This window comes from Oncorhynchus nerka, linkage group LG25, assembly GCF_034236695.1.
Source record: "Oncorhynchus nerka isolate Pitt River linkage group LG25, Oner_Uvic_2.0, whole genome shotgun sequence".
Taxonomy (NCBI): domain Eukaryota; kingdom Metazoa; phylum Chordata; class Actinopteri; order Salmoniformes; family Salmonidae; genus Oncorhynchus; species Oncorhynchus nerka.
The window spans coordinates 16397425-16533702 of record NC_088420.1 but is presented as its reverse complement, the minus strand read 5'-3'; the positions used below and the strand labels follow the sequence as shown (position 1 = coordinate 16533702).

The window sequence follows — 136278 nt, the reverse complement described above, 5'->3', positions numbered from 1 at the left end:
CATGTTATCGTGTGTAGGAGTGTGTCTATGTTTGTGTTGCTTCACAGTCCCTGCTGTTCCATAAGGCATATTTTTATCTTTTAAATTATTTTTTTAAATGTAATTTTACTGCATCAGTTACTTGATGTGGAATATAGTTCCATGTAGTCACAAAAATGATATATTTAATGCATTTTGAATTCAGGCTGTAACAACAAAATGTGGAGTAAGTCAAGGAGTGTGAATACTTTCTGAAAGTACTGTATAGTCTAGGTTCTTTTTAATCAACCTGTGAACATTCAGATCGAGAAGCCGAGGATAAAGCAGATATTAAATTGTTTCTTAACCAGCAAGATATGGCCCTCCCTTCTTGGAGGTAGACTTGCATTGAAGTTAACACTTAAGAACGGACTAAATTGGTGTCAGCTCACCATCTCAGGCCAGGGACCTAAAATCTCTGCGACAAGTACTAGTCCACAGAGGTTTAAGCCACTGCTATTCAGTACTATAACTTCTGCTTTCCGTTGCTAATTCTAGTTTCTGTGCTGCCCGCCCCCCTTTGAGCTGCAATGAGGCATTACCCTGAAGGCAGCATACGTTCTCCCTGCTATGGCCTTCTAAATGTCCAGGCCTCCTCCAATGCTGCTCGTGCAGGGCTCATTAAGGAACCATTTTATAGGCTAATTGGCAGAGTTCAGTGCACAGGGACCAGTGAGGATCCAAGGACACAACACAGGCGCATCCGGACCCCTGGCTCGCCATGTCACCTGGATCCAAAATGAAGGACGGAGGTCTTGTCGTGTCACTGGCAGCACCTCAATAGAAAACAGCGTCCTGTGTCCTCTGACATTGATCGTTTTGACAGGGGGGGGGGGACATTTTTAGATACAACTGTACACAGGGGTGAGTGGGTGGTGTTTCCTGATGAGGCAGAGTAGTTTAGTCATAGGGAAACAAGTCGTCAACTCAGATCACTCATGGCCTGATGCAGACAATTTATTTTATTTATTGTTTTTCCATCATCATGTCCCAGGATTATTCGTCCTCTCTCCGAGTATACCTCAACACGCTGTAGGCCTGATGTAATGTCTTATTTGAAGTGACGTGCTGCAGAAAAAGCAGAGAGCATGAATAAAAAGAGAGGAGCGAATGAGTAAAAGGATGAATCAGTGGATTGGTGGTTGGGGTGGGAGGGTTAGGTTCCGTCACATGTGATGGATGCACAGGGAGGTGATAGGTGGGCGCAGCAGAGCGAGGGGTGCGGGGCGATGGAGGATGACAGGCTGCTTTCTCCTCTCTTTTCTTAGATGCTGACCACCTCTTCACACTCTGACCTGGGGTCACTATTCATTTGGCACAAACAGATGAACAAGTTTTGAAATGGTAAACAAAAAAGGCCGATCTTTTGCGACAGGTTTGGGTAGTGCTGTCCACAGTACTTCCTCCGTTTCAAAAGCTTTTCTGTCATTTGTGTGGCACTTGACCCCGACGTGTGGGCGTATCTGATGGGACGATATTAAGCATTTACATTATCATTCTTACCTTTATTTGACATTCTTGTTCTACTTTGGACATTGTCACTGTACCCTTCCTACTCTGTGTGAACATGAAATCAAATTCAACATCTCCACGGGTTTACAAGTTTTCAATTTGGTTTATTTTCAAAAAAATAAAATTACATTATTTCTTTCTGTTTCGAAACAGTGTCATTTGAAAAGTCCCCTGTCCTCTAAGGAAACGAACCTGCTGAGCAGTTAAACAGGCAACAGGTAGAACAGGAGGAAACTAACCTGGTCATTACAATATGAAACACATAAAACGTATCAAAGCGTACTTAAAGGCAGAAAATAAAACTTAACCGGTAAAAACACAACTCAAAGTTCTACAAAACAAGCTTTCCGATTATTTTCTATTTCGAAGAAGGAGCGATCAACTCTGCACACATTCCTTGTAGTGTTAGAGAAAACATGGGAGAAGTCTATGACACGACATCAATATCAAACCAAAAAAAGAGGACTGGCTGTAGGTAGCTAACAGGTAAGGATTGTGTCTGACTGTAGGTAGCTAACATTCCAACAGGTAAGGATCGTGTCTGACTGTAGGTAGCTAACAGGTAAGGATCATGTCTGACTGTAGGTAGCTAACATTCTAACAGGTAAGGATCATGTCTGACTGTAGGTAGCTAACAGGTAAGGATCATGTCTGACTGTAGGTAGCTAACATTCTAACAGGTAAGGATCATGTCTGACTGTAGGTAGCTAACATTCTAACAGGTAAGGATCATGTCTGCACATAGCAGGATGATGCTGGTTTGACCAGCTGTGCATTGAGGAAGTGTGTGTGTGTTCAGGCCATTTTGTGAGGGTACCAGTTGAGGAGGTGGAAACCAGTTCCGGTAGCCAGACGGGCGGCCGGGCCCAGGGCAAAGGGCGAGGTGACACGCAGCGTGTCCCCCGTCCCAAACAGAGGGAACATGGACATACCTAGACAACACAGGAAACACCTTATGATGTAGACATCTTCCATGGCAGCAGAGTCAGAATCCTAACTTAAGATAAAAACAGCATCTTTGCATTAGTCGCCAACAGACATCAATGCACAATTTTCGTTTGCATGACTTTTCCGGTACCCCCTGTATATAGCCTCCACATTGACTCTGTACCGGTACCCCCTGTATATAGCCTCCACATTGTACCGGTACCCCCTGTATATAGCCTCCACATTGTACCGGTACCCCCTGTATACAGCCTCCACATTGCCTCTGTACCGGTAACCCCTGTATATAGCCTCCACATTGCCTCTGTACCGGTAACCCCTGTATATAGCCTCCACATTGCCTCTGTACCGGTACCCCCTGTATATAGCCTCCACATTGCCTCTGTACCGGTACCCCCTGTATATAGCCTCCACATTGCCTCTGTACCGGTACCCCCTGTGTATACCCTCCACATTGCATCTGTACGGGTACCCCCTGTATATAGCCTCCACATTGCCTCTGTACGGGTACCCCCTGTGTATAGCCTCCACATTGACTCTGTACTGGTACCCCCTGTATATAGCCTCCACATTGACTCTGTACTGGTACCCCCTGTATATAGCCTCCACATTGACTCTGTACTGGTACCCCCTGTATATAGCCTCCACATTGCCTCTGTACTGGTACCCCCTGTATATAGCCTCCACATTGACTCTGTACTGGTACCCCCTGTATATAGCCTCCACATTGACTCTGTACTGGTAACCCCCTGTATATAGCCTCCACATTGACTCTGTACTGGTACCCCCCTGTATATAGCCTCCACATTGACTCTGTACTGGTACCCCCTGTATATAGCCTCCACATTGACTCTGTACTGGTACCCCCTGTATATAGCCTCCACATTGACTCTGTACTGGCCTCCACATTGACCTGTACCCCCCTGTATATAGCCTCCACATTGACTCTGTACCTGTACCCCTGTATATAGCCTCCACATTGACTCTGTACTGGTACCCCCTGTATATAGCCTCCACATTGACTCTGTACTGGTACCCCCTGTATATAGCCTCCACATTGACTCTGTACTGGTACCCCCTGTATATAGCCTCCACATTGACTCTGTACTGGTACCCCCTGTATATAGCCTCCACATTGACTCTGTACTGGTACCCCCTCTGTATATAGCCTCCACATTGACTCTGTACTGGTACCCCCTGTATATAGCCTCCACATTGACTCTGTACTGGTACCCCCTGTATATAGCCTCCACATTGACTCTGTACTGGTACCCCCTGTATATAGCCTCCACATTGACTCTGTACTGGTACCCCCTGTATATAGCCTCCACATTGACTCTGTACTGGTACCCCCTGTATATAGCCTCCACATTGACTCTGTACTGGTACCCCCTGTATATAGCCTCCACATTGACTCTGTACTGGTACCCCCTGTATATAGCCTCCACATTGACTCTGTACTGGTACCCCCTGTATATAGCCTCCACATTGACTCTGTACTGGTACCCCCTGTATATAGCCTCCACATTGACTCTGTACTGGTACCCCCTGTATATAGCCTCCACATTGACTCTGTACTGGTACCCCTGTATATAGCCTCCACATTGACTCTGTACTGGTACCCCCTGTATATAGCCTCCACATTGACTCTGTACTGGTACCCCCTGTATATAGCCTCCACATTGACTCTGTACTGGTACCCCCTGTATATAGCCTCCACATTGACTCTGTACCTGTACCCCCTGTATATAGCCTCCACATTGACTCTGTACTGGTACCCCCTGTATATAGCCTCCACATTGACTCTGTACTGGTACCCCCTGTATATAGCCTCCACATTGACTCTGTACTGGTACCCCCTGTATATAGCCTCCACATTGACTCTGTACTGGTACCCCCTGTATATAGCCTCCACATTGACTCTGTACTGGTACCCCCTGTATATAGCCTCCACATTGACTCTGTACTGGTACCCCTGTATATAGCCTCCACATTGACTCTGTACTGGTACCCCCTGTATATAGCCTCCACATTGACTCTGTACTGGTACCCCTGTATATAGCCTCCACATTGACTCTGTACTGGTACCCCCTGTATATAGCCTCCACATTGACTCTGTACTGGTACCCCCTGTATATAGCCTCCACATTGACTCTGTACTGGTACCCCCTGTATATAGCCTCCACATTGACTCTGTACTGGTACCCCCTGTATACAGCCTCCACATTGACTCTGTACTGGTACCCCCTGTATATAGCCTCCACACTGACTCTGTACTGGTACCCCCTGTATATAGCCTCCACATTGACTCTGTACTGGTACCCCCTGTATATAGCCTCCACATTGACTCTGTACTGGTACCCCCTGTATATAGCCTCCACATTGACTCTGTACTGGTACCCCCTGTATACAGCCTCCACATTGACTCTGTACTGGTACCCCTGTATATAGTCTCCACATTGACTCTGTACCGGTACCCCCTGTATATAGCCTCCACATTGACTCTGTACCGGTACCCCTGTATATAGCCTCCACATTGACTCTGTACCGGTACCCCTGTATACAGCCTCCACATTGACTCTGTACTGGTACCCCCTGTATATAGCCTCCACACTGACTCTGTACTGGTACCCCTGTATATAGCCTCCACATTGACTCTGTACTGGTACCCCCTGTATATAGCCTCCACATTGACTCTGTACCGGTACCCCCTGTATATAGCCTCCACATTGACTCTGTACTGGTACCCCCTGTATATAGCCTCCACACTGACTCTGTACTGGTACCCCCTGTATATAGCCTCCACATTGACTCTGTACTGGTACCCCCTGTATATAGCCTCCACATTGACTCTGTACTGGTACCCCCTGTATATAGCCTCCACATTGACTCTGTACTGGTACCCCTGTATATAGCCTCCACATTGACTCTGTACTGGTACCCCCTGTATATAGCCTCCACATTGACTCTGTACTGGTACCCCCTGTACCTCCACATTGACTCTGTACTGGTACCCTGTATTGACTCTGTACTGGTATAGCCTCCACATTGACTCTGTACTGGTACCCCCTGTATATAGCCTCCACATTGACTCTGTACTGGTACCCCCTGTATATAGCCTCCACATTGACTCTGTACTGGTACCCCCTGTATATAGCCTCCACATTGACTCTGTACTGGTACCCCCCCTGTATATAGCCTCCACATTGACTCTGTACTGGTACCCCCTGTATATAGCCTCCACATTGACTCTGTACTGGTACCCCCTGTATATAGCCTCCACATTGACTCTGTACCGGTACCCCCTGTATATAGCCTCCACATTGACTCTGTACTGGTACCCCCTGTATATAGCCTCCACATTGACTCTGTACTGGTACCCCCTGTATATAGCCTCCACATTGACTCTGTACTGGTACCCCTGTATATAGCCTCCACATTGACTCTGTACTGGTACCCCCTGTATATAGCCTCCACATTGACTCTGTACTGGTACCCCCTGTATATAGCCTCCACATTGACTCTGTACTGGTACCCCCTGTATATAGCCTCCACATTGACTCTGTACTGGTACCCCCTGTATATAGCCTCCACATTGACTCTGTACTGGTACCCCCTGTATATAGCCTCCACATTGACTCTGTACTGGTACCCCCTGTATATAGCCTCCACATTGACTCTGTACTGGTACCCCCTGTATATAGCCTCCACATTGACTCTGTACTGGTACCCCTGTATATAGCCTCCACATTGACTCTGTACTGGTACCCCCTGTATATAGCCTCCACATTGACTCTGTACTGGTACCCCCTGTATATAGCCTCCACATTGACTCTGTACTGGTACCCCCTGTATATAGCCTCCACATTGACTCTGTACCTGTACCCCCTGTATATAGCCTCCACATTGACTCTGTACTGGTACCCCCTGTATATAGCCTCCACATTGACTCTGTACTGGTACCCCCTGTATATAGCCTCCACATTGACTCTGTACTGGTACCCCCTGTATATAGCCTCCACATTGACTCTGTACTGGTACCCCCTGTATATAGCCTCCACATTGACTCTGTACTGGTCCACCCCTGTATACAGCCTCCACATTGACTCTGTACTGGTACCCCCTGTATATAGCCTCCACATTGACTCTGTACTGGTACCCCCTGTATATAGCCTCCACATTGACTCTGTACTGGTACCCCCTGTATATAGCCTCCACATTGACTCTGTACTGGTACCCCCTGTATATAGCCTCCACACTGACTCTGTACTGGTACATTACATTTACATTACATTTAAGTCATTTAGCAGACACATTGACTCTGTACTGGTACCAGAGCGACTTACAAATTGACTCTGTTCACCCCTGACATATAGCCTCCACATTGACTCTGTACTGGTACCCCCTGTATATAGCCTCCACATTGACTCTGTACTGGTACCCCCTGTATATAGCCTCCACATTGACTCTGTACTGGTACCCCCTGTATACAGCCTCCACATTGACTCTGTACTGGTACCCCCTGTATATAGCCTCCACACTGACTCTGTACTGGTACCCCCTGTATATAGCCTCCACATTGACTCTGTACCGGTACCCCCTGTATATAGCCTCCACATTGACTCTGTACCGGTACCCCCTGTATATAGCCTCCACATTGACTCTGTACCGGTACCCCCTGTATATAGCCTCCACACTGACTCTGTACTGGTACCCCCTGTATATAGCCTCCACATTGACTCTGTACTGGTACCCCCTGTATATAGCCTCCACACTGACTCTGTACCGGTACCCCCTGTATATAGCCTCCACATTGACTCTGTACCGGTACCCCCTGTATACAGCCTCCACATTGACTCTGTACTGGTACCCCCTGTATACAGCCTCCACATTGACTCTGTACTGGTACCCCCTGTATATAGCCTCCACATTGACTCTGTACCGGTACCCCATCTATATAGCCTCCACATTGACTCTGTACTGGTACCCCCTGTATATAGCCTCCACATTGACTCTGTACTGGTACCCCCTGTATACAGCCTCCACATTGACTCTGTACTGGTACCCCCTGTATACAGCCTCCACATTGACTCTGTACTGGTACCCCCTGTATATAGCCCCGCTATTGTTATTTTACTGCTGCTCTTTAATTACTTGTTACTCTTATCTTTTTTTTGTTGTTGGTATTTTTATTAAAACTGTATTGTTGGTTAAGGGCTTGTTAGTAAGCATTTCACTGTAAGGTTGCTGTTGTATATAGCTGCAACACTGCTGCTGAACAACATTAGATGATGTGTAAAGCTCAGTCTGCTTGTTTTATTTCCATGGCCTATTCAGGTCTTTTGTTCACAGCTTAACCAAAACCATTGCACTGTAACAGTGCATCAATATCAAGGCTTATGCAATTAGGTAACACCATTTGGTCAAATAGCTATGGTAACATATAGGATCCATGTCAGTTTCTCTGTGCAGGGCCATTCACTAGTGGGGAATTTCATTGTGTTTCTCTAGCATCATTAGTGCTCAGGCTAACCCCTGTGTGTGTGTATGTAAAATGTTTTCTGCATCGTGTATGTGTGTGTAATGGTTTGTTTACGTGGTGTGTGTGTGTGTAATGGTTTGTTTACGTGGTGTGTGTGTGTGTGTAATGGTTTGTTTACGTGGTGTGTGTGTGTGTGTAATGGTTTGTTTACGTGGTGTGTGTGTGTGTGTAATGGTTTGTTTACGTGGTGTGTGTGTGTGTGTAATGGTTTGTTTACGTGGGTGTGTGTGTGTGTGTGTAATGGTTTGTTTACGTGGTGTGTGTGTGTAATGGTTTGTTTACGTGGTGTGTGTGTGTAATGGTTTGTTTACGTGGTGTGTGTGTGTGTGTGTGTAATGGTTTGTTTACGTGGTGTGTGTGTGTGTAATGGTTTGTTTACGTGGTGTGTTTACGTGGTGTGTGTGTGTGTGTGTGTGTGTGTGTAATGGTTTGTTTACGTGGTGTGTGTGTGTGTAATGGTTTGTTTACGTGGTGTGTGTGTGTGTAATGGTTTGTTTACGTGGTGTGTGTGTGTGTAATGGTTTGTTTACGTGGTGTGTGTGTGTGTAATGGTTTGTTTACGTGGTGTGTGTGTGTAATGGTTTGTTTACGTGGTGTGTGTGTGTGTAATGGTTTGTTTACCGTGTGTGTATTTGTTAACCGTACTGTATGGGGCACTCTGGGTCTGCGTCAATCCGGGGGTACGGAGGCTCAGGGTTTTCAGAGTGGAGGGCTGGGGGGGCACCGCAGGTATGAGGGACACCGCCCCTCCATTTACAGAGCATGGCTGCTTCAGCTCACTGGCACTAGGTGAAGGGGGGCTGAAACACATGGGGGGCAGAAAGGGTAGTAAGGAGGATCATGCATTGATTGACTGGGACTTCGGAAAGCACCAAATCATAAACACACAACCGGCTAAAACAAAATGCATATTTACATTCACACAGCATTCAGCATTAATAACACGTCATTTAGAAGAATGTGAAAACAAAACCCATCTCAAAGTAGAGCTGGGGGGGGAAATACAGGCAGGACCTGGGGGAAATACAGGCAGGACCTGGGGGAAATACAGGCAGGACCTGGGGGAAATACAGGGCAGGACCTGGGGGAAATACAGGCAGGACCTGGGGGAAATACAGGCAGGACCTGGGGGAAATACAGGCAGGACCTGGGGGAAATACAGGCAGGACCTGGGGGAAATACAGGCAGGACCTGGGGGGAAATACAGGCAGGAACCTGGGGGAAATACAGGCAGGAACCTGGGGGAAATACAGGCAGGACCTGGGGGAAATACAGGCAGGACCTGGGGGAAATACAGGCAGGAACCTGGGGGAAATACAGGCAGGAACCTGGGGGAAATACAGGCAGGACCTGGGGGGAAATACAGGCAGGACCTGGGGGAAATACAGGCAGGACCTGGGGGGAAATACAGGCAGGACCTGGGGGAAATACAGGCAGGACCTGGGGGGAAATACAGGCAGGACCTGGGGGAAATACAGGCAGGAGCTGGGGGGGAAATACAGGCAGGAGCTGGGGGGAAATACAGGCAGGAGCTGGGGGAAATACAGGCAGGAGCTGGGGGAAATACAGGCAGGAGCTGGGGGAAATACAGGCAGGAGCTGGGGGAAATACAGGCAGGAGCTGGGGGAAATACAGGCAGGAGCTGGGGGAATACAGGCAGGAGCTGGGGGATACAGGCAGGAGCTGGGGGGATACAGGCAGGAGCTGGGGGATACAGGCAGGAGCTGGGGGATACAGGCAGGAGCTGGGGGAATACAGGCAGGAGCTGGGGGATACAGGCAGGAGCTGGGGGAATACAGGCAGGAGCTGGGGGAATACAGGCAGGAGCTGGGGGAATACAGGCAGGAGCTGGGGGAATACAGGCAGGAGCTGGGGGAATACAGGCAGGAGCTGGGGGAATACAGGCAGGAGTTGGGGGAATACAGGCAGGAGCTGGGGGAATACAGGCAGGAGCTGGGGGAATACAGGCAGGAGCTGGGGGGAATACAGGCAGGAGCTGGGGGGAATACAGGCAGGAGCTGGGGGGAATACAGGCAGGAGCTGGGGGGAATACAGGCAGGAGCTGGGGGGAAAACAGGGAGGAGCTGGGGAATACAGGCTAATAGTAATATCACTTTTCTTTAGAGGTTTGGATGATATATCTCTCCATTTCCTGTTTTTCTCTAAACAATTTTTTAAAAGGCCAAGACATAATTCTCAAGGCCTATTTGTGCAAAATAAACGAACACCACAAATAAACACACCCACACGTCTATTCTATTGTTTAGGAATGTTTGACCACTAGCTATTTCAATATGTAATTTATATAATCATTTTGATTGAAAATGTATCAATTTAGTTCATTTGTTGATATAATTAAAACAGCCTGTGTTTATTTGCTATTGGATTGGCAGAATGACACAGCTACTAACACGTTAGCCTACAGCTGGCCTGAACATCACTGTTATTATTGGATTGGCAGAATGACACAACTACTAACACGTTAGCCTACAGCTGGCCTGAACATCACTGTTTGTTATTGGATTGGCAGAATGACACAGCTACTAACACGTTAGCCTACAGCTGGCCTGAACATCACTGTTTGTTATTGGATTGGCAGAATGACACAACTACTAACACGTTAGCCTACAGCTGGCCTGAACATCACTGTTATTATTGGATTGGCAGAATGACACAACTACTAACACGTTAGCCTACAGCTGGCCTGAACATCACTGTTATTGGATTGGCAGAATGACACAACTACTAACACGTTAGCCTACAGCTGGCCTGAACATCACTGTTTGTTATTGGATTGGCACAATGACACAACTACTAACACGTTAGCCTACAGCTGGCCTGAACATCACTGTTTTGAATGCACTTTAATTATCCAACATCACACTTACCGATGGCGAGGTGAAGCCTGTGCCCAAAGCACTGCAGGCGGGTCTATATGTTGAAGTGCAATGCTTTTATCATGTTGCCTCCGATGTCAGTTGTCATGTACACCTGTCGGTCTTCAGTCATCTTCCACGATGCCAGAGAGTCTGAGACCCTGGGCTATTACTTCACCCGTATGATCATCAGGGAAGTAAGTCGTCTGGAGGCAGACATTTTGCAATATCCAGGGTTGATTTATGTAGTGGACTGTCAAACTTAGGTATGGCTCTAACATTCTGCTCGACCATAGATCAAACTTCCACCTCAAACTTCTCTTGTCATAAGGGATTACGTTTGAAAAAGTTGCGGGTATGGTAGTTTGTCTTTTAGCAGACGTTTTGGGAATTGGGCGACTGGAATCCGCATTGCGTAGTCTCACGCTTTCCTCCCATTCCACCTTGTGATTCAGTTGCAGGTGATGGAAGAGGTTGGTTGTACTGCTGCTTTTCGTAGCAATTGTCTGTCGACACATTTTGCACAGGACATTCGTTTGCTGAACATCAGACCTCTTAACCCCGAACCACTTCCATATTACTGAAAAAACATGGGATGATTTCATCCTCACGAGAGGCTTCCTCACTTTCCATGTTGGTGGAACTCTTACCACCACTACACCTCTCCGGCGTGGTTACAACTTGTGAAAGGTTGTGATTGGTGGATAACCTCTGTGCACGTGTTGGGCTGACAGAAGAGACAGTGAGATGCTGCATTTGTAAAAAGTTACATTATAACAGAACCTCCATTCCTGCGATACAGGCATTTTCCACATCGCGCTAAAACACTCGATATCGCCCGGCCCTCTCTCAAAGTTCTTAATTTGTGTTTTATTTTGTTCCTCATGCAGGAATTTGGCACAAACAGGGCTTTTTATGAGAACATTGGGGAGAGGAATTGTTCTCATTTTCTTCCAATTAAGAAACAATGAAATCTGCATTGCGGCAGTGTGTCCAGGGAGGATGTGCAGGGGCAGAGGTCTAATGCCTAACAAACACCACAACAGGAGGTCAGACTGCAATTGCTTTCCAATGAAATGAGTTCTTACCAGCTGCTTAGTGGTGTTAGGCAGGTTGCCAGATAACGACGCAAACAACTGGACCTCAGGTAGAATATAATACAGTCTAGTTGGGACTGTTCTTTTCAGTCTGACAACCTAAAACAAAGTATGCAGTATTTTCTGAGGCCAAAAGTCTGATCTCTGTCCTTACCATAGCTGTGTCTCCATGGTTACCCAGGTTTGCCTTGGGCTGTACCACCTCTGGGGCAGGGGCATTGGGTGTCCAGCCCTGGTCCCAGTCACTACAGCACAGCAGCAACGGGTCCTTACTCTGCAGAGCTGCAAACGGGTTGGCATTCAGGCCCCCCTGGAGAAACAAACACACAACCTTAGATCATTCCTTTTGTAATCCCAGTTCCATTCTACATTAGCCTCGTTCCAGGTCTGTTAGAGCAGTCTCATCACGATTGACCATAGGAGTTGGAGAGACAGCACACATATATAGGACCACTCTAATTACACACATTATAACAAGGTCTTATAACGTCACTATGTTCTAGAACCAAAGATAGTTCACTCAGGCCATTTACATGGATAAAAAAATGGTCAGTTCCGGTCTAGTTAACTGGTTGAGTCTCCAATAGTGATCAATGAGATAGCAGCTGGGTCTGGTCTTCTTAGTTCATTGAACCAGGAAAAAAAAGAGCGAGTGGGGTGTCTCGCTTCCTCTTTCAGCTATGCTAGAATTATGTTCTGATAATTGTGGGGTCAAAGGTCATACCTGAGCTGTAGAGTTGACCTCAATGAACTCCAGTGCTGGGAGGTCAGGAAGAACTTCCTCTTCCTTGGTTTTGTTCCCACCCACGAGGTTAGGGGTCTAAAACACACATCCAATTAAAGATATATATATATTTTTTTACACCTTTATTTAACTCAGCAAGTCCGTTAAGAACAAATTCTTATTTTCAATGATGGCCTAGTGGGTTAACTGCCTGTTCAGGGGCAGAACAACAGATTCATAACCTTGTCAGCTCTGGGATTAGAACTTGCAACCTTTCGGTTACTAGTCCAACGCTCTAACCACTAGGCTACCTTGCCACCACATTACTTAACAATGCATCCTTCTTCCCTCCCATCCTTGAAGAAGTCACTAATACAACACGATGAGATATATACACACAGTACATCACAGAAGTGAGTACACCCCTCACATTTTTGTAAATATTTGAGTATATCTTTTCATGTGACAACACTGAAGAAATGACACTTTGCTGCAATGTAAAGTAGTGAGTGTACAGCTTGTATGACAATGTAAATTTGCTGTCCCCTCAAAATAACTCAACACAGCCATTAATGTCTAAACCGCTGGCAACAAAAGTGAATACACCCCTAAGTGAAAATTTCCAAATTGGGCCCAAAGTGTCAATATTTTGTGTGGCCACCATAATTTTCCAGCACTGCCTTAACCTTCTTGGGCATGGAGTTCACCAGAGCTTCACATGAAACACACCTGATCCCCATTCACACCTGAGACCTTGTAAACACTAACGAGTCACATGACACCAGGGAGGGAAAATGGCTAATTGGGCCCAATTTGGACATTTTCACTTAGGGGTGTACTCACTTTTGTTGCCAGCGGTTTAGACATTAATGGCTGTGTGTTGAGTTATTTTGAGGGGACAACAAATTTACACTGTTATACAAGCTGTACACTCACTACTTTACATTGTAGAAAGTGTCATTTCTTCAGTGTTGTCACATGAAAAGATATACTCAAATATTTACAAAAGTGTGAGGGGTGTACTCACTTTTGTGATATATATATATATATGACCGATTATGATTTTTCAACACCGATACCGATTATTGGAGGATCAAAAAAAGCCACTGCCAATTTTTTTATTTATTTGTAATAATGACAATTAGAACAATACTGAATGAACACTTATTTTAACTTAATATAATACATCAATAAAAATCCATTTAGCTTCAAATAAATAATGAGTTACTTGCTCAGAACATATGAAAGTTGGTGGTTCCTTTTAACATGAGACTTCAATATTCCAAGGTAAGAGGTTTTAGGTTGTAGTTAATATCGTATTTATAGGACTATTTCTCTCTATACCATTTGTATTTCATAAACCTTTGGTTATTGGATGTTCTTATTGGCACTATAGTATTGCCAGTGTAACAGTATAGCTTCCGTCCCCCTCCTCGCCCCTACCTGGGCTCGAACCAGGAACACATCGACAACAGCCACACTTGAAGCAGCGTTACCCATCGATCCACAAAATCAGGCGGCCCTTGCAGAGCAAGGGGAATAACTACTCTAGGTCTCAGAGCGAGTGACGTTTGAAACGCTATTAGCGCGCACCCCGCTAACTAGCTAGCCATTTCACATCGGTTACAACAGCCATTAGGCTGATAGGCTTGTCATAAACAGCGCTGTGCTTGCGAAGAGCTGCTGGCAAAACGCATGAAAGTGCTGTTTGAATGAATGCTTACGAGCCTGCTGCTGCCTACCATCACTCAGTCAGACTGCTCTATCAAATCATAGACTTAATTATAACATAACACACAGAAATACGAGCCTTGGGTCATTAATATGGTCGAATCCGAAAACTATCATTTCGAAAGCGTTTATTATTTCAGTGAAATACGGAACCGCTCGGTATTTTATCTAACGGGTGGCATCCCTAAGTCTAAATATTCCTGTTACATTGCACAACCTTCAATGTTATGTCATAATTACGTAAAATTCTGGCAAATTAGTTCGCAATGAGCCAGGCTGCCCAAACTGTTGCATATACCCTGACATTGATTGTGTATGTGTGCCATAAAGCTGGTGAATGTGCAAGACAAAATATTTAAGTGCCTTTGAACGGGATATGGTAGTAGGTGCCAGGCGCACCGGTTTGTGTCAAGAACTGCAACGCTACTGGGTTTTTCACACTCTACAGTTTCCTGTGTGCATCAAGAATGGTCCATCACCCAAAGGACATCCAGCCAACTTGACACAACTGTGGGAAGCATTGTAGTCCACAAGGAACAGCATCCTTGTGGAACGCTTTTGACACCTTGTAGAGTCCATGCCCTGATGAATTGAGGCTGTTCTGAGTGCAAAAAGGAAGGGGGCGGGGGGTGTAACTCAATATTAGGAAGGTATTCCTAATGTTTGTAATACTCAGTATAAACAAGGATTCTATTTAAAGGCTTTTGCTGAACCCTGTTGTGTCAGATCAGTGATCTGTTCAAGGCTGTTAAGAAGCCCCCAGCCAGGCCTCCCTCCACACAGGACAAGGCTGTTAAGAAGCCCCCAGCCAGGCCTCCACACAGGACAAGGCTGTTAAGAAGCCCCCAGCCAGGCCTCAGACCTCCACACAGGACAAGGCTGTTAAGAAGCCCCCAGCCAGGCCTCAGACCTCCACACAGGACAAGGCTGTTAAGAAGCCCCCAGCCAGGCCTCAGACCTCCACACAGGACAAGGCTGTTAAGAAGCCCCCAGCCAGGCCTCAGACCTCCACACAGGACAAGGCTGTTAAGAAGCCCCCAGCCAGGCCTCAGACCTCCACACAGGACAAGGCTGTTAAGAAGCCTCCAGCCAGGCCTCAGACCTCCACACAGGAAAAGGCTGTTAAGAAGCCCCCAGCCAGGCCTCAGACCTCCACACAGGACAAGGCTGTTAAGAAGCCCCCAGCCAGGCCTCAGGCCTCCACACAGGACAAGGCTGTTAAGAAGCCCCCAGCCAGGCCTCCACACAGGACAAGGCTGTTAAGAAGCCCCCAGCCAGGCCTCAGACTTCCACACAGGACAAGGCTGTTAAGAAGCCCCCAGCCAGGCCTCAGACCTCCACACAGGACAAGGCTGTTAAGAAGCCCCCAGCCAGGCCTCAGACCTCCACACAGGACAAGGCTGTTAAGAAGCCTCCAGCCAGGCCTCAGACCTCCACACAGGACAAGGCTGTTAAGAAGCCCCCAGCCAGGCCTCAGACCTCCACAGTAGTTTCCATAATGGGTGGATTATGCTCTCGCTCCTTCTTGCATCCCCACAGAACACAGTCCTGATGGAACACTGCAATTCATCCCTTTCCTGTTTCAGCAGAACGACTGTAACTGTCTCTCCCCTACCCTCTCCCTCTCCCCCATCCTCTCTCTCACCCTGCCCCCCCTCCCTCTCTCTCTCTCTTTCTCTGCTTCCCCCTCAATTCAATTCAAGGGGCTTTATTGGCATGGGAAACATATGTTAACATTGCCAAAGCAAGTGAAGTAGATAAACAAAAGTGAAATAAACAAAAATAAACATTACACTCACAGAAGTTCCAAAAGACATTTGAAATGTCATATGTATATATACAGTGTTGTAACGATGTGCAAATGGTTAAAGTACTAACAGGAAAACAAATATGGGTTGTATTTACAATGGTGTTTGTTCTTCACTGGTTGACCTTTTCTTGTGGCAACAGGTCACAAATCTTGCTGCTGTGATTGCACAGTGGAATTTCACCCAATAGATAAAGGAGTTTATCAAAATTGGATTTGTTTTCTAATGCTGTGTGGGTCTGTGTCACGACTTCCGCCGAAGTCGGACCCTCTCCTTGTTCGGGCGGCGTTCGGCGGTCAACATTACCGGCCTTTTAGCCATCGCCGATCCATTTTTCATTTGTTTTGTCTTTGTCTTACACACCTGGTTTCAATCCTCCAATTACTTGTTAATTATTTAACCCTCTGTTCCCCCATGTTTGTTTGTGAGTAATTGTTTATTGTATTGCGGTCCGTATTTGTGGCCTTGTATTTATATGACGTGTATTGTGATATATTTGAGTAAAATTGCTTTCATTACTCATATCTGCGGTACTGCGCCTGACTCATCTCACCAGCTACACACAGACGCATTACAGAATTACTCACCACCGAATGGAGTCAGCAGGACCAGACGACCTCCCTGTGGCGGTAGAGGAGCGCGTCCAGCAGCACGCGACCATATTGCAATGTCTGGGCAACGCCATGGATCGGGTGCTGCAGACGATGGATCGTTGCGAGAGAGGAGGAGGTCGTCCATCGCCTCCACCAGCCCCACTACAGCAGGCCACACTGTCCACCCCTCCTTCACCCGGTCCCAGTGGGATTTGGCTCGCTCTCCCGAGGGAGTATGATGGGACGGCTGCCGGATGCCAGGGGTTCCTACTCCAGCTGGAGCGCTACCTGGCGACCATCCACCCGGCTCCTTGGGGACGTAAGAGCGTGTCCGCCCTCGTCGCCTGCCTCTCAGGCAAAGCCCTGGAGTGGGCCAACACCGTATGGAGTGAAGGAGAAACGGCGTTGGACCATTACGCAGAGTTCACCCGCTGCTTCGGGCAGTGTTCGACCACCCGCCTGAGGGTCGAGCGGCGGGTGAACCTCTGTTCCACCTGAAGCAGGGGACGAGGAGCGCACAGGATTTCACTTGGGACTTCCGGACCCTGGCCACCAGCGCGGGATGGAACGACAGGGCCCTGATCAATCACTACCGGTGCAGTCTGCGCGAGGACGTTCGTCGGCTGTTGGCCAGCCGAGACACCACCCTCATGTTGGACCAGCTGGTGGATCTGTCCATCCGGCTGGACAACCTGCTGGCTGCCCGCGGACGTCCGGATCGGGGCCTGTCAGTTCCATCCCCCAGCACCTCCGCTCCGACGCCCATGAAGCTGGGAGGTGCTGCGCTTAGGGCGACCGGAGGAGGGGCCATTCCCTGCACCATCTGTGGCCGCAGAGGGCACACTGCTGGTCGGTGCTGGGGAGGTTCCTCAGGGAGTCGAGGCAGCAGGCAGGGCACTATCGTATCACCCCAGGTGAGTCGGCACCAGGCTCACCCAGAGCCCCCTGTTGCTCACATGTATGCGTTTATTAAATTTCCTGAGTTTTCCCCGCATTCCCAGCATAAGGCGCTCGTAGATTCTGGCGCAGATGGGAATTTTATTGACCGTTCATTTGCTCATAGTTTAGGGATCCCCCTTGTTCCTGTGGATATACCCTTCCCTGTGCATGCCCTAGATAGTCGACCATTAGGGTCAGGGCTGATTAGGGAGGCGACCGCTCCACTAAGCATGGTTACGCAGGAGGGTCACAAGGAGAGAATCAGTCTCTTCCTTATTGATTCTTCTGCGTTTCCCATGGTGCTGGGCCTACCCTGGTTGGCCTGTCATGACCCCACTATTTCGTGAAAACATAGGGCTCTCAAGGGGTGGTCAAGAGAGTGGTCAGGGAGGTGTATAGGAGTTTCCGTCGGTGCAACTACGGTGGAAAGTCCAGACCAGGTCTCCACCGTGCGCTTCCCCTCAGAATATGCCGATTTGGCTCTCGCCTTCTGTAAGAAGGCGGCGACTCAATTACCACCCCATCGCCGATGGGATTGTGCGATAAATCTCCTGGTAGACGCAGCACTTCCCAGGAGTCATGTGTATCCTCTGTCACAGGAGGAGATGGCGGCTATGGAAACATATGTCTCCGAATCCCTGGGGCAGGGATACAGTTGGCCCTCCACTTCACCTGCCTCCTCGAGTTTCTTTTTTTGTGAAGAAGGATGGAGGTCTGCGCCCGTGTATTAACTATCGAGGTCTCAATCAGATCACAGTGAGCTACAGCTACCCGCTGCCTCTCATCGCCAGTGCGATCAAGTCAATGCACGGGGTGAGCTTCTTCCCAAAATTGGATCTCAGGAGCGCATACAACCTGGTGCGTATCCGGGAGGGGGACGAGTGGAAGACGGCATTTAGTACCACCTCAGGGCACTATGAGTACCTCGTCATGCCGTACGGGTTGATGAATGCTCCATCAGTCTTCCATTCCTTTGTTGAAGAGACTTTCTGGGAACTGCACAGGAACCTGCAGGGTGTAGTGGTGTATGTCGACAACATTCTGATATACTCCGCTACACGCGCCGAGCATGTGTCCATGCTGCGCAGGGTGCTTGGTCGACTGTTGGAGCATGACCTGTTCGTCAAGGTTGAGAAATGTTTGTTCTTCCAACAGTCCATCTCCTTCCTAGGGTACCGCATTTCCACTTCAGGGGTGGAGATGGAGTGTGACTGCATTTCAGCCGTGCGTAATTGGTAGAGTCCCACCACGGTAAAGGAAGTGCAGCGGTTTCTAGGGTTTGCCAACTACTACCGGAGGTTTATCCAGGGCTTTGGTCAGGTAGCGGCTCCCATTACCTCAGTGCTGAAGGGGGGACCGGTGCGACTGCAGTGGTCAGCTGAGGCGGACAGGGCTTTTGGTCACCTGAAGGCTCTGTTAACCTTGGCTCCCGTGCTGGCTCATCCGGATCCCTCTTTGGCGTGTATAGTGGAGGTGGACGCGTCCGAGGCTGGGATGGGAGCCATGCTCTCTCAGCTCTCGGGCACGCCACCAAAGCGAAACTATGATGTGGGGGACCGAGAGCGGTTGGCGGTTGTCAAGGCTCTGAAGGCGTGGAGACATAGGCTTGAGGGGGCTAAACACCCTTATCTCATCTGAAATGACCAATCTGGAGTACATCCGAGCGGCGAGGAGACTGAACCCTCGCCAGGCAAGGTGGGGCATGTTCTTTATACGTTTTGTTTTCACTCTGTCCTACAGATCAGGTTACCAGAACGCTAAGGCAGACGCACTTTCCCGGATGTATGACACAAATGAGCGGTCCTTGGATCACACTCCCATACCCCCGGCCTCTTGCCTGGTGGCACCGGTGGTGTGGAGCTGGACGCGGACATTGAGCAGACGTTACGCACAGAGCACACTCTTCCCCCCCCCCCCAGTGTCCAGCTGGGCGCCTGTACGTTCCGTCTGCTGTCCACGACCGTTTGATCTATTGGGCCCACACGTCACCCTCCTCTGGTCATCCTGGCATCGGTCGGATGGTGCGTTGCCTTAATGGGAAGTACTGGTAGTCCACCTTGGCCAAGGACGTGAGGGTTTATGTTTCCTCCTGCTCGGTGTGCGCCCAGTGCAAGGCTCCCAGGCACCTGCCCAGAGGGAAGTTACAAACCCTACCCGTTCCACAACGGCCGTGGTCGCACCTGTCGGTGGACTTCTTGACGGATCTTCCTCCCTCACAGGGCAACAACACGATCCTGGTCGTTGTGGATCGGCTTTCTAAGTCCTGCCGTCTCCCTACGGCCCTACAGACTGCGGAGGCCCTGTTCACTCATGTCTTCCGGCACTACGGGGTGCCTGAGGACAGAGTCTGTGATCAGGGTCCCCAGTTCACGTCCAGGGTCTGGAGAGCGTTCATGGAACGTCTGGGGCTCTCGGGCAGCCTCACCTCAGGTTTTCACCCAGAGAGTAATGGGGGTGTTCTCCTTGTTCGGGCGGCGTTCGGCGGTCAACATTACCGGCCTTTCAGCCATCGCTGATCCATGTTTCATTTTCCATTTGTTTCGCCTTTGTCTTACACACCTGGTTTCAATCCCGGAATTACTTGATCATTATTTCACCCTCTGTTCCCCCATGTTTGTTTGTGAGTAATTGTTTATTGTATTGTGGTCCGTATTTGTGGGCTTGTGGCCTTTGTGGCAATACACAACATGTATTGTGATATACACTGCTCAAAAAAATAAAGGGAACACTAAAATAACACATCCTAGATCTGAATGAATGAAATATTATTATTAAATACATTTTTCTTTACATAGTTGCATGTGCTGACAACAAAATCACAAAAATTATCAATGGAAATCAAATTTATCAACCCATGGAGGTCTGGATTTGGAGTCAAAATTAAAGTGGAAAACCACACTACAGGCTGATTCAACTTTAATGTAAATTCCATAAAACAAGTCAAAATAAGGCTCAGTAGTGTGTGTGGCCTCCACGTGCCTGTATAACCTCCCTACAACGCCTGGGCATGCTCCTGATGAGGTGGCGGTTGGTCTCCTGAGGGATCTCCTCCCAGACCTGGACTAAAGCATCCGACAACTCCTGGACAGTCTGTGGTGCAACGTGGCATTGGTGGATGGAGCGAGACATGATGTCCCAGATGTGCTCAATTGGATTCAGGTCTGGGGAATGGGCGGGACAGTCCATAGCATCAATGCCTTCCTCTTGGAGGAACTGCTAACACACTCCAGCCACATGAGGTCTAGCATTGTCTTGCATTAGGAGGAACCCAGGGCCAACCGCACCAGCATATGGTCTCACAAGGGGTCTGAGGATCTCATCTCGGTACCTAATGGCAGTCAGGCTACCTCTGGCGAGCACATGGAGGGCTGTGCGGCCCCCCCCAAAGAAATGCCACCCCACACCATGACTGACCCACCGCCAAACAGGTCATTCTGGAGGATGTTGCAGGCAGCAGAACGTTCTCCACGGCATCTCCAGACTGTCACATGTGCTCAGTGTGAACCTGCTTTCATCTGTGAAGAGCACAGGACGCCAGTGGCGAATTTGCCAATCTTGGTGTTCTCTGGCAAATGAAAAACGTCCTGCACGGTGTTGGGCTGTAAGCACAACCCCCACCTGTGGACATCGGGCCCTCATATCACCCTCATGGAGTCTGTTTCTGACCGTTTGAGCAGACACATGCACATTTGTGGCCTGCTGGAGGTCATTTTGCAGGGCTCTGGCAGTGCTCCTCCTGCTTCTCCTTGCACAAAGGCGGAGGTAGCGGTCCTGCTGCTGGGTTGTTGCCCTCCTACGGCCTCCTCCACGTCTCCTGATGTACTGGCCTGTCTCCTGGTAGCGCCTCCATGCTCTGGACACTACGCTGACAGACACAGCAAACCTTCTTGCCACAGCTCGCATTGATGTGCCATCCTGGATGAGCTGCACTACCTGAGCCACTTGTGTGGGTTGTAGACTCCGTCTCATGCTACCACTAGAGTGAAAGCACCGCAAGCATTCAAAAGTGACCAAAACATCAGCCAGGAAGCATAGCAACTGAGAAGTGGTCTGTGGTCCCCACCTGCAGAACCACTCCTTTATTGGGGGTGTCTTGCTAATTGCCTATAATTTCCACCTGTTGTCTATTCCATTTGCACAACAGCATGTGAAATTTATTGTCAATCAGTGTTGCTTCCTAAGTGGACAGTTTGATGTCACAGAAGTGTGATTGACTTGGAGTTACATTGGGTTGTTTAAGTGTTCCCTTTATTTTTTTTGAGCAGTGTATTTGAGTAAAATTGCTTTCATTACTCATATCTGCCTGACTCATCTCACCAGCTACACACAGACGCATTACAGTCTGTGTAATCTGAGGGAAATGTGTGTCTCCAATATGGTCATTATTTTGGCAGGAGGTTAGGAAGTGCAGCTCAGTTTCCACCTCATTTTGTGGGCAGTGTGCACACAGCCTCTTTTTTCTTCAGAGGGTCTGCCTACGGCAGCCTTTCTCAATAGCAAAGCTATGCTCACTGGGTCTGTACATAGTAAAAGCTTTCTTTAAGTTTGGGTCAGTCACAGTGGTCAGGTATTCTGTTTAGGGCCAAATAGCATTCTAGTTTGCTCTGTTTTTTTGCTAATTACTTGACACATTGGAAATAATTATCTTTTTGTTTTCTCATGATTGGTTGGGTCTAATTGTGTTGCTGTCCTGGGGCTCTGTGTGGTGTGTTTGTTAAAAGAGCCCCAGGACCAGCTTGCTTAGGGGACTCTTCTCCAGGGTAATTTCTCTTTAGGTGATGGCTTTGTTGTGGAAGGTTTGGGAATCGCTTCCTTTTAGGTGGTTGTAGAATTGAACTGCTCTTTTCTGGATTTCGATAATTAGCGGGTATCGGCCTAATTCTGCTCTGCATTCATTATTTGGTGTTTTACGTTATACACAGAGGATATTTCTGCATAATCTCAATTTGGTGTCTGTCCCATTTTGTGTATTCTTGGTTGGTGACAACCATAAAAGGCAATGGGTTCTATAACTGATTCAAGGGCCTCCTTGGTTCTCTCTAACGCTGGGGCCGCCGCTACTGACTACTAACGCTGGGGCCGCCGCTACTGACTACTAAAGCTGGGGCCGCCGCTACTGACTACTAACGCTGGGGCCGCCGCTACTGACTACTAACGCTGGGGCCGCCGCTACTGACTACTAACGCTGGGGCCGCCGCTACTGACTACTAACGCTGGGGCCGCTAGTACTAACTACTAACGCTGGGGCCGCTAGTACTAACTACTAACGCTGGGGCCGCTAGTACTAACTACTAACGCTGGGGCCGCTAGTACTAACTACTAACGCTGGGGCCGCTAGTACTAACTTCTAACGCTGGGGCTGCTTCTACAACTAACGCTGGGGTTGCTGCTACTACTAACGCTGGGGCTGCTGCTACTGCTGGGGCTACTACTACTACTAATACTGGGGCTGCTACTACTACGACTGCTGCTATTAACGCTGGGCCTGCTACTACTACGACTGCTGCTACTAATGCTGGGGCTGATACTACTACTGCTGCTACTAACGCTGGGGCTGATACTACTACTGCTGCTACTAACTCTGGGGCTGATACTACTACTAATAACTACTAACGCTGGGGCTGCTACTACTACTGCTGCTATTAAAGCTGGGGCTGCTACTACTACTGCTGCTATTAAAGCTGGGGCTGCTACTACTACTGCTGCTATTAAAGCTGGGGCTGCTACTACTACTGCTGCTATTAAAGCTGGGGCTGCTACTACTGCTGCTGCTACTAACGCTGGGGCTGCTACTACTACTGCTGCTACTAACGCTGGGGCTGCTACTACTACTGCTGCTGCGACTAACGCTGGGGCTGCTACTACTACTGCTGCTGCGACTAACGCTGGGGCTGCAACTACTACTGCTGCTACTAACGCTGGGGCTGCTACTACTACTGCTGCTACTAACGCTGGGGCTGCTACTACTACTGCTGCTGCGACTAACGCTGGGGCTGCAACTACTACTGCTGCTACTAACGCTGGGGCTGCTACTACTACTGCTGCTACTAACGCTGGGGCTGCTACTACTACTGCTGCTACTAACGCTGGGGCTGCAACTACTACTGCTGCGACTAACGCTGGGGCTGCTACTACTACTGCTGCTATTAAAGCTGGGGCTGCTACTACTACTGCTGCTATTAAAGCTGGGGCTGCTACTACTACTGCTGCTATTAAAGCTGGGGCTGCTACTACTACTGCTATTAAAGTTGGGGCTGCTACTACTACTGCTGCTATTAAAGCTGGGGCTGCTACTACTACTACTGCTATTAAAGCTGGGGCTGCTACTACTACTGCTGCTATTAAAGCTGGGGCTGCTACTACTACTGCTGCGACTAACGCTGGGGCTGCAACTACTACTGCTGCGACTAACGCTGGGGCTGCTACTACTACTGCTGCGACTAACGCTGGGGCTGCTACTACTACGACTAACGCTGGGGCTGCTACTACTACTGCTGCTATTAAAGCTGGGGCTGCTACAACTACTGCTGCTATTAAAGCTGGGGCTGCAACTACTACTACTGCTGCTATTAAAGCTGGGGCTGCTACTACTACTGCTGCTGCGACTAACGCTGGAGCTGCTACTACTACTGCTGCTATTAAAGCTGGGGCTGCTACTACTACTGCTGCTGCGACTAACGCTGGGGCTGCTACTACTACTGCTGCTGCTACTAACACTGGGGCTGCTACTACTACTGCTGCTATTAAAGCTGGGGCTGCTACTACTACTACTGCTGCTACTAAAACTGGGGCTGCTACTACTACTGCTGCTATTAAAGCTGGGACTGCTACTACTACTGCTGCTATTAAAGCTGGGGCTGCTACTACTACTACTGCTGCTATTAAAGCTGGGACTGCTACTACTACTGCTGCTATTAAAGCTGGGACTGCTACTACTACTGCTGCTATTAAAGCTGGGGCTGCTACTACTACTGCTGCTATTAAAGCTGGGGCTGCTACTACTACTGCTGCTATTAAAGCTGGGGCTGCTACTACTACTGCTGCTATTAAAGCTGGGACTGCTACTACTACTGCTGCTATTAAAGCTGGGGCTGCTACTACTACTGCTGCGACTAACGCTGGGGCTGCTACTACTACTACTGCTATTAAAGCTGGGGCTGCTACTACTACTGCTGCTATTAAAGCTGGGGCTGCTACTACTACTGCTGCTATTAAAGCTGGGGCTGCTACTACTACTGCTGCTATTAAAGCTGGGGCTGCTACTACTACTGCTGCTATTAAAGCTGGGGCTGCTATTACTACTGCTGCTGCTACTAACGCTGGGGCTGCTACTACTACTGCTGCTATTAAAGCTGGGGCTGCTACTACTACTGCTGCGACTAACGCTGGGGCTGCAACTACTACTGCTGCTACTAACGCTGGGGCTGCAACTACTACTGCTGCTATTAAAGCTGGGGCTGCTACTACTACTGCTGCTGCGACTAACGCTGGGGCTGCAACTACTACTGCTGCGACTAACGCTGGGGCTGCTACTACTACTGCTGCGACTAACGCTGGGGCTGCTACTACTACTGCTGCTATTAAAGCTGGGGCTGCTACTACTACTACTGCTGCGACTAACGCTGGGGCTGCTACTACTACTGCTGCTACTAACGCTGGGGCTGCTACTACTACTGCTGCTACTAACACTGGGGCTGCTACTACTACTGCTGCTGCTACTAACGCTGGGGCTGCTACTACTACTGCTGCTATTAAAGCTGGGGCTGCTACTACTACTACTGCTGCTACTAACGCTGGGGCTGCTACTACTACTGCTGCTATTAAAGCTGGGGCTGCTACTACTACTGCTGCTATTAAAGCTGGGGCTGCTACTACTACTGCTATTAAAGCTGGGGCTGCTACTACTACTGCTGCTATTAAAGCTGGGGCTGCTACTACTACTGCTGCTATTAAAGCTGGGGCTGCTACTACTACTGCTGCTGCTACTAACGCTGGAGCTGCTACTACTACTACTGCTGCGACTAACGCTGGGGCTGCAACTACTACTGCTGCTATTAAAGCTGGGACTGCTACTACTACTGCTGCTATTAAAGCTGGGGCTGCTACTAACGCTGGGGCTGCTACTACTACTGCTGCTGCGACTAACGCTGGGGCTGCAACTACTACTGCTGCTATTAAAGCTGGGACTGCTACTACTACTGCTGCTATTAAAGCTGGGGCTGCTACTACTACTACTGCTGCTATTAAAGCTGGGGCTGCTACTACTACTACTGCTGCTATTAAAGCTGGGACTGCTACTACTACTGCTGCTATTAAAGCTGGGGCTGCTACTACTACTACTGCTGCTATTAAAGCTGGGGCTGCTACTACTACTGCTGCTATTAAAGCTGGGGCTGCTACTACTACTGCTGCTGCTACTAACGCTGGGGCTGCAACTACTACTGCTGCTACTAACACTGGGGCTGCTACTACTACTGCTACTAACGCTGGGGCTGCTACTACTACTGCTGCTATTAAAGCTGGGGCTGCTACTACTACTGCTGCTACTAACGCTGGGGCTGCTACTACTACTGCTGCTACTAACACTGGGGCTGCTACTACTACTGCTGCTGCTACTACTAACGCTGGGGCTGCTACTACTACTGCTGCGACTAACGCTGGGGCTGCTACTACTGCTGCTGCGACTAACGCTGGGGCTGCTACTACTACTGCTGCTATTAAAGCTGGGGCTGCTACTACTACTGCTGCTATTAAAGCTGGGGCTGCTACTACTACTGCTGCTATTAAAGCTGGGGCTGCTACTACTACTGCTGCTATTAAAGCTGGGGCTGCTACTACTACTGCTGCTATTAAAGCTGGGGCTGCTACTACTACTGCTGCTATTAAAGCTGGGACTGCTACTACTACTGCTGCTGCTACTAACGCTGGAGCTGCTACTACTACTGCTGCTATTAAAGCTGGGGCTGCTACTACTACTGCTGCGACTAACGCTGGGGCTGCAACTACTACTGCTGCTATTAAAGCTGGGGCTGCAACTACTACTGCTGCTACTAACGCTGGGGCTGCAACTACTACTGCTGCTATTAAAGCTGGGGCTGCTACTACTACTGCTGCTGCGACTAACGCTGGGGCTGCAACTACTACTGCTGCGACTAACGCTGGGGCTGCTACTACTACTGCTGCTATTAAAGCTGGGGCTGCTACTACTACTGCGACTAACGCTGGGGCTGCTACTACTACTGCTGCTATTAAAGCTGGGGCTGCTACTACTACTACTGCTGCGACTAACGCTGGGGCTGCTACTACTACTGCTGCTACTAACGCTGGGGCTGCTACTACTACTGCTGCTACTAACACTGGGGCTGCTACTACTACTGCTGCTGCTACTAACGCTGGGGCTGCAACTACTACTGCTGCGACTAACGCTGGGGCTGCTACTACTACTGCTGCGACTAACGCTGGGGCTGCTACTACTGCTGCTGCTACTAACGCTGGGGCTGCTACTACTACTGCTGCTGCTACTAACACTGGGGCTGCTACTACTACTGCTGCTATTAAAGCTGGGACTGCTACTACTACTGCTGCTATTAAAGCTGGGGCTGCTACTACTACTGCTGCTATTAAAGCTGGGGCTGCTACTACTACTGCTGCTATTAAAGCTGGGGCTGCTACTACTACTGCTGCGACTAACGCTGGGGCTGCTACTACTACTGCTGCTATTAAAGCTGGGGCTGCTACTACTACTGCTGCTATTAAAGCTGGGGCTGCTACTACTACTGCTGCTATTAAAGCTGGGACTGCTACTACTACTGCTGCTATTAAAGCTGGGGCTGCTACTACTACTGCTGCTGCGACTAACGCTGGGGCTGCTACTACTACTGCTGCTATTAAATCTGGGGCTGCTACTACTACTGCTGCGACTAACGCTGGGGCTGCAACTACTACTGCTGCTATTAAAGCTGGGGCTGCAACTACTACTGCTGCTACTAACGCTGGGGCTGCAACTACTACTGCTGCTATTAAAGCTGGGGCTGCAACTACTACTGCTGCTATTAAAGCTGCTGCTGCGACTAACGCTGGGGCTGCAACTACTACTGCTGCGACTAACGCTGGGGCTGCTACTACTACTGCTGCGACTAACGCTGGGGCTGCTACTACTACTGCTGCTACTAACGCTGGGGCTGCTACTACTACTGCTGCTATTAAAGCTGGGGCTGCTACTACTACTGCTGCTATTAAAGCTGGGGCTGCTACTACTACTGCTATTAAAGCTGGGGCTGCTACTACTACTGCTGCTATTAAAGCTGGGGCTGCTACTACTACTGCTGCTATTAAAGCTGGGGCTGCTACTACTACTACTGCTATTAAAGCTGGGACTGCTACTACTACTGCTGCTATTAAAGCTGGGGCTGCTACTACTACTGCTGCTGCGACTAACGCTGGGGCTGCTACTACTACTGCTGCGACTAACGCTGGGGCTGCTACTACTACTGCTGCTACTAACGCTGGGGCTGCTACTACTACTGCTGCTATTAAAGCTGGGGCTGCTACTACTACTGCTGCTATTAAAGCTGGGGCTGCTACTACTACTGCTATTAAAGCTGGGGCTGCTACTACTACTACTGCTATTAAAGCTGGGACTGCTACTACTACTGCTGCTATTAAAGCTGGGGCTGCTACTACTACTGCTGCGACTAACGCTGGGGCTGCAACTACTACTGCTGCGACTAACGCTGGGGCTGCTACTACTACTGCTGCTATTAAAGCTGGGGCTGCTACTACTACTGCTGCTGCGACTAACGCTGGGGCTGCTACTACTACTGCTGCTATTAAAGCTGGGGCTGCTACTACTACTACTGCTGCGACTAACGCTGGGGCTGCTACTACTACTGCTGCTACTAACGCTGGGGCTGCTACTACTGCTGCTGCGACTAACGCTGGGGCTGCTACTACTACTGCTGCTGCTACTAACACTGGGGCTGCTACTACTACTGCTGCTATTAAAGCTGGGACTGCTACTACTACTGCTGCTTTTAAAGCTGGGGCTGCTACTACTACTGCTGCGACTAACGCTGGGGCTGCTACTACTACTACTGCTGCTATTAAAGCTGGGACTGCTACTACTACTGCTGCTATTAAAGCTGGGGCTGCTACTACTACTGCTGCGACTAACGCTGGGGCTGCTACTACTACTACTGTTGCTATTAAAGCTGGGGCTGCTACTACTACTACTGCTGCTATTAAAGCTGGGACTGCTACTACTACTGCTGCTATTAAAGCTGGGGCTGCTACTACTACTGCTGCGACTAACGCTGGGGCTGCTACTACTACTGCTGCTATTAAAGCTGGGGCTGCTACTACTACTGCTGCTATTAAAGCTGGGGCTGCTACTACTACTGCTGCTATTAAAGCTGGGGCTGCTACTACTACTGCTGCTATTAAATCTGGGGCTGCTACTACTACTGCTGCGACTAACGCTGGGGCTGCAACTACTACTGCTGCTATTAAAGCTGGGGCTGCAACTACTACTGCTGCTACTAACGCTGGGGCTGCAACTACTACTGCTGCTATTAAAGCTGGGGCTGCTACTACTACTGCTGCTGCGACTAACGCTGGGGCTGCAACTACTACTGCTGCGACTAACGCTGGGGCTGCTACTACTACTGCTGCGACTAACGCTGGGGCTGCTACTACTACTGCTGCTGCTACTAACGCTGGGGCTGCTACTACTACTGCTGCTATTAAAGCTGGGGCTGCTACTACTACTGCTGCTATTAAAGCTGGGGCTGCTACTACTACTGCTATTAAAGCTGGGGCTGCTACTACTACTGCTGCTATTAAAGCTGGGGCTGCTACTACTACTGCTGCTATTAAAGCTGGGGCTGCTACTACTACTACTGCTATTAAAGCTGGGACTGCTACTACTACTGCTGCTATTAAAGCTGGGGCTGCTACTACTACTGCTGCTGCGACTAACGCTGGGGCTGCTACTACTACTGCTGCGACTAACGCTGGGGCTGCTACTACTACTGCTGCTATTAAAGCTGGGGCTGCTACTACTACTGCTGCTATTAAAGCTGGGGCTGCTACTACTACTGCTGCTATTAAAGCTGGGGCTGCTACTACTACTGCTGCTATTAAAGCTGGGGCTGCTACTACTACTGCTGCTGCTACTAACGCTGGGGCTGCTACTACTACTGCTGCTATTAAAGCTGGGGCTGCTACTACTACTGCTGCTGCGACTAACGCTGGGGCTGCAACTACTACTGCTGCTATTAAAGCTGGGGCTGCTACTACTACTGCTGCTATTAAAGCTGGGGCTGCTACTACTACTGCTCCTATTAAAGCTGGGACTGCTACTACTACTGCTGCTATTAAAGCTGGGACTGCTACTACTACTGCTGCGACTAACGCTGGGGCTGCAACTACTACTGCTGCTACTAACGCTGGGGCTGCAACTACTACTGCTGCTACTAACGCTGGGGCTGCTACTACTACTGCTGCTATTAAAGCTGGGGCTGCTACTACTACTGCTGCTACTAACGCTGGGGCTGCTACTACTACTGCTGCTATTAAAGCTGGGGCTGCTACTACTACTACTGCTGCTATTAAAGCTGGGGCTGCTACTACTACTGCTGCTATTAAAGCTGGGGCTGCTACTACTACTGCTGCTATTAAAGCTGGGGCTGCTACTACTACTGCTGCTATTAAAGCTGGGGCTGCTACTACTACTGCTGCTATTAAAGCTGGGGCTGCTACTACTACTGCTGCTGCTACTAACGCTGGGGCTGCTACTACTACTGCTGCTATTAAAGCTGGGGCTGCTACTACTACTGCTGCTATTAACGCTGGGGCTGCTACTACTACTGCTGCTGCTACTAACGCTGGGGCTGCTACTACTACTACTGCTGCTACTAACGCTGGGGCTGCTACTACTACTACTGCTACTAACGCTGGGGCTGCTACTACTACTACTGCTACTAACGCTGGGGCTGCTACTACTACTACTGCTGCTACTAACGCTGGGGCTGCTACTACTACTACTGCTGCTACTAACGCTGGGGCTGCTACTACTACTGCTGCTACTAACGCTGGGGCTGCTACTACTACTGCTGCTGCTACTAACGCTGGGGCTGCAACTACTACTGCTGCTATTAAAGCTGGGGCTGCTACTACTACTACTGCTGCTACTAACGCTGGGGCTGCTACTACTACTGCTGCTATTAAAGCTGGGGCTGCTACTACTACTGCTGCTATTAAAGCTGGGGCTGCTACTACTACTACTGCTATTAAAGCTGGGACTGCTACTACTACTGCTGCTATTAAAGCTGGGGCTGCTACTACTACTGCTGCTATTAAAGCTGGGACTGCTACTACTACTGCTGCTGCTATTAAAGCTGGGGCTGCTACTACTACTACTGCTGCTATTAAAGCTGGGACTGCTACTACTACTACTGCTGCTATTAAAGCTGGGGCTGCTACTACTACTGCTATTAAAGCTGGGGCTGCTACTACTACTGCTGCTACTAACGCTGGGGCTGCTACTACTACTGCTGCTATTAAAGCTGGGGCTGCTACTACTACTGCTGCTATTAAAGCTGGGGCTGCTACTACTACTGCTATTAAAGCTGGGGCTGCTACTACTACTGCTGCTATTAAAGCTGGGGCTGCTACTACTACTGCTGCTATTAAAGCTGGGGCTGCTACTACTACTACTGCTATTAAAGCTGGGACTGCTACTACTACTGCTGCTATTAAAGCTGGGGCTGCTACTACTACTGCTGCTATTAAAGCTGGGGCTGCTACTACTACTACTGCTATTAAAGCTGGGACTGCTACTACTACTGCTGCTATTAAAGCTGGGGCTGCTACTACTGCTGCTGCGACTAACGCTGGGGCTGCTACTACTACTGCTGCGACTAACGCTGGGGCTGCTACTACTACTGCTGCTATTAAAGCTGGGGCTGCTACTACTACTGCTGCTATTAAAGCTGGGGCTGCTACTACTACTGCTGCTATTAAAGCTGGGGCTGCTACTACTACTGCTGCTATTAAAGCTGGGGCTGCTACTACTACTGCTGCTATTAAAGCTGGGACTGCTACTACTACTGCTGCGACTAACGCTGGGGCTGCAACTACTACTGCTGCTACTAACGCTGGGGCTGCTACTACTACTGCTGCTACTAACGCTGGGGCTGCTACTACTACTGCTGCTACTAACGCTGGGGCTGCAACTACTACTGCTGCTACTAACGCTGGGGCTGCTACTACTACTGCTGCTATTAAAGCTGGGGCTGCTACTACTACTGCTGCTACTAACGCTGGGGCTGCTACTACTACTGCTGCTATTAAAGCTGGGGCTGCTACTACTACTACTGCTATTAAAGCTGGGGCTGCTACTGCTGCTATTAAAGCTGGGGCTGCTACTACTACTGCTGCTATTAAAGCTGGGGCTGCTACTACTACTGCTGCTATTAAAGCTGGGGCTGCTACTACTACTGCTGCTGCTACTAACGCTGGGGCTGCTACTACTACTACTGCTGCTACTAACGCTGGGGCTGCTACTACTACTACTGCTGCTACTAACGCTGGGGCTGCTACAACTACTGCTGCTGCTACTAACGCTGGGGCTGCTACTACTACTACTGCTGCTACTAACGCTGGGGCTGCTACTACTACTACTGCTGCTACTAACGCTGGGGCTGCTACTACTACTACTGCTGCTACTGCTACTACTACTGCTGCTATTAAAGCTGGGGCTGCTACTACTACTGCTGCTATTAAAGCTGGGGCTGCTACTACTACTGCTGCTATTAAAGCTGGGGCTGCTACTACTACTGCTGCGACTAACGCTGGGGCTGCTACTACTACTGCTGCTATTAAAGCTGGGACTGCTACTACTACTGCTGCTGCTACTGCTACTACTACTGCTGCTATTAAAGCTGGGGCTGCTACTACTACTGCTGCTATTAAAGCTGGGACTGCTACTACTACTACTGCTGCTACTGCTACTACTACTGCTGCTATTAAAGCTGGGGCTGCTACTACTACTGCTGCTATTAAAGCTGGGACTGCTACTACTACTGCTGCTATTAAAGCTGGGGCTGCTACTACTGCTGCTATTAAAGCTGGGGCTGCTACTACTACTGCTGCTATTAAAGCTGGGGCTGCTACTACTACTGCTGCTATTAAAGCTGGGGCTGCTACTACTACTGCTGCTATTAAAGCTGGGGCTGCTACTACTACTGCTGCTATTAAAGATGGGACTGCTACTACTACTGCTGCTATTAAAGCTGGGGCTGCTACTACTACTGCTGCTATTAAAGCTGGGACTGCTACTACTGCGGCTGCTACTACTACTGCTGCTATTAAAGCTGGGGCTGCTACTACTACTGCTGCTATTAAAGCTGGGGCTGCTACTACTACTACTGCTGCTATTAAAGCTGGGGCTGCTACTACTACTGCTGCTGCTACTAACGCTGGGGCTGCTACTACTACTGCTGCTGCGACTAACGCTGGGGCTGCAACTACTACTGCTGCTATTAAAGCTGGGGCTGCTACTACTACTGCTGCTATTAAAGCTGGGGCTGCAACTACTACTGCTGCTATTAAAGCTGGGGCTGCTACTACTACTGCTGCTATTAAAGCTGGGGCTGCTACTACTACTGCTCCTATTAAAGCTGGGACTGCTACTACTACTGCTGCTATTAAAGCTGGGACTGCTACTACTACTGCTGCGACTAACGCTGGGGCTGCAACTACTACTGCTGCTACTAACGCTGGGGCTGCAACTACTACTGCTGCTACTAACGCTGGGGCTGCTACTACTACTGCTGCTATTAAAGCTGGGGCTGCTACTACTACTGCTGCTACTAACGCTGGGGCTGCTACTACTACTGCTGCTATTAAAGCTGGGGCTGCTACTACTACTACTGCTGCTATTAAAGCTGGGGCTGCTACTACTACTGCTGCTATTAAAGCTGGGGCTGCTACTACTACTGCTGCTATTAAAGCTGGGGCTGCTACTACTACTGCTGCTATTAAAGCTGGGGCTGCTACTACTACTGCTGCTATTAAAGCTGGGGCTGCTACTACTACTACTGCTGCTACTAACGCTGGGGCTGCTACAACTACTGCTGCTACTAACGCTGGGGCTGCTACAACTACTGCTGCTGCTACTAACGCTGGGGCTGCTACTACTACTACTAACGCTGGGGCTGCTACTACTACTACTGCTGCTACTAACGCTGGGGCTGCTACTACTACTACTGCTGCTACTAACGCTGGGGCTGCTACTACTACTACTGCTGCTACTAACGCTGGGGCTGCTACTACTACTACTGCTGCTACTAACGCTGGGGCTGCTACTACTACTGCTGCTGCTACTAACGCTGGGGCTGCAACTACTACTGCTGCTACTAACGCTGGGGCTGCTACTACTACTGCTGCTATTAAAGCTGGGGCTGCTACTACTACTGCTGCTATTAAAGCTGGGGCTGCTACTACTACTACTGCTATTAAAGCTGGGACTGCTACTACTACTGCTGCTATTAAAGCTGGGGCTGCTACTACTACTGCTGCTATTAAAGCTGGGACTGCTACTACTACTGCTGCTGCTATTAAAGCTGGGGCTGCTACTACTACTACTGCTGCTATTAAAGCTGGGACTGCTACTACTACTACTGCTGCTATTAAAGCTGGGGCTGCTACTACTACTGCTATTAAAGCTGGGGCTGCTACTACTACTGCTGCTACTAACGCTGGGGCTGCTACTACTACTGCTGCTATTAAAGCTGGGGCTGCTACTACTACTGCTGCTATTAAAGCTGGGGCTGCTACTAAAGCTGGGGCTACTGCTATTAAAGCTGGGGCTGCTACTACTACTGCTGCTATTAAAGCTGGGGCTGCTACTACTACTGCTGCTATTAAAGCTGGGGCTGCTACTACTACTACTGCTATTAAAGCTGGGGCTGCTACTACTACTGCTGCTATTAAAGCTGGGGCTGCTACTACTACTGCTGCTATTAAAGCTGGGGCTGCTACTACTACTGCTGCTATTAAAGCTGGGGCTGCTACTACTACTACTGCTGCGCTGGGGCTGCTACTAACGCTGGGGCTGCTACTACTACTGCTGCGACTAACGCTGGGGCTGCTACTACTACTGCTGCTATTAAAGCTGGGGCTGCTACTACTACTGCTGCTATTAAAGCTGGGGCTGCTACTACTACTGCTGCTATTAAAGCTGGGGCTGCTACTACTACTGCTGCTATTAAAGCTGGGGCTGCTACTACTACTGCTGCTATTAAAGCTGGGGCTGCTACTACTACTGCTGCTATTAAAGCTGGGGCTGCTACTACTACTGCTGCTATTAAAGCTGGGGCTGCTACTACTGCTGCTGCGACTAACGCTGGGGCTGCTACTACTACTGCTGCGACTAACGCTGGGGCTGCTACTACTACTGCTGCTATTAAAGCTGGGGCTGCTACTACTACTGCTGCTATTAAAGCTGGGGCTGCTACTACTACTGCTGCTGCGACTAACGCTGGGGCTGCAACTACTACTGCTGCTACTAACGCTGGGGCTGCTACTACTACTACTAACGCTGGGGCTGCTACTACTACTGCTGCTATTAAAGCTGGGACTGCTACTACTACTGCTGCTATTAAAGCTGGGACTGCTACTACTACTGCTGCTATTAAAGCTGGGACTGCTACTACTACTGCTGCTATTAAAGCTGGGACTGCTACTACTACTGCTGCTATTAAAGCTGGGACTGCTACTACTACTGCTGCTATTAAAGCTGGGGCTGCTACTACTACTACTGCTGCTATTAAAGCTGGGACTGCTACTACTACTGCTGCTATTAAAGCTGGGGCTGCTACTACTACTGCTGCTATTAAAGCTGGGACTGCTACTACTACTGCTGCTATTAAAGCTGGGGCTGCTACTACTACTGCTGCTATTAAAGCTGGGACTGCTACTACTACTGCTGCTATTAAAGCTGGGACTGCTACTACTACTGCTGCTGCTATTAAAGCTGGGGCTGCTACTACTACTGCTGCTATTAAAGCTGGGACTGCTACTACTACTGCTGCTATTAAAGCTGGGACTGCTACTACTACTGCTGCTGCTATTAAAGCTGGGACTGCTACTACTACTGCTGCTGCTATTAAAGCTGGGGCTGCTACTACTACTGCTGCTATTAAAGCTGGGACTGCTACTACTACTGCTGCTGCGACTAACGCTGGGGCTGCAACTACTACTGCTGCTACTAACGCTGGGGCTGCTACTACTACTACTAACGCTGGGGCTGCTACTACTACTGCTGCTACTAACGCTGGGGCTGCAACTACTACTGCTGCTACTAACGCTGGGGCTGCTACTACTACTGCTGCTATTAAAGCTGGGGCTGCTACTACTACTGCTGCTACTAACGCTGGGGCTGCTACTACTACTGCTGCTATTAAAGCTGGGGCTGCTACTACTACTACTGCTATTAAAGCTGGGGCTGCTACTGCTGCTATTAAAGCTGGGGCTGCTACTACTACTGCTGCTATTAAAGCTGGGGCTGCTACTACTACTACTGCTGCTACTAACGCTGGGGCTGCTACAACTACTGCTGCTGCTACTAACGCTGGGGCTGCTACTACTACTACTGCTGCTACTAACGCTGGGGCTGCTACTACTACTACTGCTGCTACTAACGCTGGGGCTGCTACTACTACTACTGCTGCTACTGCTACTACTACTGCTGCTATTAAAGCTGGGGCTGCTACTACTACTGCTGCTATTAAAGCTGGGGCTGCTACTACTACTGCTGCTATTAAAGCTGGGACTGCTACTACTACTGCTGCTATTAAAGCTGGGGCTGCTACTACTGCTGCTGCGACTAACGCTGGGGCTGCTACTACTACTGCTGCGACTAACGCTGGGGCTGCTACTACTACTGCTGCTATTAAAGCTGGGGCTGCTACTACTACTGCTGCTATTAAAGCTGGGGCTGCTACTACTACTGCTGCTATTAAAGCTGGGGCTGCTACTACTACTGCTGCTATTAAAGCTGGGGCTGCTACTACTACTGCTGCTATTAAAGCTGGGGCTGCTACTACTACTGCTGCTATTAAAGCTGGGGCTGCTACTACTACTGCTGCTGCGACTAACGCTGGGGCTGCAACTACTGCTGCTGCTACTAATGCTGGGGCTGCTACTACTTATTTCACCTTTAAGTAACCAGATAAGCTAGTCGAGAACAAGTTCTCATTTGCAACTGCGACCTGGTCAAGATAAAGCATAGCAGTTCGACACATACAACACAGAGTTACACATGGAACAAATAAAAACATACAGTCAATAATACAGTAGAAAAAAAGAAAACATAGTCTATATACAGTGAGTGCAAATTAGGTCAAATAAGGGAGTTAAGGCAATAAATAGGCCATGGTGGCGAAGTAATTACAATATGGCAATTAAACACTGGAATGGTAGATGTGCAAAATATGGATGTGCAAGTAGAGATACTGTGGTGCAAAAGGAGCAAAATAAATAAATACAGTATGGGGATGAGGTAGATAGATGGGCTGTATACAGATGGGCTATGAACAGGTGCAGTGATCTGTGAGCTGCTCTGACAGTTGGTTCTTAAATCTAGTGAGGGAGATGGGAATCTCCAGCTTCAGTGATTTTTGCAGTTCGTTCCAGTCAGTGGCATCAGAGAACTGGAAGGAAAGGCAACCAAAGGAGGAATTGGCTTTGGGGGTGACCAGTGAGATATACCTGCTGGAGCGCGTGCTACGAGTGGGTGCTGCTATGGTGACCAGCGAGCTGAGATAAGGGGGGACTTTACCTAGCAGAGACTTGTAGATAACCTGTAGCCAGTGGGTTTGACGACGAGTATGAAGCGAGGGCCAGCCAACGAGAGCGTATAGGTCGCAGTGGTGAGTAGTGTATGGGGCTTTGGTGGAAAAACAGATGGCACTGTGATAGCAAACTGGATGTAGTCTGAGTAGTGTTGGAGGCTATTTTATAGATTGCCGAAGTCAAGGATCGGTAGGATGGTCAGTTTTACGAGGGTATGTTTGGCAGCATGAGTGAAGGAAGCTTTGTTGCCAAATAGGAAGCCGATTCTAGATTACATTTTTGATTGGAGATGCTTAATGTGAGTCTGGAAGGAGAGTTTACAGTCTATCCAGACACCTAGGTATTTGTAGTTGTCCACGTATTCTAAGTCAGAGCCGTCCAGAGTAGTGATGCTGGATGGGCGGGCAGGTGCGGGCAATGATCGGTTGAATAGCATGCATTTAGTTTTATTTGCGTTTAAGAGCAGTTGAAGGCCACGGAAGGAGAATTGTATGGCATTGAATCTCGTCTGGAGGTTAGTTAACACAGTGTCCAAAGAAGGGCCAGAAGTATACAGAATGGTGTCGTTTGCGTAGAGGTGGATCAGAGAATCACCAGCAGTAAGAGCGACATCATTGATGTATACAGAGAAGAGAGTCGGCTACTACTACTACTGCTGCTACTAACACGGGGGCTGCTGCTACTACTACTGCTGTTACTAACGCTGGAGCTGCTACTACTGCTGCTACTAACGCTGGAGCTGCTACTACTACTGCTGCTACTAACACTGGAGCTGCTACTACTGCTGGGGCTGCTGCTACTACTACTAACGCTGGGGCTGCTGCTACTAACGCTGGGGCTGCTGCTACTAACGCTGGGGCTGCTGCTACTAACGCTGGGGCTGCTGCTACTAACGCTGGGGCTGCTGCTACTAACGCTGCTACTAACACTGGAGCTGCTACTACTACTGCTGCTACTAACACTGGAGCTGCTACTACTACTACTACTAACGCTGGGGCTGCTGCTACTACTACTAACGCTGGGGCTGCTGCTTCTACTACTAACACTGGAGCTGCTACTACTACTGCTGCTACTAACGCTGGAGCTGCTACTACTGCTGCTACTAACGCTGGAGCTGCTACTACTGCTGGGGCTGCTGCTACTACTACTAACGCTGGGGCTGCTGCTACTACTACTAACGCTGGGGCTGCTGCTACTAACGCTGGGGCTGCTGCTACTAACGCTGGGGCTGCTGCTACTAACGCTGGGGCTGCTACTACTACTGCTGCTACTAACGCTGGAGCTGCTACTACTACTGCTGCTACTAACACTGGAGCTGCTACTACTACTGCTGCTACTAACACTGGAGCTGCTACTACTGCTGGGGCTGCTGCTACTACTACTAACGCTGGGGCTGCTGCTACTAACGCTGGGGCTGCTGCTACTAACACTGGGGCTGCTGCTACTAACGCTGGGGCTGCTGCTACTAACGCTGGGGCTGCTACTACTACTGCTGCTACTAACACTGGAGCTGCTACTACTACTGCTGCTACTAACACTGGAGCTGCTACTACTGCTGGGGCTGCTGCTACTACTACTAACGCTGGGGCTGCTGCTACTAACGCTGGGGCTGCTGCTACTAACGCTGGGGCTGCTGCTACTAACGCTGGGGCTGCTGCTACTAACGCTGGGGCTGCTACTACTACTGCTGCTACTAACGCTGGAGCTGCTACTACTACTGCTGCTACTAACACTGGAGCTGCTACTAACGCTGGGGCTGCTGCTACTAACACTGGAGCTGCTACTAACGCTGGGGCTGCTGCTACTACTACTAACGCTGGGGCTGCTGCTACTACTACTAACGCTGGGGCTGCTGCTACTACTACTAACGCTGGGGCTGCTGCTACTACTACTAACGCTGGGGCTGCTGCTACTACTACTAACGCTGGGGCTGCTGCTACTACTACTAACACGGGGGCTGCTGCTACTACTACTAACGCTGCTGCTACTACTACTAACGCTGGGGCTGCTGCTACTACTACTAACGCTGGAGCTGCTGCTACTACTACTAACGCTGGGGCTGCTGCTACTACTACTAACGCTGGGGCTGCTGCTTACTACTACTAACGCTAACGCTGCTGCTACTACTACTAACACGGGGGCTGCTGCTACTACTACTAACGCTGCTGCTACTACTACTAACGCTGGGGCTGCTGCTACTACTACTAACGCTGGGGCTGCTGCTACTACTACTAACGCTGGGGCTGCTGCTACTACTACTAACGCTGGGGCTGCTGCTACTACTACTAACGCTGGGGCTGCTGCTACTACTACTAACGCTGGGGCTGCTACTACTACTAACGCGGGGGCTGCTGCTACTACTACTAACGCGGGGGCTGCTGCTACTACTACTAACACGGGGGCTGCTGCTACTACTACTAACACGGGGGCTGCTGCTACTACTGCTGCTACTAACACAGGGGCTGCTACTACTACTACTGCTACTACTAACACGGGGGCTGCTACTACTACTACTGCTGCTACTAACACTGGAGCTGCTACTACTGCTGGGGCTGCTGCTACTACTACTACTACTACTACTACTAACGCTGGGGCTGCTGCTACTACTACTAACGCTGGGGCTGCTGCTACTACTACTACTAACGCTGGGGCTGCTGCTACTACTAACACGGGGGCTGCTGCTACTACTGCTGCTACTAACGCTGGGACTACTACTACTAACTACTACTACTAATGCTGGGACTGCTCTGCCAGGCCTTCTGTAGTCTGATAAGGTCTGTTATGTGGACAGTGTTAGGGAGGAGAGAATGGTATAGTGAGAGAGAGACAGGGTGTCGTCTCTGTGTGTGAATATGCGTGCATGTGAGAGGGTATTCTGTACCGTGTGAGTGGGGCAAGGGGAGCTCTTGGACAGGGGTTGGGTGGTGTTGTGCTGGAAAGTGATGGTGGTGGCTTCGTGGCAAGGCTCCAGGGTGGGGTCCTCGTCCTCTATTTCCATTCCCTCGCCGAACACGCCTTCGCCCAGATAGAGGCTCACTGGGTTGAACTGGTTACACAACTGAGAGGACAGATGGGATGAAGAGAAGGTTATGGGAGATTGCATTGGATCATTGAATAACTAAATGGGAAATGCCTTGACATTTGATAGGTTTGTATGTTCAGCACGTGACTGACCGCTGCGCTGACGGTGGGTGCGCAGCAGAGCCCATGGCCCTGGGCCTGCAGGGCGCTGTGGATGTACACGTCCTCCTCGGTGTGTGTGTCGCACAGAAAGAGCTGCAGGAAGTCGGCGTGGTAGCCATGCAGGGCTGCCACCAGGGTACGGTCACAACATAGCTTCTGGAAGGAGGTCTTGGCGTTGGCACTCCAGCTGCCCTGGGAGGAGAAACACACGGTGGGTTTCAGTTCTTCTCAGACCAGAGACTATATGTATTAAGAGGGCAGGTTTCAGTTCTTCTCAGACCAGAGACTGTATGTATTAAGAGGGTGGGTTTCAGTACTTCTCAGACCAGAGACTGTATGTATTAAGAGGGCGGGTTTCAGTTCTTCTCAGACCAGAGACTGTATGTATTAAGAGGGCGGGTTTCAGTTCTTCTCAGACCAGAGACTGTATGTATTAAGAGGGCGGGTTTCAGTTCTTCTCAGACCAGAGACTGTATGTATTAAGAGGGCGGGTTTCAGTACTTCTCAGACCAGAGACTGTATGTATTAAGAGGGCGGGTTTCAGTTCTTCTCAGACCAGAGACTGTATGTATTAAGAGGGCGGGTTTCAGTTCTTCTCAGACCAGAGACTGTATGTATTAAGAGGGCGGGTTTCAGTACTTCTCAGACCAGAGACTGTATGTATTAAGAGGGCGGGTTTCAGTTCTTCTCAGACCAGAGACTGTATGTATTAAGAGGGCGGGTTTCAGTTCTTCTCAGACCAGAGACTGTATGTATTAAGAGGGCGGGTTTCAATACTGATGTATGATTTGTTTGATATTATATGGACAGCGGGGTGGGGGGATCTGATCCTAAATCAGTAATCATACTCGAGACACTTAATTCATAAATCTGGGTCCACGGAAGGTAGATTGTGTAAACAGTAGCGTAGAAGGTCTTACACCGAAAGGCTTGATTCCAGCCAGCGATGACGGGACTGCTTGTGCTGGGAGCTCTGAGTAACAAGACCTGAGGGGGATAGACAAAACTCTCTCTGTTACCACCTTGCACAGAGTAACGCATTGATCAACACATGGTGACATCAGATACTAGGGATACAAACAGTCACTTCCAATACCTTTCCTTCTCAGTTCTACAGCTGATGATTAGTGGGCAAAAGAAAGGAAAACATTGTCTTCACCCCAAATTGCACCCTATTCCCTTTTCAGTGCAAATGTCCAAATCAACTGGAAGAATCTACAAAACTAGTTTGGAAGCCACATAATCCAAAAGAAAGGCTAGATATATTTTTTTCTAAAATTACTGTTTGCGATTCACATGATTCGATTCACCGCAATTGACCCGAATCCCAATTAATAAGGCGTGAATTGTTTGTTTCGTCAAAAAGGTTAACTTGCTATGTCCTTGTTCGCAATTGTCGGTGGAAAGTTTTTTTGGAACATGACGAAAAAAATGAATACACGCTAATAATAGGTTAACAGTTACCGAGCGGGTACAAGATATGTTTTGAATTGGCTACCAAGTTATTAGTCTGTTCTCCATCATATTCTAAAGGCCTACCTGCTGCTGCAATGTCCGACTGTCCCTCTAACATAGACACACTAAAGATCCTGGCTGATATGATAATGTGCCTAAATAAATTACATTAACAGACATTTTGAAATTAATTACCATTACTTTTCCAAAACGTTTCAGATTTGATCAATTCCCAAAACTTTTCCGGGACTGGAAAACATCATTTTAAAATTGTATGACTTTTCCAGGATTTTCATGACCTTACAAACCCTGTATATCGGAAATATGGTGTAATTTGGTCACAGTCCTACTTGAGGAAGTTGAGGCTGCTCCTCTGGACAGTGGTGAGGTCTCCAAAGTCCACGTAGTAGACCTCTGCATGGGTGTTGTTGAGGACACGGTGAACCACCACGCGGTAGAACCAGATGCCCTGGGGCGCCACGCAGCACACCTGGCCTGTACGCACGTAGCGCTCCGGTAGACGGTAACGCTCCAACACCTCGGGACAGGTGTAGCAGCTCCTGGAGGGAGGGAGGGGAAAGAGAAGGTGGGATAGAGGGAGGACAAGAGAGCACCACAACATAGCATTCAGTTGCTTACACCCCTAGTCTCTACTCTTTCATGTGCATTGACCTAAAAACACATGAGCTAGTTGAGGGTAACACAGTGGACGACTACTAGATATGAACAGTTACTGCACATTCATACCAAATAAAACAAATTGGACTACATGTCAAATCCCAGTCACTGAGGCAGGGAAGCCTTTCCTCCCTATCCCTCCAGTCCAGCAGAGGGCTGTTGTTCACCTCATCTCAATCATCATGTTCTCCAGGGCGCGGGCCTCCTGGCTCTCATCAAAGCGGATGTAGAAGTTTGAGGGAGACTCCACATGCTCCACCAGCACGGCCACCAGCTCCCGAGGGCCCCTGCACGTGGGGGCCCTCAGCCTCTGGCCCCGCATGGCGTCCGGGGGAATCACCACCCCACGCCGACAACGCACTGGCAACGAGCCGTACATATCCACCATCTGAGGGAAGCAGCCATAAACAGAATATGTGTGTACACTCTTATGCACGTGAACAAGTATACATAAACACATTCTACAGATATGGACCATAGTGAGACAGATTTTCCTGTCTGTTAAACTGCAGCAATGGGTTCAGGCTTTCATTTGTGCCCAGCACGTACACACTAAATGTATTTTATCAGGACTTTGAGCGTTGTGACCTTCCTTTCCCCAGGCTCCAGCTCACCTGGTAGAAGGTCTTGGTGGTGATGCGGAGCTCCAGGTCTTCCTCCAAGTTGGGCTTGGTCTCGCCTCCCTCTCCCTCCCAAGGTGACTCCTCACAGCTGAAATAGTAGCCCGTACCTGACGGGTTCAGAGCCTTGACACCCTCAACGGGGCCTTCGGGCTCCGCCGTTCCTACCACACAAATAATACCAAAGTGACATATTGATTGAGATCAGTCATGACACACTTAGACCCAAAAATACCTGTATGTTGAATCTTAAATGGGCAGCAAAAGTTATACTTTTTGGTTATAACAATGAGTTAGTAATCAATCAAAATGTGATTGTCCTGAACTATCATATGGCTAGGAATAAAGTGGATAGGTGTTGTGTGTGTGTGAACCAGATATTTCCCTCTAACCACTGATCTAAGGTCAGATAGCTGTTTACCCCCCTGATGGTTCATTTAAGGATTGGTAATGGTGTAATCTGATCCTAGGTTAAAGCCAGAGGAGTGTAGCAGACCTGGTTGTTGAAGCGTTGTGTGTCCAGGGGCATTCTGGATGTCCATGACCACCCAGTGGTTGCCCTCGTCGCCCGCCATGGGCCGCAGGTAGAGCGTGTCGCTCAGGGCACCCACCATCTCCGTGGTACTCAGGAAGCCACTCTGGACCACCGGCAGCTCCTCCCCAAACACCCTCTGGGGTCAACCGTGGGTCATAAGGGCAACAAAGGTCAGAGCAACATACAAGACACTAACAAGAAGTAATACTTGGTGATTTAAAAAAACTCAAAAATGATTAGTCTTCATTCGGCATTGGCTAGTATGTAGGCAGTCCAAAGGAAATGCATTTGATTTGTCAGTATAAAATACCTTGAATTCTGCAGGGAGATCGTGGACGGACAGTCCCTCACTGTTTTGGGCTACAACCTATATGGAAGGTTCGTCGTGTTAGAATCTCTACTGTCATTAGATGGATTTGGTATTTAGGTGAAGACAGCATGTGTCCCAAATGGCACCCTATTCCTTATATATGTGCCCTGGTCAATAGTAGTGTACTATAAAGGGAATAGGGTGCTCATTGGGATGCAAACAGTGGACTGACCTGGCGAAGCTTGGCCTTTAGTTCTGGACTGACAGTGCCCGCTTCCCCGTTCTCCAGAATACGCTGCCTAAGCTCCTCCTCCAGCTGCAGATGCCAATCAACACAAACAAAACATGACAAAGGGGAGGGGCTACAAGGCATTTGTTCTACTTTTCACTACTGCTATTCAGAAGCACATTCGATGCCCTTCTCTAAAAATCTGGACTTTTGCCCTCTAAAGCTTCAGCAAAAGCGCAGACCCAATATACAGCACAGTAACTTGGTTGTAAGCCTGATGTTGGCAGATCTGAATGTTACGTTGGCAGGCTTTGCACCCAATCAAAAACCAGATCACGGGGGAAACTATTTTTACGTGGCTGAACACACACCACAGAGCTACAGACAGCACTATACACACCTTGATGACACACTTCTGAAAGAGTTGTCCGTCCTGCGTGGGTTCAGGTTCAGGCTGTGGTGTTGTGTAATCCATTGGCAGAGAGCCCTGGTCCCCCTCTGGGCTATTAAGGACTGCAGCCTCAGGGAGTGGCGCTGGTACCACAAGATTCGGAGTATTGGACACTGGATTCGGAGTACTGGACTCCATGGTGTGTCTTTCTACTGGGACTGGATATATAAAACAGATGATTTACATGTACATGAGCAGCAATCAATTAAATTCAACACTATATGCTTGAAATGGAGTTATAGCTTTCACTGTGGGACCAACCAACCTGAGTTTGTCTGGGTCATCTGCCTTAAGATAGGAACAGTTTTGAAGGTCTGCTTCAATGGGAATAACGGCTTTATGGGTCCGGTCCTCCGTGATGCCACCACTGCCCCCCTGAGGGACAGCTGGGAGCCCATCCTGCTTTGTGTGACTGCCACCAGGTCGGCGGCCGCCGCCAGCATCTCGGCGATGGAATAGAAGCCGTAGTTGTTGACACGTAAAGGGAAGCCGAAGCGGCGGACGAATGCTGTCTCCAGCTCCGATAAACCCACGGCCCCATGGGAGAGCAGCTGGTGGAGCTGGGCCCGGAGTTGAGCCGGCAGGGCCGGGGGTGCACGACCACGCCGCGGCAGGACCATGGGGTTGTGATGCTGGTAGCGTGGCGAGAAGAAGCCCACACCGCCACGCTGAGCAGGGGTCTTCTTGGCACTGCGCTGCTTGGCCACCAACTCCACTATGCCTCTGGTGGCGTCATCAGCCACTGCTGCAGAATGGGGGAAAAAAAGATGCACTGGTGAAAAAAAATAGACCCCCCCCCCCGCAAGGCAGGAGGGCCCACAGGCTCTGGGGACCCCCCGCCCCCCCCAAAAAAATCAACAAATAATGTTGGTTGGGGCCCCCTGGAGGGTCACCCCCCCTCCTCCTTCCCAGATAGCATATGAACAGAACAGAAAATAAGTCATGGCAAAAATGTTTAGAATTACAGAACATTTGCTGTAAAATATTTTCTCTCAGCCTCAATGCAAAAAAAGCCTTGCTCAGACCTTGCGGAAAACTACCTTCAAACTACGGTATGCCACTGGAGTGATGGGTTGATATGCTGGAGTTGAATTGATATCTGTGTTCTGGTATATTCTTCCTCTCCTGATACTGTGCATACTATACTCAAGCATGAGGCAAAATGTAACTCTTGTCAACAAATATGAAAACTATAGCATGCTGTGTCCCAAAACAATTCTGCCTATAATGTCACGTGTTAAAGACAAAACAAACTTGCTTTGACATAACAGTCAGCAAATCAACAGTGGGACGAGTACTCAGTACTTACCCTTCAGCACTATGCTGCCATCTCCCAGATAGAGGATATGCACCACGTCGGGGATCTCGCGGATCATGTCCAGCACGTTGCGGAAGCCAAGGATCCTCAGGGGCATGGGGTGGCCCAGCATGTTGATGTAGTCCCTCTTCAACTGATCTGGGGTCAGGCCCTGCTTGGCTGAGATGAGCAGGGAGCGCACATCCTTCTTCAGGCTCGAAAGCAACTGCTCCTGGGTCATTCTGCGAGACTTGACAGAGGCTACAGTTTAGCTAACTAATGCATTTTCTGAACAATAAACACTGAAATGTGCAAATAATCCACCCCCCATTGGACCAACTAGCTAATTAGGCTAACGACTGTTACAAGCGGTCACAATGTGAAACGTATTTCATCAAGGTACTGTAGGTTGCTCACAAAAAAAGATAGACTGGCTAGCCTATTTCAACAAGCATTCCGTTTCCATATTTTAGCTAACTTACACTAACAACTCGTGAAGACCAACCTTTCCTACAGGTCAATCGGCCTGTCAATTTATTCCACGGTACTCGTCTGAAGTCTGCAGGTGCAGATAAATTAATGGATTCAATTCGTTAACAGCATGTAGCCAACATTGTCCAAATAGCATCAATTAGCACAGCTGAAACAGGTGGTTAGCGGTGTTCCATTCCACTTAGCTCTGGTGCAGGGCGTTAGTAACGTGCTGGACCAGAGATACATTCCACTTAGCTCTGGTGCAGGGCGTTAGTAACGTGCTGGACCAGAGATACATTCCACTTAGCTCTGGTGCAGGGCGTTAGTAACGTGCTGGACCAGAGATACATTCCACTTAGCTCTGGTGCAGGGCGTTAGTAACGTGCTGGACCAGAGATACATTCCACCACACTAGCGAGACAAAATCAGAGCACGTCACGAGCCATACAGTTAGAAGACAACTACTTAAAGATTCATTTAGATTTTTTAAAAATGCATTTGTCTTATTCACACCTAGTAGTCTCATAACACATGTTTTCTTCCAAAGCTGTGCAATATATAGGAAAATTGAAAGGTTTACTCACTTAAGACACATTTTCTCGAATCACGAACACTCACGTGTACGTGCAAGTATGGCGAGCAAATACAGACAAAATCATGATTAACCTTGTTATTGCCATGGCAAGTTGCTTAACGTTATCAAAAGTTATTACATACATCTACAAAAGTTACTACAACTATGAATACAATACAATTATTATATTAAAACAATTAATTATTTCAAAAGCTGAAACAACGGAGCCATAATTAATAGACTAATATTAATGAACAATAATAAGACATATGAATGAAAGACTATTCAATCATTTGTTCATAAAATCTAATAATTTATAATAAACTAAAATACTTTGTTTCTTGGCCTAGCTGAGGGCCTTGATCGGTTTTCGTTACGTTTATTGTTTTTGTAGTGTTTGTGTTATTTCGTGTTTACGTTTGTTTGAATAAACATGGATCGCAATCTACACGCTGCGTTTTGGTCCGACTCTCCTTCACCACACCTAGAAAGCCGTTACACAGCCACTCAAACAGCAAACCAACTAGCAACAAGCTTTGGGTTGCAAGCTTCTCACCAGCCCCAGACATGCCAAGAGGGATGGAGAAACACCCGGAGTCAGCTTCCCCTCGCCGCGGGCATGGAAGATGGCGAAGAGAGAACATTCTGGGTCACCGACTTTCAGGGGCCGCCGTCACAGGGGCACCAAGACAGTGAGGCTCCCTGAGGAACATGAGGAAGGTAGTACCAAGAGGGATTACCCAGGAGAGGAAGAGATAGAAGACAGGCCAGTCATGTCCACCTCAACTGTTGTGGACGTGCATAGCGTGAGAGAGAACGTGAGCGGAGAACAAAGAGTTTATCGCCTTAATAGAGAGTGAATGGCAGGAGGAGGAAGGTAAGACGTTATCAATATCTTAAATGTCACTATAAACTGGTTGGTTCGAGTGTTGAATGCTGATTGGCTGACAGCCATGATATATCAGACCGTATACTACGGGAATGACAAAACATGTATTTATAGTGCTCTAATTATGTTGGTTATTTTACCTTTATTTAACAAGGTAGGCCAGTTGAGAACGAGTACACATTTACAATTGCGACCTGGCCAAGATAAAGCAAAGCAGTTCGACACATACAACAACACAGAGTTATACATGGAGTAAAACAAACACACAGTCAATAATACAATAGAAAAATAAGTCTATATACAATGTGAGCAAATGAGGTGAGATAAGGGAGGTAAAGGCAAAAAAAGGCCATGGTGGTGAAGTAAATACAATATAGCAATTAAACACTGGAATGGTAGATTTGCAGTGGAAGAATGGGAAAAGTAGAAATATAAATAATGGGGTGCAAAGGAGCAAAATAAATCAATAAATAAATACAGTAGGGGACGAGGTAGTTTTTTGGGCAAAATTATAGATGGGCTATGTACAGGTGCAGTAATCTGTGAGCTGCTCTGACAGCTGGTGCTTACAGCTAGTGAGGGAGATAAGTGTTTCCAGTTTTAGAGATTTTTGTAGTTCGTTCCAATCATTGGCAGCAGAGAACTGGAAGGAGAGGCAGCCAAAGGAGGAATTGGTTTTGGGGGTGACCAGAGAGATATACCTGCTGGAGCGTGTGCTACAGGTGGGTGCTGCTATGGTGACCAGTGAGCTGAGATAAGGGGGGACTTTACCTAGCAGAGACTTGTAGAAGACCTGGAGCCAGTGGGTTTGGCGACGAGTATGAAGCGAGGGCCAGCCAACGAGAGCGTACAGGTCGCAGTGGTGGGTAGTACATGGGGCTTTGGTGACAAAACGGATTACACTGTGATAGACTGCATCCAATTTATTGAGTAGGGTATTGGAGGCTATTTTGTAAATGACGTCGCCGAAGTCAAGGATCGGTAGGATGGTCAGTTTTACGAGGGTATGTTTGGCAGCATGAGTGAAGGATGCTTTGTTGCAAAATAGGAAGCCGATTCTAGATTTAACTTTGGATTGGAGATGTTTGATGTGAGTCTGGAAGGAGAGTTTACAGTCTAACCAGACACCTAGGTATTTGTAGTTGTCCACATATTCTAAGTCAGAACCGTCCAGACTAGAGATGCTGGACGGGCGGGCAGGTGCGGGCAATGATCGGTTGAAGAGCATGCATTTAGTTTTACTTGTATTTAAGAGCAGTTGGAGTCCACGGAAGGAGAGTTGTATGGCATTGAAGCTCGTCTGGAGGGTTGTTAACATAGTGTCCAAAGAAGGGCCAGAAGTATACAGAATGGTGTCGTCTGCGTAGAGGTGGATCAGAGACTCCCCAGCAGCAAGAGCGACATCATTGATGTATACAGAGAAGAGAGTCGGCCCAAGAATTGAACCCTGTGGCACCCCCATAGAGACTGCCAGAGGCCCGAACTACAGGCCCCCCGATTTGACACACTGAACTCTATCAGAGAAGTAGTTGGTGAACCAGGCGAGGCAATCATTTGAGAAACCAAGGCTATCGAGTCTGCCGATGAGGATGTGGTGATTGACAGAGTCGAAAGTCTTGGCCAGGTCAATGAATACGGCTGCACAGTATAGTTTCTTATCGATGGCGGTTAAGATATAGTTTAGTACCTTGAGCGTGGCTGAGGTGCCCTCATGACCAGCTCTGAAACCAGATTGCATAGCGCAGAAGGTTGCGTGGGATTCTAAATGGTCGGTAATCTGTTTGTTGACTTGCCTTTCGAAGACCTTAGAAAGGCAGGGTAGGATAGATATAGGTCTGTAGCAGTTTGGGTCTAGAGTGTCTCCCCCTTTGAAGAGGGGGATGACCACAGCTGCTTTCCAATCTTTGGGAATCTCAGACAACACGAAAGAGGGGTTGAACAGGCTAGTAATTGGGGTTGCAACAATTTTGGCAGCTAGTTTTAGAAAGAAAGGGTCCAGATTGTATAGTCCGGCTGATTTGTAGGGGTCCAGATTTTGCAGCTCTTTCAGAACATCAGCTGACTGGATTTGGGAGAATGAGAAATGGGGAAGGCTTGGGCGAGTTGTTGTGGGGGGTGCAGTGCTGTTGACCGGGGTAGGGGTAGCCAGGTGAAAAGCATGGCCAGTTGTAGAAAAATGCTTTTTGAAATGCTCAATTATAGTGGATTTTTTAGCTGCCCACTGCACTGAGTTTCCTATCCTGGGCAGCTGGGAGGAGGTGTTCTTATTCTCCATAGACTTTACAGTGTCCCAGAACTTTTTTGAGTTGGTGTTGCAGGAAGCAAATTTCTGCTTGAAAAAGCTAGCCTTGGCTTTTCTAACTGCCTGTGTATATTGCTTTCTAACTTCCCTGAAAAATTCCATATCACGGGGGCTGTTCGATGCTATTGCAGAACGCCATAGGATGTTTTTGTGTTGGTTAAGGGCAGTCAGGTCTTGAGAGAACCAAGGGCTATATCTGTTCCTAGTTCTAAATTTCTTGAATGGGGCATGCTTATTTAAGATGGTGAGGAAGGCATTTAAAAAAACAAACAGGCATCCTCTACCGACGGGATGAGGTCAATATCCTTCCAGGATACCCCGGCCAGGTCGATTAGAAAGGCCTGCTTGCTGAAATGTTTCAGGGAGCGTTTTACAGTGATGAGTGGAGGTCGTTTGACCGCTGACCCATTACGGATGCAGGCAATGAGGCAGTGATCGCTGAGATCTTGGTTGAAGACAGCAGAGGTGTATTTAGAGGGCAAGTTGGTTAGGATGATATCTATGAGGGTGCCCATGTTTACGGATTTGGGGTGGTACCTGGTAGGTTCATTGATCATTTGTGTGAGATTGAGGGCATCAAGCTTATATTGTAGGATGGCTGGGGTGTTAAGCATGTCCCAGTTTGGGTCACCTAGCAGCACGAGCTCTGAAGATAGATGGGGGGCAATCAGTTCACATATGGTGTCCAGGGCACAGCTGGGGTCAGAGGGTGGTCTATAGCAGGTGGCAACGTCACCCCGCTCCTCCGCTCTCTCCACTGGCTTCCAGTTGAAGCTCGCATCCGCTACAAGACCATGGTGCTTGCCTACGGAGCTGTGAGGGGAACGGCACCTCAGTACCTCCAGGCTCTGATCAGGCCCTACACCCAAACAAGGGCACTGCGTTCATCCACCTCTGGCCTGCTCGCCTCCCTACCACTGAGGAAGTACAGTTCCCGCTCAGCCAAGTCAAAACTGTTCGCTGCTCTGGCCCCCCAATGGTGGAACAAACTCCCTCACGACGCCAGGACAGCGGAGTCAATCACCACCTTCCGGAGACACCTGAAACCCCACCTCTTTAAGGAATACCTAGGATAGGATAAAGTAATCCTTCTCACCCCCCTTAAAAGACCTAGATGCACTATTGTAAAGTGGCTGTTCCACTGGATGTCATAAGGTGAAAGCACCAATTTGTAAGTCGCTCTGGATAAGAGCGTCTGCTAAATTACTTAAATGTAAATGTAAATGTAAATGCAACGGTGAGAGACTTGTTTTTAGAGAGGTGGATTTTTAAAAGTAAAGTTTAAATTGTTTGGGTACAGACCTGGATAGTAGGACAGAACTCTGCAGGCTATCTCTGCAGTAGATTGCAACACCGCCCCCTTTGGCCGTTCTATCTTGTCTGAAAATGTTTATAATAACAATTAGGCACCTCAGGGGTTTGTGGGGTATTCAGGCACTCTGCTTGGGTCTTACATAGTTACAGCCATTAGCCGTGGTATATTGGCCATATACCACACCCCCTTAGGCCTTATTGCATAAATATGCTGGCCCCTTATTCACAAAGTGTGCCAGAGTGAGAGTGCTGACTAGGATCAGTTTAGAAATCATAATGAATAAGAGGGAGGAGCTGATCCTAAATGAGCACTTCTACTCTGAGACACTTTGTGAATACGGGCCCTATTTTTTTACTTTCAATTATAATTGATTTGAAAGGACCTTAGTTTACTGTTACTGTACAGTACGTCTGAATGCAGTGTACTGTAAGTCAATGTACTGTGCAGTAAATCTGAATGTACTCTGCAGTCGGTCTGAATGTACTCTGCAGTCAGTCTGAATGTACTGTGCAGTATGTCTGAATGTACTGTGCAGTAAATCTGAATGTACTCTGCAGTAGGTCTGAATGTACTCTGCAGTAGGTCTGAATGTACTCTGCAGTAGGTCTGAATGTACTGTGCATTATGTCTGAATGTACTGTGCAGTAGGTCTGAATGTACTGTGCAGTAGGTCTGAATGTACTCTGCAGTATGTCTGAATGTACTCTGCAGTATGTCTGAATGTACTCTGCAGTCAGTCTGAATGTACTCTGCAGTCAGTCTGAATGTACTGTGCAGTATGTCTGAATGTACTCTGCAGTATGTCTGAATGTACTCTGCAGTAGGTCTGAATGTACTGTGCAGTATGTCTGAATGTACTCTGCAGTAGGTCTGAATGTACTCTGCAGTCGGTCTGAATGTACTCTGCATTCGGTCTGAATGTACTGTGCAGTATGTCTGAATGTACTGTGCAGTAGGTCTGAATGTACTGTGCAGTAGGTCTGAATGTACTCTGCAGTCGGTCTGAATGTACTGTGCAGTAAATCTGAATGTACTGTGCAGTAGGTCTGAATGTACTCTGCAGTATGTCTGAATGTACTCTGCAGTAGGTCTGAATGTACTGTGCAGTATGTCTGAATGTATGGGGGCAGTAGGTCTGAATGAACTGTGCAGTAGGTCTGAATGTACTCTGCAGTAGGTCTGAATGTACTGTGCAGTAAATCTGAATGTACTCTGCAGTAGGTCTGAATGTACTCTGCAGTCGGTCTGAATGTACTCTGCATTCGGTCTGAATGTACTGTGCAGTATGTCTGAATGTACTGTGCAGTAGGTCTGAATGTACTGTGCAGTAGGTCTGAATGTACTCTGCAGTCGGTCTGAATGTACTGTGCAGTAAATCTGAATGTACTGTGCAGTAGGTCTGAATGTACTCTGCAGTAGGTCTGAATGTACTCTGCAGTAGGTCTGAATGTACTGTGCAGTATGTCTGAATGTACTGTGCAGTAGGTCTGAATGTACTCTGCAGTAGGTCTGAATGTACTGTGCAGTAAATCTGAATGTACTCTGCAGTAGGTCTGAATGTACTCTGTAGTCGGTCTGAATGTACTCTGCATTCGGTCTGAATGTACTGTGCAGTATGTCTGAATGTACTGTGCAGTAGGTCTGAATGTACTGTGCAGTAGGTCTGAATGTACTCTGCAGTCGGTCTGAATGTACTGTGCAGTAAATCTGAATGTACTGTGCAGTAGGTCTGAATTTACTCTGCAGTAGGTCTGAATGTACTCTGCAGTAGGTCTGAATGTACTCTGCAGTCGGTCTGAATGTACTCTGCATTCGGTCTGAATGTACTGTGCAGTAGGTCTGAATGCAGTAGGTCTGAATGTACTGTGCAGTAGGTCTGAATGTACTCTGCAGTAGGTCTGAATGTACTGTGCAGTAGGTCTGAATGTACTCTGCAGTATGTCTGAATGTACTCTGCAGTAGGTCTGAATGTACTGTGCAGTAAATCTGAATGTACTGTGCAGTAGGTCTGAATGTACTGTGCAGTATGTCTGAATGTACTCTGCAGTAGGTCTGAATGTACTCTGCAGTAGGTCTGAATGTACTGTGCAGTAGGTCTGAATGTACTCTGCAGTAGGTCTGAATGTACTCTGCAGTAGGTCTGAATGTACTGTGCAGTAAATCTGAATGTACTGTGCAGTAGGTCTGAATGTACTCTGCAGTAGGTCTGAATGTACTGTGCAGTAGGTCTGAATGTACTGTGCAGTAGGTCTGAATGTACTGTGCAGTATGTCTGAATGTACTCTGCAGTAGGTCTGAATGTACTGTGCAGTAAGTCAATGTACTGTAAGTCTGAATGTTGTTATTTGTCTCCACCAATCTTGAAGTCGTGGAGTCTTGGAGTGTGTGAGTCACTACTCATGATGTCATCTCCAACTGGGTCTGTGTGAAGGTAAGCGTTTTCCACCTTCCCTTACTGTAGACAGACAACGCGTATTACACACAGGATGTACAGTACAGTATAAACCTTGATGTTGACTGTAAAAATGTTTCAGGCAATAGTTCTGCTTCAAATATTTCTGGGTTTGACTATTTTCCACATTGAGTTGAACAGCACTCATCAAATGGTAGATTTCCTTATTGTATTATGTAATCATATCATTGTATTATGTAAGCATATCATTGCATTATGTAAGCATATCATTACATTATGTAAGCATATCATTACATTATGTAAGCATATCATTGTAATATGTAAGCATATAATTGTATTATGTAAGCATATCATTACATTATGTAAGCATATCATTGCATTATGTAAGCACACATCATTGTATTATGTAAGCATATCATTGTATTATGTAAGCATATCATTGTATTATGTAAGCACATCATTGTATTATGTAAGCATATCATTGTATTATGTAAGCATATCATTACATTATGTAAGCATATCATTGCATTATGTAAGCATATCATTGTATTATGTAAGCATATCATTGTATTATGTAAGCATATCATTGTATTATGTAAGCATATCATTGTATTATGTAAGCATATCATTGTATTATGTAAGCATATCATTGTATTATGTAAGCATATCATTGTATTATGTAAGCATATCATTGTATTATGTAAGCATATCATTACATTATGTAAGCATATCATTGTATTATGTAAGCATATCATTGTATTATGTAAGCATATCATTGTATTATGTAAGCATATCATTGTATTATGTAAGCATATCATTACATTATGTAAGCATATCATTGCATTATGTAAGCACACATCATTGTATTATGTAAGCATATCATTACATTATGTAAGCATATCATTGCATTATGTAAGCACACATCATTGTATTATGTAAGCATATCATTGCATTATGTAAGCATATCATTACATTATGTAAGCACACATCATTGTATTATGTAAGCACATCATTGTATTATGTAAGCATATCATTACATTATGTAAGCACACATCATTGTATTATGTAAGCATATCATTGCATTATGTAAGCATATCATTGTATTATGTAAGCATATCATTACATTATGTAAGCATATCATTGCATTATGTAAGCATATCATTACATTATGTAAGCATATCATTGTAATATGTAAGCATATCATTGCATTATGTAAGCACACATCATTGTATTATGTAAGCATATCATTGTATTATGTAAGCATATCATTACATTATGTAAGCATATCATTACATTATGTAAGCATATCATTGTATTATGTAAGCATATCATTGTATTATGTAAGCATATCATTACATTATGTAAGCATATCATTGCATTATGTAAGCATATCATTGTATTATGTAAGCATATCATTGTATTATGTAAGCATATCATTGTATTATGTAAGCATATCATTGTATTATGTAAGCATATCATTGTATTATGTAAGCATATCATTGTATTATGTAAGCATATCATTACATTATGTAAGCATATCATTACATTATGTAAGCATATCATTGCATTATGTAAGCATATCATTATGTAAGCACACATCATTGTATTATGTAAGCATATCATTGTATTATGTAAGCATATCATTACATTATGTAAGCATATCATTGTATTATGTAAGCATATCATTGTATTATGTAAGCATATCATTGCATTATGTAAGCATATCATTGTATTATGTAAGCATATAATTGTATTATGTAAGCATATCATTGTATTATGTAAGCACATCATTGTATTATGTAAGCATATCATTGTATTATGTAAGCATATCATTGTATTATGTAAGCATATCATTGTATTATGTAAGCATATCATTGTATTATGTAAGCACACATCATTGAAATGTAATATTTTGTGAATGACTACATTTACAAGGATTCAGAAGCCCATGTATTTTTTAAGAATAATATAAACTTTAGAGTAAGAAGGTGTTTGGTTCTTTGTACATTTCATTGACAAACACAGTGGGCTGTCTTTCTCTGTGTCATTTCGATACGGCAAGTATTGATTGACATATAGCCACTGTGTTGATTGACAGGTTGTGAGGGAGCATGAGAGAGCTGTGATCTTCACTTACTGCGAGTGAGACCCAGGGGACTTGTTATTATAATATTATTTGATGACTCATTGAACGAGTCATCCATAGTTTCTATGAATAATTGGATTGTCTTGGGGACACACCTTGAGGTTTACTCGTAAAATGGTGACACAGGAAAACACAATGACAAAAAAAAATGAGAACATGGAAGAATTGTCTTAGGCGAGATGAGACATGCATCAAATCAATCTCTCTGAATTTCTCAAATGGATTTAAAATGGATTTGAAAAGGCAACTGGTAAGATTTACCACAGCACAAGTCTTGTGAACAACCTCCATTGTCCATATGTTCATTATACTGTACACTACACAGTAAGTCAGTACCTCTCCAATCCCTATCTACTGCTTCCGGGACCAAGGCCTACTTTTATACCTCCCACTCCTCTATGTTTTTTAGAAAGTGGAAATCCTTCCAAAAATGCTCAATTGTTATCCAATTGGTCACAGTACGGTAACTCCTCTGACAACTCTACAGAGAAACACAAACTACATCAAATATTCAAATATAATTTTCTCTGAGCATGAATCTTTTCCAGGTGGTAACCAAGGATCTGATGAGCAGGGAATGTTATATTTACTGAAAGGAGAACATGGCTCTATGCTGGACTGCCCTGTCAAGTGTGAGTGCCGTGCTGCAGGTGACAGACAGAGATGTTTACATTTAAGTGCCTTGCTCAAAGGCACCATCACCTAGTCGGCTCACCACAACTTCACCCACATCCTTCTGGACAGGAAGAGGACCGCCCAGGAGATCCAGGTACCTAACCTACAGTTCACTCTTTGATACAGGTCTGTATATTTTCCAGACCTGGGATCAGATTCTATTTAAAATTGTTCAAATAATGTTTGCTCAGTCGAACCTAACTAGAGTGCCAGATAGGTGGGGTTTACAGTTTGAACTATTTAATTGGTCCATTAATTGGTCCATTAAGCCAGGCAAGCTCCATCATGCACAGATAATGTATTTTAAATGATTTCAAATAGGTTTAAATACTATGTGTGATATTGACCTTGGTTGTTCATGGAATGTGGTTGTGAGCAGTCTCACTGATGTGTGAACCACATGGAGTGTCCAAGGACTTGAGTGAATGGGTGGTGGTATATATTCTCAACACTAGAGTGAATCATGCTGCCTTTTATATCTACATGTGGCTATTGATTCTGTAGCTTGCCAATGTGGGATCAAGATGGACAGAGCAGAAATGTAAGACTATCATCAATGACAGATTACAAATGGGCATTTGTAACATTTCCTGAACAAAACAACGCAACAACTTTTCAAAGGCTGGTTAATTTTCAAAGGCTGGTGTCGTAAAACATTCTGTGAATGGAGCAGGTACATGTTGGAATTTCCAAAAACATGTGTCCACTGTGTGCGCATTTCACCATTGTGATGGACTGAAAGGGTGGGTGTGTGAAGGCCGTTCTATTCCTGCTCGTTGGCGACATCTGCTGGCCAGAAGAGAGGTAGGCCTGGAAGAGTAAGAGCCTAATGACACACACCAGAATAAAGCTTCTATTCCTTTTTACCTGGCTTTAGCCAGACATCTGCTGGCCAACGCTGGGAGGGATCTCGAAGAGGAACCTACCGGTAGGCCTGGAAGAGTAAGATTAAGCCTGTTGGATTTCTGTTTTATTTTGTTGGATATGACACACACCAGAATAAAGACCTGTAGAAAGGCTTGAAGAGGGTTTTGGGTTTTCCGGTGTTATTAGGAGAAAGGTCCATTTTTTCTACCTGGCTTTAGCCAGATCTGTTTTCAATTCAGAGAGGACCTCTGGATTGAGCAAGAGCTGACATACAAATAAAAGCTGAAAGAGGTGTGTGTGTCCAGGCATCAACGCTGGAATGAGGGATCTAAAAAGCGCAACCAACTGTCAGGAACCTACCTACCTACCTACCCCCCCCGCCGCCACTGTCCACCTCCTGCTACACACCCTCACCATCCCCTCTGACCTGCCCTCTGATGCTTAACCACCCCAGCTCCAGCCAATCCCATTCTGACAGGAGAGACCAAAGAGAAAGACCGATGGCCCATGATGTAGTAAGTAGACAGACAAAGGGAAGCGTCTTAATTCAGATGCAAGAGCTGCATGTTGGGTCCCAGGGAACCTGATTTTGCCACTCCAGTTGTTTCATATCAGTGCTGATGAAGGGAAGGAAGCAAGGAGAGGACACCATTTAAGATTGAAGAAGTGTGAAAATATAACTCTCTTTTATATAACTCAGTAGAAATAGGTTTTAATTGTATGATTCATTCAACATACTGATGACGACACACTGCAAACCAGCTAAATCAGACAGGGTAATATGAGGGTAAATAGGGTCCATAATAAATAAATATTATTATTATAATTATTGAAAAGGAACCATATAGTATAAACATGACTATAGAGGGAACCATATAGTATAAACATGACTATAGAGGGAACCATATAGTATAAACATGACTATAGAGGGAACCATATAGTATAAACATGACTATAGAGGGAACCATATAGTATAAACATGACTATAGAGGGAACCATATAGTATAAACATGACTATAGAGGGAACCATATAGTATAAACATGACTATAGAGGGAACCATATAGTATAAACATGACTATAGAGGGAACCATATAGTATAAACATGACTATAGAGGGAACCATATAGTATAAACATGACTATAGAGGGAACCATATAGTATAAACATGACTATAGAGGGAACCATATAGTATAAACATGACTATAGAGGGAACCATATAGTATGAACATGACTATAGAGGGAACCATATAGTATAAACATGACTAGAGGGAACCATATAGTATAAACATGACTATAGAGGGAACCATATAGTATAAACATGACTATAGAGGGAACCATATAGTATAAACATGACTATAGAGGGAACCATATAGTATAAACATGACTACAGAGGGAACATATAGTATAAACATGACTATAGAGGGAACCATATAGTATAAACATGACTATAGAGGGAACCATATAGTATAAACATGACTATAGAGGGAACCATATAGTATAAACATGACTATAGAGGGAACCATATAGTATAAACATGACTATAGAGGGAACCATATAGTATAAACATGACTATAGAGGGAAACATATAGTATAAACATGACTATAGAGGGAACCATATAGTATAAACATGACTATAGGGGGAACCATATAGTATAAACATGACTATAGAGAGAACCATATAGTATAAACATGACTATAGAGGGAACCAAATGTCACATAACCTTGTTGTAAGGACATGATTGCTTAACAAATAGCATGCAAATGACAGAACCCAAAAAAAGGCAACTGATTAAACATTGTTGAACGCCAAGTCATACAATACTTAGACATCACTTTGCGTTTATTCGTTTGTCAAATACAAAGACGTTGGATCCTCAGAGGAGCAGAGTTTCACATTACATCTGAAGCTACAGTACTGTTTTCAGGGTTCAGCGTTTCTTGGGCTTGGTTTGTCTGGGGCTAGGCTCAGGCTTCTGACTCACTGGTTTGGGTTCAGGGCTGGACACCTTTGACTTGGGAGACGCTGCCACAGACTGCTTGCTCACTGCAATGCAAATTGTATGGATGAATGTCCAAAACACAAATTCAACAGTTTTGACCTATCACTGAAGGGGTGTTACAGTGATGACCTATCAATGAGGTGTTTTACGCTGTTGACTTATCACAGAGGTGTGTTACGGTGTTGAACTATCACAGGTGTGTTACGGTGTTGACCTATCACAGAGGTGTGTTACGGTGTTGACCTATCACAGAGGTGTGTTACGGTGTTGACCTATCACAGAGGTGTGTTGACCTATCACAGAGGTGTGTTACGGTGTTGACCTATCACAGAGGTGTGTTACGGTGTTGACCTACCTTTGGCCTCCAGACTGGGCCTGCCCTGTAGCTGTCTCTCCAGATCTTGGATCTTCTCCAGCGCAGCCTGGAGGGCCTCCTCTGCCTTTAGGGCCCGTTCCTCTGCTCGCTGGACACGAGCCTCAACCCCACTGACAAACAGACAGACAGACAGACAGACAGACAGACAGAGACAAACAGGCACACAAAATCAAAAAAGCACACAGGCAAGATGGCCCTTGTCTGACAGAAAATTAAAGTGAAGCACTTTAGATAGTGTGGCCGCTCATGAATGACAAATAACTTACAGTAACTCGTGCTGCAGAACCCCTACTGTGGCCAGGGCATCAAAGGCTCTCTGACCGTTAGGTGTGTGTGGACGGGCAACCATGTCTTCAGTCTGCCGAGGGCCAAACAAAGAAGATTTGGACATTGGATCTGAATGTCTGTCTTTTTACAACAATGTTTTCATAATGAAATTATATACTGGTAAAACACACAGCACCATGTACTGACCCCATCCAGCTGAATAGTATCCTCCCCCAGGGTTCGCTCAATGATGTTACCATCATGGCCTATCAGCTTCATAATAGAGCCGGCCAGTGAGCAGTCCAGGGCCTCTTCTGGGTACTCTGCCTCCACCTACAGGTCAAAAATAGGTATTGCAGAACAATTCCAAAACTGCAGTCGATGAGACATCCAACCTCTGGCTCTCTGGACAATATTACATCGTGAGTGAAAATATGTGAAGGGTGAAGTTCAAAATGTGTTTTAGTAGTATTCTTTGGTGTAGCTACTGTAGGTGTAAGCTCACCATGTGTACGACCTCAATGAATTCCATTGGACTCTTCTTGTTCGGCTCCTCTTCTTCATCCAAAGCTGCTTCTAGTGGAACAACTGCCGGTAGGTTCATCTGAGGAAAGCAGGTGATGTAATTATAAACTCAGCAATAAAATAAACTGCCTTTTTTAGGACCCTGTCTTTCAAAGATAATACGTAAAGATCCAAATAACTTCACAGATCTTCATTGTGAAGGGTTTATACACTGTTTCCCATGCTTGTTCAATGAACCATAAACAATGGATGAAGATGCACCTGTGGAACAGTCGTTAAGAAACTAACAGCTTACAGACGGTAGGCAATTAAGGTCACAGTTCTGAAAACTTAGGACACTAAAGAGGCCTTTCTACTGACACTGAAAAACACCAAAAGAAAGATGCCCAGGGTCCCTGCTCATCTGCGTGAACGTGCCTTACAGGCTGACTACATCGCTCGCGTCGCGTGCACGATCGTTGCAAAATAAATGTAGAAATCTATATTATTAAATTATTGCACCCACACTGCTTGCTCGCGCCAACGAGCATCTGAGTTGCCATGGGCTAAAATAGAAGTCAGTTCTATTTCTGACGCAGATCGCGCTGCAAGTCCTGCCTCTCCCATCTCCTCATTGGTTTATAGAAGCAGGTACCCACGTGGCATCTCCTCATTGGTAATACCCACGTGGGTGACTGAAGACAAACAAGGTCAGTGGCGGTAATGCACCTAATTTATGAAAGTTGCCAATCGCAATATAAAGTCAAGAGAAGAAAAAGCCTGGAAGGATGAGAGATGACTAGAAATTATTCAGTTGACCGTTTTATGTGTGGATTAATTGGTGGAGTAGAGGACCTTGTGCATTTCAGGTAAAATAACAACTCAATGTTTGTATCCCAGGACAAATTAGCTAGCAATTGCAAGCTACCTAGCTAAATTTCCATAAATGTTTCATGCTTTTCAACCTGTCCCCAAATTAATATAATTGGTTTGTTTTGATATTTTAACCTGCGTGTCGTGATCGCGTTTGGTGTGGGGGGACAAAATACATTTATGCACGATGGCGCACGCACGCAGCCGGTTTGGGTTCCGTCTCTTAGGCATGCTGCAAGGAGACATGAGGACTGCAAATGTGTCCAGGGCAATAAATTGCAATGTCCGTACTGTGAGACGACAGCTGATCGTCCTCGCAGTGGCAGACCACGTGTAACAACACCTGCACAGGATTGGTACATCCGAACATCACACCTGCGGGACAGGTACAGGATGGCAACAACAACTACCCGAGTTACACCAGGAACGCACAATCCCTCCATCAGTGCTCAGAATGTCTGCAATAGGCTGAGAGAGGCTGGACTGAGGGCTTGTAAGCCTGTTGTAAGGCAGGTCCTCACCAGACATCACCGACAACAACGTCACCTATGGGCACAAACCAGACAGGACTGGCAAAAAGTGTTCTTACTGACAAGTCGAGGTATTCTCTCACCAGGGGTGATGGTCGGATTTGCATTTATCGTCGAAGGAATGAGCGTTACACCGAGGCCTGGAGCAGGATCAATTTGGAGGTGGAGGGTCCATCATGGTCTGGGGCGGTGTGTCACAGCATCATCGGAATGAGTTTGTGGTCATTGCAGGCAATCTCAACGCTGTGCGTTACAGGGAAGACATCCTCCTCCCTCATATGTGGTACCCTTCCTGCAGGCTCATCCTGACATGACCCTCCAGCATGACCATGCCACCAGCCATACTGCTCGTTCTGTGAGTGATTTCCTGCAAGACAGGAATGTCAGTGTTCTGCCATGGCCAGCGAAGAGCCCGGATCTCAATCCCATTGAGCACGTCTAGGACCTGTTGGATCGGAGGGTGAGGGCTAGGGCCATTCCCCCCAGAAATGTCCGGGAACTTGCAGGTGCCTTGGTGGAAGAGTGGGGTAACATCTCACAGCAAGAACTGGCAAATCTGGTGCAGTCCAATGAGGAGGAGATGAACTGCAGTACTTAATGCAGCTGGTGGCCACACCAGATACTTACTGTTACTTTTGATTTTGACCCCCCCTTTGTTCAGGGACACATTATTCCATTTCTGTTAGTCACATGTCTGTGGAACTTGTTCAATTTATGTCTCAGTTGTTGAATCTTGTTATGTTCATACACATTTTTACACTTGTTAAGTTTGCTGAAAATAAACGCAGTTGACAGTAAGAAGACACATTTAAAAATGTTTAAAATGACATCAAAACAGCCATCAAGCTAGTTGAATCAACGTTGTTTCCACGTCATTTCACCAACAACAATTTAGGCTATATTTTTCCTACTGATGTTCACAAATGAAAACGGAAAACTGATTGGGTTTCAAAGAAGTCATCAACGTGAAGGAATTTGGGATTATTTTTTTACCCAATTTTTTACCTACATCTATATATTTAACCTACAATGATATGGCAAAAAAATTAATTAACTTTGAATTTACGTTAGTTGACATCTCAATCAAATGTAAATCAAAACTAGACATTAAACTGACGTCAGTGCCCAGTGGGATGGTATTCACACATCAGGTGGCTAACTGCAAGGTAGCGAGGGATCACTGTAAAGGATTATGACAGGCTCACCAGAGATTTCATGCTGGGCATCGCAGAGGGAAGGAGTTCCGTGAAAGAACGATGGACCAAATTCAGTGTGACGAGCAGCTCCACGGGACTGCCCTTCTTGTCGGACAGCAGGATCCGACAGGACTCCATCCACTCGCCACATTCCCTCTGAGCAGCGTGAACGCGCACACACACACACAAACATGCATGCACACACGAGCACAAACACACAAGCTTAGCATTCACATCCTTGAGTGCAAAACAATGAGAATGTTAGCAGGCTCTACACAGCCTTTGTTTGGGTCAGTGAGTACCTGCAGTTTACTGAGCTCAGAAAGCTCATTCTCTGAGTCATCCCGAGCCATGCTCCTCTGAATCTCCTCCTCCACAATGGCCCGACAAGAGCTGCACAGAGAGAGAGAGAAAAAAGCTCTGAGTTAGTGGGAACCATCTTCTTACACCCGAAATCCCCATGATCCACTCATCGTTATGCTTACAAAATTTACGATCCAGTGTGGCTCAGTTGGTAGAGCATGGCGCTTGCAATGTCAGGATTGTGAGTTCGATTCCCTCTGGGGCCACCCACACGAAAATGTATTCACGCACTACTGTAAGTCGGAAAAAAGCTTCTGATAAATGGCATTGAGGAGTATACCACCTCAGTCATCGGCTTCATCAATAAGTGCATCGACGACGTCGTCCCCACAGTGACCGTATGTACATACAGTGGGGCAAAAAAGTATTTAGTCAGCCACCAATTGTGCAAGTTCTCCCACTTAAAAATATGAGAGAGGCCTGTAATTTTCATCATAGGTACACTTCAACTATGACAGACAAATTGAGAAAAAAATCCAGAAAATCACATTGTAGGATTTTTGATGAATTTATTTGCAAATTATGGTGGAAAATAAGTATTTGGTCACCTACAAACAAGCAAGATTTCTGGCTCTCACAGACCTGTAACTTCTTCTTTAAGAGGCTCCACTGTCCTCCACTCGTTACCTGTATTAATGGCACCTGTTTGAACTTGTTATCAATATAAAAGACACCTGTCCACAACCTCAAACAGTCACACTCCAAACTCCACTATGGCCAAGACCAAAGAGCTGTCAAAGGACACCAGAAACAAAATTGTAGACCTGCACCAGGCTGGGAAGACCGAATCTGCAATAGGTAAGCAGCTTGGTTTGAAGAAATCAACTGTGGGAGCAATTATTATGAAATGGAAGACATACAATACCACTGATAATCTCCCTCGATCTGGGGCTCCACGCAATATCTCACCCCGCTATGCCCTATTACGGACTACAAAGGGAAACCCAGGCGAGAGCCTACCAGATGAGCTAAATGCCTTTTATGCTCGCTTCAAGGCAAGCAACACTGAAGCATGCACGAGAGCACCAGCTGTTCTGGATGACTGTGTGATAACGCTCTCGGTAGCCGATGTGAGCAAGACCTTTAAACAGGTCAACATTCACAAAGCCGCTGGGCCAGATGGATTACCAGGACGTGTCCTCAAAGCATGTCCGACCAACTGGCAAGTGTCTTCGCTGACATTTTCAACCTCTCCCTGACCGAGTCTGTAATACCTAAATGTTTCAAGCAGACCACCATAGTCCCTGTGCCCAAGGAAGCGAAGGTAACCTGCCTAAATGATTACCGCCCCGTAGCACTCACGTCAGTAGCCATGAAGTACTTTGAAAGGCTGGTCACGGCTCACATCAACAGCATCCTCCCGGATACCCTAGACCCACTCCAATTCGCATACCGCCCCAACAGATCCACAGATATCGCACTCAACACTTCCCTTTCCCACCTGTACAAAAGGAACACGTGAAAAAAAAAAAAAAGTTCAACACCATAGTGCCCACAAAGCTCATCACTAAGCTAAGGACCCTGAGACTAAACACTTCCCTCTGCAACTGGATCATGGACTTCCTGACGGGCCGCCCCCAGTTGGTAAGGGTAGGCAACAACACGTCTGCCACGCTGATCTTCAAAGCTGGGGCCCCTCAGTGGTGTGTACCCCTTGTATCCCACCCACCTGTATTCCCTGAACACCATCATTAAGTTTGCTGCTACAGGGTGGCCTGATCACCAACAATGATGAGATGGCATAAGGAGGTCAAAGAACTGTTAGTGTGGTGCCCAGTGACATCAAGCTGATTGTGGATTACAGGAAAAGGCAGGCCAACAGGCCCCCATTAACATCAACGGGGCTGTTGTGGAACGGGTCCAGATGTTCAAGTTTCTTGGTGTCCAAATCCAACCCAGGACATATATAAAATGTTCAGGAGCATCCTGATCGGTTGCATCACCACCTGGTGGCAACTGCAGCAGAGAAGGTGGTAGTGCCCATAAAATAAAATTGTCAGAGACTCCAGTCATCCAAGTACGACTGTTTTCTCTGCTACTGCACAGCAAGCGGTACCAGAGCGCGAAGTCTAGGACCAAAAGGCACCTTAACAGCTTCCACCCCCAAGCCATTAGACAGCTGAACAATTAAACAAATGGCCACCGGTACCCCCTCCATTTGTTTGTACACTGCTACGACTTGCTGTTTATTATCTAGGCATAGTCACTTCACCCCTACCTACATGTACAAATTACCTCAACTAACCTGTACCCCCGCACACTGACTCGGTGCCAGTACCCCTGGATATAGCCTCGTTATTGTTGTGTTATTGTGTTACTTATTTTCAATTATAATTTTTTACTTGAGTTTAATTGGTCAATATTTTCTTAACTCTTCTTCAACTCCGCTGTTGGTTAAGGGCTTGTAAGTAAGCATTTCACGGTAAGGTCAACACTGTTGGTTAAGGGCTTGTAAGTAAGCATTTCACGGTAAGGTCAACACTGTTGGTTAAGGGCTTGTAAGTAAGCATTTCACGGTAAGGTCAACACTGTTGGTTAAGGGCTTGTAAGTAAGCATTTCACGGTAAGGTCAACACTGTTGGTTAAGGGCTTGTAAGTAAGCATTTCACGGTAAGGTCAACACTGTTGGTTAAGGGCTTGTAAGTAAGCATTTCACGGTAAGGTCAACACTGTTGGTTAAGGGCTTGTAAGTAAGCATTTCACGGTAAGGTCAACACTGTTGGTTAAGGGCTTAAAAGTAAGCATTTCACGGTAAGGTCTACACTTATTCGGCACATGTGACAAATAAAGATTGATTTGATATTTACCTGGTGATATATTTGGAGAAGTAGTCCAGTTTCTCTGAGAGGTTCTTGGCGTCTTCCTCTAGTTGCTCCAGGGAGACCTCCATGATGGCGGTGGTGTTGATCCCCGGCAGGGAGTCTTGCTCCTGGTCGTCACAGTGGTCTGGGACCATCTGGAGGAGCATGTCCACCATCCAGCGAGTCAGAGCCGTGTGGATGGAGTTCACCTGGAAACACAGGCCAGAGACAATACGTAGGGGCTGGAGGTGTACTCTACTCCTTTTATAGTGACCCTATTCCCTCACAGTAGTGCACTATATAGGGAATAGGGTGTCATTTGGGACGCATCTAATATCTTCACAGAAGGTCTCTGGTCAAAACCAGTGCACTATAAAGGGAATAGAGTGCAATTTGGAATGCATCCATAAAAAAGGTACACACATTCCAATAGCAGGTAAAGGAATTGCTATCCAGGGACAGCTATGCCCGTCTCCAGTACCTCCTCACATAGCCTTCGGTTCTCACAGTCAAAGAAGTTGGCTTGGGTCAAGATGAACTCCCGGAGAGTGTTGAAGACATCATTGATCTCGATCCTAGAATAGACACAAATTGTTTGACAAAAAAAAAAAAAAGAAGCTTTGCAACAAACGGGCTCTGGTCAAAAGTAGTGTACTATACAGGGAATATTGTGCCATTTGGGACAAACATATAGCATACAAAGAGGAGCCAGGAGAACTCACTGGACATGTGGTTTGTGCTTGACCCTCTCATTCTCAGGCTGGGTGCTGTGGACGTGCTTCAAGGACTCCTCTGCCAGCAACATCCAGCTACCCAGGGCCTTCTCCAGCTTCAGCCAATCACAGTGGGGCAGCCTCTCGGTGCGGCCAACAAGGGCCTTCAGTCGGGTGGCCCAGAATTCCATCACCCCGACCAGACTCATCAGTTGCTTGTGAATTCCTGAAAGGGCCACACAGACCAGTTGGTAAGGGATACATTCAGGTATGTAATGGGATTATCAGGGTTCTTCAGTATGGACCAACATTTGTTGAATCAGGGGGGGGTTCGTGATGGGATGAAAAAAAACCTGCACACCCAGTACGTAGTTCTCCAGAATTCTACCTTCGTGCTCCGGTTTCCTGGGATCTGCTGTATATTCCCTCCAGACTGCGTCCGTCTCTCACACTCTCTCACCGCCATAGAAATACAATCTATAGAACATGCAGCCCAATTCTAATAAACTTTTCTGTGACAATGGGTCATTCCATTTCTAAGCTCACCACTCTCGCCGTTGATGCGCGTGCCCAGCTGCTTGTGGAGCTCCGACACAGCCAGGCCCAGCTCCCTCATGGCCTCCTGGCCCCTGGGGGGCTCGCCGTCTGGGGCCGGGTGTCTCCTGAAGAGCCGGAGGCCCACCTCCTCCCAGGCCTCCTGCAGCTGGCCCAGCATGTTGAGGGTCTCCTGGCAGGAGAGGAGGTCTTCGCCCCCGTAGCGCTCACACTGAATGGTCAACGCCTGGAGGATGGGGGAGAGGATGGAGATGTCAGTGGGACTGTCCATTATACCTGACTCACAGCAGCAGCTCCCGAGTGGTGCAGAGGCTAAGGCATTGCATCTCAGTGCTAGAGGCATCATTATAGACCCTGGTTCGATTCCAGGCTGTATCACAACCGGCCGTGATTGAGAGTCTCATAGGGCGGCGCACAATTGGCCTTGTGTGGTTCAGGTTTGAGTTTGGCCTGGGTAGGCAGTCAATGTAAATATCTGTTCTTACCTTTTTTAAATTTGTATTTATTTTATTTCACCTTTATTTAACCAGGTAGGCTAGTTGAGAACAAGTTCTCATTTACAACTGCGACATGGCCAAGATAAAGCAAAGCAGTTCGACACACTCAACAACACAGTTACACGTGGAATAAACAAACATACAGTCAATAATACAGTAGGAAAAAAAGTATATATACAGTGTGTGCAAATGAGGTAAGATAAGGCAATAAATAGGTAAGGCAATAAATAGACCATGGAGGCGAAGTAATTACAATAAAGCAATTAAACACTGGAATGGTAGATGTGCAGAAGATGAATGTACAAGTAGAGATACTGGGGTGCAAAGGAGCAAGATAAATAAATAAATACAGTATGGGGATGAGGTAGTTGGACAGGCTATTTACAGATGGGCTATGTACAGGTACAGTGATCTGTGAGCTGCTCTGACAGCTGGTGCTTAAAGCTAGTGAGGGAGATATGAGTCTCGAGCTTCAGCGATTTTTGTAGTTCGTTCCAGTCACTGGCAGCAAAGAACTGGAAGGAAAGGCGGTCAACGTAGGTATTGGCTTGGGGGTGACCAGTGAGATATACCTGCTGGAGCGCATGCTACAGGTGGGTGCTGCTATGGTGACCAGTGAGCTGAGATAAGAAGGGGCTTTACCTAGCAAAGACTTGTAGATGACCTGGAGCCAGTGGGTTTGGCGACGAGTATGAAGCGAGGGCCAGCCAATGAGAGCGTACAGGTTGCAGTGGTGGGTAGTATATGGGACTTTGGTGACAAAACAGATGGCACTGTGATAGACTGCATCCAATTTGTTGAGTAAAGTGTTGGAGGCTATTCTGTAAATGACATCGCCGAAGTCGAGGATCGGTAGGATGGTCAGGTTTACGAGGGTATGTTTGACAGCATGAGTGAAGGATGCTTTGTTGCGGAATAGGAAGCCGATACTAAATTTCATTTTGGATTGGAGATGTGAGTCTGGAAGGAGAGTTTACAGTCTAACCAGACCCCTAGGTATTTGTAGCTGTCCACATATTCTAAGTCAGAACCGTCCAGAGTAGTGATGCTGGACGGGCGGGCAAGTGTGGGCAGCGATCGGTTGAAGAGCATGCATTTAGTTTTACTTGCATTTAAGAGCAGTTGGAGGCCACGGAAGGAGAGTTGTATGGCATTGAAGCTCGTCTGGAGGTTAGTTAACCTCTTCAATCTATGGGTGCGCTATGTCATTATTGGATAAAAAGACGTGCCCGTTTTAAGCGCGATATTTTGTGACGAAAAGATGCTCGACTATGCATGGAATTGACAGCCTTGGAAAGACGAAACTCTGACGTCTCCAAAACTGCAAAGATATTATCTGTGAGTGCCCCAGAACTAATGCTACAGGCGAAACCAAGATGCAACTTCTAACAGGATTTTTGACGCTGTGTTTACTAACGTCTCCTTATATGGCTGTGAATATGCTGGGAACGAGCTTATGTGCTCTGCCGTTCATCCAAGATGTCTGCAGCATTGTGGCGTATTTGTAGGCATATCATTGGAAGATTGGCCATAAGAGACTACATTTACCAGGTGTCTGCCCGGTGTCCTGCGTCGAAATTGGTGCGCAATCTCCAGCTGCAACCATTCTTCCATGTGATTGAGAGGAGACTTCCAGAACCGATATATCATCGAAGAGATATGTGAAAAACACCTTGAGGATTGATTCTAAACAACGTTTACCATGTTTCAGTCGATATTATGGAGTTAATTTGGAAAAAAGTTTGGCGTTTGGATAACTGAATTTTCTGGGTTTTTTGGTAGCCAAACGGACCGATTTCTCCTGCACAAAAAATCTTTCAGGAAAAACTGAACATTTGCTATCTAACTGAGAGTCTCCTCATTGAAAACATCCAAAGTTCTTCAAAGGTAAATCATTTATTGAATGCTTTTGCTGGTTTTTGTGAAAATGTGGCCTGCTAATGCTAACGCTAAATGCTAATGCTAGTTTGCTATGGTAGAGAAGCATATTTTTGAAAATCTGAGATGACAGTGTTGTTAACAAAAGGCTAAGCTTGAGAGCAAATAGATTCATTTCATTTGCGATTTTCATGAATAGTTAACGTTGCGTTATGGTAATGAGCTTGAGGCTGTAGTCACGATACCGGATCCGGGATGGCTCGACGCAAGAAGTTAACACAGTGTCCAAAGAAGGGCCAGAAGTATACAGAATGGTGTCATCTGCGTAGACGTGGATCAGAGAATCACCAGCAGCAAGAGCGACATCATTGATGTATACAGAGAAGAGAGTCGGCCCGAGAATATAACCCTGTGGCACCCCCATAGAGACTGCAAGAGGTCCGTACAACAGGCCCTCCGATTTGACACACTGAACTCTGTCTGAGAAGTAGTTGGTGAACCAGGCGAGAAAATCATTTGAGAAACCAAGGCTGTTGAATCTGCCAATAAGAATGTGGTGATTGACAGAGTCAAAAGCCTTGGCCAGGTCGATGAATATGGCTGCACAGTAATGTCTCTTATCGATGGCGGTTATGATATCATTTAGGACCTTGAGCGTGGCTGAGGTGCACCCATGACCAGCTCGGAAACCAGATTGCATAGCGGAGAAGGTACGGTGGGGTTCGAAATTGTCGGTAATCTGTTTGTTAACTTGGTTTTCGAAGACCTTAGAATGGCAGGGTAGGATAGATATAAGTCTGTAGCAGTTTGGGTCTAGAGTGTCTCCCCCATTGAAGAGGGGGATGACCGCGGCAGCTTTGCAATCTTTAAGAATCTCAGACGACACGAAAGAGAGGTTGAACAGGCTAGTAATAGGGGTTGCAACAATTTTGGCAGATAATTTTACAAAGAGAGGGTCCAGATTGTCTAGCCGGCTGATTTGTAGGGGTCCAGGTTTTGCAGTTCTTTAAGAACATCAGCTATCTGGATTTGGGCGAAGGAGAAATGGGGGAGGCTTGGGCAAGTTGCTGTGGGGGGTGCAGGGCTATTGTCCGGGCTAGAGTTAGCCAGGTGGAAAGCATGGCCAGCCGTAGAAAAATGTTTATTGGAATTCTCAATTATAGTGGATTGGTGGTGGATGAATTATAGTGGATTGGTGGTGGATCGGTGGTGACAGTGTTTCCTAGCCTCAGTGCAGTGGGCAGCTTGGAGGAGGTGTTCTTATTCTCCATGGACTTTACAGTGTCCCAGAACTTTTTTGAGTTTGTGCTACAGGATGCAAAATTCTGCTTGAAAAAGCTAGCCTTAGCTTTCCTAACTGCCTGTGTATATTGGTTCCTAACTTCTCTGAAAAGTTGCATATCACGGGGGCTATTCGATGCTAATGCAGAACGCCACAGGATGTTTTTGTACTGGTCAAGGGCAGTCAGGTCTGGAGATAACCAAGGGCTATATCTGTTCCTGGTTCTACACTTTTTTAAAGGGGCATGCTTGTTTAATATGGTGAGGAAGGCACTTTTAAAGAATAACCAGGCATCCTCTACGGACGGGATGAGGTCAATATCCTTCCAGGATACCCGGGCCAGGTAGATTAGAAAAGCCTGCAAGCTGAAGTGTTTTAGGGAGCGTTTGACAGTGATGAAGGGTGGTCATTTGATCGCAGGCTCGTTACAGATGCAGGCAATGAGGCAGTGATTGCTGAGATCTTGGTTGAAGACAGCAGAGGTGTATTTGGAGGGCAAGTTGGTTTGGATGATATCTATGAGGGTGCCCATGTTTACGGATTTGGGGTTGTACCTGGTGGGTTCATTGATAATTTGTGTGAGATTGAGGGCATCAAGCTTAGATTGCAGGATGGCCGAGGTGTTAAGCATGTCCCAGTTTAGGTCACCTAGCAGCACAAGCTCTGAAGATAGATGGGGGGCAATCAATTCACATATGGTGTCCAGGGCACATCTGGGGGCAGAGGGTGGTCTATAGCAAGCTGCAACGGTGAGAGACTGGTTTCTAGAAAGGTGGATTTTTAAAAGTATTAAAATTTTAGATTGCAACACCGCCCCCTTTGGCAGTTCTATCTTGTCAGAAAATGTTATAGTTAGGGATGGAAATTTCAGGGTTTTTGGTGGTCTTCCTAAGCCAGGATTCAAAGGCTATAAGAACTGGTCGTCTAGTATGTTTGAAACAGAGAGTAAAAGGGGTATGTTTCTGGAGGCGATAGAATAGATTCAAGGCATAATGTACAGACAAAGGTATGGTATGATGTCGATTCAGTGGAGGTAAACCTATGCATTGAGTGATGATACATAGCCGAGTGATCACAGGAGTCCAGTGAGTAGTGAGGCTGGCTGGAGACACGGCGATTCAGACAGCTAGCTGGCCGGGGCTAGCAAACTAGCAGGAGGCCCTTAGAGGGACATCGCAACGGAGGAAGTCTGTTATAGCCTCCTCGTGCGGAGACTTCTCGTCAGTTGTGATGGATTAGTAGGGTTCAGTGTGGTAAAGGGGTCCAGTTCCATCTGGTAAAGGGGTCCAGACCAATTGGCAAAATAGGTATAGTGGCCAAAGAAATTCAGCTAACAGTCCGATATGCTCTAGACCGCTAGCGGGCCGCGGCAAGCAGGCTAGCAGATGGGCATTCAGGGGACGTCGCGACGGAGGGGCCAGTTGAATAACCTCCTGGGGCAGATTACGTCGGTAGTCCTTTCGTGAAGGATCGGCGGGGCTTCGTACCGGCAGTAAAAGGGGTCCAGGTATATGTATTGTAGCCCAGGAATGACTGATGGACCTCTTCAGTTAGCCGGGAGATGGGCTTAGCATGGGCTAGCTCCAGGCTAATTGGTGATTGCTTCGGGACAGAGACATTAGCCAGGAGTAGCCACTAGGATTGCAGCTAGCCAGCTGCGATGATCCAGGTGAAAAGGTTCAGAGCTTGCGGTGGGAATCCGGGGATATGGAGAGAAAAATAGGTCCGGTATGCTCTGGTTTGAATCGCGTTGTGCAAACAGGCGAGAGTTTTCCGAGCTAAAGTATAGCTGATGACCGCTAGCAGTGGTTAGCTGACTACTAGCTAGTTAGCTGGCTAGCTTCTGTTGGGGGTTCCGATTCAGAAGTAAGGAAAAATACTTTAGAAAAAAGCAGATCCATACCACATTGGGTGAGGCGGGTTGCAAGAGAGTATTTTGAAGTTAAGGTTTAGAAAAATATGCAAAGAAAAAATATATAAAAGATATATATACACATGCGACACGACAAAGACATCTGACTGCTACGCCATCTGGGATTAAGAAGAACTGATTTGCCTAGTTTAATAAAGGTTCAATAAAATAAACAGGCCAGCTCAGTACAGCTAAGCTTGGCTCAGCACGGTTTCACTCAGTAGTGTGAAAAGGGTATTACAGTGGTGCTACACTAGTGACATACAGTTGAGCAGTATTCTTCAATCCTGGTCCTGAGGACTCACAGAGTGTGCAGGGTTTTGTTCCAGTCTAGTACTAAAATATATCCGGTGATACACATATGAAAGTGTTAAAAACCTCAACATTAAAACAGGAACAGAAGAACAATTCTTACATTGGACCACTGTTTCAAATCTGAATAAAGCTGTTCTTCTGAAACTTTCTCAAATTTCGGATCCGGGCTCCTACAAAACAAACAAACATCACAATGATATGAAGACAAAACAATGACAACTGCTCTCGTGACAGGCTGACAGTCAATTCTATGCCAGTGGGCATGTCTACGCTACCTGATGTTGGCGCCAACGAACGTGTGCCATTTGACGATGTCAGCCTGTATGCTACTTATCCCCTCACAGTGACCGTGCTCAGCCTCTCTCAGACTCTGCACAAAGGACGTCAGCTGCTCCTTCCACTGCTCTGTCAGCTGCATGATATGGTTCAGGTCTTCTGTGTCCTACGAGATATAAGGTTTATGTTTCATTATTATTTTCATCAGTATGAAGTTGTTTTATTCCAATTCAGTCAATTTGTCAGTATATGAGGGACGAGACCAGGACAACATAGAAAAATAGAATACCGTATCAATAATAGATTATTTCAGAAAAGCAGGAATTCCCATCCCGGTGAATGGCCTATGACAGTATGGAGTTTACCTTGGAGGTCAGGAAGAGTGTAAAGTGCTCAGCAGTCTTGGTCCAGGTCTGCTCACTGACGTGAAGCCTGCTGGCCAGCTGGAGGTTGTTCATCTTGATCACCTGGGAGGAAACAAATCAATATCAACAACTCTGATACATAGGCAAATAGGGTTGTATTCATAACGGTACTTCGTAGCAAAATATTTTGCAACGGAAAACGAAAATGTCCTGGTAGCTCCTCCCTGTTTCTTCCGTTTGGTGCCAAAAGAATAAACAACAGTTAACACTAGGATCAGGACGAGAGAAGTCTGCGGTTCTGCTCCCTTCTCTCCTCGTCTTCACTTTGAAATCTACAATACCAGTCAAAAGTTTGGACACACCTACTCATTCAAGGGTTTTTCTTTATTTTTACTATTTTCTACATTGTAGAATAACAGTGAAGACTTCAAAACTATGAAATAACACATATGGAATCATGTAGTAACCAAAGAAAGTGTTAAACAAATCAAAATATATTTTAGATTTTAAATTCGACACAGTAGCCACCCTTTGCCTTGATGACAGCTTTGCACAATCTTGGCATTCTCTCGACCAGCTGCATGAGGTAGTCACCTGGAATGCATTTCAATTAACAGGTGTGGCTTCTTAAAAGTTAATTTTGGGAATTGATTTCCTTCTTAATGCGTTTCAACCAATCAGTTGTGTTGTGTCAAGGTAGGGGTGGTACACAGAAGACAGCCCTATTTGGTAAAATACCAAGTACATGTTATGGCAAGAACAGTTCAAATAAGCAATGAGAAACGACAGTCCATCATTACTTTAAGACACAAAGGTCAGTCAATGCGGAAAATTTCAAGAACTTTGAAAGTTTCTTCAAGCGCTATGAAGAAACTGGCTCTCATGAGGACCACCACAGGAAAGGAAGACCCTGAGTTACCTCTGCTGCAGAGGATACGTTCATTAGAGCACCTCAGATTGCAGCCCATATAAATGCTTTACAGAGTTCAAGTAACAGACACGTCTCAACATCAACTGTTCAGAGGAGATTGCGTCAATCAGGTCCTTCATGGTCAAATTGCTGCAAAGAAACCACTACTAAAGGACAACAATAAAAAGAAGAGACTTGCTTGGAACAAGAAACATGAGCAATGGACATTAGACAGGTGGAAATCTGTCCTTTGGTCTGATCAGTCCAAATTTGAGATTTTTGGTTCCAACAGCAGTGTATTTGTGAGAGTAGGTGAATGGATGAACTCCGCAAGTGTGGTTCCCACCGTGAAGCATGGAGGAGGAGGTGTAATGGTGCTTTGCTGGTGACACTGTCAGTGATTTATTTAGAATTCAAGGCACACTTAACCAGCATGGCTACCATAGCATTCTGCAGCGATACGCCATACCATCTGGTTTGCGCTTAGTGGGACTATCATTTTTTTTCAACAGGACAATGACCCAAAACACACCTCCAGGCTGTGTAAGGACTATTTGACCAAGAAGGAGAGTGAATGTGCTGCATCAGATGACCTGGCCTACACAATCACCCGACCTCCACCTAACTGAGGATCTCAAATTAACCTTGCGCAATACCCTAGATGCAGTTGCACCCCTAAAAACTAAAAAAAATTCTCATAAGAAACTAGCTCCCTGGTACACAGAAAATACCCGAGCTCTGAAGCAAGCTTCCAGAAAATTGGAACGGAAATGGCGCCACACCAAACTGGAAGTCTTCCGACTAGCTTGGAAGGACGGTACCGTGCAGTACCGAAGAGCCCTTATTGCTGCTCGATCATCCTATTTTTCTAACTTAATTGAGGAAAATAAGAACAATCCGAAATTCCTTTTTGATACTGTCGCAAAGCTAACTAAAAAGCAGCATTCCCCAAGAGAGGATGACTTTCACTTTAGCAGTGATAAATTCATGAACTTCTTTGAGGAAAAGATTATGATTATTAGAAAGCAAATTACGGACTCCTCTTTAAACCTGCGTATTCCTCCAAACCTCAGTTGTCCTGAGTCTGCACAACTCTGCCAGGACCTAGGATCAAGAGAGACGCTCAAGTGTTTTAGTACTATATCTCTTGACACAATGATGAAAATAATCATGGCCTCTAAACCTTCAAGCTGCATACTGGACCCTATTCCAACTAAACTACTGAAAGAGCTGCTTCCTGTGCTTGGCCCTCCTATGTTGAACATAATAAACGGCTCTCTATCCACTGGATGTGTACCAAACTCACTAAAAGTGGCAGTAATAAAGCCTCTCTTGAAAAAGCCAAACCTTGACCCAGAAAATATAAAAACTATCGGCCTATATCAAATCTTCCATTCCTCTCAAATATTTTAGAGAAGGCTGTTGCGCAGCAACTCACTGCCTTCCTGAAGACAAACAATGTATACGAAATGCTTCAGTCTGGTTTTAGACCCCATCATAGCACTGAGACGGCACTTGTGAAGGTGGTAAATGACATTTTAATGGCATCGGACCGAGGCTCTGCATCTGTCCTCGTGCTCCTAGACCTTAGTGCTGCTTTTGATACCATCGATCACCACATTCTTTTGGAGAGATTGGAAACCCAAATTGGTCTACACGGACATGTTCTGGCCTGGTTTAGATCTTATCTGTCGGAAAGATATCAGTTTGTCTCTGTGAATGGTTTGTCCTCTGACAAATCAACTGTAAATTTCGGTGTTCCTCAAAGTTCCGTTTTAGGACCACTATTGTTTTCACTATATATTTTACCTCTTGGGGATGTTATTCGAAAACATAATGTAAACTTTCACTGCTATGCGGATGACACACAGCTGTACATTTCAATGAAACATGGTGAAGCCCCAAAATTGCCCTCGCTAGAAGCATGTGTTTCAGACATAAGGAAGTGGATGGCTGCAAACTTTCTACTATTAAACTCGGAAAAAACAGAGATGCTTGTTCTAGGTCCCAAGAAACAAAGAGATCTTCTGTTGAATCTGAAAATTAATCTTAATGGTTGTACAGTCGTCTCAAATAAAACTGTGAAGGACCTCGGCGTTACTCTGGACCCTGATCTCTCTTTTGAAGAACATATCAAGACCATTTCGAGGACAGCTTTTTTCCATCTACGTAACATTGCAGAAACCTGAAACTTTCTGTCCAAAAATGATGCAGAAAAATTAATCCATGCTTTTGTCACTTCTAGGTTAGACTACTGCAATGCTCTATTTTCCGGCTACCCGGATAAAGCACTAAATACATTTCAGTTAGTGCTAAATACGGCTGCTAGAATCCTGACTAGAACCAAAAAATTTGATCATATTACTCCAGTGCTAGCCTCTCTACACTGGCTTCCTGTCAAAGCAAGGGCTGATTTCAAGGTTTTACTGCTAACCTACAAAGCATTACATGGGCTTGCTCCTACCTATCTCTCTGATTTGGTCCTGCCGTACATACCTACACGTACGCTACGGTCACAAGACGCAGGCCTCCTAATTGTCCCTAGAATTTCTAAGCAAACAGCTGGAGGCAGGGTTTCCCCCATAGAGCTCCATTTTTATGGAACGGTCTGCCTACCCATGTCAGAGACGCAAACTCGGTCTCAACCTTTAAGTCTTTACTGAAGATTCATCTCTTCAGTGGGTCATATGATTGAGTGTAGTCTGGCCCAGGAGTGGGAAGGTGAACGGAAAGGCTCTGGAGCAACGAACCGCCCTTGCTGTCTCTGCCTGGCCGGTTCCCCTCTTTCCACTAGGATTCTCTGCCTCTAACCCTATTACAGGGGCTGAGTCACTGGCTTACTGGGGCTCTCTCATGCCGTCCCTGGAGGGGGTGCGTCACCTGAGTGGGTTGATTCACTGTTGTGGTCATCCTGTCTGGGTTGGCGCCCCCCCCTTGGGTTGTGCCGTGGCGGAGATCTTTGTGGGCTATACTCAGCCTTGTCTCAGGATGGTAGGTTGGTGGTTGAAGATACCCCTCTAGTGGTGTGGGGGCTGTGCTTTGGCAAAGTGGGTGGGGTTATATCCTTCCTGTTTGGCCCTGTCCGGGGTGTCCTCGGATGGGGCCACAGTGTCTCCTGACCCTCCTGTCTCAGCCTCCAGTATTTATGCTGCAGTAGTTTATGTGTCGGGGGCTGGGGTCAGTTTGTTATATCTGGAGTACTTCTCCTGTCCTATTCGGTGTCCTGTGTGAATCTAAGTGTGCGTTCTCTAATTCTCTCCTTCTCTCTTTCTTTCTCTCTCTCGGAGGACCTGAGCCCTAGGACCATGCCCCAGGACTACCTGACATGATGACTCCTTGCTGTCCCCAGTCCACCTGGCCACGCTGCTGTTCCAGTTTCAACTGACCTGAGCCCTAGGACCATGCCCCAGGACTACCTGACATGATGACTCCTTGCTGTCCCCAGTCCACCTGGCCATGCTGCTGCTCCAGTTTCAACTGTTCTGCCTTATTATTATTCGACCATGCTGGTCATTTATGAACATTTGAACATCTTGGCCATGTTCTGTTATAATCTCCACCCGGCACAGCCAGAAGAGGACTGGCCACCCCACATAGCCTGGTTCCTCTCTAGGTTTCTTCCTAGGGTTTGGCCTTTCTAGGGAGTTTTTCCTAGCCACCGTGCTTCTACACCTGCATTGCTTGCTGTTTGGGGTTTTAGGCTGGGTTTCTGTACAGCACTTTGAGATATCAGCTGATGTACGAAGGGCTATATAAATACATTTGATTTGATTTGATTGAGATGGTTGGGGATGAGTTGGACCGCATAGTGAAGGAAAAGCTGCCAACAAGTGCTCAGCATATGTGGGAACTCCTTCAAGACTGTTGGAAAAGCATTCCTCATGAAGCTGGTTGAGAGAATGCCAAGAGTGTGCAAAGCTGTCATCAAGGCAAAGGGTGACTACTTTGAAGAATCTAAAATATATTTTGATTTGTTTAACACTTTTTTGGTTACTACATGATTCCATATGTGTTATTTCATAGTTTTGATGTCTTCACTATTATTCGAGTAAAGGAGTAGGTGAGTCCAAACTTTTGACTGGTACTGTATGTCCTAACCTAGCTATGCATTCTATTGTATTTCAACATGTCCTAATGTTGCTAATGCTACGACAAGATGCCTGACAAGGACTGCCGGGCGGACAGACAGACAAGATCGATGGAAAGATAGACGGAAAGACAGACAGAAATACTGACAGAAGGATAGCAGGCCGACAAGACAAGACAAGACAGACAGACAGACCTTGAGTGACAGGTTGTAGGTGGTAGGAATGGATGGGCGGACAGACTGACAGAGACAGACAGACAGAGGAACAAAGAGAGAAGGACAGAGCGGGCGGACAGACAGACAGAGACCGACCTTGAGGGCCAGGTTGTAAGTGACTCTGCTCCACAAGTCTCTCTCGTCCGTCAGTCTGGCCACCTGTCCCTCCAATCTCCTCCTCTGCATCTCATACAGGCCATGGTACTCTCCCACCACACTGAGGAGACAGGTACATAGAGGTCATAGGTCATACATCCAAGTACAGTTTACAGTACAGTAGATAAGAGTTGTTCCTACTTGTTCATATTTAGCCATTTGTGTACATATTATGTACATATTATCAGAGATTTCATCTTTGCAAAGTTTGCACAATTTAGATAGGGGGTAGAATGATAAGAGACATAAAGCATATTCAGATAGGGGATAGAAGACAAGGAGCAAAGCTTAAATCATTAAACTTAGGAAAGAGTGTCCGTGTACAGTATGCACATCAGCAGGTATGATGGCCAATCAGACACTTACTCAGAGTTCTTTTGTGATTGTTCCAGAGCCTTGGCCAGCTCCTCCTGTGCTCTCTCAGCCTGCTTGGACACATACTCGTCATGCTCCCTCATCATACACAGCTCTCTGAAGTGCACACGCACAAGAATACACAGACAAAAATCATATACATAGCTAAAGGGGAAAAATCTTATAAATGATGTACTGTATATATCAATATAGATTCTGTAATTGCAGACACACACAAACACACCCCCCCCCACACACACACAGTCCCAGACTCACGTGTTGAGCTTAGAGATGGAGCTCCTGAAGCAGATGATCTCCTCTGTGAGCCTGCGGTCCAGAGCTCTCTGGGCCAGTGTCTCTGTGTGGAGACCCTTCAGCTGCCTGGGGATACGGTCCAACAGAGCCACATACCTCTGTCTGGACCACAGGAGCACACAGGGAGGGACACAGTTAGACCTACACTGAGTATACCTTCCTAATATTGAGTTATACCACCTCCCCTTTTGTTCTCAGAACAGCCTCAATTCATCAGGGCATGGACTCTACAAGGTGTTGAAAGTGTTCCACAGGGATCTTGACCCATGTTGACTCCAATGCTTCCCACAGTTTTGTCAAGTTGGCTTGATGTCCTTTGGGTGATGTGCCATTTTTAATACACACGGGAAACTGTTGAGTGTGAAAAACCCAGCAGCGTTGCAGTTCTTGACACAAACCAGTGCGCCTGGCACCTACTACAGTACTCCATTCAAAGGCACTTAAATATTTTGTCTTACCTATTCACCCTCTGAATGGCACACATACACAATCCATGTCTCAATTTTCTCAAGGCTTCAAAATCCTTCTTTAACCTGTCTCCTCCCCTTCATCTACACTGATTGAAGTGGATTTAACAAGTGACATCAAGAAGGGATTATAACTTTCACCTGGATTCACCTGGTCAGTCTATGTCATGGAATGAACAGGTGTTCTTAATGTTTTGTCCACTCATTGTATGAACTGGATCCTGGATCGCATTCATAAGGGCACACTGAAGAAAAAGGTTAATGGAGTCCCTTCCCCCCTGTACTTACCTGAGCTTAGCCAGGAGCTGTCCTCTCTCAGCACACTCCACACTGACCTGTCTGATCAGCTCATGGAACACTATGTTATAGATGTTCTGTTCCACACGCACCAGCTCTAGAAGGCCTTGCATCTGGGTAGGGGGTCACAGAGATGATGTGTGTCTCAAATGGCACACTATTCACTACATAGGGTAATACTTTGACCCGGGACCCATAGGGCTCTGGTCAAAAGTATTACACTATAGGGAATAGGGTGCCATTTGGAACGCAAACGATATCATCAAACATATTTAGTGGACAAGGCACAGAGAAAAAAATGAGCTAAGATGGTTGAATTAAGTCAACGGTAATGTCCTGTCCAATCCAGTTCAGTTACCTATATTATGTCACTTCAGGAAACTTACATATGTTACCTATGCCAATTCGGTCACACTTGATTGGAACTGTACGTCATTACAGTGTCATAATCTTGTCATAAACATGACAACAAATGTGATAAAATGTCAGAGACAGAAAGCTATAGAATAAACATGATACTTTTTGCATCCCAAATAGCACCCTATTCCCTATATACATTTACATTTAAGTCATTTAGCAGACGCTCTTATCCAGAGCGACTTACAAATTGGTGCGTTCACCTTATGACATCCAGTGGAACTGCCACTTTACAATAGTGCATCTAAATCTTTTAAGGGGGAGAAGGATTACTTTATCCTATCCTAGGTATTCCTTAAAGAGGTGGGGTTTCAGGTGTCTCCGGAAGGTGGTGATTGACTCCGCTGTCCTGGCGTCGTGAGGGAGTTTGTTCCACCAATATAGTGCATTATTTATTTGCCCTGGTCAAAAGTAGTGCACTACCTAGGGAATAGGGTGCTATTTGGGATTGACTCTGTGTCCTGGTTTACCTGTGACAGTCCAGTCAGTGCTCTGTACTCCTGGTTGACCCCTGCTCTGTCCAACATCTCATCCATCACCTTCATCAGCTGCACTGCCTCCAGCCGCCCACTGGGCCTCCTGTGGCATACACACACACAGACACACGTATACACACACGTACAAACACACACACACACACGTACAAACACACACGCATGTACACAAACACATGCACAGAAACACACACATAACAGTGGTCACCAACCCTGGTCGTGAGAGCTACAGTGTGTGTACAGATCAAGAATCTGATCAGCTGAATTAGGTGTTAGTGCTGGGATAGAACAAAAGTCTGCACTTCCTGTAACTCTGATTACTACTATAGACATTTGCCATGTTGTTACACCCATCATGATCCAGTCATTCAGAACACTGCATGTTGACATGATCACTTTTTCACTCACATTGATGGAAAGACTTTGAGCATCCTTTCGTCGTCCTCCAACAGTACTGTGAATTTACTAAAACGGGAGAGAGGAATAGAAGTCAGAAGGTGAGGACATTATCATTAAGCGGAGGGGGTAAATACAACACACAGTAGAATCCTCCTCACTCACTCGTCATAGCACTCCAGTCCTTGAACCCCTTTGTTTTTCACAATGTGATATTCCTCTGGGATGAGGCTCTCTATAAGGCTCATGTCCTGGGGAGAACAACACAAAGGCCTGTTAAACAACACAGAACAGACTGTGTCTGGTAATGACAGTGTCTGGAATCAGATCAATTCATTGACGATGGCCACACATTTAAAGGCAATGGCATTTGGGTGCACTCGTTTGCATCTCCCGCTTCCCCGGTGCGTGGAGATTTCACTTTAGGACCAATGGAATGGTCTAAAATGAGCAGCCTACGCCAATCTAGGGCACCGGACATTGCAAAATATAAGCGTCCATTTGTGGTTTTATATGCATGTCCGGGCTCTGCTTGCCTTTTGAATGCCCTGTGTGTGGGTGGTGCCCCTGTCAGCCATGGGTGGCAGGGGAATCCTCTCCCTCTGAGAGGCCATGGAATCACACAAAAAGGAGATGTCCCTGAGCCAACACACAGTACACAACACAATCACAGACAGAAAATGAGTAATGCATTTTTCTATAAACATTTAGATACACTGATATGGCAGCTCATGTCCCCCCTTGCATTGCAAATTCCCAACAAGGATTCTTATTGGTCAAACCTGCCCGCTCCAGTCAATGACGTTGGTTGGTCGAGAAAGTATTTGTATTTCTTGCGTCCAACTGGGTGATGCCAAACCGCGTCCGTGTGTCGTATTCCATAGACCTAAGGGAGGCAGTTAAACCAAGAATGAACAACCATTGACAAACAAAAAAAATGATTTGTAGTGTGGCATGTGACAGGAATCTGGTTAGACTTGACTCTGGCATTTGACATCTATGCTGGACCAAACCGCACTAAAGCCCTGGATCAGAGTTACCATACATAAACCATACCTTGAAGTCTTTGGGGGTCTTGGTTAGCTTTGGGGGTCCCAGCCTATCATGGGGACAGATGGTTGAGGTGAGGGTGGCCAGGAGCTCATCTGGGATCAAGTCATTCTGCATCGGGACAAGCTGCATCTTTGATCGATCTGTCACTGGCACCTGTTTCTCTTTCAGCTCAGGGAGTTCTGAAAGGGCCGAGGACAGTACACAGACATACAACATAATGCTCAATTGAGTCAATCAATCAAATGTATTTATAAAGGTGTTCTGCAAAGTATTGTATTGTAAGGGAAAATGTCTGGAAGCTGAAATATTGGAATTCATAGGTACATGATAGAGAGAGAGCACATGTTATGCCACAGCTACTGTTGCAAGCTATGTGTAACTAGGGTCAGTGCTATGTAAGATCCTTGGGGCGCCCCCCCCCCCTCCTCCCCCCCCCTCCTCCCCCAACCTTAACCATTTTAAATGTCAACTCCAGGGACGTCCGAAGGATCCCGGATAGTACAAACCGTGTAGCTAATAGCTAGTTTAACAAGCAGGATAGAAACAACACGCATACACCTGTCTGTCCATAGTTTACCTCTGTCATGATCTTCCACAGGCGATACAAGAGAATGACTTGACTTTATCCTTCGGCCCTCTGGTTTCGGTAAGACAGGAGGTGACGGGCTTGATTTTATGGATGCAGACATCCTCAACTAACATTAGCCAGCTAGCTACAAAATGTAAACAATAATACTAATTATAGCGAGCTATCTAACGTTAGCCAAAAATAGCCCAATTAACGTTAGCATGTTCGCATGTAGTCGATAACTCGCCACTTCCAAGCAACTTTGTTCTGCATAGCGTTGTTATAAATATTAGCGTCCATGAAAGAGCAAAGTAGCTAGCTAAAACCTCACTGAAGAACTTTAGTGTCACTGGAACTATTTCAAAACTCCTGTCAGTCACTTCACCCCCATGGAGTTGTTGCTATGGACGCTCAACTGCAGCAAATGGGCGTGTCTGTAGACGAGGAGGGTCGGAGGAAAGCCCTCGTTCCCATGGAGAGTCAAATTTCATAAACCCAGTCCCAGGAGGTTGGTGGCACCTTAATTGGGGAGGACGGGCTCGTGGTAATGGCTGGAATGGTATCAAATACATCGAGAGCATCCTGACCGGTTGCATCACAGCCTGGTATGGCAACTGCTCTGCATCTGACCGTAAGGTGCTACAGAGGGTAGTGCGTACGGCCCAGTACATCACTGGGGCCAAGCTTCCTGCCATCCAGGACCTATATACTAGGAGGTGTCAGATGACAGCCCCAAAAAATTGTCACAGACTCCAGTCACCTAAATCATAGACTGTTCTCTCTGCTACTGCACGGCAAGCGGCACCGGAGCGCCAAGTCTAGAACCAAAAGGCTCCATGACACAGCTTCTATCCCCAAGCCATAAGACTGCTGAACAATTCATCAAATGGCCACACGGACTATTTTTTTTGTTTTTAAATGCATTGGTCTCAGAGCATTTCGTGTTATATTATATGTAAATCAGAGACTATGATATGTTACGAACTACAAATCGTATTAAATGTTACGAACTGCAAAACGTAAAATATCTTACGAATTCTAGCTGGTTAACGTTAGCTAAACTAGGGTTTAGGGCTAAGGTTATGGATACTTTTAGGAGTTAAATTAAAAGGTTGGCGAAAGGGTTAGCTAAAAGAGAGAGTTCATGTTAGGGTTAGGCGATGAGAGGGTTAGCTAAAAAAGTTGTAAGTAGTTGAAAAGTTACTAATTAGCTCAAATTTGAACTCGCAACCTTTGGGTAGCTAGACATTCGCGTTATATTGAAGCGGATTAAACAAGTGACATCAATAAGGGATCATAGTTTTCACCTGGTCAATCTATGTCATGGAAAGAGCAGGTGTTCCTAATGTTTTGTACACAATGAAATTGTTATTGTCTAATGCTGACTATTCTAACTATTTGCTGTATAATCAAATACAAACAATTTATGAATTTTAAAAAACATGCGACTAATCACAATAGCAAGTAAATCAATGTTAGTAGACAATAGTTAATCAGGTGGCAAGGCATGGGAATGTTTTATGGGGAGTGTCAATGCTTGTTATCACTTCAGTGTTGTTTTGCCCATTTAGCCACACCGATCTTAGGTTTAAGCATATTTTGTAACGTTTTGAGCAGTGGTGTAAAGTACCTAAGTAAAAATACTTTCAAGTACTACGGTATCTGTACTTCACTTTACTATTGATATTTTTGACAATTTTTACTCAACTACATTCCTAAAGAAGATAATGTACTTGTTACTCCTTACATTTTCCCTGACACCCAAAGGTACTCGTTACATTTTGAATGCTTAGCAGGACAGGAAAATTGTCTAATTCGAGTACTTATCAAGCGAACATCCCTGGTCATCCCTACTGCCGCTGATCTGGCAGACTCACTAAATACAAATGCTTCGTTTGTAAATGAAGTCTGCGTGCTGAACTGTGACCCTGGCTATCCGTAAATTTAAAAAACAAGAAAATCGTGTTGTCTGGTTTGCTTAATATAAGACATTTTAAATGATTTATACTTTTGATGCTTAAGTACATTTAAAACCAAATACTTTTAGACTTTTACTCAAGTAGTATTTTACTGGGTGACCTTTACTCGAGTCATTTTATTTTAAGGTATCTTTTACTTTTACTCAAATTGGGTACTTTTTCCACCAGTGGTTTTGAGTTTAAAACGATGTTAAAATGATTCAAACGTAGGCCTATGCTATGTTTATGTGTAGGTCCATCCACATAATTATATATAGAACAGTATTGTAATGTTTCTTTATTGACTTAAAATAATATTTTTTTGTAACACAATGTCGTTTTTTGGGTCCAAGATTTTTTTTTAAATAAATGGAGTTAATTAATTGTCTTCATATCTGTGTCCTCTATCTATATCCTCTATTCTCACATTTCTATGACACTCAGACATATCCGACAATTGTAGGGACTACTATACTATATTTTTAATTGGTTTCTAAATGGATTATGTAAAGATTCGAAAAACCGCCTTCATCTCTGGTTTATGTCTGTAGTCCACGCTGGACAAGAGCGTGCGCATTGTGTGCAATGATTTCCAACAAGCAACCCCATTGGGTAAGAATTTGGAAACGTGATTGGCGTAGTACTCTCACGCAGTCTTGTAGTGCGGAATGCTTCTTCCTTTACGGTAGGTTGGAGTCTCTGTTACAACTGTAACGTTATAAATCCTCTAACAACATCACCTGACTCATAGAGAAATGCCGCGTGTCTGTGTTGATTAGGGTACAAAATATTTGGAGGTACCTTGCTGTAACAAGATTGTCAGTCCATTTGTGGGACACAATGTCGTCTTCCGTTCCTTTTCACACACAGCTCACCTCCATTATGGAGGTCTTGATGAACGCGGCCGTGTCAGAAATATGCGAACTTGTGGACGATGGATACGCCGTTTTACACTTGGAAATATCTCGAAGTCAAAAAGAAAATGACGTTTTGAGGGAGAAGTTACATATAATGGAGACACGTAATGCGCATGGACATGGAAAGAAGTCAGTTGGCCTAGCTCACGAGCGCTCCATCAGAAATCACCTCCCAGTGAGACCAGTCCTCAACTTGGGTAACTTTTGTTTACAATTGCAGGGATTTAACCAATGTTTTTGATACCACCACTAGTTTACTATCCACCGTAGTCAATTCTATAGTTTGCATGGGTTTTCTCCTAATTTCTGTTGTGCCAGGTCCGTTTTTAACTATTTTTTGTGTATTTAGAGACGGGTGAAAATCGATATAACGGGAGTCCCATGGGGAAAGAGTTGAACCACCTTTGCAGCGATGAGGAGCATCCAAACAACGAAAATGAAGATTCTATAAAACAGTCTTGTGCTGTCATGAAGGTAGATGAATAATAATGTGGAAAATGTTAACTACGGTTTCAGGCACCCTAGTTAAAAATGTAGTACTGGTATGATACTCTAGGACAGGGATACTCAAGTACTATTTGAGAAGGTCTGGTCACACAAATTTCCTAGGTGGTTAAGATCGGATTGGATAATGCAATTTATCGGCGTAGTAACAAACCGTCACGTCGCAACCCATGCAACCCCAATCTGTTCACACCCTCTTGTTTGCGGAGAGAAAATGTTGCATTTTTTAAAGCAGATTTCACACAATTCTGCACATTTTGCATGGGGTAGAGATTTTTTTGTTACTGTTCTAAAGTGAATTTCCAGAAATGTTCTACGCATTCTCCCATGTCTTATGTGTGTTTATATGATACCAGGGGTCGTCCGACTTGACCGCGTTCTGGGTCCAGATCCGGTCCGCAGTCCGCCAGTTGAATATGGGGGGTCTAGGAGTCCTTCTCAATGGACTATTACATTATTACTTTCTTTACATAATTGGAGTGACATGCTCTTCTTGATATGTTATTGACAATTTTTTTTACTGGCATTGGTCATAAAAAAGTGCATATTCAATACATACAACAATACAGACCATACTTATATAATGATCTATGAGACGTCATATTATTGAAAACGTTTAAAGAAAGGATGAATCTGGTTCCCTTACAGTCTATGGTGAAGGAGATGCGTAAGCCTGGGTGCATCCAAATCAAAGAGGAAAGACTGGAGGGCACCATAAGCCTACAGAATTACCCAATGATAAAAGGGGAGAGTAAGTGCAATGGAAGCCTATAATAAATTGTAAAATGCCAGTCATATGGAATTATCTATAATAGAAAATACCAACCCCATCTTAGGAAAGGAAAGGCAATTATACACTATGATTCACTGTTCAGTTATATTTAATCAATTATTTCCTCTCTATAGGCAGTGTTGAATCAGGTGCTGATGAAGACAAAAGAGATGTGATTGGGCACACTCAGACCGACAGTCTCTTTGAGGACTGTGATTCTCACGTCAACGCAGACCAAGAAAGCGAGAGCACGTTCCAGAAGCTTCAGCATACGAACGTTGCACACCACGTACAGAGGCAGGGATACTCAGGCTTGTGGACACCAAGAAGCACTGAAACAGATTCTGAGGATCCAGCTTGCTCTTATGCTGCAGAAATGAGCCCCACTCGTGTCATAGCTCACACAAAGCAACAACGACAGACTTCCGTAGCTGAGGAAACGTTGTTCGCTGTTGAATCTCACAATGTGAAACCAGAGGCTGCAATGCTTGATTCTGGACCCTATGAAGAAAAATATCAATCTAGCAGTAATGATAATTATTATGATAATGATAGCAGTAATGATTTGCATCCGCAAAACAGCATCTCTTCCGAGGCTAGTGAAAACTTTGGAAATATTTTCTCTAACAGTCAAGAAAATATAAGAGAGAACACCGCAAGGTCAAAGGTGGGCATAGTCCAACGCTACATGGCAGGACATACAATTCAGCACAGGGTTGGCAAGCGAGAAAAACGGTTCGTTTGTGGCTTCTGTAGAAAAAGTTTCACTTGTCCAAAGTATCTTCAGTCTCACCAGCGGGTTCACACAGGAGAGAAACCCTTCAGCTGCTCTCAGTGTGGGAAGAGGTTTGGCCAAGCCGGTTATCTGAAGAAACATCAGAATGTCCACACGGGAGAGAAACCATTTGTTTGCCCACTGTGTGGAAAGCGGTTTGCGGACTCTAGTAATCTCATCAGACACAAGAGTGTTCACACAGGAGAAAGACCCTTCATCTGCATACAGTGTGGGGAGAGGTTTGCTGCGAAAGACAACCTTAGAATTCACCTAGAGAGAAACCATTCTGGTTGCTCAAGTGCTGGAGATGTGATGTCACCGAGTATACCGTGAACACGATTAGTCATGAATAATTCAGCATTTTAACATTTTTGACTGAACTCGTTTTGTCTTTAGTGGGCTATTTGACATTTACAGTTGAGGACTAGTTTTGTAACAAAATGAATGGAATATATGAAAGGTGCAATAAACGTTTTTTTCAGAATTGCTCCTGAAAATGTATGTTTTTGTGAAGTAAACAATTTGAAGAATAAGGCCGTGACCTCTGCGATTTCCCTGCAAATGAAGGCTATTTTTTTAAATGATCATTTTGTTTAACAATACGAAAAAGCGGCCATCAGCAGTAGAAATGATAACAAAGCGGACTGTCCTTGATTCAGTAAAACCTGAGGGATGAGGCAGGGGATATGTAACCCCTCTCAAATTCATAGACAGAACTATGGATGACTGACCATCTATGATATCAAAATTATAGTTTGAACCATGTTTTGAGGCTATATTGTTCACATGTTCTATGATTACAAACATTGGAGCAAATCAAGCTTATATTTTCGGATTCTGATGGTACGACAGTTGAACAAAGCGCATGAGGCATTTATAAGTTAAATTCTTCAAGAATCAATGAATACATATTTTTTATAAGTCCAAAAATGGATGTAACAACTGCTGATTGCCCCTTTAATAGCACAAATCATATTATAGCATTGACAATATTGTTAACAGCATTACAAGTAGTGATTATAGTAACAGTAATACAAATAAAACAATGCTATTCTTAATAGTATTAACAATATTATTAATAATATTACAATTATAAACTTTAGGAAACACATTTTAAACACATTGTTATTTAGCCCATTCGTATTGCACGGTGTCCAGTACATTTTTCATTTTGGGACATGCATATTGCACAGTACATAATTGCCTGTACGTTGTGTCGCAGCAAAAGGGAGTCCATTCTACTCAGGAGCAATTCTAGTTTATAATCCATCAAAATAACTCAACAATATTAGAGAATAACACGTACCGTACAATACATTTCAATATTCAGGCCTTCGTATCTGCAGAATCTCTCTCTACCTGTACAACTGTACTTGTTGTTCGTATGAGTTTCTCTCATAATACAATATGCTCATTACATAATTGTACGGTTTGTCCTACAGTTATTTACATTGATTACCACAATGTTACAACATGTACAATATCTGTTAAATTGAGATATTTACAATAGATATGTGTATTCACAGTCCTGCTGCAACATAAAGATAAGTGTCACCTTGATACAAAACGTTTCATATTCATTTTTTTCGGCTTGATATGCCAAAACTAACAATGCACACACACACACAATGCTTCATTATTCTCCATTCTCAAATCTACTTGTTAGACATCACATGCATTTTCCTGCATTTCTGGACATTGCATCCAGGAGCACGTAGAATGTCTCGTCTTGACAGTCTTTCGTCATTCCTGCAGTTACTTCCCTGGTTTCTCCCAGGATGGCAGGATGTAAACTTCACAGATATTTTACATTCTTCAACATCCAGATTGAAAGGACTATATATATATATATATATATATATAAAATTTAAACTCCTCATTGCATCAGCATTTCCAATATCACTGGATGTTTCTCCAAACACTAGAGACTCAAAGTATATACAGCTCTGAGGTCGAACTCTGGCAGTAACCTCATTAGTCGTCACTCTCCCCAGTAAGAACACTTGTTTGGTGCTGGCGCTTATGCACACTGAGTAAAACACATCATTCTCATTCTTGTCTCAATGAGTAAGAGAGAAGTATTGAACCGTATTACTAAATCGCAGTGTCTACCAAATATAACCCAGAGGATTGGAAGAGTAAAACATCTGCCTTCATGGTAGTCTGGTGGCTGTTTAACAGAAAAAAGTAGCCTATACTACAAGTATCCTATAATGGAGACCATGCAGGCAGCAATCCAGTTTAGTTAGGTTTAATAACTCAGAAGGCAGGTAACTTAAAATGCAGTCCACAGAGCTACTATCTGCTAGTACTCATGGCTAGGTTTGTCATATTAGCAGACACTGCTAGTTAGTAACACCCAGTTAATGATGCTGTGCCTAACTAATGAATCCCAGATAGATCAGACATCGCTACGGTTTCTGAGATATATATATAAAAGTCAATAACATTCTCCTTTCCTAGTACAAATTCTCACGATCGTGGACTGTTTCAGTACAAACAATTAGTATTTCAGAGAAGCACATTTTTCCCCCCTTGTTTTGTTCTTCACATGAACAATTCTCATAACTGTGTCAACTAGGACACTGCGGTAGACAGCCGTTTGTCCGCAGCCACAAAGGGACTATTCTGCCCTGCAACAGCTGCTGTCTCTTGTCTTTTTAGTTTTTTTAATCAAAAGTATTTTTTTGCTCTTTTCGGAACTAAAATAGTATTTTGTCTCAATGTTGTTGTTTTCTCAAGTGTCTCTAAACCTCAGGGGTAGTTTTACCTATCAACCTTTGGAGGTCATTCTCACCGGTTGTGGTGATGCTGGCTTGATGGTGGTCTGAGTGAGGGTGTAGGAGATGGCTGGCTCACAGGCAGTGCCTGTGCGATGTCCTCACTGGTAGACTGGGTGACTCCTTTGTTGTTCTGTTGCTGTCTGTCTGGAGTAGGTGACTCTGGTACAGCCTGAAGGTGTCGCCTGTTTCTATGAGCGACAGTGCCATGTTCAGTTTCAACAGCGTAGGATCTCAGCTCTGCAGATTTGCTGATGACCACTGCTTCTGTTTTCCATCCCTTCTCTCCGTCCAGCTTGACTTTTACACTCTGTCAAGGGTATAGTTCAGCTAAGGGGTGCACTGAATGCCTCCTGTTGTACAAGAACGGGTACGCTTGTTTGACTTTCTGGTACTTATGTTTCACATTATCGTGGCTGATGTGTTTGGTTGTAGTTTTTCCAGTGTGAGGACGGTTGTCCGGATTTGACGTCTTGTCATGAGTTGTGCTGGTTTTCTCCGGTTCCACTGATAGGCGTGGCCCGGTAGCACATCAAGGCAATATGTGGGTTTGGATGTTTGAGAATTGTTTAACTGTTTGAACAGCTTTTTCTGCAGTTGTTTTCCTGCGGGTAATAGAGGCTGGAGGAGGTATATAACTCGTCTAACTCAGTACAGACAAACTGCGTAGTGTTGTCGCTAACGAGCTTGGTAGGAATCCCCCATCACACAACCATGCTTTTGAGGCTTGTGGTAGATGGTCTATGTCTCTGGAGAAGTAGTCCACCACTACAAGGTATTTATTGCCTTCGAGCTCCACACAGGTCAACCGTGATCTTCTGCCACAGACCCTTTAAATAAAGGTATTGTGACAAGTCGAGTTGGTTTTCTCTCTGTGCAGAACTTGCATGATGTCACTTTTCTTGCTTTGTAGGCGCTGATGCCCGGCAACCACATTGACAACTTGAGTCTTTCTCGGGCACTTTGTCATCCCCATGTGACCTTTGTGTATCGGTTGTAGAACATCTTCTTCTTGCGAAGCTGGGATGACGATCCCGTCTTGATACAGCACTAGTCCATCCAGTTCTCACTGTGTGGTATCCCTGTAGCGAGTAGGGTAGCAGAATAGCGTATTCTCTCAGGCCAGCCTTTTCGGATGTGGCTGATAACCATTTGGAGGTCTCGGTCGCTCCATGTCACCTCTCTGGTGTTTTCCAGCCTGTGTGTAGACTGTAGACACTGGTCTGCTTTCCACCATGCTTGGACTTCTTTTTCTGAGTCTGATGTGTTTTCTTTTAGTGGGTTTCTCTACAGTGTGTCAGCCACCACTTACTGTTTTCCAGGAACATGCACAGCTTTCACTTTGAAGTGCATGAGCAGTCGCTGACACCAGAGTGGTGCTTTGTCCAGGTTGTACGTGTTGATCATTGGAACGAGTGGCTTATGGTCTGTCTGTAGAATAAAGCTGTCCATGCCGTGCAGGTAGAGGGAAATTGTTCACATACCCATGACCCTGCCATTCTTTGATAGTGTGCGTGAACAAAATGTACCACCTTCTTGTTCCTGTAAGAGTGTAGCTCCAAGACCGTAGCTGCTCATGTCCGCACTGACCACGGTTGGTTTTCTGCCATTGTTGTATGCTAATGCCTGTGTTGAAACTAACATAGCCTTGACCTTGCGGAAGGCCTGCTCCTGGGGGTCTCCCTACATCACTGATATGGTGGAGCACCGATGACAGGCTGGGCAAGAACCTGCCCAAGTAGTTCAGCAGTCCCAGCATTTGTTGGACTGGACACCTCAGTGACGTCTTTCACTTTGCTGTTATCTGGGTTCATCCCATCGGCTCCAATCACATGACCAAAGTACTGGATCTCGGACTTCCCAATATGGCAGTTGTTTTTGTTCTGCTTTATTCCCGACTCTTTAAAAAGGTTTGTAGCACTTTGCTCAGATTCCTGTCATGTTCTTTCTTGTTTGCACTGTAGAACAATATGTCATCCATCGGGATGACTGCGCCCTCGTGTCCGCTCAGGAGCTTACTCATCTCCCTCTGGAAGATCTCCGGCGCGCTTGTTATTCCCAAAGGAAGGTGCTTGAAGCAGAATCTTCCTACAGGAGTAAGTTACCTTCCTACAAGTCGTCAGTTCTGTTGCTGGGGTCAAGTGGTATCTGCCAAAAACCGCTAGACGAGTTGAGTGTGTAAATTACTCTCGCCCCGGATAGCTGTGACGCTCTTTCCTCCAAGACAGTTCAGTAGCCCTCTCTCCAAACACATCAATACTGATCTCGTCTGCTTTGAGGGCCAAACCCATCTTGCATGCAGTTCTACTAACTAGGACATTTGCATGTGGTCCAGAATTTGTACTTTTCTCCTTTTTTCACTCACATGTGGCTAGGAATGTACCCATGCAATCAATCCTGCCACTTGGGACGTGAACAATAGTTGCAGTGTTGACCAGATGGGGACACTGACGCAAGCACTGCTAAGTGCTCTGAGACATCACTGTGATATCTGCACCAGTGTCAATCTTAAATGTGTGCTATTCACTGGGAGCTCAACATGTCACTCGTCATCAGAATTAGACTGCTTTGTAACTGACCCTGAAAAGAATGAACAGAAGCGAAGTGGGTGGGGGGGACCGTTGGGCAATGCGAGCATGGGCGAAGGAGCGTGAACAGGGCGGGACCTAAGTTGGGGAAACTTGAACTTTATGCAAATTCTCTGCGATGTCATGTTTGACCAATCGAAGCTTACTGTAGCTTCCAGCTCCTGCTGGATTAGCTGTTGATACACTACCTAGTATGCTTGCTAGGACCAACGAGGGCAAAGCTAGCGTGATTATCACAATTATTGTTGATATGCTCTAGTTGTAATAATAATTACAATCCTATCCCGTATTTGTTCATCCTTTGTAGTGCTCAGTATTCAGCTAGATTCCTTCAAAGTTTAATCATTTGACTCTCCCCCTTTCTAAATCTGTTCATGGTTCAATGGTGAATCACAATGTGCCGTGGCACAAAATTTCCATTCAGCTTTTCAGTCAACACATCAAAGTCGAACTCATCATTGATTGTAGTCAAAGGTAAAGGTCATGGTTGATTATCTCTGCATTTTTCCCAATTGCATAAAGTACTGAATTTATCCGCACCACACTGCTCTCCTTGTCCAGTTTTGATGCCAAAACATTGTCTCCAGATCAGCCATGGCTATCAGCCAATCAAACGGCTCTGCTGGGTTGAATTTGAGTGGGACATCTTCACCAATCTTCAGTTTTGGGAATGTTTTAATACTGACACCATGTCATGATGGACATCAGGCAGGCAGTGATCCAGTTTAGTTATTTTTAATAACTCATTAGATTTGTACCTTAACATGCAGTCCACAGAGCTACTATCTGCTAGTACTCGTTGCTAGGTTTGTCGTATTAGCATTTACTGTTAGTTAGTAACACCCAGTTAATGATGCTGTGTGTAACTAATACATTCCAGATATATCAGACCTCACTACAACAAGGGTGTTTTGTCTCCTAAAATGTTGTTTTAACGTCAAGTCAAAAGGTAACCAGGTTGAAGATGTTTGTTTCCTTTCATAGCATTGATTATCCATGCCTCCATTAAGAGCATGTGTTTTGTAGATTGTGGTCTTGTTTTCGATTGTCAGGTTGTGGTTTATCCATACTTCCCCCATGGTCCACACTCTTGGACCAAAGCATGCAGTTCATTATTGAGGCCTTTATAACATGGGCTTCTCATAGCCTATTCATACTTGATATCGTATGCAAGTGGTCCATCTATGGCAAATCCTACGAAGAACGACACCTTTTCAGTGCTGAAACCACTGCTTATTCCACCCAGATATGCCGGACGTACTGGGATTTTAAGTTTGCCATAATTAGCATAAAGTTCTCCTTCCTCCATGGTTCCATTGACCCTACAGAGACGGTCAATTATTTTCTTATCCTTAAAAATGTCTCCACTTCGCCAAAGTTGGGCCAAATTTGTGCGTGCCTTGCGTGCCACGTGTGCAAAACACTCATCAAGTTTGGCTTTAGGAACAAGTCTTTCTAATCCTTTTCTCTGGCCCAAGTAGAAGTGGGCAATGGTGTTCCTCATCCTCATAAACTTGGACAATTTCCGTCTGAAGGAGTTCCGAAGTGAGTTCACATATGTTCTTATATCTGTATCTTCTGCATTTGAACTTGGCCAAAGCAACAACAAAGCCAGATAGTATGGCTCTGGGAAGGGATGTTGCACTCCTATATCTTGCAATGTTAGCATGAGAAGATCAGTGAGTTCCTTGTGACTCTTCACGTTTCTCGAATTTGGCTTTAGTATGCTGAGAATTATATTTGCCAAAATGAAATTGTTTTTGTCTTTTTCTTTTGTAATTTGCTCACAATTTTGCTGTAAAAATTTGTAGCACTCAATGATTTCCTCCATTTCCTCTGCAGTCTTGTCGAGATGGTGAAGTACCCCTGCAAATGTGTCTGCGTTCTTCTCTTCAAGTAACTTCCTACACTTTTCAATGTCCATGTTTAGTCTAAGTTTTGGCTTGCTTGTTTGTTCCTTCGATATTTCCTCTGGTGAAGAACAAAAAAGTGTTATATATGTCTTGAAGTGTTCTGATATTTTTGTCCGATTCCTTGTCTCGAAGTCTCCTGCATCATTTCCTTTCATGTAAGTGTAGTAATCGTTTAAGAATTCAAAACCCTTTTTGACTTGGGATTTCAAATTAAGGAGAAAAGACTTGTGTTCTTGGATAATGTCAACATATTTTCTGTTGATTTCATTGTCGTTCTTGGGTACGCTGTTGATGGGCATTTTTCCATTCAGAAAGCTTTGCATGTACTTCTGTGTTACTGGATCAGCTTCTTCAAAGAATGGCAGCTTGCTTAGGATTTCAAAGACTGTCAGTACCGTCTCAATTTCCCCCACATATCCAAAGATGTTGTATGAGGATTTTGACAGATTGTCATCAGCTTCCTCATCAGGTTGATCCTCATTCATGGCCAGTTCTTGAGCTCTTTGAAAAGCCTTTATAGCATTTTTTGCTAGCTTTAGGTTTGTATCCAAATCCCCTGGATTGCGTGGTGTTTTTTTCTTTTCATTCTGGATGTTATGTTTAAGATAACTTTTGTAAACTTGTCCAATCGTATCGACAGTGTATGGGTTTTCAGTGATTCTCTTGGCGTTTTCTGCCCAATTCAATGCCTGCGGAAAATCACGCTGATTGAGGTAGAGATACCTTGCAAGGGCTTGAGGAATGGATGCACTTGTAAAAAAACGGGATGATGCTTTCACAAAGATGTCTTGGATTTTGTGTCTCCCCTCTTGAAGGTGAATTTTCTCTATCAAGGGAGAGAACTGAGTATCTTTTTCATCTCCATCTTTCCTGCGCTGCCTTTTAATCAGCAAGCGTTCGATTGATAGCATCAGGGCGTCTTTTACTACACCAATTTTGAAAAACAAATCACAGTGTAGCATGTTGATGGTTATTTCACTCTCATTAATCCCGTGGCTTTTGTGCAATTCTTCCAGACATGCAGAAGCTATATCACGATGAAGGATGCTAATTGCTTTGTATCCTCCACGTTCATCGACTTGAACTATTTTCAGCAAATTTGAATAAGATTCCATTCGTTCAAGTACATTGTCTTCTCCCCAGTAAGCCATTTTCATTCCAAAAAAGTCCTCACAGAGAGACACAGATATGTCTGATTCAGCCACGTATGAGTTCAACAGTGCAAAGTAGAAAAGTAGTTGAGCTTTTTTGGTGCTCGTGTCTAAGTCCTTCAGAGTGTGGCTGACGACATCAGCGATGTATTTCTTGTCAAAGTTGCTCTTCATGATCATGAAGCTGTAGAAGTTTTCCGGTTTTTCATGACTTTCTTTAAGTTCTTGAAGTTTTTCCTCAAAATCATCTTGTTCCTTTTTCGTTAGTATAGCTGTGATGTACTGACTTTCTGTTGCACAGTGTTTGTACTGGACCTTGGGGTTATGGGATCGAACACAACTCAGGATGATGACTTGTGAATTTGATGAATCTTCCACAGTTCTGCCTGTGTAGTCCTCTTCAACAGTTTTGCGTATGCAGGTCTGCAGATTTTGTGTGTTTTCTGCTTCCTTTGAATCATCTACTAACAACAGAACTGGTGTATTCTGAGATTTGTCACTTTTCCCAAGCCTCATCAGCTTTTTGACTTGAACAGCCACTTCAGCTTTTGGTAATGTATTGTCCTTCAACACAGCACATCTGAATTCTCTGCGTAAATCCCACATCACATGCATTGCTAAGGTGGTGCCTCCGCAACCTGGGTGGTGGAACAAATTCAGCAAAACACATGTGGTTTTGGGATCTTTTGTCTGACATTTCACAATTTTCATGAGATTGTCATATTTGTCTCTTCTAATGAAAGGTTTTGCTTTGCGTTTCTCACAAAAATAGAAGTTCCACCAGTTGACTTTACCCCCTCTGTAGAATTCCTTTTCTACTTTGATTTTGAAGGCTTTAAACTCTGTGCTATTTTCTTCATAGACTTTCTCACATTCATTCTGACACAAAATGTCTAGAGCTGTCAATCGGTCTTCATCCTTTTGTTGGAGAACAACAGTGCTGGAGTCAGAAGATGGAAGGAGTCTTCCTGATGGCTGATTGTGTGGTCCAAGTGACATTATAGTACCATTGACTTCACTGAGTGTCAACTCATATATTGATTGCGTGCTGATGTCAGACTCACATTTCTCCTGTATCAAGTCTTTCCATTTCTCAAATGTGCTCCTAGATTCACAAATACTCACAATGCTTTCCTCGGCATGTGAGTAGAATGCCAGGAAAGTATCAAAGACGGGATCTCTATCAGATACAGGTGACAGTAGAAGAAATATGACAAGAGTTCTTCCATTTGGAAGAACTTCAGGTTTGCAAATGAATGAAACCATATGCTCGATCTCTTTGCGTTTCTCCTTGAACCAGACTTTGTAGTCCAGCTGTCTAACAGATTCACTTTCAAGGTCATGCCTCCCATTACAAAAAACCCAGCTGGTCTGCTTATACAGGTTGAGATTTTTTATCACAACATTTGGTTCGCCTTGGAATTGGGCTGGGAGATGGAGATTTGCCACTCTTGATTCTCTGTATGAACTGCATACGCCACCAGGAGCTGCAGAGTCAGGATCAAAGTCCAGGACACAGAACAATTTCAACTTGCTCAGAAATGGAAGATATTCTAGTTGCTCAGTGCGACTCTTGTTCATAACAATAACGAATCGATCATAGTAGTCCATCATATTTCCTCCATAAGTTAACAAGTTCTTCAATTTATCACCCTGATTGGTCTCTCTCCTCAAATTGTTTTTGCCGTCTTGTGCTTTCATCATTTGTAGACCTGAAGAAATAATTGCAAAACTAAATCAATTACTGGTGATCCAAACAAATATTACTGGTGATCTTGTTTGTGACAATTTGATAATTAATGACTTTTAAAAACAATGCAGTTACATTGGATGTGACTTGAGATTCATAGACTAATGTGACCGAAATCAAAATGTTTGTACATAATCTTTTCATGTTTATACTGTATGTTCACCTGCCTGGGTACGGCAGATGTAAATTAGCTGTCAGCTAAATCTTTAAAGTTGTTTTATTTTAATTTTACCCCATTTTCGTGGTATCCAATTGGTAGTTACAGTCTTGTCTCATCGCTGCAACTCCCGTACGGACTCGGGAGAGGCGAAAGTCGAGAGCCGTGCATCCTCCGAAACACAACCCAGCCAAACATTGACACAATGCCCGCTTAACCCGTAAGCCAGCCGCACCAATGTGTCGGAGGAAACACCTGGTGACCGTGTCAGCAGTGCAAACGGCCTGCCACAGGAGTTGCTATAGCGCGATGGGACAAGAATATCCCTGCCATCCAAACCTGGATGACGTTGGGCCAATTGTGCGCCGCCCCATGGGTCTCCCGGTCACGGCCGGCTGCGACAGAGCCTGGACTCGAACCAGGATCTCTAGTGGCACAGCTAGCACTGTGATACAGTGCCTTAGTCCACTGCACCACTCGAGAGACAGCTGTAAGCTAAATCTGGTGCAACGCATCACTTCTCAAATTCTGAGACTGAAGTTGTTGTACATTGTCCCCTGACAAATAAAGTTAATCTATAAAATAAACATTGTTTCACTTACCCATAGCCCTTTTCAGTTGGCCAGCAAGTTCATTGTGTCCGATTCTCTCTAGAATCTGAAGTGTGACATTTAATGTCTCTTCCTCATAGTGCTTTGTCATTGAGTCCGCTACATCTGTGCGGCTCTTGTTGTCTTCCAAGTGACACCGTGCAATCGATCTACATCCATTCAGTTTGAAGTCTTTCAGACAAGACTTAAACCGTTTAAACTCGTCCTGCTGTAAGTCGTCAAGGGTATTCTGGAGCAAGGTAAGTGAACTTGTCATCTGTGGAAATGAAATAAGGTTAGTTTTAATATTTTATTTAGGCCTAGAAGACAATCAAAATTGCAATTGTATTTACTACCACACACGTATTGTTGTGTTTAATTGACAAATATCGCCTGCTTTACTAAGCAAGCGTGTGAAGTACACCCAATTAAATAAGCAAGATGCTAAACAACCCCTACCTTGGACGGTAACATTTCTGCACCCATGGCCTGTGGTTTTGGTTCTTTCTTTCTTGTAACAGTTTTCCCTGGTGGTTCCACTATTCTGGGCTCTTCAGTTTTTGGTTCTGTCTTCATGGGGGATACAGTCTGAACCGGTAGAGTTTGACATAGTTCTTCTTGATTCTCAGGTGGTTTCTGTAGATTTTCTTGGTCACTGTTGATGTGTGTGGGGGGTTGTAATATAGGCTCTGGTCCATTGTTTAACTGTTCTAGCATGCCTATTATTTTAACAGCAGGACCATGTTTAATGCCTAGTTCCACAAGATCATTCTTTTTGAAGCAAAACAGGCAATCGCCTGACACTTCCTCTTCCAAAATCCGCTCTACATATTGGTGGTATAACTTCGCCTCTTCCCTTAACCACTGACAAACTTGTTCTGGTGTCCATTTCTTGATGTATGCAGGAAATTGTGATTTATGCTGTAATCCACTCTTCAAATCCTCAAGCATTGACACAATTTTCACAGCCGGACCATGTTTTATGTTCAGATCCAGAAGATCCTTCTTTTGGAAGTATTCTAGGTATTCCCCTGATACCTCCTCTTCTAGCAACTTGTCTGCATATATGTGGTGAATGTTAACCTGCGTCGTCAACCACTGATGAACTTCTTCCTTCGTCCACTTTTTGATCTGAGTTGCAGACTCCATTGAATGGCTCATTGTGAATAAAATATTACTGAAATAGAGAAGAGAGACAAACCAAATTGTTTAGTTTTTGCTGTATGCTTCCCTGGTAGTTTTTTTCCCCCTATACTTCAAGATTATATAATCAAATTCATGAAAATGTGGTAATTTAAATTAAGGTAGCCTATATCTAAAATATATATAGTGCATTCAGAAAGTATTCATACACATTTGACTTATTCCACATTTTGTTGTGTTACAGCCTGAATTTAAAATGCATTAAATTGATTTTATTTCATGCCCATCTACACACAATACTCCAAAATAAAAAATTGAAAACAGGTTTTTTGAAATTGTTGCAAATGTATTGAAAATTAAATACAGAAATATCCCTTTTACATAAGTATTCACACCCCTGAATCAATACATGTTCTAATAACCTTTGGCAGCGATAACAGCTGTGAGGCTTTCTGGGTAAGTTTCTCAGTGGTGTAAAGTACTTAAGTAGTATTTTACTTTATTTTTTTTAACTAGGCAAGTCAGTTAAGAACAAATTCTTATTTTCAATGGCGGCCTAGAAACAGTAGGTTAACTGCCTTGTTCAGGGACAGAACAACAGATGTAAATTTTTACTTAAGTCGTTTTTTGGGGGGTATCTGTACTTTACTATTTATATGTTTGACTACTTTTACTCCACTACATTCACACACACTTATCAAGAGAACATCCCTTGTCATCCCTACTGTCTCTGATCTGGCAGACTCACTAAACACAAATGCTTCATTTGTAAATTATGTCTGAGTGTTGTTGTGTGCCCCTGGCTGTCCTTAAATTAAAAAGAAAAAGAAAAAAAAGTAAAAAGAAAACTGTGCCGTTTGCTTAATAATATAAGAAATGTGAAATTATTTATACTTTTACTTTTGATACTTAAGTATATTTAAAACCAAATACCTTTAAAATTATACTCAAGTAGTACTGGGTGACTTTCAGTTTCACCCACTTTTTACTGGGTGACTTTCACTTTTACTTGAGTCACCTTAATAGAAAATATCTTTACTTTTACTCAAGTATGACAATTTGGTACTTTTTCCACCACTAAGCTTTGCACACCTGAATTGTACAATATGTGTACATTATTATTTTAAAAATTCTTCAAGCTGGTTGTTGATCATTGATAGACAGCCATTTTCAAGTCTTGCCATACAATGCAGTCTTGGTAAGCAACTGTACATTTGGCCTTGTGTTTTAGGTTATTGTCCTGCTGAAAGGTGAATTTGTTTGCCAGTGTCTGTTGGAAAACAGACTGAACCAGGTTTTCCTCTAGAATTTAGCCTGTGCTTAGCTCTATTACATGTATTTTTATTCTAAAAAAAACTCCCTAGTCATTGTCAATGAAAAGCATACACATAAAATGATGCAGCCACCCCCATGTTTGAAAATATGAAGAGTGGGTACTTAGTGATGTGTTGTATAGGATTTGCCCCAAACATATCACTTTGTATGCAGGACAAAAAGTAAAAAACTTTGCCACATTTTTTGCAGTATTACTTTAGTGCCTTGTTGCAAACAGGATGAATGTTTTGTAATATTTTTATTCTGTAGACTTCCTTCTTTTCACTCTGTCACTTAGGTTAGTATTGTGGAGTAATAACTACAATGTTGTTGATCCATCTTCAATTTTATTATTTTATAACCATTAAACTCTGTGACCTTTTTAAAATCACAGTTGGCCTCATGATGAAATCCCTGAGCGATTTCCTTCCTCTCCGGCTAGTGAGTGAGGAAGGACGACTGTATCTTTTTAGTGACTGGGTGTATTGATAACCCATCCAAAGTGTAATTAATAACTTCACCATGCTTTTCAGAAAACATTTCTAAAAACATCCATTCCACTTTGACATTATGGATATTGTGTGTAGGCCAGTGACACAATCAACATTTTATCAATTTTAAATTTAGGCTGTGGAACAAGTCACGGTGTGTGAATACTTTCTGAATCACTGTATTTGGTAGCCTACAGACAGATTAGTCTTCTCTTTTCATCAGAATCCATTTGCTTTCCAACCTGTGATTGGATTTTAAGGCCTGTTTTGGCTGCATGTAGACATGCCTTGTGATTGGGCTACACAATCCACAGCAATTGACAATTACATGAAGTTGATGCAAAGAGTCAATATTTGCAGTGTTGACCCTTCTTTTTTAAGACCTCTGCAATCCACCCTGGCATGCTGTCAATTAACTTCTGGGCCACATCCTGACTGATGGCAGACAATTCTTGTAAAATCAATGCTTGAAGTTTGTCAGAATTTGTGGGTTTTTGTTTGTCCACCCGCCTCTTGAGGATTGACCACAAGTACTCAATGGGATTAAGGTCTGGGGAGTTTCCTGGCCATGGACCCAAAATATCAATGTTTTGTTCCCCGAGCCACTTAGTTATCACTTTTGCCTTATGACAAGGTGCTCCATCATGCTGGAAAAGGCAGTGTTTGTCACCAAACTGTTCCTGGATGGTTGGGAGAAGTTGCTCTCGGAGGATGTGTTGGTACCATTCTTTATTCATGGCTGTGTTCTTAGGCAAAATTGTGAGTGAGCCCACTCCCTTGGCTGAGAAGCAACCCCACACATGAATGGTCTCAGGATGCTTTACTGCACTCACCTTGTCTTCTCCGGACACGCTTTTTTCCGGATGCCCCAAACAATCGGAAAGGGGATTCATCAGAGAAAATGACTTTACCCCAGTCCTCAGCAGTCCAATCCCTGTACCTTTTGCAGAATATCAGTCTGTCCCTGATGTTTTCCTAGAGAGAAGTGGCTTCTTTGCTGCCCTTCTTGACACCAGGCCATCCTCCAAAAGTCTTCGCCTCACTGTGCATGCTGATGCACTCACACCTGCCTGCTGCCATTCCTGAGCAAGCTCTGTACTGGTGGTGCCCCGATCCCGCAGCTGAATCAACACAAATCAATTCTTACACAGAACCCTAACCGGCTGCACGCCTGCGCCATCGTAAGCCATTGTGTGCCATTGTGCATAAATATATTTTGTCCCCCTACACCAAACGCGATCACGACACGCAGGTTAAAATATCACAACAAAATCTGAACCAATTACATTAACTTGGGGACAGGTCGAAAAGCATTAAACATGTATGGCAATTTAGCTAGTTAGCTTGCACTTGCTAGCTAATTTGTCCTATTTAGCTAGCTTGCTGTTGCTAGCTAATTTGTCCTGGGATATAAACATAGAGTTGTTATTTGACCTGAAATGCACAAGGCCCTCTACTCCAACAATTAATCCACACATAAAACCGTCAACCGTTTCCAGTCATCTCTCCTCCCAGGTTTTTTCATCTTTGAATTTATATTGTGATTGCTATCTAAACTTTCATAGTATTACCACAACGACCGGCAAAACAGATAGTCTTTCCATCACCCACGTGGGTATAACCAATGAGGAGATGGCACGTGGGTACCTGCTTCTCTAAACCAATGAGGAGATGGGAGAGGCAGGACTTGCAGCGCGATCTGCATCAGAAATAGAACTGATTTGATCTATTTTATCCCTTGGCAACGCAGACGCTCTTAAGGCGCGAGCAGTGTCGGTGCAATAATTGAATAACATGGATTTTTAAATTTATTTTGCAACGCTGGCGCACGCGACACGAGCGGTGTGGTCAGCCTGTTAGAATATCAGGCACTTTTCTATGACTCAAAAGTCTAACTGGCGTGAGATGGCACACGCGAGCAAGATGAAACATAATTGCTCGAGCAAACACTTGAGTCTAGAGAAGAAATGTGGCGAGCAGAGGACAGGCCAGTGTGGTGCGTGCAAATTATCTTGAGATCTTGCTAGTGTGACTGAGCGAGAGAACTGCATTTCCACAATTAATTAGAGAGTAGAGATTTTTGTTCACCTGAAGAAATACTTACTTTATGTCAAGACTTTACTGCACTTTCATAAATACGCCACATCCCGTCTCCCCACAGGGATGTCTTCTCTCTCCCATCACACCAATTTTCCAGTTTGCTCCCCAATGACCAATTTGCTCTCGCAACTGCTTACTTTACTTTTTAACAGGGAAATTCAAGACAATGAACATAGCCTGTAGCAGTCCACTGAAACGCAATTGGTCAGGTTTTTGGACCAATCACGGCTTGACTGCTCTCCGAACCGAATTTTCGACCAAAGAGATGAAAGGAGATGGTGAAAGGTGAATGATGGCTGATAATAATACAGAGCTAAGTTTGATCGTTTTTTCAGTAGAGAAACTACACTCAAAAAAATATAGAAACGCAACATGCAAAGATTTCTAAGATTTTACAGAGTTACAGTTTATATAAGGAAATAAGTCAATTGAAATCTATGGAATTCACATGACTGGGACTACAGATATGCATCAGTTAGTCACAGAAACCTTTAAAAAAGTAGGGGTGTGGATCAAAAATCCAGTCAGTATCTGGTGTGACCCCTATTTGCCTCATGCATCTCCTGCGCATCGAGTTGATCATGGTGTTGATTGTGGCCTGTGGAATGTTGTCCCACTCCTCTTCAATGGCTGCGTGAAGTTGCTGGATATTGGTGGGAACTGGAACACGCTGTCGTACACATCGACCCAGAGCATCTTAAATATGCTCAATGGGTGACATGTCTGGTGAGTACAGTATGCAGGCCATGGAAGAACTGGGACATTTCCATCTTACAGGAATTGTGTACAGATCCTTGAGGCCGTGCATTATCATGCTGAAACATGAGGTGAAGACAGAGAATGAATGGCACGACAATGGGCCTCAGGATCTTGTCACGGTATCTCTGTGCGTTCAAATTGCCATCAATAAAATGCAATTGCGTTCATTGTCCGTAACGTATGCCTCCCCATACCATAAACCCACCGCCACCATGGGGCACACTGTTCACAACGTTGACATCAGCAAACCGCTCGTCTACACGACGCCATATTGCCATCTGTCCAGTAAAGTTGAAACCGGGATTCATCCGTGAAGAGCACACTTCTCCAGTGTACCAGTGGCCATCGAAGGTGAAGAAGCCGGATGTGGAGGTCCTGGGGTGGCTTAGTTACATGTGATCTGCGGTTGTGAGGCCAGTTGGACGTTCTGCCAAGTTCTCTAAAACAATGTTGGAGGCGGCTTGTGGTAGATAAATTAACATTCAATTCTCTGGCAACAACTCTGGTGGACATTCTGGCAGTCAGCATGCCAATTGCACACTCCTTCAAAACTTGACACATCTGTGGCATTGTGTTCTGTGACAAAACTGCACATTTTAGAATGGCCTTTTGTCCCCAGCACAAGGTCCACCTGTGTAATGTTCATGCTGTTTAATCAGCTTCTTGATGTGCCACACCTGTCAGGTGGATGGATTATCTTGGCAAAGGAGAAATGCTCACTTACAGGGATGTAAACAAATGTGTCCCAAACCTTTGATGGAGTAAGCTGTGCGTATGGAACATTTCTGTGATCTTCTATTTCAGCTCATGGAACATGGGACCAACACTTTACATGTAGCGTTTTATATTTTTGTTTAGTATATATTCATTTGACAGGTCTTTGATGATGCATCCAATCAGATCAGAGTTTATGACTCAAAGGGCTCCCTCCAAGGCATCGGGTCAGATGGTCTAGACTTGCTGACGTACCTCAACTCTCTCTATACTTCAATTCCAAAACATAGGAAATCGTGGATGTGGTATATTAACCCTTTACACTTGTGGGATTTGGCCTACAGTTGAAGTCAGAAGTTTACATACACCTTAGCCAAATACATTTAAACTCAGTATTTCACAATTCCTGACATTTAATCCTAGTAAAAAATTCCCTGTCTTTGGTCAGTTAGGATCAACACTTTATTTTAAGAATGTGAAATGTCAATAATAGTAGAGAATGATTTATTTTTTTCATCACATTCCCAGTGGGTCAGAAGTTTGCATACACTCAATTAGTATTTGGTAGCATCGCCTTTAAATTGTTTAACTTGGGTCAAACGTTTGGGATAGCCTTCCACAAGCTTCCCACAATAAGTTGTGTGAATTTGGGCCCATTCCTCCTGACAGAGCTGCAGTAACTGAGTCTGGTTTGTAGGCATCCTTGCTCGCACACGCTTTTTCAGTTCTGCCCACACATTTTCTATGGGATTGAGGTTAGGGCTTTGTGATGGCCACTCCAGTACCTTGACTTTGTTGTCCTTAAGCCATTTTGCCACAACTCTGGAAGTATGCTTGGGATTGTTTACGGTTGTCCATTTGGAAGACCCATTTGCAACCAAGCTTTAACTTCTTGACTGATGTCTTGAGGTGAAGGTTCCCCTTTATCCTCATTTTTTCCTCCAAACATAACGATGGTCATTATGGCCGAACAGTTCTATTTTTGTTTCCTCAGACCAAAGGACATTTCCCCAAAAAGTATGATCTTTGTCTCCATGTGCAGTTGCGAACCGTAGTCTGGCGTTTTTATGGTGGTTTTGGAGCAGTGGCTTCTTCCTTGCTGAGCAGCCTTTCAGGTTATGTCGATATAGGACTGGTTTTACTGTGGTCCTTTGCTGTTGTTCTGGGATTGATTTGCACTTTTTGCACCAAAGTATGTTCATCTCTAGGAGACAGAATGCGTCTCCTTCCTGAGTGGTATGACTGCTGCGTGGTCCCATGGTGTTTATACTCGCATACTATTGTTTGTACAGATGAACGTGGTACATTCAAGCGGTTGGAAATTGCTCCCAAGGATGAACCAGAATTGTGGAGGTCTACAATGTTTTGGTTGATTTCTTTTGATTTTCCCATGATGTCAAGCAAAGAGGCATTGCGTTTTACGGTAGGCCTTGAAATACATCCACAGATACACCTCCAATTGACTCAAATGATGTCAATTAGCCTAGCAGAAGCTTCTAAAGCCATGGCATCATTTTCTGGAATTTTTCAAGCTGTTTAAAGGCACAGTCAACTTAGTGTATGTAAACTTCTGACCCACTGGAATTGTGATACAGTGAATTAAAAGTGAAATAATCTGTCTGTAAACAATTGTTGTGAAAATGAATTGTGTCATGCACAAAGTAGATGTCCTAACAGACTTGGCAAAACTATAGTTTGTTAACAAGAAATTTGTGGAGTGGTTGAAGTTTTAATGACTCCAACCTAAGTGTATGTAAACTTCTGACTTCAACTGTATATGGATAGGGCTAAACTGAAATGTTTCTCACAGAAGAAATATGAAATGCATAACCATGGTAGCAATTGTTTTGAGATTATGGGAAAATTATTCAACCAAATAGGTGAGGACAACAATAGCAGAAGCATAAATATTAACGAAATCTGAATATAATCTGGATACAATCAGTAACATGAGAATACTATTCCTGGCAAATATGGGGTAGGTGCAACATAAGACAAAAACATTTTGAGTTTGAGGGTTTGAGTGAGCTGACTAACTGGTGTCTCCAAGTGGACAAACCTCTCCAAAGTGTGCATAGTCCCTCAGTAATTTCAATGCACTTTTATGACTCAAAGAAGAGTCTAGGACTATAGGGAGCTTTTTTGAGCTCTTCTAGCTGTGTCGTTGAGGAACTAGAGCAAGCACAGTTGTAGTTGATTGGAACACAACCCTACATCATTACCATCACACAATTACTGTTCACGCAAACCAGAAACGTTCCATTAAAAATCGCAATCTGGGTCAGGTGGGCATCATTTGAAAGCGTGTTATAAAATACGATATTAGGGTGTTAGGCTTTCACAATGCAATTCAGGAAAACATATCGTTGTGAGGAATCATCGAAAGGAATCATTGTGAGTGCATTCAGATGTGTGCCACGGTTATTTTTCTTCACAAAAGTCAATTGATGCAGCGGTGTGTCAATCTAAGTAACATAATTTAAAAAATCTCCACTTTCACATCAGCAGTGAAAGGTGGCAGAGCTAGATGGTGTGTGAGACATCCCGAAAATCAGTCTTCTCACGAAAGCGTCTGTAGTGTCCGAACACTCTATGGAAGGGGGAGACTCTCACAATGGTTCTCTCTGTTTGGTTCTATGACCCCCACAAGTGTCACGGGACTCGTCTGCAGGTAACCGGTACCGGTTAAACATTTTTTAATGGAAGTACAGTACAGTTTTTGGTTCCAACCGCTGTGTCTTTGTGAGACGCAGAGTAGATGAACGGATCATCTCCACATGTGGTTCCCACTGTGTGCCTACCCAAAAAATGAGTTATATGTGTAAAATGTGTAAAAAAATATATATATATATATACACACACACACACACACACACACAGTACCAGTCAAAGTTTTGGACACATCTACTCATTGAAAGGTTTTTCTTTATTTTGTGCCTACTCCCAAAAAAGTGTTTAAATATGTATAAAAAATATTTATATATATTTATATATTTTATGTTCTGAGCTTTCTTATATCTCCTAGATATAGGACAGACACTTATTTTTGGACTGTCATTTTTGCCATTTATGAATGTGTTATTCAATGCGTTTCTATGTGCTATAGTAGTGAAAGGCCAAATTCAAAAGTTTACAAACAATTTTATATTTTAAACCTAAAGAGGTCCTAAAACTCCAAATCAAATAGCTAAATGATCCATAGTATGACCATCTTATAACAAATCCACATGTCAGCTTAGAACCCCCACCCCAACAGCTTAGACTTAAATACACAACATGTGTGTTCCAGGTTCTGAATCAAGGGTCTGAATGAAGATGTTCAAACTCTATCATATAGTTGCGTATGTATTACAGATGGCAGAACTTGAGATTCACGGCCTTGGTGAAGACACAGGAACTCGATGAGTCAACATTATGGCATCTTCGTCGATACCATGCCGCGTCTCTGGCAGAGTATGCGGTGATGAAGATGACACACCACAGGTATGTAACTGGAGTCCACCTCATAGTTTATGCATCATTTTGCAATTGGAATGTTTGATCAATAAAATATTATGAACTTTATATTTCCGGAACATTTAAAAAAAAAAAACATTTTTACCCCCTTTTTCTCCCCAATTTCGTGGTGTCCAAATGGTTGTAGTAGCTACTATCTTGTCTCATCGCTACAACTCCTGTACGGGCTCGGGAGAGACGAAGGTTGAAAGTCATGCGTCCTCCGATACACGACCCAACCTAGCCGCACTGCTTCTTAACACAGCGCACCTCAGTACCTCCAGGCTCTGATCAGGCCCTACACCCAAACAAGGGCACTGCGTTCATCCACCTCTGGCCTGCTCGCCTCCCTACCACTGAGGAAGTACAGTTCCCGCTCAGCCCAGTCAAAACTGTTCGCTGCTCTGGCCCCCCAATGGTGGAACAAACTCCCTCACGACGCCAGGACAGCGGAGTCAATCACCACCTTCCGGAGACACCTGAAACCCCACCTCTTTAAGGAATACCTAGGATAGGATAAAGTAATCCTTCTCACCCCCCTTAAAAGACCTAGATGCACTATTGTAAAGTGGCTGTTCCACTGGATGTCATAAGGTGAAAGCACCAATTTGTAAGTCGCTCTGGATAAGAGCGTCTGCTAAATGACTTAAATGTAAATGTAATGTGTCGGAGGAAACACTGTGCACCTGGCAACCTTGGCTAGCGCGCACTGCATCCGGCCCGCCACAGGAGTCGCTGATGCGCGATGAGACAAGGACATCCCTACCGACCAAGCCCTCCCTAACCCGGACGACGCTAGGCCAATTGTGCGTCGCCCCATGGACCTCCCGGTCGCGGCCGGTTACGACAGAGCCTGGGCGCAAACCCAGAGTCTCTGATGGCACAGCTGGCGCTGCCGTACAGCGCCCTTAACCACTGCGCCACCCGGGACACTTGCTCGGAACACTTGGAACACTTGCTCTCCACTGCCACCTCGGCTCCAAGTTAGCTTATGTTGCAGTCTCCAAGTGCCAAGAGGCAACCGGCTTCATTAATAAGTGCTTTGACGATGTCATCCCCACAGTGACCGTACGTACATATCCCAACCAGACGCCATGGATTACAGGAAACAGCAGCCTTGAGCAAAAGGCTAGAGCTGCCTCTTTCAAAAGAGCGGAACACTAACCCAGATGCTTATAAGAAATCCTGCTACGCACTCTAACGAATCATCAAACAGGCAAAGAGTTCATACAAGACTAAGATCGAATCCTACTACACCGGCTCTGATGCTCGTTGGGTGTGGCAGGGCTGGGAAACTATCACGGATTACAAAGGGAAACCCAACCACAAGATGCCCAGTGACACAAGCTTACCAGACGACCTAAATGCACTCCATGTTCGCTCTAAGCCAAGCAACACTGAACCATGCACGAGAGCACCAGCACAACACATCCACCACACTGACCCCTCAGGAGGGCGTGCTTAGTCCCCTCCTGTACTCCCTGTTCACCCACGACTCCAATACCATCATTAAGTTTGCAGACGACACAACGGTGGTAGGCCTGATCACCGAAGAGACAGCCTATATGGAGGTGGTCCCGACAGTGTAATGCCAGGACAACAACCTCTCCCTCAACATCAGTAAGACAAAAGGAGCTGATCGTGGACTAAAGGAAATGGAGGGCCGAGCATACCCCCATTCACACCGACAGGGCTGTAGTGGAGTGGGTCGAGATCTTCAAGTTCCTCTGTGTCCACATCACTAAGGATCTATCATGGTCCACACACACCAACCGTACAGCTTCACCACCGAGAACATCTTGAATGGCTGCATCACCATTTGATATAGCAATTGCAAGGCACTACGGAGGGTAGTGCGTATGGCCCAGTACATCACTGGGGCCGAGCTCCCTTCCATCCAAGACCTCTATACCAGGCGGTGTCAGAGGAAGGCCCAAAAAAATGGTCATAGTCTCCAGCCACCCATACTGTTCCCTCTGCTGCCGTATGGCACGCAGAACCATTGCACCAAGTCTGGAACCAACAGGACCCTGAACCCCAAAGCCATAAGACTTGTAAACAAGACTGTTAAATACACTACATGACCAAAAATATGTGGACACCTGCTTGTCAAACATCTCATTCCAAAATCATGGGCATTAATATTGAGTTGGCTATAACAGCCTTCCACTCTTCTGGGAAGGCTTTCCATTAGATGTTGGAACATTGTTGCGGGGACTTCCATTCAGCCACAAGAGCATTAGTGACGTCGGGCACTGATGTTGGGCGATTAGGCCTGGCTCGCAGTCTGCGTTCCAATTCATCCCAAACGTGTTCGATGGGGTTGTGGTCAGGGCTCTATGCAAGCCATACAAGTTCTTCCACACTGATCTCAACAAACCATTTCTGTATGGACCTCGCTTTGTGCATGGGGTATTGTCATGCTGAAACAGGAAAGGGCCTTCCCCAAACTGTTGCCACAAAATTGGATGCACAGAATCGTCTAGAATGTCATTGTATGCTGTAGCGTTAAGATTTCCCTTCACTGGAACTCCTGGCATCCCAGACCCAGATTCTTCCGTCGGACTGCCAGATGGTGAAGCGTGATTCATCACTCCAGAGAACGCTTTCCACTGCTCCAGAGTCCAATGGCAGCGAACTTTACACCACTCCAGCCAACGCTTGGTATTGCGCATGGTTATCATCTTAAATGTCACCGACCGCCACTGATGCCCACAAACACATAACATGCACTGTCTATTATCTATCCTGTTGCCTAGTCATGTTACCCCTACTTATATGCACAGCAGAGGAGGCTGGTGGGAGGAGCTATAGGAGGACAGGCTCATTATAATGGTTGGAATGGAGCCAAACATGTTGCTTCCGTGTGTTTGGTACCATTCCATTAATTCCATTCCAGCCATTACAATGAGCCCGTCCTCCTATAGCTCCTCTATAGCCTCCTCTGATGTACAGTACATAGCAACCTCAAATACCTCATACCCCTGCACATCGAATCGGTACTGGTACTCCCTGTATATAGCCATGTTATTTTCTACTCATGTTATTTTTATTCGTGTCACTATTTCAATATTTTATATTACATTTTGTATTAACTGCATTATTGGACCCGTAAGTAAGCATTTCACTGTTAGTCTACACCTGTTGTCTAGGAAGCATTTGACAAGTAAAAAATGTGATTTGATTCCGAGTCATTACTAATGATTGTTTGGAATGGCAAGGAGTGGAATGTTAACACCAACAGACTGGATTTCTCCATGCTACTGTTAACGTGCTTTGCTCCAATTTGAAATACAGGTGTGCCAAGCTTGTAGTGAGTCAGGTGTGCCAATGACTCGAGGCTGTAATCGCTGCCAAAGGTGCTTCAACAAAGTACTCAATAAAGGATCTGAATACTTATGTAAATGTGATAGCAGTTGTTTAGTTGTATAAATTAGCAAAAATGGCTAAAAAACTGTTTTTGCTTTGTCATTTTGGGGTTGTGTGTAGGTTGATGAGGGGAAAAAACGATTTAATCAATTTTAGGATAAGGCTGTAACGTAACAAAATGTGGAAAAAGTCAAGGGGTCTGAATACTTTCTGAATGTACTGTATAGGCCTAAGGCTGAGACAATAAGAAGACACCGTGGCAGAATAAATTAAACCACACCTTAGTTTTAAAACAAAACCGGAGAGCAACCTCTGTCTGGTGAAGTCCACAAAGCATAATACATGTAACAAACAGTTATATGACCTACAGCATGGTCAAGCAAGTTAATGTTAATGACATTTTCGAGTTACCGCAAGTCTCAAAGAAAACAGGAGCTACCTCCAGTATTCCGGCACCAATTCAACATCATCTAATCACCTATGCTTAGTCTAATACTGTGACAACTAAAAAAATTCAAAAACAATTTATTCCAACCAACGTAAGCTAAAAATGATGTGGCTGTCCATGGTTCTGTTGTGTGTTTGTGTGTGGGTGTTCGCAAGTAGAAAAAACACGTTGACTCATCCTACTTGTAGAGAAACGCCAATGCCATCCTCCACACTTTCATGTTGATGAAACAGTCTATGACTGTCCAACAGTACATGCTTTTTTTGTTGTTGTCCTAGGCTACCTGGCTAAAATGCTTGCTCTCTAGCCTTTCTTTTATGGAGAATGTTAGCTAGTTAATATTAGCCTACTACATCTAGCTATATATTGAACGTCCATCCTCTCAGGCCAGGGGAACAATGTATGAATGGATCAGAATCGCCGTAATAATCATTGGACAGTACAGAGAATTAAGAAAAACCACAAGTCCAAATCCCCATCCATGGCTAATTTAGGAAAAATACAATTTTAGCTAGTTATCCAACAACACAACGAGATGCAACAATTCAAGTAGTTTCTGTCAATGAAGTATTGCTCTCGATGTGATTGAAGTGAAGCCAAATCCAAACTGGCTTCCCTTTTTTTAGTGCGCCAGGACCATTAACAGTTTAGCTCAACACTGATTGGCTATTATTTAATACTTGTAGTTTTTTTATCAAGGGAGGCCAAATGCTCACCGACTTACCTTGCTTTCAATGCTACGGGTGGCAACAATGTCATACTCTTTTTGACCAGACAGCATCAGATAGATGGGCTACAAATACAGAGACGGGGCGCTGTTTCGCTTGCTTTCTAATGATGAGATACAGTTGAAGTCAGATGTTTACATACATTTAGGTTGGAGTCATTAAAACTTGTTTATCCAACCACTCCACAAATTTCTTGTCAATAAAATATAGTTTTGGCAAGTCGGTTAGGACACCTACTTTGTGCATGACACAATTCATTTTTCCAACAATTGTTTACAGACAGATTATTTCACTTATAATTCACTGTATCACAATTCAAGTGGGTCAGAAGTTCACATAGACTAAGTTGACTGTGCCTTGAAACAGCTTGGAAAATTCCAGAAAATTATGTCATGGCTTTAGAAGCTTCTGATAGGGTAATTGACATCATCTGAGTCAATTGGAGGTGTCCCTGTGGATGTATTTCAAGGCCTGCCTTCAAACTCAGTGCCTCTTTGCTTGACATCATGGGAAAATCTAAATAAATCAGTCAAGACCTCAGAAAACAAATTGTAGACCTCCACAAGTCTGGTTCATCCTTGGGAGCAATTTCCAAATGCCTGAAGGTACCACGTTCATCTGTACAAACAATAGTACGCAAGTATAAACACCATGGGATAACGCAGCCGTCATACCGCTCAGGAAGGAGACACGTTCTGTCTCCTAGATATGAACATACTTTGGTGCGAGAAGTGCAAATCAATCCCAGAACAACAGCAAAGACCCTGTGAAGATGCTGGAGGAAACAAGTACAAAAGTATCTGTATCCACAGTAAAACCAGTCCTATATCGACATAACCTGAAAGGCCGCTCAGCAAGAAAGAAGCCACTACTCCAAAATCGCCATAAAAAAGACAGACTACGGTTTACAACTGCACATGGGGACAAAGATCGTACTTTTTGGAGAAACGTCCTCTGGTCTGATGAAACAAAAATAGAACTGTTTGGCCATAATGACCATCGTTATGTTTGGAGGAAAAAGGTGGAGGCTTGCAAGCCGAAGAACACCATCCTAACCGTGAAGCATGGGGGTGGCAACATCATGTTGTGGGGGTCCTTTGAGGGACTGGTGCACTTCACAAAATGGATGGCATCATGAGGAAGTACAATTATGTGGATATATTGACGCAACATCTCAAGACAGCCAGGAAGTTAAAGCTTGGTTGCAAATGGGTCTTCCAAAAGGACAATGACCCCAAGTATACTTCCAAAGTTGTGGCAAAATGGCTTAAGGACAACAAAGTCAAGGTATTGGAGTGGCCATCACAAAGCCCTGACCTCAATCCCATAGAAAATTTGTGGGCAGAACTGAAAAAGCGTGTGTGAGCAAGGAGGCCTACAAACCAGACTCAGTTACTGCAGCTCTGTCAGGAGGAATGGGCCTAAATTCATCCAAATTATTGTGGGAAGCTTGTGGAAGGCTATCCGAAACGTTTGACCCAAGTTAAACAATTTAAAGGCAATGCTACTAAATACTAATTGAGTGTATGTAAACTTCTGACCCACTGGGAATGTGATGAAATAAATAAAAGCTGAAATAAATCACTACTATTATTCTGACATTTCACATTCTTAAAATAAAGTGTTGATCCTAACTGACCTAAGACAGGGAATCTTTACTGTGAGTAAATGTCAGGAATTGTGAAAAATCTGAGCTTAAATGTATTTGGCTAAGGTGTATGTCAACTTCCGACTTCAACTGTATGTTCAGCCTCTTGCGAATTGAAGGATCCATGAATACACGCCACTGCTGAAGTGATTCATTGAAATTATTAAACCAAAATGTATATAAAACATGCTTATCAAAAATACGCTTACTTCAAAACAGGAATAGAATGTTCATCCAGTTTTGTACACAAGTTGAATAAACAAACACTGAAAAAAAATTGACGAGCGTTATTACACGATAGCTGCTGGTTCAAAATGCATTCCATACATTACTTTATTTTCAGGACTTACATTTATTTTAAATCACAAAGCTAATTTCATCAATCATGATGTAAAGAGATTATTTTAAGTGTTTATTATTTTACACATCAAGTTGAAGCCATTTCAGAATGCTATAATTAACTTATTCAGAACTGGCCCCAAATGTGCTTTATTTGTTATATGTCATCCACTACCCTGATTGCTGCCTTAGTTTCGTTTCACTGAATCCATGTAGCATACCCATAATAATTCATTAAAGAAGCTCATCATAGTGTGTAAAATAAATAGATGGTTGTATATTTTTTGTTTGTGTTGGTAGAATGTTTATTCCGGTTCTACATCGATGGTTTACTCAAACATTTAAAATAATGTATGACCTTTATTTTAAATCACTTTTATTATTATTATTGCCTTCCTGTGCCCACTCCAAATTGTACATTAAGAAAATATACAATTAATCAATAGCAGTGCTTGACTTGGACAGGAGCTCACCTGAGCAGAGTACTGGCACCTCAGATTTTCTATTGTTTGAGTTCCTGTTCCTCTTATAGAAGTTTTGCTCAAAAGTTTGTGGAGCTCCTGCACTTAAATATTAACAGTACCCACACCCAAAATGAGTAATGGCACCTATTTCAGTCCAAGTCAAGCACTGATCTATAGCAACGAATAGGACTTACCCATTCCAGCTGCATAGAGATACCGTCACATCATTGCTCCTCTACATTTCTTGTTTGTAGGCTACTTCCTCACAACAAGGTGCTTTCTTGTGTCTTGGTAGGAGACAGCTTTTTTGATTGGTCAGAGTTTGATCACTGAACCAATCAAATGATTGTTTACCCTATTTGGGCATAGATGATCCTCATAGGAGGCTGACGTTTGAGCTGAGCCAGATCTTTACAATGGCAACCTGAAAAGTAGGTCACGAGCTAGGGTGTGGTGCATTGGTATTAATTCTAGTGCTTTACAGGTAGGCCTATTTCATGTACAGTATACGGAAAGTTTGCCCAAGCATACCTTCTTCCGTTGTGTTAAGCAATAATCGAAATAGCTGAGATTACTTAAAGCATTCTCCAAGGTACAACAGTCCAAATAAACCGAAAATAACAATTATAGTGCTTTTCACAAGACCTCAAAGCTCTTGACCTGGATAAATAACTCCATCTACCGACAATGTTTTAACACCCACCTGTAAATGGGTATTTAAAATAATTGGTCATCAATACTGCATGATATCATATGTAAGAGAAGACCAAAAAGAAATGAAATGTTCTACATTCACTTAATAAATATTGACATTTGAAGATGATGATGACAACAGGCTATAGATTGAAACATGCCAGTCGTCCAGTAGTTTTAAAAGGCAGAGGTAGGGCTGAAATGTTGTATTAGGCACATGTGACAAATAAAATGTGATTATTTAAAAAAAATAATTAATACATACCATGTAGCAGGCTCCTCATCTTACCATTATGACAACATACTGACCATGTAGCAGGCTCCTCATCTTACCATTATGACAACATACTGACCATGTAGCAGGCTCCTCATCTTACCATTATGACAACATACTGACCATGTAGCAGGCTCCTCATCTTACCATTATGACAACATACTGACCATGTAGCAGGCTCCTCATCTTACCATTATGACAACATACTGACCATGTAGCAGGCTCCTCATCTTACCATTATGACAACATACTGACCATGTAGCAGGCTCCTCATCTTACCATTATGACAACATACTGACCATGTAGCAGGCTCCTCATCTTACCATTATGACAACATACTGACCATGTAGCAGGCTCCTCATCTAATCATTATGACAACATACTGACCATGTAGCAGGCTCCTCATCTTACCATTATGACAACATGTAGCAGGCTCCTCATCTTACCATTATGACAACATACTGACCATGTAGCAGGCTCCTCATCTTACCATTATGACAACATACTGACCATGTAGCAGGCTCCTCATCTTACCATTATGACAACATACTGACCATGTAGCAGGCTCCTCATCCTACCATTATGACAACATACTGATCACGTATCAGGCTCCTCATCCTACCATTATGACAACAAACTGACCATGTATCAGGCTCCTTGCCTTATCATTATGACAATGTTGTGTCTTTGGCTATGCCGGATTAAGTGATATGACATGCTATTCTTTTTTGCTCTTTTTTTTGTTTGGATTTTTACCCCCAATTTCATTGTATCCAATTGTTTTTTTTTAGTAGCTACTATCTTGTCTCATCGCTACAACTCCCGTACGGGCTCGGGAGAGACGAAGGTTGAAAGTCATGCGTCCTCCGATACACAACCCAACCAAGCCGCACTGCTTCTTAACACAGCGCGCATCCAACCCGGAAGCCAGCCACACCAATTTGTCTGAGGAAACACCGTGCACCTGGCAACCTTGCAATGCAATAAATATTTACTCTGAGCTGCGCTTCGGTAGATTGGTCATCGACGGAAGGCTGGTTTGTCCTTTATGGATCTCTGGTCCTCTGAAGAATGTCTAGTGGTGAACTGGAGCGTGGTAGAATGGATACTCTGTCCGTCCTCTCCTATCCCACGTTTAGCGACTGCTGCTAAATCAACGGTATTACTTCTGGAGTGAATAAGAGTTCAAAGTTCATACCAAGTTGCCATTCTTTTAAGCTCATGCTATATTCTGGCTGGTATAGTCTAAATGAATCCTTTCGGCGTGTAGGTCACATTGAAATTCGATGCCAATTGCGTTAGGTTCCTGCTGAGGTTGGCTTAGTTCTGTAGGTGGTCTTTGTCCTTTCAACATGGGGATAGTAAGTCCTCACATCCTTGAACAGCTTATTATCTGAGCCCTTTTAAACGTAGGACTGTCGCCCTAACGTCCTCGGAACAGAAAGTTACATTTTCGTCAAGGGCTTTATATAGGAGGGGAGAGAAGGGCGTGTTTCATAGTTTATAACCAATGTCTGTTCACATGGGCAGGGCCACTGAGTGGAGCATAGTTCCCTCATGAAACCCCAATTCTCTCATTTGGAAGCTAAAATTACATTTATTCTTTTCACAAATAGTTTAATATTTAAACATTTAAATTGCACAATTCCATGTGAATCTGATAACTAGAATGTGTAGACTTTCCAAGATACAGTTTATGTCGTCCGATCATCAGTAATAATGTTTCAGGTGCCAACTGATCTGGCATCATATTCATTTAGTACCAATGCATATTTTCAGCTGGTTGGATTACCGAAATATGGTTCCGTTCCCATCTTTTGATGTCACCAAACTCTCTCTCTCAATGTTAATCAGGGGATTTTCAATCATCACATTGGTAGAGTAGAGAGGAAAAGGGGAAAGGCATTTATGGGGGTCATAAACCTCCCCCACTCAGGCCAACGTCATGACAACAACATACTGACCATGTATCAGGCTCCTCGCCTTAACATTATGACAACATTATGACAACACTCACCCAGAGGCGGCGCTCCTAGTGGCCAGGGACTTTAATGCAGGGAAACTTAAATCAGTTTCAGCATGTTAAATGTGCAACCAGAGGGAAAACAAATTCGAGACCACATTTACTCCACACACAGAGATGCGTACAAAGCTCTCCCTAACCCAACATTTGGCAAATCTGACCATAATTCTTTCCTCCTGATTCTTGCTTACAAGCAAAAACAAAAACAGGAAGCACCCGTGACTCGGTCTATAAAAAAAGTGGTCAGATGGAGCAGATGCTAAGCTACAGGACTGTTTTGCTAGCACAGACTGGAATATGTTCCGGGTCTCTTCCGATGGCATTGAAGAGTAGACCACATCTGTCACTGGCTTCATCAATAAGTGCACCGAGGACGTCGTCAGCTGTTCTGGACGACTGTGTGATCACTCTCTCCGCAGCCAATGTGAGTAAGACCTTTAAACAGGTCAACGTTCACAAGGCTGCAGGGCCAAGACGGATTACCAGCACGTGTACTCCGAGCACACGCTGACCAACTGGCAAGTGTCTTCACTAACATTTTCAACCTGTCCCTGTCCAAGTCTGTAAAACCAACATGTTTCAAGCAGACCACCATACTCCCTGTGCCAAAGAACACTCTGATAACCTACCTAAATGACTACCAACCTGTAGCCCTCACATCTGTAGCCATGAAGTACTTTGAAAGGCTGGTCATGGCTCACATCAACACAAATATCCCAGACACCCTAGACCCACTCCAATTTTCTTACCACACCAACAGATCCACAGATGATGCAATCTATATTGAACTCCACACTGCCCTTTCACACCTGGACAAAAGGAACACCTTTTGGAGCACAACTCCAACACCATCTGTTACGTACGCCTCTAGGAAGAGGGAATGCAACACCCTGCTACAACTCAACTCCCCGTGGAGTGAAAGAGGTATGGGACTGTAGGTGCGAGTAAGGATGACAAAGGCAGAGAATTTACCGTTTACTGGGAATAGATTTATTCCTTCACACTGTAAATTTGGGGGAAAGGGGCTGAACGGAACCAAAGCAAAGAAAGTACATGTCAAAGCCCCCTCTCCTACCTTACCTGCCTACCCACAACTTACCTAACTTAGCACCACCTGGTGCACTAACCAAAATACAGGGGGTAGTCCGCCCAGGTCTTACCTAGTGTGCATAGACAGTGAATACTACGGGTTATGCATGCCCACAGGCCTCTTGCCAAAGCACTCCCTAGGTGCCCTCCCCTTACCCCTTGGGAACAAATTAAACAGAATACAAACCATTTCAATAACCCTAACAGTCCTTTGGACATAAACATACCTCTGCAGGACCGGCTACAAACTACTTCACAAAAAAAAAAAAAAACACGTAACAATTCACATTTTTTTCTTCTCTGTCGGGGTGGCCACCTCTCTAGTGGGTTGTTCTCTGTCACACTCCATCCCCCTCAACCTCTCCTCCAGCAGTCGGATCCTCTCCTCTAGTGCTCTGTTCTTCTCCTGCTCCTGCTCTTTCTCCTGTTGAAGTTGTCTCACCACTGTCCAGAGTGCAGATATGTCTCTCTCCACCTCCAGCACTCCGTGTCTGGTTAAGAGAGTGTTGTTGTGCTGCACTGTTGTCTGGGTCTGTGCTGACTGGAGTGTAATCACTTGCTGTTCCAGCTCCACCTGCCTTACCTCCAGCTGGATAAATGTATCCTTCATTTCAATGAGGGAGTAGTAATCTGTGCTGGGAGGTTGACTTTCCACTGGGGGTTTCTCGTCTGTGGGGTTATATAATGAAGAGGTCTGGTCTGACCCGCTCGGGGTGGGGTTATCTTTCTCAAGGGAGAGCTTCTCCTGCTGGGCTAATTCTTTAATTAGGTGAAAGTCCAGCTGAAACTGTTTGGGGTTACCCTGTACCATTACTGTTCCGGACTTATAGTGATTTATATTAGCTGACTCAGAGTCTTCGTTGTCAAGTATCCTGAGTTTCCACCCCTCATTAACACCCCTTCTCTTTTAACAGAGGGGTAGTGTGCTAATATAGCACTGTGCCATGCCAGGGGATGGTTTGTGTGGAAGATAAGGTTGTTGATGTTCCCATTTTTGTAATAGTCAGAAGGAGTCTAATGGGATACAGCTGTATCCTCTGACGAGAGTGCAGGGTCAGCTCCAATTAGCAATGGGGCCGACTAATCAACTGCTTGGGGGAATTTCAGGAAACCATCCTGAAACACACACATACAAAACTACAACACAGAAACTGGGGAACGTAACACCATCATTAAGTTTGCTGATGACACAACAGTGGTAGGCCTGATCACCGACAACGATGAGACAGCCTATAGGGATGAGGTCAGAGACCTGACCGTGTGGTGCAAGGACAAAGACCTTCTCCCTCAATGTGATCAAGACAAAGGAGATGATTGTGGACCACAGGAAAAAAAGGACCGAGCACGCCCCCATCCTCATCGACGGGGCTGTAGTGGAGCAGGTTGAGAGTTTCAAGTTCCTTGGCATCCACATCACCAACAAACTAACATGGTCCAAGCACACCAAGACAGTCGTGAAGAGGGCACGACAAAACCTATTCCCCCTCAGGAGACTAAAAAGATTTGGCATGGGTCCTCAGATGGTTTTACAGCTGCACCATCGAGAGCATCACTGCCTGGTACTGCTTGGCCTCTGACTGCAAGGCACTACAGAGGGTAGTGTGTACGGCCCAGTACATCACCGGGGCCAAGCTTCCTGCTGTTAGGTACTAATTCTAAGAGTAAATGACTCCACAGACACTAGGAAAGCTTAACCAAGTTTAATTATTCCCAAAGGGTCGATACAGCTGCATTCAGACACAGACATGGCTTCCCTCGTGGTAGTATTCATACCCCACTTTGGGTGGAGTCTCCTCCTAAACATCGCTATGATCCTATGATCCTATCCTAACATCGCTAACATCGCTATGATCGCTATGATCCTTCAACGGTTTCTCTCATTATCAGTACTGCCACATGTGATCATGTTCCCTGCACTCAGCACCTCCCAAGCTTCATAATGGCTCCACCCCTCATTATTGTTATCTGTTACTTTTTGGGGGGCAATTTCTTAAAACTGCATTGTTGGTTAAAGGCTTGTAAGTAAGCTTGTATTCGGCGCATGTGACAAAAAAATGTAAATACATACCATGTATCAGGCTCCTCATCTTACCATTATGACAACATACTGACCAGGTATCAGGCTCCTCATCTTACCATTATGACAACATACTGACCAGGTATCAGGCTCCTCATCTTACCATTATGACAACATACTGACCATGTATCAGGCTCCTCATCTTACCATTATGACAACATACTGACCATGTATCAGGCTCCTCATCTTACCATTATGACAACATACGGACCATGTATCAGGCTCCTCATCTTAGCATTATGATAACATACTGAGCATGTACGTATCAGGCTCCTCATCTTACCATTATGACAACATACTGAGCATGTATCAGGCTCCTCATCTTACCATTATGACAACATACTGATCATGTATCAGGCTCCTCATCTTACCATTATAACATACTGACCATGTATCAGGCTCCTCATCTTACCATTATGACAACATACTGACCATGTATCAGGCTCCTCATCTTACCATTATGATAACATACTGACCATGTATCAGGCTCCTCATCTTACCATTATGACAACATACTGACCATGTATCAGGCTCCTCATCTTATCATTATGATAACATACTGACCATGTATCAGGCTCCTCATCTTATCATTATGACAACATACTGACCATGTATCAGGCTCCTCATCTTACCATTATGATAACATACTGACCATGTATCAGGCTCCTCATCTTATCATTATGACAACATACTGACCATGTATCAGGCTCCTCATCTTATCATTATGACAACATACTGACCATGTATCAGGCTCCTCATCTTACCATTATAACATACTGACCATGTATCAGGCTCCTCATCTTACCATTATGACAACATACTGACCATGTATCAGGCTCCTCATCTTACCATTATAACATACTGACCATGTATCAGGCTCCTCATCTTACCATTATAACATACTGACCATGTATCAGGCTCCTCATCTTACCATTATGACAACATACTGACCATGTATCAGGCTCCTCATCTTACCATTATAACATACTGACCATGTATCAGGCTCCTCATCTTATCATTATGACAACATACTGACCATGTATCAGGCTCCTCATCTTACCATTATAACATACTGACCATGTATCAGGCTCCTCATCTTACCATTATGACAACATACTGACCATGTATCAGGCTCCTCATCTTACCATTAAGATAACATCTTGACCATGTATCAGGCTCCTCATCTTACCATTATGATAACATACTGACCATGTATCAGGCTCCTCATCTTACCATTATGATAACATACTGACCATGTATCAGGCTCCCTATCTTACCATTATGACAACATACGGACCATGTATCAGGCTCCTCATCTTACCATTATGACAATATACTGATCATGTATCAGGCTCCTCATCTTACCATTATGACAACATACTGATCATGTATCAGGCTCCTCATCTTATCATTATGACAACATACTGACCATGTATCAGGCTCCTCATCTTACCATTATGACAACATACTGACCATGTATCAGGCTCCTCATCTTATCATTATGACAACATACTGACCATGTATCAGGCTCCTCATCGTACCATTATGACAACATACTGACCATGTATCAGGCTCCTCATCTTATCATTATGACAACATACTGACCATGTATCAGGCTCCTCATCTTACCATTATGATAACATACTGACCATGTATCAGGCTCCTCATCTTATCATTATGACAAAATACTGACCATGTATCAGGCTCCTCATCTTACCATTATGACAACATACTGACCATGTATCAGGCTCCTCATCTTACCATTATGATAACATACTGACCATGTATCAGGCTCCTCATCTTACCATTATGATAACATACTGACCATGTATCAGGCTCCTCATCTTATCATTATGACAACATACTGACCATGTATCAGGCTCCTCATCTTACCATTATAACATACTGACCATGTATCAGGCTCCTCATCTTACCATTATAACATACTGACCATGTATCAGGCTCCTCATCTTACCATTATGACAACATACTGACCATGTATCAGGCTCCTCATCTTACCATTATAACATACTGACCATGTATCAGGCTCCTCATCTTACCATTATGATAACATACTGACCATGTATCAGGCTACACAGCCTCTTGTGTAGCCTGTCAACTATGTGTCTGTCTATCCCTGTTCTCTCCTCTCTGCACAGACCATACAAACGCTCCACACCGCGTGGCCGCGGCCACCCTAATCTGGTGGTCCCAGCGCGCACGACCCACGTGGAGTTCCAGGTCTCCGGTAGCCTCTGGAACTGCCGATCTGCGGCCAACAAGGCAGAGTTCATCTCAGCCTAGGCCTCCCTCCAGTCCCTCGACTTCTTGGCACTGACGGAAACATGGATCACCACAGACAACACTGCTACTCCTACTGCTCTCTCTTCGTCTGCCCACGTGTTCTCGCACACCCCGAGAGCTTCTGGTCAGCGGGGTGGTGGCACCGGGATCCTCATCTCTCCCAAGTGGTCATTCTCTCTTTCTCCCCTTACCCATCTGTCTATCGCCTCCTTTGAATTCCATGCTGTCACAGTTACCAGCTCTTTCAAGCTTAACATCCTTATCATTTATCGCCCTCCAGGTTCCCTCGGAGAGTTCATCAATGAGCTTGATGCCTTGATAAGCTCCTTTCCTGAGGACGGCTCACCTCTCACAGTTCTGGGCGACTTTAACCTCCCCACGTCTACCTTTGACTCATTCCTCTCTGCCTCCTTCTTTCCACTCCTCTCCTCTTTTGACCTCACCCTCTCACCTTCCCCCCCTACTCACAAGGCAGGCAATACGCTCGACCTCATCTTTACTAGATGCTGTTCTTCCACTAACCTCATTGCAACTCCTCTCCAAGTCCCCGACCACTACCTTGTATCCTTTTCCCTCTCGCTCTCATCCAACACTTCCCACACTGCCCCTACTCGGATGGTATCGCGCCGTCCCAACCTTCGCTCTCTCTCCCCCGCTACTCTCTCCTCTTCCATCCTATCATCTCTTCCCTCTGCTCAAACCTTCTCCAACCTATCTCCTGATTCTGCCTCCTCAACCCTCCTCTCCTCCCTTTCTGCATCCTTTGACTCTCTATGTCCCCTATCCTCCAGGCCGGCTCGGTCCTCCCCTCCCGCTCCGTGGCTCGACGACTCATTGCGAGCTCACAGAACAGGGCTCCGGGCAGCCGAGCGGAAATGGAGGAAAACTCGCCTCCCTGCGGACCTGACATCCTTTCACTCCCTCCTCTCTACATTTTCCTCTTCTCTCTCTGCTGCTAAAGCCACTTTCTACCACTCTAAATTCCAAGCATCTGCCTCTAACCCTAGGAAGCTCTTTGCAACCTTCTCCTCCCTCCTGAATCCTCCTCCCCTCCCCTCCTCCCTCTCTGCAGATGACTTCGTCAACCATTTTGAAAAGAAGGTCGACGACATCCGATCCTCGTTTGCTAAGTCAAACGACACCGCTGGTTCTGCTCACACTGCCCTACCCTGTGCTTTGACCTCTTTCTCCCCTCTCTCTCCAGATGAAATCTCGCGTCTTGTGACGGCCGGGCGCCCAACAACCTGCCCGCTTGACCCTATCCCCTCCTCTCTTCTCCAGACCATTTCCGGAGACCTTCTCCCTTACCTCACCTCGCTCATCAACTCATCCCTGACCGCTGGCTACGTCCCTTCCGTCTTCAAGAGAGCGAGAGTTGCACCCCTTCTGAAAAAACCTACACTCGATCCCTCCGATGTCAACAACTACAGACCAGTATCCCTTCTTTCTTTTCTCTCCAAAACTGTTGAACGTGCCGTCCTTGGCCAGCTCTCCCGCTATCTCTCTCAGAATGACCTTCTTGATCCAAATCAGTCAGGTTTCAAGACTAGTCATTCAACTGAGACTGCTCTTCTCTGTATCACGGAGGCGCTCCGCACTGCTAAAGCTAACTCTCTCTCCTCTGCTCTCATCCTTCTAGACCTATCGGCTGCCTTCGATACTGTGAACCATCAGATCCTCCTCTCCACCCTCTCCGAGTTGGGCATCTCCGGCGCGGCCCACGCTTGGATTGCGTCCTACCTGACAGGTCGCTCCTACCAGGTGGCGTGGCGAGAATCCGTCTCCACACCACGTGCTCTCACCACTGGTGTCCCCCAGGGCTCTGTTCTAGGCCCTCTCCTATTCTCGCTATACACCAAGTCACTTGGCTCTATCATAACCTCACATGGTCTCTCCTATCATTGCTATGCAGACGACACACAATTAATCTTCTCCTTTCCCCCTTCTGATGACCAGGTGGCGAATCGCATCTCTGCATGTCTGGCAGACATATCAGTGTGGATGACGGATCACCACCTCAAGCTGAACCTCGGCAAGACGGAGCTGCTCTTCCTCCCGGGAAGGACTGCCCGTTCCATGATCTCGCCATCACGGTTGACAACTCCATTGTGTCCTCCTCCCAGAGCGCTAAGAACCTTGGCGTGATCCTGGACAACACCCTGTCGTTCTCAACTAACATCAAGGCGGTGGCCCGTTCCTGTAGGTTCATGCTCTACAACATCCGCAGAGTACGACCCTGCCTCACACAGGAAGCGGCGCAGGTCCTAATCCAGGCACTTGTCATCTCCCGTCTGGATTACTGCAACTCGCTGTTGGCTGGGCTCCCTGCCTGTGCCATTAAACCCCTACAACTCATCCAGAACGCCGCAGCCCGTCTGGTGTTCAACCTTCCCAAGTTCTCTCACGTCACCCCGCTCCTCCGCTCCCTCCACTGGCTTCCAGTTGAAGCTCGCATCCGCTACAAGACCATGGTGCTTGCCTACGGAGCTGTGAGGGGAACGGCACCTCAGTACCTCCAGGCTCTGATCAGGCCCTACACCCAAACAAGGGCACTGCGTTCATCCACCTCTGGCCTGCTCGCCTCCCTACCACTGAGGAAGTACAGTTCCCGCTCAGCCCAGTCAAAACTGTTCGCTGCTCTGGCCCCCAATGGTGGAACAAACTCCCCTCACGACGCCAGGACAGCGGAGTCAATCACCACCTTCCGGAGACACCTGAAACCCCACCTCTTTAAGGAATACCTAGGATAGGATAAAGTAATCCCTCTCACATTTAGATGCACTACTGTTCCACTGGATGTCATAAGGTGAATGCACCAATTTGTAAGTCGCTCTGGATAAGAGCGTCTGCTAAATGACTTAAATGTAATGATGTAAATGTAATACTGACCATGTATCAGGCTCCTCATCTTACCATTATGACAACATACTGACCATGTATCAGGCTCCTCATCTTATCATTATGACAACATACTGACCATGTATCAGGCTCCTCATCTTACCATTATGATAACATACTGACCATGTATCAGGCTCCTCATCTTACCATTATGATAACATACTGACCATGTATCAGGCTCCTCATCTTATCATTATGATAACATACTGACCATGTATCAGGCTCCTCATCTTACCATTATGACAACATACTGATCATGTTTCAGGCTCCTCATCTTATCATTATGACAACATACTGATCATGTTTCAGGCTCCTCATCTTAACATTATGACAAACACTTCATTTTTATAATTAACAAAATCTTACAGTATGAACATGTGAAATGTTAACCCTGATGTCCATTGTTAAAATACACACAATCTGGCCTCCCGGGTGGCACAGTGGTTAAAGGCGCTGTACTGCAGCGCAAGCTGTGCCATCAGAGACTCTGGGTTTGCGCCCAGGCACTGTCGTAACCGGCCGCGACTGGGAGGTCCGTGGGGCGACGCACAATTGGCCTATAGTCGTCCGGGTTAGGGAGGGTTTGGCCGGTAGGGATATCCTGTCTCATCGCGCACCAGCGACTTCTGTGGCGGGCCGGGCGTAGTGCGCGCTAACCAAGGTTGCCAGGTGCACTGTGTTTCCTCCGACACATTGGTGCGGCTGGCTTTCTGTGTTAAGAAGCAGTGCGGCTTGGTTGGGTTGTGTATCGGAGGACGCATGACTTTCAACCTTCGTCTCTCCCGAGCCCGTACAGGAGTTGTAGCGATGAGACAAGATAGTAGCTACTTAAACAATTGGATACCATGAAAAGGGGTAAAATTAAAATAAAATAAAAAATACACAATCTTTTTTCCATGTTAGCGATGAGGAGGTGTGTCTGTGATATGAAAAAGTCAAAATACTGCTCCTTCAGTCGCCTACTGCAATGCAGAATCAATGTGTGGAACCAATCTACTTAAAGATTTTATGGTAGGGGTAGAGGGTGAGGGAGGAGGTGAACGACCGGATGTCATCGATGAGCGTGGCGTCGGCCAGCATGAGGGAGGAGGCAGGCAGCAAGGTCAGCTTGGACACGTCTCCGTAGGAGGAGGTCATAGAGGCCTGGCCTTGGTCCTCTTCCCCCTCTGAGGGGCTGGGGCTGCAGCCGCCAATGGAGTGGCTGTGTTTTTCCCCCGAGTTTCCACCATAAATCCAGAGAATGCCAGACTTTGACAAAGTTATGATGACCATATTTGCCCACAAAGGACCCCGCTGCGCCACCTTCACAACAAGGTGAGTCCAAAAATGTATTGTATGCTGCTGCATAAATGTAATATGCCAGGGAGATATGTATACTGTAGCTAAGAAAGTACTACTAAGTGTATATTGTGTAGTAAGCTGTTAGTAGCCCATGTGCCTCACCCTAATAAATTGGTCTATTTTCACCAACACAGTGTTGTAAGCACATCGTTCGTGGCTTGTTTGGCTACTTGTTTGTACAGCGTTGACAGTGCTACTGATAGTACTGGTGGTGCTTGGCTTGCATGTGCAAATTCAGCACACACAACATTCTATAATATAATTGGGTTATTTGACGTGTCAAATTAAAAGCTTTATTTAATGCGTCAAATCGTGTTATGACGTGCATATTTTTTTGACATGCAAAAACTCAAACTGCGTTCAATGTGCCTCACCCTAATCATTTGGTCTATTTTCACATCTTAATTTTGCCTACTGTTCTAACTTGGTAGTGCACAAATAGCCGACAACCTGTTTTAGAGAAATGCAATCATTGAATATTGTAAGAGCTTTCATTGTCTGCTTATATGCCACCTTTATTTATCCTACAGTTCTGACTTGTTGTACAGTGAGTACACTCTTTTTACTGTGTATTCTGCCCTTGAGTTGCGTTCCCATGCAAAACTAGACAGATAGCTAACAACTAAGTCTTCAATAAAACTCCCAAGGCGTGACTTTTCTTGAATGAATATATTGTAAACGTTTATGTTGTGAAACTGCAAAATACAGAAAAGAATATACTTTAGTGTTCAATTCACACCGACATACTGTAGCTGTACATTAAACATTTGAAGTTGCATAAATACAAAGCACGCGCTAAGGTACCATGCATCTGGCATGATGCCAAACCATATAGCTAATTGTTAACCATATGGTAATTGGCTCCTTTCATTACTCTAATAATGTATAACCATCTATGTAGAATAACAAAGCATATTACACTAGAAACAGTAACAAAACTACAGTATTGTATATTTTACAATTCGTTTGCATGACGCATGAGCAAGGTAATACAGCTAACGACATACATTAAAGGCATTGCAATTTGTGAGTAAATGCAACCAACATTGATATGTAAGCAACTCTATCAATAACAAGATTATCATCATTAGCTAAATACTTGAATCGAACTTACAAACAAATATTTTTCCAAGGCTGAAGCGTGACAAGAAATAACTACATTGAAAGACCTGCACCGTAGCGTTGTTTCTAGCTGTTTCTATGCGTGCAAAACAAATTCTGTACTTCCTGTTCGCATCGTCTTTCTAAGTACCAGAAAGCGCCACTAGGGGGCAAATAACACCATTGAACACAATGAAAATCCAATTTAACCATTGTAATAAAATAATCTGTTACCTTCTAACAGAATGGCAGCACACTCCCCGCCTGGTATAATGAAATTGTGCCACTATGAAATAAAACATATCAAGAAACATATAATGTCCTTTCTATTTTTATCTTTTGTCTCTAGGATGCTTCAGAAAGAAGAACAACAATCTCTGAGATTGGTCTCAGAAACACCTTAGCAGCTCCTTGCTTGTCAATTTTTAGTTCTACTTTCCTAACCTTTTTGTCAGTACTGGGAAAGGTTTTTACCACAAGCCCGACTGGCCAGTCATTTCTGTGTGCCTGACTGTCTTTCAATAAGACAACATCTCCCACTTTTACATTTGGCTTTTCTGCTGTCCATTTTCTGAGTCTCTGCAGCGTTGTCAGGTACTCCTGTCTCCACCTTTTCCAAAAGGTGTCAGCGAGACACTGGACTTGCTTCCACTGTTTCCATTTCTCATCTTTTTCTGTTGGAAGAGGGACATCCCACTCACTCTGATCAGAAGAGAGTTCTCTGATTAAGGCTTTACCTTGCATTGTTATTGGAGCCACGACCCCAAGGGGGTCATAAAGACTATTCACTGTGGACAGGATGCCTCTCCGAGTAAAAGGCTTCTCATTGTGGGACACCTGGAATGAGAAGCTGTCTGTTTCCAGGTTCCATGAAAGTCCCAGACTCCGTTGAAAGGGGAGAGGATCCACTCCTAGGTCCAGATCTTATTAAGTCTTTTGCACGGTCCTCCATAGGGAAGGCTTCCATAACGGTTTTGCTATTGGATGCAATCTTGTGTAGTTTCATGTTGGACTCCGCCAACATTGCTTGTGTTTTTTCTTAGAATGTTGACAGCTTCTTCTGTAGTAGCTACTGATGTCAGACCATCATCGACATAGAAGTTCCTCACTACATATTGCTTGGGTTCTGACCCGTGTTCCTTCTCACCCTGTAGCGCTGCTCGTCTCATGCAGTAGATGGCTACGGCTGGTGAAGGGCTGTTCCCAAATACATGGACTTTCATCCTGTACTCAGTTATGTTTCTATCTGGGTTGTTGTCTTCATACCAGAGAAACCTTAAGTAATCTCTGTGATCCTCACGTACACCAAAACAGTAAAACATTTGTTGCACATCTGCTGTTAGTGCAATGCAATCCTTGCGGAAACACATTAGGACACCCAAGAGTGTGTTTAAGTCTGGACCACTGAGCAGAACATCGTTAAGTGACACACCTTGACACTTAGCACTGGAGTCAAATACTACTCGTATTTGTTCAGGCTTTTGTGGATGGTAAACACCAAATATGGGCAGATACCAACGTTCTTAGTCTCCCTCTAGTGGCTGTGAAGGTTCGGCTTGGTCGTTATCCAGCATCTTTTGCATGAAGTCAATAAAATGACGCTTCATGTCAGGCTTTTTGTCTAAAGTCCTGCGAAGTGATGTGAGACGGTTCATGGCCTGCTCCCTGTTATTAGGAAGGCGACGTCTAGTGGGGCGAAAGGGTAGTGGAGCCACCCAGTTGTTTCCATCATCCTGGAAAACCTGTTTGTCCATAATGTCCAAGAAGGCTTTGTCCTCCACTGATGGTGCTGGTTTATCATCGTCTTGTGTTTTGTCGAACACGGAACATCCCAGGCTGTCTGTGTTCACAGTTGTGATTGGATCTCTCGAGTGCACTGTAGAGGGAGAGATGTGTTTCTGAGCTACGCTGTTGTAGTTCTCTTTACCTGGATGATGTCAGGGCAAGGGCTCAGATAGGATGTGCGACCATTTTGAAGTATGTTTGTCCTGAACACGTTAACATTGGCTGGTCGGTGAGCCGTTCCCAGACAGACCTCACCCACAATGACCCACCCGAGGTCGAGTCGCTGTGCATAAGGAGTGTCGTGGGGCCCATTGATTTGCTCTCGTACCTTGTGTACCCTTAAGATGTCTCGTCCTAAGAGCAGGAGGATGGGAGCGTCTGGGTCCACAGCTGGAATTCTGTCCATAACTGGTTGCAGATGGGGATGATGATACGCAATGTCGGGGGAGGGAATCTCCATCCTATCGTCTGGCATCATATCACACTCTATCAGAGTAGGGAGAGTGAGCTGCATGTGTCCATCTATAGACTCCACCATAAAGTTGACGGCTCTCCTGCCTGAAGTCTCTGTTACCCCAGAACACGTCTTCATGGTGTATGGAGCAGAGTTGTCATTGATGTTGAAGAGACTGAAAAACTCTGTCTTGGCCAGAGATTTGTTACTCTGTTCATCAAGCACTACATACATTTTGACAGCTTTCTCTCTTTTCCCAGCCGGATAAGCTTTGACTAGGCATATTTTTGAACATGATCTTGGATTGACTGCCTCACCACAGATCTCTGTACACTTTGAGGTGACAGATAGAAGAGCATCGTCACCTTGCTCCCCGCCATGCTCTGTCTCTGCTGTAGCGGTGTCTGTATTTGTAGGGGCTGGGCCTGGATGCAGAGCAGCAAGATGCCTGTCGCTGTCGCACTCAGAGCACTTGATTGAAACCTTACAGTCTTTAGCTCTGTGCTGAGTTGACCCACAACATCGGAAACAAATGCCATTGTCTTTGAGATATGATTTGCGCTCATCTAGAGTTTTGTATCTAAACCCACGACACTTTTTAAGAGGATGAGGCTTGTTATGTATTGGGCAGTGACGGTCAGGGTTTTCAACCTTTGTCTTACTGGGTTTGGTTTGGTGGTCTGAGGCCTCAGATGACACATCTGTCTTGTATACAGTCACAGGTGTCTTGCTGCTGTACCTGGCAGGTTTCTCACTTTTCATGGACACCTGGTTAGTTGAGGTGTAGAGGGTGAAGCTGGGGTCATTTCTAATTTTCGCCTGGTTCCTGATGAATCTCGAGAAGAACGAGAATGGTGGGAATGCTACCCGATAGTCCTCCTTATATTTGGATCCCTGTGCTATCCATTTTTCTTGTAAACTGAATGGAAGTTTCTCTACAATAGGGTTTACCCCCCGAGATGTGTCCAGATAAGCGAGGCCTGGAAGGTACCCTTCTACTTTAGCACACTCCAGTTCGAGAAGAATGTCACCTAGTTCTCTTAGTTTGTGATTGTCTTTGTTAGCCAGTTTTAGAAAATCAATTTTCTTCAACAGTGCATTCTCGATCACTTCGGGTGTACCATAGCACTCTTCTAGTCGTTGCCAGACCATGTTAAGTCCTGCTGTTGCGTTGAAAATATGGACAGATCTAATTCTGTTTGCTTGCTCAGATGACTCTGCCCCTAGCCACTTGGTAATTAGATCTAACTCTTCCCTGGCTGATAAATTCAAGTCTCTGGTCGCATTGAGAAAGGATGCTTTCCATGCCCAATAATTTTCAGGGTGATCAAACTTCAGGAGTCCGGAACTCACCATCTCACGTCGTAGGAGGTACTTGATGAGGTCTGGTGCCACTTGTGACTCAGGGATGTTGTGTGTGTGACTGGAAGTGGGCTTGCTTTCCATTTCCACCATGCTGCTGTTCATTTCTTTTGAACGGAGAGTCTCTGCTCATGTTCTGTTGTTTGCTACTTACTGGATTATGGCATGTAGCTGGGTCAACACTAACCTCTTGTTTCTCCACTTCAAATGGAAGTTCAGCAAAGTAGGGCCTAGCATGTTGTTGCACATACTCACTTGTACGTTGGACTGGACTTAAGGGCTGTGTCCCTGTGTCTAGTTCTTTGCGAAGCTCTCTGCGTTCTGATCCTACAGCTTCTTCAAAGGCTGCAGCTTCAGCCAATGCAGCAGCAGCTGCTCTCTCAACTTGGAGAACAGATAAAGTTGCCTCGAGGTCAGCTTTTTGCTTCATCACAGAAGCTTCCTTCTCAGCATAGGGGACTTGTGCACGTGCTGCGTCTGCCTTGGCGCGTGCTTTGACGGCTGCAGAACTCCCCGTTGAGGATCTGCTTGACTGTTTTGATGACCTTGATCTTGTAGATTGAGACTTGGTCCCAATGTGCTGAAGGGGCTCTTCCATCTCTTTCTGTTGAACACCTGGCTCTGGTTGTTGCATCGTAGACTGCTGGTCTTCCCTAGGATAAGAGGCTTTGTTGGCTGATGAAGTAGAAACATAACCACCGTGTGTAGTTATTCTTGTGCTTGAGCCCGCTGTGATGATGTTTTTTCACTATTCTGCCCTTGAGTTGCGTTCCCATGCAAAACTAGATAGCTAACAACTAAGTCTTCAATAAAACTCCCAAGGCGTGACTTTTCTTGAATGAATATATTGTAAACGTTTATGTTGTGAAACTGCAAAATACAGAAAAGAATATACTTTAGTGTTCAATTCACACCGACATACTGTAGCTGTACATTAAACATTTGAAGTTGCAGAAATACAAAGCACGCGCTAAGGTACCATGCATCTGGCATGATGCCAAACCATATAGCTAATTGTTAACCATATGGTAATTGGCTCCTTTCATTACTCTAATAATGTATAACCATCTATGTAGAATAACAAAGCATATTACACTAGAAACAGTAACAAAACTACAGTATTGTATATTTTACAATTCGTTTGCATGACGCATGAGCAAAGTAATACAGCTAACGACATACATTAAAGGCATTGCAATTTGTGAATAAATGCAACCAACATTGATATGTAAGCAACTCTATCGATAACAAGATTATCATCATTAGCTAAATGCTTGAATCGAACTTACAAATATTTTTCCAAGGCTGAAGCGTGACAAGAAATAACTACATTGAAAGACCTGCACCGTAGCGTTGTTTGTAGCTGTTTCTATGCGTGCAAAACAAATTCTGTACTTCCTGTTTGCATCGTCTTTCTAAGTACCAGAAAGCAGCACCACTAGGGGGCAAATAACACCATTGAACACAATGAAAATCCAATTTAACCATTGTAATAAAATAATCTGTTACCTTCTAACAGGAT

At 45.2% G+C, this 136278-nt stretch overlaps 4 protein-coding genes across 5 annotated transcripts; 1 reads left to right on the top strand and 3 right to left on the bottom strand.

The window, feature by feature from the left end:
- Positions 1 to 1619: 1619 nt before the first annotated feature.
- On the bottom strand, positions 1620 to 47175 carry LOC115108858 (tudor domain-containing protein 5). Its single transcript, XM_065009613.1, has 17 exons — positions 46883 to 47175; positions 46413 to 46650; positions 45369 to 45848; positions 45053 to 45261; positions 44656 to 44739; positions 44424 to 44480; positions 44075 to 44249; positions 43573 to 43742; positions 43126 to 43346; positions 42631 to 42840; positions 41746 to 41812; positions 40817 to 41017; positions 40524 to 40700; positions 12715 to 12810; positions 12143 to 12300; positions 8663 to 8841; positions 1620 to 2462 (listed from the first exon to the last, which is right to left on the bottom strand). The coding sequence occupies exons 2-17, from the start codon at positions 46639 to 46641 to the stop codon at positions 2326 to 2328; spliced, it is 2850 nt and encodes a 949-aa protein (XP_064865685.1). The 5' UTR covers positions 46642 to 46650; positions 46883 to 47175; the 3' UTR covers positions 1620 to 2325.
- An 11565-nt stretch (positions 47176 to 58740) lies between these two features.
- On the bottom strand, positions 58741 to 86731 carry axdnd1 (axonemal dynein light chain domain containing 1). Its single transcript, XM_029633661.2, has 25 exons — positions 84500 to 86731; positions 83924 to 84110; positions 83650 to 83753; positions 83404 to 83506; positions 83033 to 83118; positions 82880 to 82936; positions 82448 to 82556; positions 81552 to 81673; positions 80758 to 80898; positions 80494 to 80598; positions 80068 to 80188; positions 74759 to 74860; positions 74393 to 74559; positions 74218 to 74287; positions 68225 to 68459; positions 67688 to 67904; positions 67447 to 67540; positions 66972 to 67174; positions 64104 to 64194; positions 63811 to 63957; positions 61204 to 61302; positions 60906 to 61031; positions 60698 to 60789; positions 60411 to 60541; positions 58741 to 60099 (listed from the first exon to the last, which is right to left on the bottom strand). The coding sequence occupies exons 1-25, from the start codon at positions 84607 to 84609 to the stop codon at positions 59984 to 59986; spliced, it is 3135 nt and encodes a 1044-aa protein (XP_029489521.2). The 5' UTR covers positions 84610 to 86731; the 3' UTR covers positions 58741 to 59983.
- A 356-nt stretch (positions 86732 to 87087) lies between these two features.
- LOC115109079 (zinc finger protein 805-like) lies at positions 87088 to 89898 on the top strand. Its single transcript, XM_029633660.2, has 4 exons — positions 87088 to 87560; positions 87713 to 87837; positions 88516 to 88618; positions 88774 to 89898. Exons 1-4 carry the CDS (start codon positions 87287 to 87289, stop codon positions 89745 to 89747), a joined length of 1476 nt encoding a protein of 491 aa, XP_029489520.1. The 5' UTR covers positions 87088 to 87286; the 3' UTR covers positions 89748 to 89898.
- Positions 89899 to 90344: 446 nt separating this feature from the next.
- LOC115109078 (sterile alpha motif domain-containing protein 9-like) lies at positions 90345 to 119750 on the bottom strand. Of its 2 annotated transcripts, none has more exons than XM_065009611.1 (4): positions 119318 to 119750; positions 100803 to 101520; positions 100356 to 100620; positions 90345 to 99558 (listed from the first exon to the last, which is right to left on the bottom strand). In XM_065009611.1, exons 1-4 carry the CDS (start codon positions 119344 to 119346, stop codon positions 95930 to 95932), a joined length of 4641 nt encoding a protein of 1546 aa, XP_064865683.1. In that variant the 5' UTR covers positions 119347 to 119750; the 3' UTR covers positions 90345 to 95929. The 2 variants fall into 2 exon arrangements, with proteins under 2 accessions (XP_064865683.1, XP_064865684.1); XM_065009612.1 differs by lacking the exon at positions 119318 to 119750 and adding an exon at positions 117550 to 117614.
- Positions 119751 to 136278: the final 16528 nt, after the last annotated feature.

Coding starts and splice junctions, on each gene's coding strand:
- LOC115108858 (XM_065009613.1), bottom strand. CDS start 46,641: ATGACCCAGGAGCAGTTGCTTTCGAGCCTGAAGAAGGATGTGCGCTCC. Junction 42,841..43,125: donor AACATGATGATTGAGATGAG/GTGAACAACAGC, acceptor CCCTCCCTCCAG/GAGCTGCTACACCTGTCCCG. Junction 8,842..12,142: donor CATGGAGACACAGCTATGGT/AAGGACAGAGAT, acceptor CTCCTTACTACC/CTTTCTGCCCCCCATGTGTT.
- axdnd1 (XM_029633661.2), bottom strand. CDS start 84,609: ATGTCTGCATCCATAAAATCAAGCCCGTCACCTCCTGTCTTACCGAAA. Junction 82,557..82,879: donor CTCAAAGTCTTTCCATCAAT/GTGAGTGAAAAA, acceptor TGTATGCCACAG/GAGGCCCAGTGGGCGGCTGG. Junction 63,958..64,103: donor CTGAGCTCAGTAAACTGCAG/GTACTCACTGAC, acceptor CACGCTGCTCAG/AGGGAATGTGGCGAGTGGAT.
- LOC115109079 (XM_029633660.2), top strand. CDS start 87,287: ATGTCGTCTTCCGTTCCTTTTCACACACAGCTCACCTCCATTATGGAG. Junction 87,561..87,712: donor GAGACCAGTCCTCAACTTGG/GTAACTTTTGTT, acceptor TTGTGTATTTAG/AGACGGGTGAAAATCGATAT. Junction 87,838..88,515: donor AGTCTTGTGCTGTCATGAAG/GTAGATGAATAA, acceptor GTTCCCTTACAG/TCTATGGTGAAGGAGATGCG.
- LOC115109078 (XM_065009611.1), bottom strand. CDS start 119,346: ATGACCAATCTACCGAAGCGCAGCTCAGA. Junction 100,621..100,802: donor CAGAAATGTTACCGTCCAAG/GTAGGGGTTGTT, acceptor TCATTTCCACAG/ATGACAAGTTCACTTACCTT. Junction 99,559..100,355: donor CCAACTGAAAAGGGCTATGG/GTAAGTGAAACA, acceptor TTATTTCTTCAG/GTCTACAAATGATGAAAGCA.